The sequence below is a fragment of the Ranitomeya variabilis genome, chromosome 5, assembly GCF_051348905.1.
Source record: "Ranitomeya variabilis isolate aRanVar5 chromosome 5, aRanVar5.hap1, whole genome shotgun sequence".
In the NCBI taxonomy this organism is placed as follows: domain Eukaryota; kingdom Metazoa; phylum Chordata; class Amphibia; order Anura; family Dendrobatidae; genus Ranitomeya; species Ranitomeya variabilis.
Window position 1 is genome coordinate 111482615 of NC_135236.1, and position 144179 is coordinate 111626793.

The following is a 144179-nucleotide window of genomic DNA, read 5'->3' on the forward strand; positions in this document are numbered from 1 at the left end:
CTCTGTATTGATTACCCTGCAGAGTTTGTATCATCTGCAAATATTGAAATTCTACTCTGTATGTCCCCTACAAGGTCATTAATAAATATGTTAAAAAGAAGAGGGCCCAATGCTGACCCCTGTGGTACCCCACTGCTAACCGCGACCCAGTCTGAGTGTGCTCCATTAATAACCACCCTTTGTTTCCTATCCCTGAGCCAGCCCTTAATCCATTTACATGGCATGACCATTTTTCTCTCATCCGAGAAGATCGGTATGATTATTAAAATGATGCACTGATCAGACCCTGATAAAAGTTTGATCAGAGTATGATCTGATTTTCTTCGATGTAGAGGGAAAAATTGTTTCTACATCTTCTCAATGCAGTCTGTCCATGAAAATCGTTCTGCAGTTGGATGACATCCCATGTGTTCCACAGACCAATAGATTTGAAATTCTAAGCACCATCCGATTATCGAAGGCAAATCGGGCATATGCAAGGCCTTAAGGCCTCATTCTCATTGAATAACATGGGAATGAGTGCTATTCATCAAAATGACAGATAGCACTTGTCCAACTTATATGTTCATCTGTATGAACCCTAAAGAGTTCAACTGTGGGTGCTATTACTGAAAAGTGGAAGGGTTTATGCAACGCAGCAACTCAGTCACGTAGTAGCAGACCATGTAAAGTTACAGATCGGGGTCACAGAGTGCCGAGAAGCATTATGCATAAATAAAGTAGTCAATGCTCTGATGATTCAATGACTGATCACAACCTCCCCCTCAGTAAAAAAAATCCTGTACCTGGGTTCTTCATGGCATGGGTTTTCACTGCCAAGAAAGCCTTACATCAACAAGCACAATGTGAATGACAAATCACTCTTCGCTCTCTGACAGTCTGATGGATGAGTCTGAGTTTGGTGAAAGCCAGAAGAATGTTCCCTGCATTGTGCCAGCTATAAAGTTTAGTTGATAAGGAATAATTAAAGGGGGTTGTGGTTCAGTAAGTTCCCTAGTTCCAGAGAGAGGAAATCTTAATGCTTCAGCATACCATGACATTTTAGCAATTCTATGCTTGCAATTTCGTGGAAGCAGTTTGGAGAATGTCCTTATCAGTTCCAACATCACTAGGGTTGAGCGAAACGGGTCGTTCATTTTCAAAAGTCGCCGACTTTTGGCTAAGTCGGCGTCTCATGAAACCCGATCCGACCCCTGTGCTTGTCGGCCATGCGGTACGCGACTTTCGCGCCAAAGTCGCGTTTCAATGACGCGAAAAGCGCCATTTCTCAGCCAATGAAGGTGAACGCAGAGTGTGGGCAGCGTGATGACATAGGTCCTGGTCCCCACCATCTTAGAGAAGGGCATTGCAGTGATTGGCTTGCTGTCTGCGGCGTCACAGGGGCTATAAAGGGGCGTTCCCGCCGACCGCCATCTTACTGCTGCTGATCTGAGCTTAGGGAGAGGTTGCTGCCGCTACGTCAGAAGCAGGGATAGCGTTAGGCAGGGTCCACTAACCACCAAACCGCTTGTGCTGTAGCGATTTCCACTGTCCAACACCACCTTCGGTGTGCAGGGACAGTGGAAGCTATTTTTTTTTTTTTTCCCTCAGCGCTGTAGCTCATTGGGCTGCCCTAGAAGGCTCCGTGATAGCTGTATTGCTGTGTGTACGCCACTGTGCAAACCAACTGCTTTTTTCAAAGCACATATCCTCTTGTTCCTTCCTTTCTGCACAGCTATCTTTTTTGTTTGTCCACACTTTTTATTTAATTTGTGCATCAGTCCACTCCTATTGCTGCCTGCCATACCTGGCTTACATTACTGCAGGGAGATAGTAATTGTAGGACAGTCCCTGTTTTTTTTTTTTTTTTGTGGAAGATTAAGATTGGCATTTCTGCTACAGTGCCATCCCTGTGTGTGCCATCTCTAACTGAGTGGGCCATAGAAAGCCTATTTATTTTTTTCCTTGATTTGTGTTCTAAAATCTACCTCAACACAAAAACACTACATCAATCAGTGGGAGAAAAATATTGGCCTCAGTCAGGGCTTGTGTGCCACTCCTGTGTGTGCCATCTCTCATTCAGTGGGCCATACAAAGCCTATTTATTTTTTTGTTTTTTTTAATATTATTGGGTTTCTAAAGTCTCCGTGAAAAAAAAAAAATACATAAAAAAACAGTGGGAGAGTAATATTGCCCTTTCAGCTTGTGTGCCAGTCTTGACTCCTGAGTGTGCCACCTCTCTCTCTCTAATTGTGGGCCATAGAAAGCCTATTTATTTTTTTGCTTTGTTTAATATTATTTGGTTTCTAAAGTCTCCCTGAAAAAAAAAAAATACATAAAAAAACAGTGGGAGAGTAATATTGCCCTTTCAGCTTGTGTGCCAGTCTTGACTCCTGGGTGTGCCACCTCTCTCTCTCTAATTGTGGGCCATAGAAAGCCTATTTATTTTTTTTGCTTTTTTTAATATTATTTGGTTTCTAAAGTCTCCCTGAAAAAAAAAAAATACATAAAAAAACAGTGGGAGAGTAATATTGCCCTTTCAGCTTGTGTGGCAGTCTTGACTCCTGGGTGTGCCACCTCTCTCTCTCTAATTGTGGGCCATAGAAAGCCTATTTATTTTTTTGCTTTTTTAATATTATTTGGTTTCTAAAGTCTCCCTGAAAAAAACAAAAAAACATAAAAAAACAGTGGGAGAGTAATATTGCCCTTTCAGCTTGTGTGCCAGTCTTGACTCCTGGGTGTGCCACCTCTCTCTCTCTAATTGTGGGCCATAGAAAGCCTATTTATTTTTTTGCTTTGTTTAATATTATTTGGTTTCTAAAGTCTCCCTGAAAAAAAAAATACATAAAAAAACAGTGGGAGAGTAATATTGCCCTTTCAGCTTGTGTGCCAGTCTTGACTCCTGGGTGTGCCACCTCTCTCTCTCTAATTGTGGGCCATACAAAGCCTATTTATTTTTTTGTTTTTTTTAATATTATTGGGTTTCTAAAGTCTCCGTGAAAAAAAAAATACATAAAAAAACAGTGGGAGAGTAATATTGCCCTTTCAGCTTGTGTGCCAGTCTTGACTCCTGGGTGTGCCACCTCTCTCTCTCTAATTGTTGGCCATACAAAGCCTATTTATTTTTTTGCTTTTTTTAATATTATTGGGTTTCTAAAGTCTCCGTGAAAAAAAAAAATACATAAAAAAACAGTGGGAGATTAATATTGCCCTTTCAGCTTGTGTGCCAGTCTTGACTCCTGGGTGTGCCACCTCTCTCTCTCTAATTGTGGGCCATACAAAGCCTATTTATTTTTTTGTTTTTTTTTAATATTATTGGGTTTCTAAAGTCTCCGTGAAAAAAAAAAATACATAAAAAAACAGTGGGAGAGTAATATTGCCCTTTCAGCTTGTGTGCCAGTCTTGACTCCTGGGTGTGCCACCTCTCTCTCTCTCTAATTGTGGGCCATAGAAAGCCTATTTATTTTTTTGCTTTGTTTAATATTATTTGGTTTCTAAAGTCTCCCTGAAAAAAAAAATACATAAAAAAACAGTGGGAGAGTAATATTGCCCTTTCAGCTTGTGTGCCAGTCTTGACTCCTGGGTGTGCCACCTCTCTCTCTCTCTAATTGTGGGCCATAGAAAGCCTATTTATTTTTTTGCTTTGTTTAATATTATTTGGTTTCTAAAGTCTCCCTGAAAAAAAAAATACATAAAAAAACAGTGGGAGAGTAATATTGCCCTTTCAGCTTGTGTGCCAGTCTTGACTCCTGGGTGTGCCACCTCTCTCTCTCTCTAATTGTGGGCCATAGAAAGCCTATTTATTTTTTTGCTTTGTTTAATATTATTTGGTTTCTAAAGTCTCCCTGAAAAAAAAAAATACATAAAAAAACAGTGGGAGAGTAATATTGCCCTTTCAGCTTGTGTGCCAGTCTTGACTCCTGGGTGTGCCACCTCTCTCTCTCTCTAATTGTGGGCCATAGAAAGCCTATTAATTTTTTTGCTTTGTTTAATATTATTTGGTTTCTAAAGTCTCCCTGAAAAAAAAAAAAAAGTACATAAAAAAACAGTGGGAGAGTAATATTGCCCTTTCAGCTTGTGTGCCAGTCTTGACTCCTGGGTGTGCCACCTCTCTCTCTATAATTGTGGGCCATAGAAAGCCTATTTATTTTTTTGCTTTGTTTAATATTATTTGGTTTCTAAAGTCTCCCTGAAAAAAAAAATACATAAAAAAACAGTGGGAGAGTAATATTGCCCTTTCAGCTTGTGTGGCAGTCTTGACTCCTGGGTGTGCCACCTCTCTCTCTCTAATTGTGGGCCATAGAAAGCCTATTTATTTTTTTGCTTTGTTTAATATTATTTGGTTTCTAAAGTCTCCCTGAAAAAAAAAAAAAACATAAAAAAACAGTGGGAGAGTAATATTGCCCTTTCAGCTTGTGTGCCAGTCTTGACTCCTGGGTGTGCCACCTCTCTCTCTCTAATTGTGGGCCATAGAAAGGCTATTTTATATTTTTTTTTTTTTATTAGTATTTGGTTTCTAAATTGTCCCTGAAAAAAACATTTTATCTTATTTGGTTTCTAAAGTCTCCCTGAGAAAAAAAAAAAATTAGGTGGGAGAATAATATTGACATTAGTGCTTGAGTGACAGTCCTGCATGTGTGTCATCTCTGTGATTTTGTGCCACAGAAAACAGAGTGTGTAACATTGTGCCTGATTTTCCTTGTGGTCTCACCAACCTGTTAAGGGATATAGAAATCATACTGAAGTTATAGCTCACCGTGTAAGTTGTTTGACAGCAACAAATAAAGTTACTTTGGTTAATTTTTAAAAACAATGAGGAAGTCTGGTGCAAGAGGTCGTGGCCGTGGGCGTTCATTGTCAGCTGGTAATGATGGTAGTGGTAGTGGAGCATCAGGTGGTCGTGGGGATAAAAATATTCCACCTAAGTCTGGAGCTGTGGAGCCAGTTTCGTCGTCTGGCTACACAAGGCCTCGAACGCTCTCTTTTCTGGGAGTAGGAAAAACGCTTTTAAAGCCGGAGCAGCAACAGCAAGTTTTGGCTTACATTGCAGACTCAGCCTCTAGCTCTTTTGCCTCCTCTTCTGAAACTGGTAAATGTAAAAGCAGCGTGTCGCTTGTGGATGTTCACGGTCAGGGACAAGTCGCTTCCTTGTCCTCCTCAGCAAAAAGTACAACAAGAGAGAAGGATGCAGCAGGCGACACAACGGGTCACTCCATGGAGCTCTTTACACATACCGTCCCTGGCTTAGAAAGTGAAACACTTAACAGGCCATGCCCATTACAAGTAGATTCTGACATGGAGTGCACTGATGCACAGCCACAGCCAGAGTACTATGCTGCTCCTTTGACTCAGACCACCACATTGCCCTCTCAGGGTACAGATCCACTATCAGACCCTGATGAGACTATGTTGCCCCGCCACGAACGCTATACCACAGACCGACACAGTGACACAGACGAAGTTGCACACGAGCTCGAAGAGGAGGTAATAGATGACCCGGTTGTTGACCCCGATTGGCAGCCATTGGGGGAACAGGGTGCAGGCAGCAGTAGTTCAGAAGCGGAGGTGGAGGAGGGGCCGCAGCAGGCATCAACATCGCAACAGGTTCCATCTGCCGGGCCCCTATCTGGCCCAAAACGCGTGTCAAAGCCAAAACCTGTTGGAGCACAGCGTTGCCATCCGGTTAAAGCTCAGTCTGCAATCCCTGAAAAGGGATCCGATGCTAGGAAGAGTGCAGTCTGGCATTTTTTTAAACAACATCCAATTGATCAGCGCAAAGTCATCTGTCAAAAATGTTCTACTAGCTTAAGCAGAGGTCAGAATCTGAAAAGTCTCAATACTAGTTGCATGCATAGACACTTAACCACCATGCATTTTCAAGCCTGGACTAACTACCAAACGTCCCTTAAGGTTGTAGCACCCTCGGCCAATGAAGCTAGTCATCAACGCAACATCCCTTCCGTCACTGTAAGGCCACCATTTTCCGCACCACCGGCAGTATCTGTGCAGGTTTCTTTGCCAGCCAAAAGCAGTCAGGGTCAGGGAATCACCAGTTTTGTAGGCGGAAATATTGCATCTAGGGCACCGGCGGAAACAATACCGTCTCCAACCGTCTCTCAGTCTGCCATGTCCACCGGCACACCCGCAAGTTCCACGATCTCCATCTCTCCAGTTCAGCTCACACTACATGAGACTCTGGTTAGAAAAAGGAAGTACTTATCCTCGCATCCGCGTACACAGGGTTTTAACGCCCACATAGCTAGACTAATCTCGTTAGAGATGATGCCCTACCGGTTAGTTGAAAGCGAAGCTTTCAAAGCCCTGATGGAGTACGCTGAACCACGATACGAGCTACCCAGTCGACACTTTTTTTCCAGAAAAGCCATCCCAGCCCTGCACCAGCATGTTAAACAGCGCATCGTCCATGCACTCAGGCAATCTGTGAGTACAAAGGTGCACCTGACTACAGATGCATGGACCAGTAGGCATGGCCAGGGACGTTATGTGTCCATCACGGCACACTGGGTGAATGTGGTGGATGCAGGGTCCACAGGGGACATCAATTTCGGGACAGTTGTGCCTAGCCCACGGTCTAGGAAACAGTTGGCTGTAGGCGTTCGCACCCCCTCCTCCTCCTCCTCCTCGTCCTCCTGCAGAAGCTACAGCTCTTCCACAGACCGCAGTCGGCCAACCACTCCATTGGCAGATGACACTGTTGCACACCAGTTGTCCCATTATGGGCCAGCTACTGGCAAGCGTCAGCAGGCTGTATTGGCTATGAAGTGTTTGGGCGACAACAGACACACCGCGGAAGTTCTGTCCGAGTTCTTGCAACAAGAAACGCAGTCGTGGCTGGGCACAGTAGATCTTGAGGCAGGCAAGGTAGTTAGTGATAACGGAAGGAATTTCATGGCTGCCATCTCCCTTTCCCAACTGAAACACATTCCTTGCCTGGCTCACACCTTAAACCTGGTGGTGCAGTGCTTATTGAAAACTTATCCTGGGTTCTCCGACCTGCTCCTCAAAGTGCGTGGACTTATCCGACGTTCGCCTGTACACGCCAGCCGTATGCAGACCTATCAGCGGTCTTTGAACCTTCCCCAGCATCGCCTAATCATAGACGTTGCAACAAGGTGGAACTCAACACTGCACATGCTTCAGAGACTGTGCCAACAGAGGCGGGCTGTTATGTTTTTGTGGGATGATACACATACACGGGCAGGCAGTAGGATGGCAGACATGGAGTTGTCAGGTGTGCAGTGGTCGAAGATACAAGACATGTGTCAAGTCCTTCAGTGTTTTGAGGAATGCACACGGCTGGTTAGTGCAGACAACGCCGTAATAAGCATGAGCATCCCCCTAATGCGTCTGCTGATGCAAAGTTTGACGCACATAAAGGAGCAGGCGTCTGCACCAGAGGAAGAGGAAAGCCTTGATGACAGTCAGCCATTGTCTGGTCAGGGCAGTGTACAGGACGAGGTAGCGGGCGAAGAGGAGGTGGAGGACGAGGAGGATGATGGGGATGAGTATATTTTTAATGGCGAACCTTTCCCGGGGGCACTGGAAATTGGTTGGGTGTCAAGGCCGGGTTCTGGTTTTTTGAGGGACACAAGTGACGTAGATTTGCCTGCAACTGCCCCTCACCCAATCACAACCGGAGATTTGACAACTGGAACTTTGGCCCACATGGCGGATTATGCCTTACGTATCCTAAAAAGGGACACACGCATAACGAAAATGATGAACGATGACGATTACTGGTTGGCCTGCCTCCTTGATCCACGCTATAAAGGCAAATTGCAAAATATTATGCCACATGAGAACTTGGAACTAATATTAGCAACCAAACAATCAACTCTTGTTGACCGTTTGCTTCAGGCATTCCCAGCACACAGCGCACGTGATCGTTCTCACACGAGCTCAAGGGGGCAACAGACTAGGAGTGATAGGGGTGCACACATCAGAAGTGGCGTTGGACAGAGGGGTTTTCTGACCAGGTTGTGGAGTGATTTTGCTATGACCGCAGACAGGACAGGTACTGCTGCATCAATTGAAAGTGACAGGAGACAACATTTGTCCAGTATGGTTACTAACTATTTTTCATCCCTTATCGATGTTCTCCCTCAACTGTCATTCCCATTTGATTACTGGGCATCAAAATTAGACACCTGGCCAGAATTGGCAGAATATGCATTGCAGGAGCTTGCTTGCCCGGCAGCAAGTGTCCTATCAGAAAGAGTATTCAGTGCTGCAGGTTCAATATTAACCGAAAAAAGGACTCGTCTGGCTACCCAAAATGTTGACGATCTAACATTCATTAAAATGAACCACAACTGGATTTCGAAATCTTTTGCCCCACCTTGCCCGGCCGACACCTAGCTTTCCTATGAAAAGCTCTTGCCTGTGAATTACTTTTATAATGTCTAATTTGCTGCAGCTGATTGAACAGCATACAACATGTTTACACCTCCCTAAATGGCCAAACTCCCCACACGGGGCCGTGGTATCGCGACTTGGCGCAAGCACCCGTGAGACTGCTGTTTGTCTGAAGAGGTGGGTGTGCTCGCTTTTGGTTGACGGCATTGCTACTGGGTCCCTCATAGTACAATGTAGTGTCTCTGGCGGTGGTGGTGCGCACCCAACGTCAGACACACCGTTGTAACATGAGGGGCCCTGGGGCCGTCCCGCCGGCCTCAAGAGAGTTCCCCCCTCCCCCAGCTCAAACTGTGCTCTACCACGTGCAAAATTATGTCGCACAGCTCCACCAATCTTTAGTCTATTCGCTGACATCATTCAATGTCTGGCACTGACAATACAAATTTGTAGACATCTATGATGCAACTTAAAGTAGTCTGTGTCTGTGTCCTATATTGGCACCATTAAATAGTTACTGCCAAATTACTATGTCAGAAACTCAGCAGATGAGCCCACCCCTGTACCTAAGTATGCCACCTTTTTTTTTTTTTGGTTGTTTTGCGAGACATTAACATCTATTTATATTTTGGGAGTACTGGGACAGACACTCCTTGCAATACTCCTCCACTGACCACCAAGCTGCCTGCCCGTGTATCCATGTAACCGATGTAAAACAGCCATGAGCCTATTGTTTGTTATTTTAGGCCTTTGATAGCCTGTCTGCGGTCCCTACTTTAAATACTCCTCCACTGACCACCAAGCTGCCTGCCCGTGTATCCATGTAACCGATTTAAAACTGCCATGAGCCTATTGTTTGTTATTTTAGGCCTTTGATAGCCTGTCTGCGGTCCCTACTTTAAATACTCCTCCACTGACCACCAAGCTGCCTGCCCGTGTATCCATGTAACCGATGTAAAACTGCCATGAGCCTATTGTTTGTTATTTTAGGCCTTTGATAGCCTGTCTGCGGTCCCTACTTTAAATACTCCTCCACTGACCACCAAGCTGCCTGCCCGTGTATCCATGTAACCGATTTAAAACTGCCATGAGCCTATTGTTTGTTATTTTAGGCCTTTGATAGCCTGTCTGCGGTCCCTACTTTAAATACTCCTCCACTGACCACCAAGCTGCCTGCCCGTGTATCCATGTAACCGATGTAACACAGCCATGAGCCTATTGTTTGTTATTTTAGGCCTTTGATAGCCTGTCTGCGGTCCCTACTTTAAATACTCCTCCACTGACCACCAAGCTGCCTGCCCGTGTATCCATGTAACCGATGTAAAACTGCCATGAGCCTATTGTTTGTTATTTTAGGCCTTTGATAGCCTGTCTGCGGTCCCTACTTTAAATACTCCTCCACTGACCACCAAGCTGCCTGCCCGTGTATCCATGTAACCGATGTAAAACAGCCATGAGCCTATTGTTTGTTATTTTAGGCCTTTGATAGCCTGTCTGCGGTCCCTACTTTAAATACTCCTCCACTGACCACCAAGCTGCCTGCCCGTGTATCCATGTAACCGATGTAAAACTGCCATGAGCCTATTGTTTGTTATTTTAGGCCTTTGATAGCCTGTCTGCGGTCCCTACTTTAAATACTCCTCCACTGACCACCAAGCTGCCTGCCCGTGTATCCATGTAACCGATTTAAAACTGCCATGAGCCTATTGTTTGTTATTTTAGGCCTTTGATAGCCTGTCTGCGGTCCCTACTTTAAATACTCCTCCACTGACCACCAAGCTGCCTGCCCGTGTATCCATGTAACCGATGTAAAACAGCCATGAGCCTATTGTTTGTTATTTTAGGCCTTTGATAGCCTGTCTGCGGTCCCTACTTTAAATACTCCTCCACTGACCACCAAGCTGCCTGCCCGTGTATCCATGTAACCGATTTAAAACTGCCATGAGCCTATTGTTTGTTATTTTAGGCCTTTGATAGCCTGTCTGCGGTCCCTACTTTAAATACTCCTCCACTGACCACCAAGCTGCCTGCCCGTGTATCCATGTAACCGATGTAAAACTGCCATGAGCCTATTGTTTGTTATTTTAGGCCTTTGATAGCCTGTCTGCGGTCCCTACTTTAAATACTCCTCCACTGACCACCAAGCTGCCTGCCCGTGTATCCATGTAACCGATGTAAAACTGCCATGAGCCTATTGTTTGTTATTTTAGGCCTTTGATAGCCTGTCTGCGGTCCCTACTTTAAATACTCCTCCACTGACCACCAAGCTGCCTGCCCGTGTATCCATGTAACCGATGTAACACAGCCATGAGCCTATTGTTTGTTATTTTAGGCCTTTGATAGCCTGTCTGCGGTCCCTACTTTAAATACTCCTCCACTGACCACCAAGCTGCCTGCCCGTGTATCCATGTAACCGATGTAAAACTGCCATGAGCCTATTGTTTGTTATTTTAGGCCTTTGATAGCCTGTCTGCGGTCCCTACTTTAAATACTCCTCCACTGACCACCAAGCTGCCTGCCCGTGTATCCATGTAACCGATGTAAAACAGCCATGAGCCTATTGTTTGTTATTTTAGGCCTTTGATAGCCTGTCTGCGGTCCCTACTTTAAATACTCCTCCACTGACCACCAAGCTGCCTGCCCGTGTATCCATGTAACCGATGTAAAACTGCCATGAGCCTATTGTTTGTTATTTTAGGCCTTTGATAGCCTGTCTGCGGTCCCTACTTTAAATACTCCTCCACTGACCACCAAGCTGCCTGCCCGTGTATCCATGTAACCGATTTAAAACTGCCATGAGCCTATTGTTTGTTATTTTAGGCCTTTGATAGCCTGTCTGCGGTCCCTACTTTAAATACTCCTCCACTGACCACCAAGCTGCCTGCCCGTGTATCCATGTAACCGATGTAAAACAGCCATGAGCCTATTGTTTGTTATTTTAGGCCTTTGATAGCCTGTCTGCGGTCCCTACTTTAAATACTCCTCCACTGACCACCAAGCTGCCTGCCCGTGTATCCATGTAACCGATGTAAAACTGCCATGAGCCTATTGTTTGTTATTTTAGGCCTTTGATAGCCTGTCTGCGGTCCCTACTTTAAATACTCCTCCACTGACCACCAAGCTGCCTGCCTGTATCCATGTAACCGATGTAAAACAGCCATGAGCCTATTGTTTGTTATTTTAGGCCTTTGATAGCCTGTCTGCGGTCCCTACTTTAAATACTCCTCCACTGACCACCAAGCTGCCTGCCCGTGTATCCATGTAACCGATGTAAAACTGCCATGAGCCTACTGTTTGTTATTTTAGGCCTTTGATAGCCTGTCTGCGGTCCCTACTTTAAATACTCCTCCACTGACCACCAAGCTGCCTGCCCGTGTATCCATGTAACCGATGTAAAACTGCAGTATTTTGCTTATAAAAAAGAAAATACTGGAGAGATATCAAATGCAGACATTTTAACATGACATTAGGTATTCATGATGCCTGTGAGTTTCGCTCAAATTGACCAATAACCTTAGTTACTAATAACTAATTACTACCCGCCCTGTCGTGGCCCTTGCCCCAATAAATACACATAAAACGTTCGTTTGGATAAATTTGGCCACAGCAGCCATCTTTTATTAACATTTAAACAAAACAGTTTAACATTGAAACCCCAGGGAAGGCGGTCCTCGAAGCCCCAAGAGCCAACCAACTCGTATCAAATCTTTCCAATTTGGCCTCCAGTTCGTGTCCCTGCCCCCAGCCGCTAGGCACCAGCTCAGAGACGCTTAAAGACTCGCCCGGCCAATAACCGCCAAAATTCCACGTCCCCAGTCCTCTCGACTGTATTACCCTTAATTCTGTAAGCCACACCAGGGGGAGTCCAGGATCTCACACATCCCCCCCCCCTCCAATCCGCCATTTCTTAGCACCACCAACTTCGAGGACCTCTTTCCCCCCCCCGCCACCAACACCAATGTCCTGACACCTCAGACATTTGTGTCCCGCCACACCGACAGCCCTTTTTCAATACCCTCCTGCACCGCAAGACACCATAGGTCCAAACCGATAGCATTCAAGTGCACTCCATCTTTTCTCCAATATTCGCCCGTCCCTGACTCCAGATCCAAATGACGAATCACAAGAGCCCCATTCCGTACCATGAAACGTGAAATTGCTCTATTCACCTTTATCCTGGCCCTGTTAATACCCTGCACTGACCGAGCTCCGAACCAAACTTTCCTAGGAACAATATCCGACCAGATGATTAATAAACGCGGAAACATGGCCCACAATCTTAAAACATCAAATTTGATGTCATTGATCAGTTCTCTACAAGGGCGTTTACCGAGATCGTTGCCCCCCAAATGAATTACCAATAAATCCGGCACCCTGTCCAAACGCACAAACTTATGAAATTCCGGCAAGAGCTGTTTCCAATACATTCCCCGCTTTCCAATCCAACGTAAGGTCGCTGATGACTTCTCCACTCCGAGCTGTCTCCCTTGAGGGCGAACATCTGCTCGCACCGCTGCCCAAAACACAAACGAGTGGCCCACAATCCATGTCAGTAACGGCCTTCTTTCTGCAAAGAAAATAACAAACCAAAACATAGTAATCATAAAGCGCAACCCTAATAAATATTTTTCCAACTCTAAAAAATCCCCTTTTAAACCAAGGACGGACGAATATAAGACTTGAACCTCACGGATTCCCAACGGCCGATCCTCCGCACCACGTCCTCTCCCAAACCTCTTCTTGCTGCTTCCGTAGCTGCCCCTATCCTAAATGAGTGACCTGAAAACTTCTCTGCTGAAATACCTCCTTGCATCAAACAGCGCTTAAATATGGTGACAAACTGATACCGAGATAAAAAGGATCCATCTGCGTGCAACAACAGTGGCTCATCAACCCAAACCTTCCCCTCTGAAAATTCCCGAAAACATAATACCAGGCACAATGGAGAACCCGGTACTTCAAATAGCTCAATTTTACACCCTTTCCCAGCCAAATCAGTTTTTGATTGACGCAGCCAAATAACCAACTTATCCCCGTGTAAGACTACATCTTGACCCTGCAGCCCCCCTTTTTTATTCTTAGCTGGGCTGACCAACTCACCCAAACGAAACGCCCCAAAGAATGCCAAAGCAAATGCCAACTTAAACAAAACCACCTCCGGCTGATTAGTGCATACCCTTGGTAATTGTTCGCCTAACTGCAATAAAATCTCATAGGATACAGGGCGTCGACCATCTAAGGATTTCCAACCTTTACGCCAACCCTTCATCACCTGTAGGACCATGAATGATTTAGTTACGTCATGAAGCCCCCTGAATCTAAATCCAAATGCTAAACCAGCCAAAAATTGATTAACTTTTGATACTGACCAACCGCTATCCCATTTTTGACCTAACAGTAACAGCAACTTCTCATCGTCATTCATATCTGATCCCAGTGACAAACCCCAATCCACCCAAGTATCCCAGGCCTTAACATAGTGCGACCAAGTTCCCGGCACCAACGACCTAGACAGTAGCACCCCTACTGCCCCAACGGAATCTTCCATAGTTCCTCCGGGCAGAAAACCCGCACGAGATCCACTTGAGACATTCCATCTGGAACCCGATCCCACTGTGAATAAAAATTATTGTCACCAATCAATGATGCAGTAGACGATCGAAATTCCGCAGTGACCCACAAATTAAACCTTAGACCCAGCCAAACCATATGTTGCAAAACTTTTAGCAACGCTGAATCTGCGGACGATAATGAATTTACCGCTCTTTTAGCGGCTTCCGATTCACAACCGAAACAAATCTTCATATTACAGACCTCTGATCCCCATAAGGATAAAGCAACAGCAATTGGAAAAACAGCACACAGCAAACGATTTGCAGATAAACCGTTATCCTCCCATGAAGGCGGCCACCGACACGCTAGCCAATTCTCTCGAAAGACCAAACAAAAACCTTGCTCGTCCACCGGGCCGATCTTAAAACCCAAATCTTCCGCAGGCATGACAGGTGCAATCCACAGTGACTTCCCGTTATACGAATCGAGGAAAAGCATCCATACTTTCAAATCATCCTTTAAGGCCTTTCGAAGCCTGATAAAATGAGAAGGGGACCGAACTCCTACAGTAGCCAAAGACATTCTGCGACAAAACGCCCTACCCATTGGCATGATACGGCATGCAAAATTTAACTTCCCCAACAATGATTGCACCACATGCAACGTCACCTTTTTTGACTCATATACTCTCCTCACGTCTAATCTCATGCTCACGAGTTTGTCCATAGGTAAGCGACACTCCATTGCCACCGTATCTATCTCGATGCCTAAAAAACTCAAAGATGTCACCGGACCTACCGTTTTGTCAGCGGCTAACGGAACACCGAACCTGCTTGACACACTCTCCATAGAGTGGAGCAAAATTGAACAATCAGCGGAATGCGCTGGGCCCACAAACAGAAAATCATCCAGATAATGGATGCAAGATCGAAGCCCAGATACATCTTTCACTACCCATTCCAAAAACGTACTAAACAATTCAAAATATGCACACGATAGGGAACAACCCATCGGCAAACAACGATCCACGTAAAAACCCCCATTCCAAAAACACCCCAACAAATGTAGACTATTCGGATTAACTGGAAGCAAACGAAACGCAGCCTCAATATCGGTTTTTGCCAATAAAGCCCCCTGTCCACAACGTCTAACCCATTCCATAGCTGTGTCAAATGACGTGTAAAGAACCGAGCACAACTGTGGATCAATGCCGTCGTTCACTGACAGACCTTTTGGGAACGAAAGATGATGGATTAACCTAAATTTATTAACCTCCTTTTTAGGGACCACCCCCAAAGGAGAAACTCTCAGTTCCTCCATAGGGAGAGACTGAAAAGGGCCGGCCATTCTACCAAGTGACACTTCCTTATTCAATTTTTCGAGACTACTTCGGGAAAATCATAGGCCGACTTCAAATTCTTTTTGGACCACTGCACTTTGACGTCCACAAAAGGTATGGAAAAACCAGTCTTAAAACCATCTCTCAAAGTGGAAGCTGCCTTTGTATCAGGATATCTACTTAGGAACGGCTCCATCTCTGCCAGCCGCACCGGAGTCACCCCTTTTTTCAAATCCATCTGACCCCTTTTGCTTCCCTCCCCTGAAACATCTCGCTGCCCCATGATTTCCTCCGCATGAAGAACACTCGTGTTTAAACTTGCACTTTGCCCCGAACCTGCATGTCCCCTCGTTAAAGGCAAAACACAGTCCCTTTTGCATAACCACCGAGTGCCCCGACTGTCCTGAACCCCCGGTGCCTCCAAGAAATTACTGCGAACCCTGATTCGGCCTGACCGGTGCTGTCACTCTCATCCACAAAGAAATATCCTTGTGGTCCCACCTAATATTTTGACGCACGGCTTTACGTTGACGGAATTGCTCGTCATATCTAATCCACCCTTGACCCCCATAGACCCTGTACGCTTCCCCAATGATATCTAAATAGCAAAACAAGGGGGCACAAGTTTCTGGCGATTTTTTCCCTATTACGCTAGCAAAAATCGCAAAAGCTTGTAACCAGTTAGAAAAAGTCCGAGGGATTAATCTAAACCTTCTCCTCTCCTCGTCCTCTTTTTTGGAATCATCCCTACGGGCTTTATCCAAATTGAAACGCTCTAGAGGGAGCAGTGAAAATATTTCAACATACTCCCCTTTCCAAATTCTCTCTTTTACCTCCGGCTTCAAATGTGCACCTAAAGGCCCCTCAAAACACACGTATACTTCCCCCCTTGCCGAATCATCGACCCTGACCGACTCATCCTTATCTTTAGTCCCACCTTCTGTTATCGTCGAGCCTCCCTGCTGAACTACCTCGCAACTGCCGACTGATGTTAACCCAGGTGCCAATGGGGCCCCTTGTGAAATACTGGATCCTGGCCCGCCCGATTCACCAACTCCTTCCGTCCCCAGGACCCCCCTCTCCCGAACATTCCCCAACCACGCTGATAACGGCGATGGTTCGGTTTGCCTATTCCTTGTCTCCCACATTTGGAACAAATCTTTTAACCCTTGCATTAAAATACCCGCGCCAACACTAACCCCCCCTACAGAAACCTCCCCTCTACATAAATCAACACTAGGAGCTAGTGATGGCAATAAAGAAGTTAAAAAAGCACTCTCACCTGGCTGCCTGGGCGCTGTGATCCCAGCAGCCGCTGATCCCGGGTCCAGATGCGCTCCTACGGTCTGTGCTCCACCACGTCCGTGTGGGCTTGATGATCCACGAACCTCCATAGGCCAGTCTTGCGATGTCGCTGCGGTGATAGGACCCACAGCGTGGTCCCGATCCACGGATGCTGTCCGCGAAGATGCAAGGCGCGCAGCATGAAGGTCCGCTAAACTCCCCCCGCTAGCTGTCACAGCCCCCCCATAGATTAATGCCCCTGTTCCTTCTGCAGCCCCTGTCTGACCCCCCCTCTGGCTATAATCCCATGCATTTACACTATTTACAGTGCCTCCAGCACTGAAACAGTTATCAGCAGCAGCAGTCAGCGAGTGGGCGTGGCTAAACCGGCGCTCATCACCGGCTGCTCTGCGCTCAGGGGCCTGAACTGCTGCCGCCTGAGAATCCCTCATATCACGCCGAGCGGAGGCCCGTATGGATGGGCTCGCCGCCGCTCCTGTGCCTGGTTCCTGTCTACCGGCCGTTACCGGTGAGTGTGCTGACCTGTGAGGCGCCCGCCGTACAGGCCCCCGTCCGCTCCTCTGCGTCGCTTGCCACCGCTGAGCCGGCCCCTTTCCAGGCTGAGCACCGGCCGCTCCACTCCCTGGCTCCGGCAACGCTGATGATCTGGCTGATGAAGGGGAGGCCGACACCTCCCCCCGCTGCAGGCCCCGCCGACTGGTGGGATTCCTCCCGGCTCCCTGGCAGCGCCCGCCTGAACCGCGGTCTGCTGCTGGAACCGGAGGGTCCCCTGGGGGGCTCCTCATACGGCGATGGGCCCTGGGGGCAACCTCGGGGCTCAAGCGCTCCGGAGGCCGAGACCTCCGAGGCCGGCGGACCTCAGATAGTGATTTGGCTGACCCGGATCCCCTTACAGGAAGCAGGCCCTGCAGAGACGCCTGCAGCCATCCTGCACCCCTGTCTCTAGCTGCATCGCGGAGATGTTCAAGAATTGCCTCAATCTCCATTCTCTCTCATACGGAGCTTGCTATCTAATCAGAGGGGCACCAAAATGGTTGCTCCTCTAAGATGGGTGCCCCCTCTTATAGTCAATCCCCCTTTGTCGCCCCCACCTTCTTGCCTACCTTGCCCTCAGCCAATCCGTAATCCCCAATTCAAATAATTCCCTCAGCTCACTCCATACTATCGCCCCCACCTTTCCGCTCACCCCCTATAGGCCCATTCAACCCTGTCATGTCGTCCTCCCTCAGAGGCCTGCGGCCTAGTCCGTCCTCACTTTAAAAACAAAAACACATACAACAAAAAACTGGTACAGTACAAAAATTGGCCACCAGCTACAAAAAATTTCTCCTGCAAGTAGTTAACTGAAAGGTTTTTTTCCATTGAAAACACAGATATGGCATCCACCGAGTGTTGTCCTGTCGCGTCTTCTTTATATTATTGCCAAGAAGCTGCAACTGAATAAAGCTGAGCTTCTACCTTCTGCCTCTTATTAACTGCTTTTTTTAAAAAAAATTGCCCACCAGCTACAAAAACTTTCTCCTGCAAGTAGTTAACTGAAAGGTTTTTTTCCATTGAAAACACAGATATGGCATCCACCGAGTGTTGTCCTGTCGCGTCTTCTTTATATTATTGCCAAGAAGCTGCAACTGAATAAAGCTGAGCTTCTACCTTCTGCCTCTTATTAACTGCTTTTTTTAAAAAAAATTGTCCACCAGCTACAAAAACTTTCTCCTGCAAGTAGTTAACTGAAAGGTTTTTTTCCATTGAAAACACAGATATGGCATCCACCGAGTGTTGTCCTGTCGCGTCTTCTTTATATTATTGCCAAGAAGCTGCAACTGAATAAAGCTGTGCTTCAACCTTCTGTTCCAAATTACCATTTTTAAAAATGCAATTGGCTGTTCCGGCCTACTAAAGGTGTCTGTCTGCCCCTGCCTGGTGTTGTCCTCAACTGAATAAAGCTGAGCTTCAACCTTCAGTTCCAAATTACCATTTTTAAAAATGCAATTGGCTGTTCCGGCCTACTAAAGGTGTCTATCTGCCCCTGACTGGTGTTGTCCTCAACTGAATAAAGCTGAGCTTCTACCTTCTGGCTCTGATTAATTTTATTTTTTTATTTTTTTTTTAATTGCTGGATGGGGCCTAATACCTCTGTTTGCTGCTCCCTGGTGTTTGTCCTCAACTGAATAAAGCTGAGCTTCAACCTTCAGTTCCAAATTACCATTTTTAAAAATGCAATTGGCTGTTCCGGCCTACTAAAGGTGTCTATCTGCCCCTGACTGGTGTTGTCCTCAACTGAATAAAGCTGAGCTTCTACCTTCTGGCTCTGATTAATTTTATTTTTTTATTTTTTTTTTAATTGCTGGATGGGGCCTAATACCTCTGTTTGCTGCTCCCTGGTGTTTGTCCTCAACTGAATAAAGCTGAGCCTCTACCTTCTGGCTCTGATTAACTGCTGTTTTTTTAAAAATTGGTGGTTCCGGCCTACTAACGGTGTCTGCCCCTGCCTGGTGTTGTCCTCAACTGAATAAAGCTGAGCTTCTACCTTCTGGCTCTGATTAATTTTTTTTTTTTTTTTTTTTTTTAATTGCTGGATGGGGCCTAATACCTCTGTTTGCTGCTCCCTGGTGTTTGTCCTCAACTGAATAAAGCTGAGCCTCTACCTTCTGGCTCTGATTAACTGCTGTTTTTTTAAAAATTGGTGGTTCCGGCCTACTAACGGTGTCTGCCCCTCCCTGGTGTTGCCCTCAACTGAATAAAGCTGAGCTTCTACCTTCTGGCTCTGATTAACTGCTGTTTTTTTAAAAATTGGTTGTTCCGGCCTACTAACTGTGTCTGCCCCTCCCTGGTGTTGCCCTCAACTGAATAAAGCTGAGCCTCTACCTTCTGGCTCTGATTAACTGCTGTTTTTTTAAAAATTGGTGGTTCCGGCCTACTAACGGTGTCTGCCCCTCCCTGGTGTTGCCCTCAACTGAATAAAGCTGAGCTTCTACCTTCTGGCTCTGATTAACTGCTGTTTTTTAAAAAATTGGTGGTTCCGGCCTACTAACTGTGTCTGCCCCTCCCTGGTGTTGCCCTCAACTGAATAAAGCTGAGCCTCTACCTTCTGGCTCTGATTAACTGCTGTTTTTTTAAAAATTGGTGGTTCCGGCCTACTAACGGTGTCTGCCCCTCCCTGGTGTTGCCCTCAACTGAATAAAGCTGAGCTTCTACCTTCTGGCTCTGATTAACTGCTGTTTTTTTAAAAATTGGTGGTTCCGGCCTACTAACGGTGTCTGCCCCTCCCTGGTGTTGCCCTCAACTGAATAAAGCTGAGCTTCTACCTTCTGGCTCTGATTAACTGCTGTTTTTTTAAAAATTGGTGGTTCCGGCCTACTAACGGTGTCTGCCCCTCCCTGGTGTTGCCCTCAACTGAATAAAGCTGAGCTTCTACCTTCTGGCTCTGATTAACTGCTGTTTTTTTAAAAATTGGTGGTTCCGGCCTACTAACTGTGTCTGCCCCTCCCTGGTGTTGCCCTCAACTGAATAAAGCTGGGCTTCTACCTTCTGGCTCTGATTAACTGCTGTTTTTTTAAAAATTGGTGGTTCCGGCCTACTAACGGTGTCTGCCCCTCCCTGGTGTTGCCCTCAACTGAATAAAGCTGAGCTTCTACCTTCTGGCTCTGATTAACTGCTGTTTTTTTAAAAATTGGTGGTTCCGGCCTACTAACGGTGTCTGCCCCTCCCTGGTGTTGCCCTCAACTGAATAAAGCTGAGCTTCTACCTTCTGGCTCTGATTAACTGCTGTTTTTTTAAAAATTGGTGGTTCCGGCCTACTAACGGTGTCTGCCCCTCCCTGGTGTTGCCCTCAACTGAATAAAGCTGAGCTTCTACCTTCTGGCTCTGATTAACTGCTGTTTTTTAAAAAATTGGTAGTTCCGGCCTACTAACTGTGTCTGCCCCTCCCTGGTGTTGCCCTCAACTGAATAAAGCTGAGCTTCTACCTTCTGGCTCTGATTAACTGCTGTTTTTTTAAAAATTGGTGGTTCCGGCCTACTAACGGTGTCTGCCCCTCCCTGGTGTTGCCCTCAACTGAATAAAGCTGAGCTTCTACCTTCTGGCTCTGATTAACTGCTGTTTTTTTAAAAATTGGTGGTTCCGGCCTACTAACGGTGTCTGCCCCTCCCTGGTGTTGCCCTCAACTGAATAAAGCTGAGCTTCTACCTTCTGGCTTTCGGCCTATACTATCAGATATTAAACTGCATTTGGCCTACTAGTGTGGTTGGGCCCATGAAACAGTGTCTGCTGCTCTTGGGTTTGCTACTCCACTGAACAAAGCAATGCCGCCTGTTTAGTCCTGTTACCAATTTTGAACTGCATTTAGCCTACTTTATTCTTTGGCCCTATATCTGTTTCCTCTTCATCCTGCCCATTGCCCAGCCACTGCTAGATGAGTCTGCTGGTACATTGACCTAGACCACTACATTCCCCTTGCACTCTACACAGCCAGAATCTGACCCTGCTGAAAGTAAGGTTCCCCTTCCCGCATGTTATACCACCTTACACAGGGACAAAGAGGAAGGTGCAGATGAAAGTGCAGGTTCCTTCATCAGGTGGGCGGGGGCATACTCGTTGGCGACGTCACTGGCACAGGGCCCCTCAGAGTACGCAAAAGTGTCGCTGCTGGTGGGAGGCGCCCCCGCCATGCAAACACACCGCCGTACTTTGAGGGGCCCTGTGCCAGTGCCAATGCAAACGAGTGGGCCCCCCCTGCTTGCTCAGGATCACAGCACTTGCAACGTTGAAATACTTACCTTTCCCTGCAACACCGCCGTGACGTAGTCCGCATTTCCTGGGCCCACGAAAAACTTGAGCCAGCCCTACTCCCCCCACAACTTTTGCCAAATGACCCCCAATTCCCTATGCCCAACTATTATTATAAAGTTAATTAAGATTGACAAGCTTCAGAAACAAGAATGGATGTTTTTGGCATTAAAATGGGCACTGTAGGTGTTTTCCTGGCCTCCTCACTGCCGACTATGCTTCCCCATTGACTTGCATTGGGTTTCGTGTTTCGGTCGATCCCCGACTTTTAGCGATAATCGGCCGACTGCACTCGACTCGACTCTGGACAAAATCGGGTTTCACAAAACCCGACTCGATCTTTAAAAAATGAAAGTCGCTCAACTCTAAACATCACTGTGCCATTGGGACCAAAGCAAGATTGATAATGTTTGAGTGAGTTTCATGTTTAAGAACTTGGCTGGTCCACACAGAATGCTGACCTCATAGAACATCTTTGGGAGGAAAAACAATCATAGAATGTTAGAGTTGGAAGGGACCTTCAGTGTCATCGTGTCCAACCCCTGTTCAATGCAGGATTCACTAAACCATCTCAGACAGATGTCTGTCCAGCCTCTGTTTGAAGACATCCATTAAAGGATAATGCACCACCTCTCGTGGCAGCCTGTTCCACTTATTCTAATATATAATCTGTATCTTTTCCCTTTCGGTTTCATTCCATTGCTTCTGCTGTTTCTGTGAGCAGGTAGGAAGATGCAGTAACGGGTCGGAGGCAGAGCAAGTGTTAACATGGGGTTTAATCTAACCGGTATACTCTCACAGAGAGAAAACAGATAAAACAGTATGAAGGAACACAGGGGACGTAACTCAGGGGAAGCGGGTGTGAAGCATACGGTAGGAAGTTCAAGGATAGCAAACTTATCAGTCTGACTACTTCAGAATGCGGTTAGTTCAGGATGTGGACGTTGGCACCAAAGCAGTGGCGCATAAGAGGTCCAGTATGGTCCTGGAAAAGATGGTGTCCTGGATCCTGGTGGCGATTGTAATTCCTTGTGGTCCGGTTGGTGATCGGTATGTCAGGAAACAATGATCAGGACAGAGCACAGTCTTTCCCCCTGCGCACAGGGACAACTAGCAACTCGATTCAGGTACAAAGGGAAACCCCTCACAGTGGGCGTCCCAATTCTCCCGTTGGTACGTGCGCCAGCTTATGTCCTGACTGGGCATCCTGTCGCTCATGGTCAGCGATGTCAGCAGGGACAAGGAACATTGTTGTCGGCAGTCTCTCTTAAAAGCTTTTAGCCTCTGCTGGTTTTTACCTGCTGTGGCAGTTGGCCCCACGCAGAAGCCCTGACACTGCCCTCCTGCGCGATGTACATTCCCATGGCAACTAACTGATTTGCCATGCACTGTGGCCCTTTTATCTTAGCAATGTCCCTTACTCCTAGGTGCAGAGGTCGGTCCAGGATGTACTTTTTATGTTTAAAAGTGTCATGAAACCTGCACATTACAACTACTAGAGCTTTAATTGTTTCCTATTCTAAATCCAAAGACATTAATTTGAAGTTGGTCCCCCCACCCCCTTTTCAGCTAGGACAGCTCCAACTCTTCTGGGAAGAACACTTGTGCGACTCTCGGCAGGGAGAATCGGACCAATTTACCGTACGTTAAGTGTGACCCCAACCTTAGAAGAACCTCTCACTGACTCACAAATGTCACTGCACCTCCACAATGAGCTTAAGAGATTATATACACACATCAAAGCTGAGTTCATGAAACCTGTGTCTGGCAGGACACTGAGGCTGTACAACTCCTTAAGTAGGAGGCATGAATGCTGTCTTGCAGGCTCCTTTATGTTGCATGTACGAATGTTTCTAGTAGGGAATAGTTCCATACATATGCAATCTGATTGAATATGCCACACTTTGATTGTATGCATTTATACAAAATCACAGGCATATATGAAGGCAGAGTACAGACTCCACTTACCTCAATGGAACCCTCTTACAGTTCTGTACAGAAAAGAATAGTGATATGACCCAGTGCCTGAACTGTATACGTGTGGTATTTTTAAAAACTTTTGAAGCATCTTAAAGACACATCATGAGCTTCTATTAGTGGGGTCAATGAGATTGGACCATGAGCAATCACTAATTGAAGCTACATGGGTGTTCTCTGTATGGTCATCCATGTGTAATGCGTTTGCAATGCGATGATGCGATTTTCTCACACCTATGTATCCGTATGACATGCGTATGGATTTACATTCACTGCTTTCCCCATTGAATTTTATGGCTCAATGGGCTGAAATGAGGAAAATGTGTGCGTATGTCTCGCAAGCTAGACAGATGGTCTGTGTGGTGTTTGATTTTTTTCTTTCACCCATAGACTTGCATTGGCGAGATTCGGACAATATATGAGAATAGTCGCAGTATGCTGCGATTTCTCTCGCACGCAGAATACGCCCGAGAAAAAAAAATGTCCGAGTGCAATGCCATGTTTTCTCGCAAAGCACTCGTCCGTATTCTACACTAGTGTGACCCCTGCCTAATCGTTCTCATCAGTGAGAAAAGTATTCTCGGCTAGATGTAGCATCAAGAGAAGATATGTCCTCTATTGCAGGAGCCGAAGATTTGCTATACTATATTCTGTATGGAAATCAGAGAAAATACTGAGAAATCTGAGTTTTTTAAATGAAATCATTGATTTGAAAAAAATCTTTAAAGAATCGAAGACATTAATGAGTAACCAAACCTTTGGGAGATCTCAAGACCTGGATCCGCAACGATCGCTCAAAAGACTTCCTGGAATAGTGCGGCTAAGGAGACAGGAGAGATCTTAGGTCGTTCACAGAGGAGTACAGAAGAAAGTGATAGGCTTTCTTTTCAGCAATAATGAGGGTCTCATGACCTGGAGCCCCAGTAATCTCGTCAGAATGAAAGAGTCTAAAACATGTAAAAAGATTTCCCATAAGTTTAGTATAAAGTCTCATTTCAGAAATATCTTAGACATTAATGTCATTAGTAAAAGAAGCACTTGTTTTTTAAAAAAATATTCAAGTTTATTTATGTCCTGTTTTCTAATCCACATGCAGTAAAAAGAAAGTTAATACATAATTTGGTTTAAAAAAAAAAATCAGTATTTCAGCATCAGCTGAAATACGGACCAAGCTTTGTCAGTGATATTCATCAGATTTTCACTGATATTCATCAGATTTTCACTGATATTCATCAGATTTTCACAGTTTTTTTCACTGATGAAAAAAAACGTTTCTCCAACTTCTCCTATCAGTTAGTGAAGAAAGGACTGTGCACAGATTGCATCTGAGTGCTGCCCGATTATTCATGGACGCATAGACTTTCATTGCCAAGTTTGATCTGATGCTCAGATTAATATTGCGTCTGTTTCTGTGAAAAAACGGATAGCACTTATACGTGAAAAACTGACTTTTGAACAAGCCCTTACCTTTGAAAAATCAATACAAAGTACCGGCGAATAGTAGTGTTTCTCTGCTGTCCGCTACCTGCTGTCAAATATAATCCTTATATAGCGTCAGAGACCGATTATAGAGGCCAGTCTTTTTTTCTTGGCTGCTGTTGTCCTGTCTGCCATAATACCAAATAGACATACCAATTCTGGACAGGCAATGCATTTTGGGAAGTGAGGAAAAGAAAGTTTTAACACCTACAATGCTGGCAGAATGCTGTCAAAGAGGAACAACTGACATAAACAGATGTCAAATTACAGACAATGAGAATTATCTGACCTTCATAAAGCCACAATAATACTATACTTCAGTATTAAATAAATATTCCACTTGGAACAAGTTGCACAGGATAAGGGATAACTTTTAGACTGGTGGAGTTGTGACCTTGGGGCGCCCATTGCTCTCCAGAACACGGTGCTTTAGAATGGATGGCATTTTAACTGCTGCTTTTTTCCTTTTTTTGTGGGATTGTCGACTGCTATATTTGGTTTTCTCTGGCAGTCCCATCGGGAACAAATGGATCCACTGTACACTACCACTCCATTCTAAGGGGGATAAAGTGCCCCACGACAGTGATTGGTGACAGCCCCAATGGTAAGTCCTCAAGTGATCTAACAGAAAACTTGTATTAACTAGAATACCCCTTTAATTAACTATTTGTTATCACATTTGCATGGGAGCCACGATTGTATCTAGTCTTTCCTTCACAGGGAATACACAAAATATTTAGTTTGCTGCCTTGGACCTGCTCCTCAATACTCTCATTGAGAACAAGTGACTTAGCGCTGCTCCCATTAGTACCGAGCACCCAGTGGCGCGTACCCTACCAGCCCCACTATTCACACCTCTGATATATGAGTGCGCTCTAGTAAATTCTTCTACGGTTTGTTTTCCAGAAGAAGAAATTAATATCTTGACAGCTTTGTGGGGCTTTCTAATGACTGCGCATTTGAAGCCTGTACCGAAAGCCTCAGTAATTTATGAGCTTAATAATATTTTCATGGTTGGGTTTTACATTGGTAATGCAACTGAAATGGCACAAAGCTTTGTATAGAACTGCAGGAAATGGGAATTACGAGGCCTTTGTCAGCGGAATAAATGCATTAAGCAATATTGTTACCACAGTGATATAAGACGCTTGGCCCCGCCATATGCTTTCAGGCAGAATGTACTTGTGTCAATAAGTACAGAGACTTCTTTTTTTTTTAGGTAAGCCAGATGAGTGACACACAGACTATACTGGGAATTTTTTTTCCTTAGATTGAAAGCCAAGCCCCAAGGCATGTTTATAGCAACATAAAACCAAATGGATCACAAATAAACACAAAACTAAAAGGTTACATTTACACAATGAAGTCAGAAGATTCGAAGGAAAAAGGGCAATATGGATTACGCAGTGTGTTCATGGAAAGGCATTCTCTATCACAATCAATATTGGATTCTGCCTCGGATTGAGATGGATTTAACCCTTGAACGACAGCATTTTATTCCATTGTTTTGTTAATGTGAAGACCGAATTTAACTGAATCAGCTATAAAATAACGATGCCGAAGAGTCAGTACTACTGCGTGCGCTGTATTATATGTGTAATAATTTTTCAGATGGCTAATGAGTGGGTTTACCACTGTGTTCTGGCTCCCACTGGAGATCAACCCTGTAAAAGGATGCTTACTCAACATAAGAGGCAAGCTAATGAATCCTTTGTGTTAGGAAAAGCGCACATTGATACATACTACGTCTCCTTCAAAGTTCAGTAACTTACTCTAGTAGTTAGCTAAGGAGATAAGGGGTCTAATTAGACTTAGGTTCTTGTAATGTTTAATAGGGTTGTCTGGGAAAAGAAGAAAACTTGCCCAGGAGATGGGAGCTATACAAACTAACAAGCTAAGGCTAGGGTCACAGCAGAAAAAGTCCTTTCCTCAACCGATGAGAAGATGGAGAAAAAAACTTTTGACATCTCTTCCAGTCTGTCAGTCTGTAGAAATCACGTGTAGCGAAAACACCGTGAGCACAACTATGAGGAGATGCTAAGGTTCGGTTCCCAAACCCTATAGACAATGAGTAAAAACCTAGCACTTAACTTAAATGCGTTTGCAGGAAGATTTATTGTAGTATACACAAAAACATTTCGGTCTAATGCGACCTTCTTCAGTTACGTATTATTTTTAGTATGCAGAAAGCAGGATTGACTCTGACAGGTAGTTCGGTGTATTTTTTAACAATAGGGAAATTAGTTTCTCAGCAAGCATAAGCTGTAAATTATATATGGGGAGTAGTAGTTCCTTGATAGATCAGACGTGCCTCTAGACGCGGACACAGCATCTAGAGGCAGGTCTGCAACCTGTTTACACACGTAGCACACGCAGCGTAATACACACCGCACACTGTAAACATACTCAACCACACATGCACACACTGAATATAGTGGGGGAAATAAGTATTTGATCCCTTGCTGATTTTGTAAATTTGCTCACTGACAAAGACATGATCAAATATTTATTTCTCACTGCAAAATGCAAATAAATTTATATAATTTTTACAATGTAACTTTCTGGATTTTATATTTGACATTTTATCTCTCAATGTTAACCTACCCTTAAAATTATAGACTGTTCATGTCTTTGTCAGTGGGCAAACTTACAAAATCAGCATGGGATCAAATACTTATTTCCCCCACTGTTAATAAATGGAAAGGTTGTATGTACATACACCAAATATATATTACATTTTCACACATAAGAAGCCGTCATCAGAATTTAGAGAATTTGCCCACTACTTGGACAACTTCTTTTCATACCCCACGATTAGCGCTGATGAAGCAAAAAGGCTTATACTCACCTCCTGTGCTGACACTGTTCATGCGGTGTCAACACTCACTCTCCCCAAGGCTCCCATGCTGTTGCTGTGACACGTGACCTTGGCGCACAATGAGCACTGGCGTCACGGCTTCGCGTTATGTTGAATTGAACATAAAGAGGAAGTGAGAGAGCAGCTGCAGCCCTGACTTTCTCTTAATGTTCGATTTGCCTGAAGACGGGGACAGTGACACTGGTGCTGATTGGATGCCGGGGTCACATGTCAGGACAGCAAGTACAGAAACCACTGGAATGGTGCCAGCATAGGAGGTGAGTATAAAGGCTGAGTCACACATAACGATATAGTTAACTATATCATTGCAACGTCACGCTTTTGGTGACATAGCAACGATCCCGCTAACGATTTCGTTCTGTGTGACAGCGACCAACGATCAGGCCCCTGCTGGGAGATCGTTGGTCAATGGGAATGATCAGGACCTTTTTTTGGTTGCTGATCACCCGCTGTCATGGCTGGATCGGCGTGTGTGATGCCGATCCAGCGATGTTTTCACTTGTAACCAGGGTAAATATCGGGTTACTAAGCGCAGGGCCGCACTTAGTAACCCGATATTTACCCTGGTTAGCATTGTAAAAGTTAAAAAAAAAGTACATACTCACATTCTGATGTCTGTCACGTCCCCCGGCGTCCACAGGGTTAAAACTGCTTTCGGCAGGAGCACTGCGCACGCGCTGCTGCCGAGAGCTTCCCTGCACTGACTGTGTCAGCGCCGGCCGTAAAGCAGAGCACAGCAGTGATGTCACTGCTGTTACTGCCGGCGCTGACACATTCAGTGCAGGGAAGCTTTCGGCAGCAGCGCGTGCTTTTAGAGTGCTCTTGCCAAAAGCAGTTTTAACCCTGTGGACGCCGGGGGACATGACAGACATCAGAATGTGAGTATGTACTGTTTTTTTTTAACTTTTACAATGTTAACCAGGGTAAATATCGGGTTACTAAGCGCGGCCCTGCACTTAGTAACCCGATGTTTACCCTGGTTACCTGGGTGCTGCAGGGGGACTTCGGCATCGTTGAAGACAGTTTCAACTATGCCGAAGTCGTTCCCCTGATCGTTGGTCGCTGGAGAGAGCTGTCTGTGTGACAGCTCCCCAGCGACCACACAACGACTTACCAATGATCACGGCCAGGTCGTATCGCTGGTCATGATCGTTGGTAAGTCGTTTAGTGTAACGGTACCTTAAGTCTTTTATTTTATCTAGGCAAAACATTCACATCAAGAAGGGGTTGTCCAAATAGTGGACAAGCCCTTTAAGCTCCAACCCTTTGGGCGTGGAGTTTTCTCAGTTGCTCTAATGCCTCCAGGATTACTGTAGCTGTGGGCAGAGGTGTGTGGGATTCAAGGCAGTACAGGAAGTGATAACCTCCTCCATGGCTTCACTTGTACTCACACCTCACTAGTGGTCACTTCATTGTCTTTCTCCCCTTATTTAAAAATCTCCTACCAGAAAGAAATAGAATGTATCTTATTCCTCCTTTTCCTCTGCTGTGCACTAGCAGACAAATGTCTCATGCTTGGGGTGGTAGTATTTTTGACTTGAAAGCAGTATGTACTACCCCATAAGAGATGCTCATCAGTTCTTCTTTTATAAATAACTGCAGAATGTAACAAGTAACAGATATTTTTATCAAATTTACAAAAATGCTCACAATCAGGATGATAACAGACAGAGTAAATTTTATAATAGGCTTAAAGGTTGAAGAGCATACTTGGTGGCACAAAACTCTTCTTTACAATTTAACTCTTATTAAAAATTCACTTCATTCTCAAGCCCAGAGGTATTTTTATTTCTATAGTTTACATCTCATTGCCAAATTTACCAGGTACCTCAGAATGGCTGGTCTCTTAGGCAAGGAGCTTGCTAGACAGCTTTTATGTACTGCTCTGAAAGCTGCATCCTGACAACCTCAGAGCCCCTTCTCTATGCCATTGCTAGCAGAATCGGTGATCTGTGGCGCGACCATACCGATGCTCTGAACATGCAATATTCAGTAGCATGCCATCTTCGGCAAGCACTAAGCTGGGAGGCAGAATAGCGGTGCATTCCTGAAAACAGCAGACGAGAACACCCCTTTAAAACAACACTGGTTGAGGGTACTTGAGTAATAGAGAAACATTGTTCTATCTAACACTATGCAAGATAACTATTGTTTTTATACTTATTACTATAAAGGACTAGCAAGAGGGGATGTTTTCCATCAGTGTGTCCATAATAGCAATCATTATATCTGGCTACAGATGAGATGGAAGCTTTGATCTATGCAAGATAAGAAAATATATCCCGCTGCTCTGTTACGGCACACAGAGCTGATCTAATGAAGGCAGGTGAAAAACGAGCCAAACCAATACACAGACATCTTCTATGAGTTTTAACTCATATTCAGACGGAAAAAATACCTTTACCTTGAAGTCAAAAATAGAACCATAAGACAAGAGAGGACTGTGCTATGCACATGAAAGCATGTTGCGGGATGCAGTGACAGACAGAAGGCAGAGGAAGGGTTAACAAATTTAGCAGTTTTAATTTAACAGGGGGTTAAGGGTTAAACAGGGAAATATCAGTCCAATTGAGAAGGATATGCAGGGTTAATAAACAAAGTGACGGTAGTTCTGTTGTGCACTTATCGTCTAAGGAGTTCTTCAGAATGCAAGGTACCACTTGGGGGTTGGTAGCACCGACAATGGCTGGCACGGTGTTTGTCCAAGGAGATTCAGCTGCTAACGGCGGTCTGTCTTCTGGCGGCAGCAGTCGGTCTCCGGTACCTTCCGCTGAGCCCTAGTCCATGAACATATGTGGCCAGAGCAAACAAGGCCGCAGCTCGATCAGAACACCCCATGGGCGGGAAAGTACGTGCTCGTAATGTGGGCTGGAAACATCTGTCCAGTATCCGGTTCTCTCTTTGCGGCACGTGCGCTGTAATCACGGCCACAAAGCGCATGGCACCTCGCGCTGTGCCAGTTACCAGGCACGCAGCACTTCTCTCTCTGAAATCCCCGCTGGTGGGAGTACACGAACGTGGGTCGGCGCCACCCTGGTGCTCAAGGGATGGAGTACTTCTCTGTCCGGGCTGCGTGCTGCCTGTTCCCACCAAGACTGACTGCTTCCACGCATGCTGAGGCTAATGCTTTTCCACACCCCCTATATCCGAATGCAAAGGTCTGTCTGGTCTCTTACTCCTTCCCCCGGACAACAGAGGAGACAGCCTCAGCAGTTCCAGACCCGACATAGGACAGGTACCCACGGCCCGATTCCCCTCCATACACATAATAAGTATTGTAAAATGGATAAATAGCAGCAAAGACGAGCCTCCAACAAGGGGAGGCTCGCCCTCTTAGAACTGGGTTTACCCGATTAGTGTAAATGAGGAGGTAAACTGCTGAATCTGTAACCTGAAAAGTCCTCAAATGGACCATAAATTGAAGACAGTGTATAAATTGCTGAAAAAGACACCTTCACAGCTGTCACGGTTTCATTTGGAAAACATCATACTGGTTACTAAACTTCAGGCTTCTCCGTCTATTGAATTAATAGCTTTATAATGGTTCTTTGGCCTGAGAATACATATGTAACACTCTGAAGTCTCCTTGGACCTTATCTTAAAAAAGGACAGTAATCCCCGGTAGTAGCAAACAGCCCATTTAATAACATGGTGCAGTGAAAGACTTTTCAAGCTTTATTTTCTTAGTTTACCTTGGCTTTTATCTAGGCTGCTATAGTCCTTCATGATTGGCTGTGCTAGATCATGTGAGATGGTAGCTGGAGGCATTTTGGGGAGGCCCACACGGTTGCCCCTATAACATCATGTCAATCTTCTGCAATGTGTAAAATAGTAGCAGACTTTTTTGGGTGATTCACACAAATCAAATCAGCATTCTATAATAGTTGTGCTTTCATCTGTAATCATGCAAGCACACTGATCCTATCATTGCACATGTGGATTAAAGAGGTAGTTCACTACTTTATCATTGATAACCAATCATTAGGATAAGTCATCAATGTCTGATTGGTCAGGGTCCGACACCCGGCAACCCTGCCGATCAACTGCTCTCAGTGTCGGCAGGATAGGTCATCAATGATAAAGCAGTGGACAACCTCTGTAATTATTGTTACGGCATGTGAGCTCTGAAGATGACCTATTGTGCATTAGAGACAGCACTACATATTAAAGAAAAGTTTTGTTTTGCTCCCACCTTTATAACCTATGAAAACAGTATGGCCTGTCTTGGATCGAACCTGAAAATATATATTTGCACCTTTAGTGGGAATATTGTGAAGATGCTGATGTCTTGTATTTGTTGAGAAGATCTGACAGGCGTTTTCAATACACATGTGAAAGAAACAGTTTTTTAATATGGCTATTGGGAAGTGGATAAATGCATAACATTTGTTCCAGAAAATTATACACATTTAGATCTCTATATAATATATATGCAATATATTAACATTAAAATGGCAACACCGTTAAGGAAAATTCAGGCAATTATGGAAATTACAGGATCAATAGAAACGCCCTGCTTAATATATGTAATGACAAATTGTTCATATACCTGGAATGAAGACAAAAAGGGCCAGAACACTGCACAATATGCCAGTTCAAACCATAGTTCCAGGAAAATGACAGGTGTGAAGGTATGCTGGGCCCTCATGAAGACTAGAAATGAGCGAATTTGCTCGGGTTCCCTCTTATTCGGCAGGCTATAGCACTTGCCAAATAAACTGCAGAGGGAACCGGCTTCCTGGATCGTGCCGGCTGATCAACTGATCGGCGCCGCAGCTGCATGTGTTGTGGCTGTGTCACTGTCACAGCACATGCATGGAGAGACTGTTTGTTCAGCTCTGTTTGTTCGACTCTCCAGATATGTGCTGTGACTGTGACACAACCGCGACACACTCTCTTTCGCCTGTAGAGTGTAAGATCTTATCATCAGTGGGTCCTTGCTCTACTGTACAGTGTAAGGGTACCGTCACACATTGAAATTTTCATCGCTGCGACGGCACGATTCGTGACGTCGCAGCGTCGTATAATCATCGTTCCAGCGTCGTAGACTGCGGTCACACGGTGCAATCACGGCGCTGGAGCGATGCCGAAGTCCCCGGGTAACCAGGGTAAACATCGGGTAACTAAGCGCAGGGCCGCGCTTAGTAACCCGATGTTTACCCTGGTTACCAGCGTAAATGTAAAAAAACAAACAGTACATACTCACCCGTCGGTGTCCTTCAGGTCCCTTGCCGTCTGCTTCCTGCTCTGAGTGCAGCCGTACAGTGAGAGCAGAGCGCAGCACCGCTGTGATCTGCTCTCACTTTCCGGCCGGCACTCAGAGCAGGAAGCAGACGGCAAGGGACCTGAAGGACACCGACGGGTGAGCATGTACGGTTTGTTTTTTTACGTTTACGCTTGTAACCAGGGTAAACATCGGGTTACTAAGCGCGGCCCTGCGCTTAGTTACCCGATGTTTACCCTGGTTACAAGCGAAGACATCGCTGGATCGCTGTCACACACAACGATCCAGCGATGTCAGCGGGTGATCAAGCGACAAAAGAAAGTTCCAAACGATCTGCTACGACGTACGATTCTCAGCAGGGTGTCTGATCGCAGTAGCGTGTCAGACACAGCGATATCGTAACGATATCGCTAGAACGTCACGAATCGTAACGTCGTAGCGATGGAAATTTCAATGTGTGACAGTACCCTAAGTTCTTCTGGCCATTGAGGTTATCTCTCTCTCTCTGCTGTACAGTGTAAGTTCTTATGGTTATTGGGGGCCTTTATCCCTCTCTTTCGCCTGTAGAGTGTAAGATCTTATCATCAGTGGGTCCTTGCTCTACTGTACAGTATAAGTTCTTCTGGCCATTGAGGTTCTCGCTCTCTCTCTGCTGTACAGTGTAAGTTCTTATGGTTATTGGGGGCCTTTATCTCTCTCTTTCGCCTGTAGAGTGTAAGCTCTTATCATCAGTGGGTCCTTTCTCTTCTGTACAGTGTAAGCTCTTATGGTTATTGGGGGCCTTTACCTCTCTCTTTCACCTGTAGAGTGTAAGCTCTTATCATCAGTGGATCCTTGCTCTACTCTACAGTGTAAGTTCTTATGGTTATCGTGGGCCTTTATCTCTCTCTTTCGCCTGTAGAGTGTAAGCTCCTATGTTTAGCGATACCCTCTCTCCCTCCTCTCCCCAATGTGTATTTTACAAGTAATTATAAGCTTTACAGTACTGAGATTCCTGCAACTTTATTCGCCGTGAATTGATTTCTTTGGAGGGGAAAATCTTTGCATTAGAGTTTCAAAAGATCCGATCATCCCTATACAGCAGCTTCTGTAATCACTAAGTTTTATGCAAACATTAAATATAAAATTTAAATCGCATCATTGCAATAAAGATGGTGATGAGAAGAGCTCAGCCAAATATGGAAGCTGTCACCTTCTCCAGGTATATACTACAAAAAAAAAAAGAACTGACCAGCATGTCCTAACATGAGCGAGCATTCTTCTCATCAGCCTAAGGCTATTCTCAATACGTGTTGGATCCTAACTTCCCTCTAAATTTATGAGCTTTTAGCATGGAAGAGGCATGTTTGATAAATAATAGGGTTAGGTTCCTACCAAAGAAGGATGCGTCTTGTCATGGCTGGTCGGCTCTTATGAATTGGTCAATATGTGAGCTAAGTACCTTACTTTTCTTACTTTTCTTACTATTCTATACAGCAGGATACTCAGTTTACATTTCATATATTCAATACTTATGCAGTCATGGCAGCTTGCATCTGTTCACACTTGCATTATTCTGTTAGGGGATGCTGGTCAGTTTTTAGTTATCCATCCATCCGCTTTACTAGGAGTTAACCATTCAGCTTACACTCTAATTGAAACCTGTTGGGAATGTAAAGACATGTCTAAATGCATTTTACAAAGCACAGACTATGGAATCTGACAGCATGCTTTGCTTTAACGTGCCGAATGTTAATGGTAACTGATTGATCAAAATGCTTTTGACAAATGTTCCCCTTATGCTGAGGCTTGATGCTTCTGAATGAAGCACTTACTGTGAATTAGAGGCACTCAACACAAGAGTTTGTGATTCATTAATCAGGCCACCCAGCCATCTAAGTCGCTGATCAGTAATAGCTATTAATGACTGCCAGAATAACTTATTGAAAATGTTTCTAAGAATTACCAGCTTCCCATATGCACTAGGACAGTTTGTATAACGATAAATTTGTTTTTAGCCATATTCGAAAGTGACGTTTTCTAGTACTAATATCAGTGAGGGCATTTTTCATATATTTTCTGACTCATAGTCCTCTGTTTCTCCACAACTTTCAGCTTCTCTGTAATAATGAATACAGTGCCTCCAAATATTTGATTTCCGAGTCCCAGGGCGTTTTAATACTTGCTGCAAAATATAAAAAAGAGACACGGCGCCTCCTAGCGCAATAAACTAAAGATACGGTGGAACCTTAGATAAATTGTTGGGGGATGCGCTCACCTTCCGGGGATGTGCAATTACAGATACAACCATTGTAAAGGCTTGTAGTATTACGGTCTGTCAGCTGATGCTCATTTCCAGAGAAATGATGGACAAACATCACGGCAGGAGACACAACAATACAGTAGAAATCGCAGGACATGGGTGCTGATGATAGTGACATTACAAAGATTAAAAGATGTAGTCAAGGTTCCATGTTCCATTATTGGTAACATATTCGGGTCACACATTTTGGTACTGAATTGGTATCATCATCAACTCAATTACAATAAAAGTGCACAATGCACAAGCATTTGTTATTAATAGTAAGGGATCTAAAGGATAAAGTTTCTTCTTGCGGAAAGTGACAAGCCAAGCCTGGCATGTCAGAGTGAGGAGGCTTATTTGTCAATCATGCTCCTCTGGGAAATTAAATATGCAAATTGCCATTCAGAGAGGAAGATGACTAGAACTCTAGTGCTATCTATTGCAAGTAGCAATCCTTAAAGTCAATATTGACCCTTTGATAAGCCTTGCCATATGACTAAGGATATAAAGCTGGAGTCACACTAAACGACTTACCAACGATCACGACCAGCGATACGACCTGGCCGTGATCATTGGTAAGTCGTTGTGTGGTCGCTGGGGAGCTGTCACACAGACAGCTCTCTCCAGCGACAAACGATCAGGGGAATGACTTCGGCATCTTTGAAACTGTCTTCAACGATGCCGAAGTCCCCCTGCAGCACCCGGGTAACCAGGGTAAACATCGGGTTACTAAGTGCAGGGCCGCGCTTAGTAACCCGATATTTACCCTGGTTACCATTGTAAAAGTAAAAAAAAAAAACACTACATACTCACATTCTGATGTTTGTCATGTCCCCCGCCGGCGTCCACAGGGTTAAAACTGCTTTCGGCAGGAGAGCTGCTAATGCACGCGCTGCTGCCGAGAGCTTCCCTACACTGAATGTGTCAGCGCCGGCAGTAACAGCAGTGACGTCACCGCTGTGCTCTGCTTTATGGCCGGCGCTGACACAGTCAGTGCAGGGAAGCTCTCGGCAGCAGCGCGTGCATTAGCAGCGCTCCTGCCGAAAGCAGTTTTAACCCTGTGGACGCCGGGGGATGTGACAGACATCAGAATGTGAGTATGTACAGTTTTTTTTTAACTTTTACAATGGTAACCAGGGTAAATATCGGGTCACTAAGCGCGGCCCTGCGCTTAGTAACCCAATATTTACCCTGGTTACAAGTGAACACATCGCTGGATCGGCGTCACACATGCCGATCCAGCGATGACAGCGGGTGATCAGCGACCAAAAAATGGTCCTGATCATTCCCCAACGACCAACGATCTCCCAGCAGGGGCCTGATCGTTGGTCGCTGTCACACATAACGAGATCGTTAGCGGGATCGTTGCTACGTCACCAAAAGTGTGACGTTGCAACGATATCGTTAACAATATCGTTATGTGTGACTCAGCCTTAAGCCAAACCAGAATTTCAATTTGCAAACACGGTGTTTTGGGGTATTACCCCTAATTAGTTATAGTCCTCTTCCTCTCTGAAGAGGCAATTTGCTTATTTAACTTCCCAGAGGAGCTTGCAAAGCATATATAATTATCCTCACTCTGACATGCGAGGCCTGGCTTGTTACTCTCCACAAGGAAATACGTTATACCTTAGATTCCAGTCTTTAGCCTTTCACCAAGCCAATCTCATACTTTGCACTGATTAGGGGCGATACCCTAAAACACCATGTTTCAGAATTAAGCTTCTGGTTTGGCTTTTATCCTAAAGTATATGGCAAGTCTTGTTAATGGGTCGATAGTGAGTTATAGGATTGCTACTTCCAATAGATAGCATTAGAGTTCTAGACCTCTTCCTCTCTAAAGAGGCAATTTGCATATTTAAATTCCTACAGGAGCATGTATGGTGTATGTCTCCTTACTCTGACATGCCAGGGCTGGCTTGTCACTCTAAGCAAAGAGAAAAGTTACCCCTTAGATCTGAGTCTTAAGTCTCTCACCTAGCAAAATCAGTTTTCATACTTTGCACTGATGAGGGCTAATACCCCAAAACACAGTCTACAAATTGAGATTCTGGTTTGGCTTCTATCCTAAGTTATATGGCAAATAAACAGTAGAAACCCCCCACAAGTGACCCCATATTGGAAACTAGACCCCCAAGGAACTTATCTAGATGTGTTGCGAGAACTTTGAACCCACAAGTGTTTCACTAGAGTTTATAACGCAGAGCCGTGAAAATAAAAAATCCTTTTTTTTCCCACAAAAATTATTATTAGCCCCCGGTTTTGTATTTTCCCAGGGGTAACAGGAGAAATTGGACCCCATAAATTGTTGTCCAATTTGTCCTGAGTACGCTGAAACCCCATATGTTGGGGTAAACCCCTTTTTGGGTGCACAGGAGAGCTCAGAAGGGAAGGAGCACTGTTTTACTTTTTCAACGCAGAATTGGCTGAAATTGAAATCGGACGCCATGTCACATTTGGAGAGCCCCTGATGTGCCTAAACAGTGGAACCCCCAATTCTAACTGAAACCCTAACCCAAACACACCCTAACCCTAATCCTAACCATAACCACACGCCTTACTCCAACACACTCCTTACCCTAATCCCAACCATAACCCTAACCATACCCCTAACACTAATCTCAACCCTATTCCCAACTGTAAATGTAATCCAAACCTTAATTTTAGCCCCAACCCTAACCCCAACTTTAGCCCCAACCTTAACTTTAGCCCCAACCCTAACCCTAACTTTTGCCCCAACCCTAACCCTAACTTTTGCCCCAACCCTAACTTTAGCCCTAACCCTAACTTTAGCCCCAACCCTAACCCTAATGAGAAAATGGAAATAAATACATTTTTTTTAATTTTATTGTTTTTCCCTAACTAAGGGAGTGATGAAGGGCGGTTTGATTTACTTTTATAAACAGGTTTTTTATCGGATTTTTATGATTGGTAGCTGTCACACACTAAAAGACGCTTTTTATTGCAAAAAATAGTTTTTGCGTCTCCACATTTTGAGAGCTGTAATTTTTCCATATTTTGGTCGTGTGAGGTCTTGTTTTTTGCGGGACGAGTTGACGTTTTTATTGGTACCATTTTCGGGCATGGTACATTTTTTGATTGCTTTTTATTTCAATTTTTGTGAGGCAGAATGACCTAAAACCAGCTATTCATTAATTTCTTTTGGGAAGCGTTTATACCATTCCACGTTTGGTAAAATTAATAAAGCAGTTTTATTCTTTGGGTCAGTACGATTACATCGATACCTCATTTATATATTTTTTATGTTTTGGTGCTTTTATACGATAAAAACTATTTTATATAAAAAAATTATTTTTGCATCGCTTTATGCACTTCGCTTATATATTCGCTTATATAAGCATTCGCTTTATTCTTTTTTATTTTTTCGCTGATTATTCTGTATGGTGGCTCGTTTTTTGTGAGACAAGATGTCGTTTTCAGCGGTACCATGATTATTTATATCCATCTTTTTGATCGTGTGTTATTCCACTTTTTGTTTGGCGGTATGATAATAAAGTGTTGTTTTTTGCCCCTTTTTTATTTTACGGTGTTCACTGAAGGGGTTAACTAGTGGGACAGTTTTATAGGTCGGGTCGTGGCGATACCAAATATGTGTACTTTTATTTTTTTAATTTAGATAAAGAAATATATTTATTGGAACAATATATTGTTAGGGGTCAAGTTCCCACCTCTGCACAGGGGGAATCTCGAGCCATCTCTACTGTGGTCTCCCATTCTTCTCCAGCCGCAGTGGAGCCTTCTCAGCAGAGGCGTCGGTCCCAGCGTCTCGCTCAGTCTGGCACTGTGCAAAGGGTTACTGCTGCCCTTCCAGCTTCTGCCATTGTAGCCAGTACTGGTCAGTGGCGAGCAGATGTCTTTGGGACTAAGTCCTACTTTTCCCCTTCTGAGAATGCCCAGGGTAAGATCTCTCATTGGAGATCAAGGGTCACATGTTCAGGTACTGTAGCAACTCCCATTGGTCCTCTAGGAAGGTCCTGAAGTTGCTCAACTTCTGTGGCAGCCTCCCATTGGTCCTTCTGGGAAGGTCCTGTAGTTGCTGCAGCTATAAAAGTTTTGCATGACCGCACGGCTAAGCGCTAGTATAAATTTATGATATGTGCTTTGCGCCAGTGTGGTCTTGTGTGTATGTATTCAGGTTCCTGGCTGAAATAAGCTCCTAGAATACCGGCACCTCCGGTGAGGAGATTGTGTGTGTGCAAGACCACTGACTGCTATCAGCTCAGCAGTTAGCTGTGTACTCCTGTGAGTCTAACAGGGCACAGTGCTTTCTTTTGTCAGTGACTCAGTGAAGTAAAAGAGTTTGCTTATACCGTCATATAGTGCAATTTGCTACCAGCAGGTTCCTCCTGCACGGTGGACCCTGGGCTGCGAACACACCAATAACTTCATCTATTTACTCGGTGCGTTCCACTAGCCCTAACATATATATATTTTTTCTTTTTTTAGGAATTTTTTTTTACACATGTAAATATATATATATATATATATATATATATATATATATATATATATATATATATATATATATACATATATTACTTTATAACATTGCCCCGGGGGGGATATCAATATATATTATCAGATTGCTGATCTGACACTTTGCAGTGCACTGTGTCAGATCAGCGATCTGACAGGCACTGCAGGAGGCTTGCTGGCGCTTGCTCTGAGCAGGTGCTCGCAAGCCACCTCCCTGCAGAACCCGGAAGGAGCCCCACGACCATTTTGGATCTGGGGCCTGCAGGGAGGAGGAGGAAGGAGACCCTCTGACCAACACAATCCCTGCACAATCCCTGCACAATGCTTCCCTATGCCGCTGGAACGCTGCAATCATGTTTGATTGCAGTGTTCCGGGTGTTAATGTGCCGGGAGCGGTCCGTGACTGCTCCAGGCACATAATGCCAGATGTCAGCTGTAATAATTAGCTGACACCAGGCGACGATCGTCCGCGCTCCCCCCGTGAGTGCGGCCGATCGCCTATGACATACTATCCCATCACTGGGAATTAAGTCCCAGGTCACCTCGACAGGATAGTACATCATATGGGATTAAGGGGTTAGGATCATTATTCAGAAACCATCCTCTTTTCAAGATGGTGTTATGCTAGCATCAAGAATTTTTTGAAGTTTCATTGAATCCATTCTTCCCTCCACCCATGAAATGTTCCCTGTGCCATTGGCCTCAAAACAATCCCAAAGTATGATTGATCCACCACCATGCTTAATGCCTTTGATCATTGTGTTCAAAGAGTTTTATTTTAATGTCATTGGTCCTCAGGACTTGTTTCCAAAATGCATCAGATTTGTTTAGATGTCCTTTTGCATACTTATGCTGCTCAATTTTATGGATGTAGGATAGGTTTTCTTCTGATGACTCTTCCATGAAGGCCATATTTGTGTAGGTGTCTGTTAACAATAGAACAATGTTCCACAACTCCAGAATCTGCTAAATATTTCTGAAGGTCTTTTGCAGTCAAGCGGAGGTTCTGATTTGCTTCCCAAGCAAACCTACTAGCAGCTCTCATTGAAAATTTTGCTTGGTCTTCCAGACCTTATCTTGACCTCCACTGTTACTGTTAACTGCCAATTCTTAATTACATTTCAAACTGAGGGCAACTTGAAAACACTTTGCTATCTTCTTATAGCCTTATCCTGCTTTCATTTTCATTTTAGAGTGCTAGACTGCTGCTTAGAAGAACCCATGGTTGCTGTTTTTTGGCACAAGGTTAGAGGAGGCTGGAATTCTATAAAGCAGAGAAATTTGCAACACCTGGCCTTTCCTAATGACGATAGTGAAAAAGCCAAGCCATAACCCGAACAGGCTAATTAAGTTCCGAATTCTTGGCCATAGTTGTCTGAGCATACAAATCTCCAAGGGGCACAAACTTTTGCATTGGCCATTTTCACATTTTCATTTTAGTAATTTTTAAAATGGAAAACATGACAATATATATATATATATATATATATATATATATATATATATATATATATAATTTTTTTCCCTAACATACAAAAGTAATGTGTATTCTTTAACTTGGGGCCTTTTTGACCACAAACCCAAACATTTGACCCAAACATTTGCATGCCACTGCACAATGTTTTGATTGCCTCTTATTGCATTTTATTACAATGTTGTGGATGCCAAATATAATTATTTCTGTTGTTTCCATTTTTTTCTCATTACTCCATTTACCGATTGTTAGGGTTGGCGGATCGCACCGAATATACACTCACCGGCCACTTTATTAGGTACACCATGCTAGTAACGGGTTGGACCCCCTTTTGCCTTCAGAACTGCCTCAATTCTTCGTGGCATAGATTCAACAAGGTGCTGGAAGCATTCCTCAGAGATTTTGGTCCATATTGACATGATGGCATCACACAGTTGCTGCAGATTTGTCGGCTGCACATCCCAAAGATGCTCCATACAAGGCAGGATGGATCCATGCTTTCATGTTGTTTACGCCAAATTCTGACCCTACCATCCGAATGTCGCAGCAGAAATCGAGACTCATCAGACCAAGCAACGTTTTTCCAATCTTCTACTGTCCAATTTCGATGAGCTTGTACAAATTGTAGCCTCAGTTTCCTGTTCTTAGCTGAAAGGAGTGGTACCCGGTGTGGTCTTCTGCTGCTGTAGCCCATCTGCCTCAAAGTTTGACGCACTGTGCGTTCAGAGATGCTCTTAGGCCTACCTTGGTTGTAACGGGTGGCGATTTGAGTCACTGTTGCCTTTCTATCAGCTCGAACCAGTCTGCCCATTCTCCTCTGACCTCTGGCATCAACAGGGCATTTCCGCCCACAGAACTGCCGCTCACTGGATTTTTTTTCTTTTTCGGACCATTCTCTGTAAACCCTAGAGATGGTTGTGCGTGAAAATCCCAGTAGATCAGCAGTATCTGAAATACTCAGACCAGCCCTTCTGGCACCAACAACCATGCCACGTTCAAAGGCACTCAAATCACCTTTCTTCCCAATACTGATGCTCGGTTTGAACTGCAGGAGATTGTCTTGACCATGTCTACATGCCTAAATGCACTGAGTTGCCGCCATGTGATTGGCTGATTAGAAATTAAGTGTTAACAAGAAGTTGGACAGGTGTACCTAATAAAGTGGCCAGTGAGTGTATATTTATTAGTGTTGAGCATTCCGATACCGCAAGTATCGGGTATCGGCCGATACTTGTGGGTATCGGAATTCCGATACCGAGATCCGATACTTTTGTGGTATCGGGTATCGGTATCGAAACAACATTAATGTGTAAAAGAAAGAATTAAAATAAAAAATATTGCTATACTCACCTCTCCGACGCAGCCTGGACCTCACCGAGGGAACCGGCAGCGTTCTTTGCTTAAAATGCGCGCCTTTACTTCCTTCCGTGACATCACAGCTTCTGATTGGTCGCGTGCCGCCCATGTGGCCGCGACGCGACCAATCACAGCAAGCCGTGACGTAATTTTCAGGTCCTCAATGCCTAATTCTAGGCATTCAGGATTTTAAAATTACGTTCCGGGTTGTGATTGGTCGCGTCGCGGTCACATGGGCGACGCGACCAATCACAAGCCGTGACGTCACGGGAGGCAGGAAACGCGCGCATTTTAAAATTACGTCACGGCTTGTGATTGGTTGCGTGCCGCCCATGTGACCGCGACGCGACCAATCACAACAAGCCGTGACGTAATTTCAGGTCCTGGATGCCTAATTCTGCATTCAGGACCTGAAATTACGTCACGGCTTGCTGTGATTGGTCGCGTCGCGGTCACATGGGCGGCACGCAACCAATCACAAGCCGTGACGTAATTTTAAAATGCGCGCGTTTCCTGCCTCCCGTGACGTCACGGCTTGTGATTGGTCGCGTCGCCCATGTGACCGCGACGCGACCAATCACAACCCGGAACGTAATTTTAAAATCCTGAATGTCTAGAATTAGGCATTGAGGACCTGAAAATTACGTCACGGCTTGCTGTGATTGGTCGCGTCGCGGCCACATGGGCGGCACGCGACCAATCAGAAGCCGTGACGTCACGGAAGGAAGTAAACGTGCGCATTTTAAGCAAAGAACGCTGCTGGTTCCCTCGGTGAGGTCCAGGCTGCGTCGCAGAGGTGAGTATAGCAATATTTTTTATTTTAATTCTTTATTTTACACATTGATATGGATCCCAGGGCCTGAAGGAGAGTTTCCTCTCCTTCAGACCCTGGGAACCATCAGGGATACCGTCCAATACTTGAGTCCCATTGACTTGTATTGGTATGTATCGGGTATCGGTATCGGATTAGATCCGATACTTTGCCGGTATCGGCCGATACTTTCCGATACCGATACTTTCAAGTATCGGACGGTATCGCTCAACACTAATATTTATTAGAAATAGTAGGTGCGTTCGCAACACGGGATCCAACGTGCAGGAAAGAACCTGTTGCTAGATATGGTGGTACAAAATAGTAGTATAAACAAACTCTGTTACTTCACAGAGTCTGTTAGCAAAGAGAATGCTGTGCCCTGTTTAGCTCACGGAGGAACACAGCTACTTAGTAGAGCAGGTAGTGGTCATGCAGTCAAATGCAAACACGCAGCTCCTCTCCGGTGGGCTGTAATTCTATGGCTATATGCTAGCCCTGAATCCACTCACATGAAACTCCTCGCCGGAGGTGCCAGCATTCTAGGGGCTTATTTCAGCAGGGTCCCTGAACACACACACACGAAACTCCTCACCGGAGGTGCCAGCATTCTAGGGGCTTATTTCAGCCGGGTCCCTGACTGCATACAAACACGACCACACTGGCGCTGAACTCATACATAAATTGACACTAGCGCATGGCCGTGCGGACCTGCGGATGTTTTATAGTTGCAGCTCTACAAGACCTTCCTGGAGGACCAATGGGAGCTGCTACAGGGCCTGAGCGTGTGACCCCCGACCTCCAATGAGAGGTCCTCCGTGGGCATGCTCAGTGTGTGCAAAGCAGGACTTCGTCCTAGAAAAGTCTGCTTACCACAAACCAGTAAAGGGTAAAATAGCAGAGCCTGGAAAAGCAGCAGTAACCCTTTGCACCATATCAGACTGAGCGAGACTCTGGGACCGACCTCTCTACTGTGGCTGACGCAGAATGGGAGACCACAGCAGACATGGTTCGAGATCCCCCCTGTGCAGCGGCAGGAACTCGACTCCTAACACCGATCAAATTAATTTAGTTAATTGTTAGATAGATTAGACTTTTGCAAACCTAGCGATACCAAATATGTGTATTTTTTTTTTACTGTGACAAAAAGGGAGTGGTGATTTTGAAGATTTGTAATTTTTTTCATACTATTAACAACATTTTTACTCACTGTATCTGTTATACATATCAGAAGTGAGGAACAAAGCTTTGTTGAAATTGATAGTGTTACTCAGTTGCTGCAAATCGATAATTGTTACGTAGAGTCCTTGAAGTATAACGGTAAAGATATGACAAATTTCTGGAGGTGCAGATCAATTAAGTGAGAAAAATAGTTGGTTAGTGATTCATAGACTGATGTTTCAGTGGTGGCCATGAGGGTTAGGAATGGATCTGTGAAATCTAGTTAAGTGATAAAAGTGATAAAAGAACAGTACTGCATGTTCACTGTTGATAAGAAACTTTCTTTTTTTCTAATCAGGTGTTAATCATAACCAATGATGATGATTATTGTCCAGGGATTTGATAGCCATCATTTCAGCATCTTTGAGCTTATTTCCTTAGTTTCTGGACCCTTTTAAAGATCTAAATTCTTCACTGACCAAAGTAAAGAAGGTCTAACTTGAGGGTCTTTTGTGAGGTAATTAAATAAATAGGAATCTGAAGTGAACATCAACATCACTAGGCAGTGACTTGTTATTGGAAGTGGATCCAGAATGGTTACTATCCCGGAGGGTGAATAATTTTGGCCCACAACACCAGGTGGGTCCCTTGAGTATATTTGGCCCACATTGCCAAGCAGGTCCCTTCAGTATATTTGGCCCAGGATCCCTGGCAGGTCCTCCACCCAGCATCGCACTTTCACCCAGCATCTCTCTTTTAACTATATCAGCATTCTAGATGTCGATACAGTTGAATACAATGATGGATGAGTGAGCAGCAGCTGATGTTCAGTCTCCTTTTATTCCCTATCTGCATCTGACGTCTCAGCACAGCAGGCGCAATGACATCATTACATTGCGCCAGCTGTACCGACAGGTGCAGAGGATCTGAAGTCACTATGAAAAAAGCAGAGCGGGGGGGGGGGGGGACGGGCAGTGATAAGTAGCTTGTTTTTTTTATGTGGAGCCTACTGTACCATATGGAGCACTGTGTCGGTTCATTATACTGTATGGAGCACTATGTAAGGCCATTGTACTGCGTGTAGCACTATGTGGTGCTATTATACTGTACGGAGCACTATGTGAAACCCATTATATTGTGTACAAGACTGTGTGAGGCCCATTATACTGTATGGAACACTGTGTGAGGCCTATTATGCTGTATGGAGAACTATGTAAGGCTATTATACTGTATGGAGCACTATATGGGGTCATTATACTGTATGAAACAGCATGTGCAGCCACTATACTGTATAGAGCATTATGTATGGGACTATTATACTGTGTGGATCACTGTGGGGCCCATTATTCTGTATGGAGAACTGTGTGAGGCCATTATACTGTATGGAAGACAATGCAGGGCCCCGTTATACTGTATGGGGAACTATGTGGGGCCCATTATACTGTATTGAGCATTTTTGTGGCCATTATGCTGTATGGAGGGATGTATGGGGATTACAGTTGGAGAATTATACTGTGTTGAGGTCATCATTCTTTGTCAGGGGGATTGAGGAAAGAGGGGTTATTGTTGGGTCATCATACCATGGGTGTGGAGTGTACTGTGGAGGAATTCACTGTGGGGGTATCATATTGTGTTTGGGGACACAGCTGTTTACATCATACTTTATTATCTGCTGTGTTCAATTTTTTTTATCCTTTTTTATTACATATTTAAATTAGGCCATTTGGCCATATGCTTTTTCTGAGCTTACATAACATAATATATTATTCCAACAATGTATTATAAGATCTATTATTTAAAATGCACTTTGTTTGTGGGACAACACCTTTAAGTTTGTTTCCATATGAAAAAAGTTAATCATTGTATTTGATGATAAGGAAAATTGCCCTTAATTGTAGACTTTTTTTTAATAAATATCAAGGTTGACCTTCGACTTTGTCCAAGCTTTTAATTTTGGCCCCCTGTGCATTTGAGTTTTACAACCCTGGACTAGAGATTCATTTTTTTCTACAAAGGTAGTAAGGTCCAAAAATAACTGAAACTCATTGGGGGTGGTAGTGTGACAGGGAAGGAGAGCAGGGTCAGCTGTGACATGACCTGTTGTAAATAGATTCTGTGTTAATCACATATGCAGTTAGGTCCATATATATTTGGACAGAGACAACATTTTTCTTATTTTGGTTATAGACATTACCTGTTATGACCCCAATGGCAGAGGGTCTCAGGAATAATGCTAAGTCAGTAAATACAGAAAACCAGCTCATAGGGCAGTGGTAACTGGGCTGACCATATAACTAATCCTAGCACCACAAATACCAGCAGCCGGGGAACGTTCCTACGTTGATCCTAGACGTCTCGCGCCAGCCGGAGAGCTAACTACCCCTAGAAGGGAAAAGAAAGACCTTTCTTGCCTCCAGAAGAAATACCCCAAAAAGTTGGATAGAAGCCCCCCACAAATAATAACGGTGAGGTAAAAGGAAAAGACAAACATAAGAATGAGCTAGGAATTTAGCAAAGAGAGGCCCACTAGCTAATAGCAGAATATAGAAAGAAGACTTATATGGTCAGCAAAAAATCCTATCAAAAATATCCACACTGGAAATTCAAGAACCCCCGAACCGTCTAACGGCCCGGGGGGAGAACACCAGCCTCCTAGAGCATCCAGCAAGGTCAGGAATCACATTTAGTACAAGCTGGACAAAAATGATAGCAAACAAATAACCCAAAAAACAAAGAAGCAGGACTTAGCTTAATTTAGCACGAACCAGGACCAGCAAACAGGAGCAAACAGAATATGTCTGATAACACCGATGCCAGGCACTGGACTAAGGTTCCAGGAGGTTTATATAGCAACACCCCTGAAGTAACGACCGAGCTGGGTGCAAACAGAGGGAAGGAAATCCCAGAGTCATATCACTAGTAACCACTAGAGGGAGCCAAAAAAGTCTAATTCACAACAGTACCCCCCCTTAAGGAGGGGTCACCAAACCCTCACCAAGACCACCAGGGCGATCAGGATGAGCAGTGTGAAAGGCACGAACTAAATCGGCCGCATGCACATCAGAGGCAACCACCCAGGAATTATCCTCCTGACCATAACCCTTCCACTTGACCAAATACTGAAGCCTCCGCCTGGAGAGACGAGAATCCAAGATCTTCTCCACCACGTACTCCAACTCGCCCTCAACCAACACCGGAGCAGGAGGCTCAGCAGAAGGAACCACAGGCACAACGTAGCGTCGTAACAAAGACCTATGGAACACGTTGTGAATGGCAAACGAAACCGGAAGATCCAAGCGAAAGGACACAGGATTAAGGATTTCCAATATCTTGTAAGGACCGATGAAGCAAGGCTTAAATTTAGGAGAGGAGACCTTCATAGGAACAAATCGAGAAGACAGCCACACCAAATCCCCAACACGAAGTCGGGGACCCACACCGCGGCGGCGGTTGGCAAAACGCTGAGCCTTCTCCTGTGACAACTTCAAGTTGTCCACCACATGATTCCAGATCTGCTGCAACCTATCCACCACAGAATCTACTCCAGGACAGTCAGAAGGCTCCACATGTCCCGAGGAAAAACGAGGATGGAAACCAGAGTTGCAGAAAAATGGCGAAACCAAAGTAGCGGAACTAGCCCAATTATTTAGGGCAAACTCAGCCAACGGCAAGAAGGTCACCCAATCATCCTGATCTGCCGAAACAAAACACCTCAAGTAAGCTTCCAGAGTCTGATTAGTTCGCTCAGTTTGTCCATTAGTCTGAGGATGAAAGGCCGACGAGAACGATAAATCAATGCCCATCCTAGCACAAAAGGATCGCCAGAACCTGGAAACAAACTGGGATCCTCTGTCAGACACAATATTCTCAGGAATGCCGTGTAAACGAACCACATTCTGAAGGAACACAGGAACCAGATCAGAAGAGGAAGGCAGCTTAGGCAAAGGCACCAAATGGACCATTTTTGAAAAGCGATCACATACCACCCAGATGACAGACATACCCCGAGACACCGGGAGATCAGAAATGAAATCCATGGAAATATGTGTCCAAGGCCTCTTCGGGACAGGCAAGGGCAAGAACAACCCGCTGGCATGGGAACAGCAAGGCTTAGCTCGAGCACAAGTCCCACAGGACTGCACAAATGACCGTACATCCCGTGACAAGGAAGGCCACCAAAATGACCTAGCCACCAGATCTCTGGTGCCAAAAATTCCCGGATGACCTGCCAACACCGAGGAATGAACCTCGGAAATGACTCTGCTGGTCCATTTATCAGAAACAAAAAGTCTGTCAGGTGGACAAGAGTCAGGTCTACCAGCTTGAAATCTCTGCAACACACGTCGCAAATCAGAAGAAATGGCTGACAAAATAACTCCTTCTTTAAGAATACCAACAGGTTCTGTGACTCCAGGAGAGTCAGGCACAAAGCTCCTTGAAAGAGCATCAGCTTTCACATTCTTTGAACCTGGTAAATACGAGACCACAAAGTCAAAACGGGAGAAAAACAATGACCAGCGGGCCTGTCTAGGATTCAAGCGTTTAGCAGACTCGAGATACATCAAATTTTTGTGATCAGTCAAGACCACCACACGATGCTTAGCACCCTCGAGCCAATGACGCCACTCCTCAAATGCCCACTTCATGGCCAGTAATTCCCGATTGCCCACATCATAATTCCGCTCAGCTGGCGAAAACTTCCTAGAGAAGAAAGCACATGGTCTCATTACCGAGCAACCAGGGCCTCTCTGTGACAAAACGGCCCCTGCCCCAATCTCAGAAGCATCCATCTCGACCTGAAAGGGAAGTGAGACATCAGGCTGGCACAAAACAGGCGCCGAAGTAAACCGGCGCTTCAACTCCTGGAACGCCTCCATGGCTGCAGGAGCCCAGTTAACAACATCAGAACCTTTCTTGGTCATATCCGTCAAAGGTTTCACAACGCTAGAAAAATTAGTAATAAAACGACGGTAGAAGTTAGCAAAACCCAAGAACTTCTAAAGACTCTTAACTGACGTGGGTTGAGTCCACTCATGAATAGCTCGGACCTTGACTGGGTCCATCTCCACAGCAGAAGGGGAAAAAATAAACCCCAAAAAGGGAACTTTCTGTACTCCAAAGAGACACTTTGAGCCTTTAACAAACAAGGCATTCTCACGCAAAACCTGAAACACCATCCTGACCTGCTCCACATGTGAGTCCCAATCTTCAGAGAAAACCAGAATATCGTCCAGATAAACAATCATAAATTTATCCAGATACTTCCGGAAAATATCATGCATAAAGGACTGAAATACTGAGGGAGCATTAGAAAGCCCAAAAGGCATCACCAAGTACTCAAAATGACCTTCGGGCGTATTAAATGCAGTCTTCCATTCATCACCTTGCTTAATGCGCACAAGGTTGTATGCACCACGAAGATCTATCTTGGTGAACCACTTGGCACCCTTAATCCGGGCAAACAAGTCCGACAAGAGAGGCAAAGGATACTGAAATTTTACAGTGATTTTATTCAGTAGCCGATAGTCAATACAAGGTCTCAAAGATCCGTCCTTCTTAGCCACAAAAAAGAATCCCGCACCAAGAGGGGAAGAGGATGGACAGATATGCCCCTTCTCCAGAGACTCCTTGATATATGAACGCATTGCGGCATGCTCAGGTACTGACAGATTAAATAATCTTCCCTTAGGAAATTTACTACCTGGAATCAAATCTATGGCGCAGTCACAGTCCCTATGAGGAGGCAGAGCACTGGATCTGGACTCACTGAATACATCCTGATAATCAGACAAATATTCAGGAACTTCCGAAGGAGTAGAGGAAGCAATAGACACTGGCGGGGAATCAGCATGAATTCCCTGACAGCCCCAACTTGACACAGACATTGCCTTCCAATCCAGGACTGGATTGTGGGTCTGTAACCATGGCAGACCCAAAACGACCAAATCATGCATTTTATGCAGAACAAGAAAACGAATCACCTCCCGATGTTCAGGAGTCATGCACATGGTCACCTGCGTCCAAAACTGCGGTTTATTTTCCGCCAATGGCGTAGCATCAATACCTCTAAGAGGAATAGGATTTACTAACGGTTCAAGAACAAAACCACAGCGCTTGGCAAATGACAGATCCATAAGACTCAGGGCGGCACCTGAATCCACAAACGCCATAACAGGGTAAGAAGACAAAGAGCAAATTAAAGTCACAGACAAAATAAATTTAGGTTGCAAATTACCAATGGCGACAGGACTAACAACCCTTGTTAGGCGTTTAGAGCATGCTGATGTAACATGTGTAGAATCACCACAGTAAAAACACAACCCATTCTGACGTCTATGATTTTTCCGTTCATTTCTAGTCTGAATTCTATCACATTGCATTAAATCAGGTGTTTGTTCAGACAACACCACCAGAGGATTAGCGGTTTTGCGCTCCCGCAAACGCCGGTCAATTTGAATAGCAAGCGCCATAGAATCATTCAGACTTGTAGGAATGGGGAAACCCACCATCACATTCTTAATGGCTTCAGAAAGGCCGTTTCTGAAATTTGCGGCCAGAGCACACTCATTCCACTGAGTAAGCACGGACCATTTCCGAAATTTTTGGCAATACACTTCAGCTTCATCCTGACCCTGAGAAATAGCCAGCAAGGCTTTTTCTGCCTGAATTTCAAGATTGGGTTCCTCGTAAAGCAATCCGAGCGCCAGAAAAAACGCATCAATATTCGCCAATGCCGGATCTCCTGGCGCTAGCGAGAAAGCCCAATCCTGAGGGTTGCCCCGCAAAAAAGAAATAACAATTTTAACTTGCTGAGCTGAATCTCCAGATGAACGGGGTCTCAGAGAAAGAAACAATTTACAATTATTCTTGAAATTCCTAAACCTAAATCGGTCTCCAGCAAACAATTCCGGAATAGGTATTTTAGGTTCAGACATAGGACTACTGGTAACAAAATCTTGTATACCCTGCACACGAGCTGCCAGCTGGTCAACACTTGTAATCAAGGTCTGCACATTCATGTCTGCAGCAAGCACACGCCACTCAAAGGTAAAGGGGAGGAAGAGAAGGAAGGAAAAAAAAAAAAACTCAGAATTTCCTTTCTTATTATCCCACTTCTGCAATGCTTTAAACATTCAATATTGGCCTGGCATACTATTATGACCCCAATGGCAGAGGGTCTCAGGAATAATGCTAAGTCAGTAAATACAGAAAACCAGCTCATAGGGCAGTGGTAACTGGGCTGACCATATAACTAATCCTAGCACCACAAATACCAGCAGCCGGGGAACGTTCCTACGTTGATCCTAGACGTCTCGCGCCAGCCGGAGAGCTAACTACCCCTAGAAGGGAAAAGAAAGACCTTTCTTGCCTCCAGAGGAAATACCCCAAAAAGTTGGATAGAAGCTCCCCACAAATAATAACGGTGAGGTAAGAGGAAAAGACAAACATAAGAATGAGCTAGGAATTTAGCAAAGAGAGGCCCACTAGCTAATAGCAGAATATAGAAAGATAACTTATATGGTCAGCAAAAAATCCTATAAAAAATATCCACACTGGAAATTCAAGAACCCCCGAACCGTCTAACGGCCCGGGGGAAGAACACCAGCCCCCTAGAGCATCCAGCAAGGTCAGGAATCACATTTAGTACAAGCTGGACAAAAATGATAGCAAACAAATAACCCAAAAAACAAAGAAGCAGGACTTAGCTTAATTTAGCACGAACCAGGACCAGCAAACAGGAGCAAACAGAATGTGTCTGATAACACCGATGCCAGGCAATGGACTAAGGTTCCAGGAGGTTTATATAGCAACATCCCTGAAGTAACGACCCAGCTGGGTGCAAACAGAGGGAAGGAAATCCCAGAGTCATATCACTAGTAACCACTAGAGGGAGCCAAAAAAGTCTAATTCACAACAATTACCACAATGAATTTTAAACAAAACAATTCAGATGCAGTTGAAGTTCAGACTTTCAGCTTTCATTTGAGGGTATCCACATTAAAATTGGATGACGGGTTTAGGAGTTTCAGCTCCTTAACATGTGCCACCCTGTTTTTAAAGGGACCAAAAGTAATTGGACAATTGACTCCAAGGCTATTTCATGTACAGGTGTGGGTAATCCCTTCGTTATGTCATTCTCAATTAAGCAGATAAAAGGTCTGGAGTTGATTTGAAGTGTGGTGCTTGCATTTGGAAGGTTTTGCTGTGAAGTAAACATGCGGTCAAAGGAGCTCTCCATGCAGGTGAAACAAGCCATCCTTAAGCTGCGAAAACAGAAAAAACCCATCCGAGAAATTGCTACAATATTAGGAGTGGCAAAATATACAGTTTGGTACATCCTGAGAAAGAAAGAAAGCACTGGTGAACTCATCAATGCAAAAAGACCTGGGCGCCCATGGAAGACAACAGTGGTGGATGATCGCAGAATAATCTCCATGGTGAAGAGAAACCCCTTCACAACAGCCAACCAAGTGAAGAACACTCTCCAGGAGGTAGGCGTATCAATATCCAAATCTACCATAAAGAGAAGACTGCATGAAAGTAAATACAGAGGGTTCACTGCACGGTGCAAGCCACTCATAAGCATCAAGAATAAAAAGGCTAGACTGGACTTTGCTAAAAAACATCTAAAAAAGCCAGCACAGTTCTGGAATAACATTTTTTGGACAGATGAAACCAAGATCAACCTCTACCAGAATGATGGAAAGAGAAAAGTATGGTGAAGGCGTGGTACAGCTCATGATCCAAAGCATATCACATCATCTGTAAAACACGGCGGAGGCAGTGTGATGGCTTGGGCATGCATGGCTGCCAGTGGTACTGGGTCACTAGTGTTTATTGATGATGTGACACAGGACAAAAGCAGCCAAATGAATTCTGAGGTATTCAGAGCCATACTGTGTGCTCAGATCCAGCCAAATGCAGCCTAACTGATTGGTCATCGTTTCATACTACAGATGGACAATGACCCAAAACATAAAGCCAAAGAAACCCAGGAGTTTATTAAAGCAAAGAAGTGGAATATTCCTGAATGGCCAAGTCAGTCACCTGATCTCAACCCAATTGAGCATGCATTTCACTTGTTAAAGACTAAACTTCAGGCAGAAAGGCCCACAAACAAACAGCAACTGAAAACCACTGCAGTGAAGGCCTGGCAGAGCATCAAAAAGGAGGAAACACAGAGTCTGGTGATGTCCATGAGTTCAAGACTTCAGGCAGTCATTGCCAACAAAGGGTTTTCAACCAAGCACTAAAAATAAACATTTTATTTATAATTATTGAATCTGTCCAATTACTTTTGGTCCCTTTAAAAACAGGGTGGCACATGTTAAGAAGCTGAAACTTCTAAACCCTTCATCAATTTTAATGTGGATACCCTTAAATGAAAGCTGAAAGTCTGAACTTCAACTGCATCTGAATTGTTTTGTTTAAAATTCATTGTGGTAATGTCTATAACCAAAATAAGAAAAATGTTGTCTCTGTCCAAATATATATGGACCTAACTGTAGTATATCACATTAGAGAATAATTACTCTTTTTTCCCCTTACTCCTTAGGTTCAGCTCCGTACATACAGCATTGTGAGCCTGTGGTCAGTGCAGCAGCAAGCTCGGGTGTGATTCCATGCTGACTCCAGTGTTGTGCATGGTTAGCACAACCACCTTAGGTGAGCACTAGGGTTGAGCGAAATGGATCAGACAAATTCAAAAATCGCCGACTTTCGGCAAAGTCAGATTTCATGAAACCCGACCCGATCCTAGTGTGGGATCGGCATTGCGGTCGGCGATCTTCGCGCCAAAGTCGTGTTTCGTATGACGCGTTCAGCGTCATTTCTCAGCCAATGAAGGAGGACGCAGAGTGTGGGCAGCGTGATGACATAGGTCTCGGTCCCCACCATCTTAGAGAAGGGCATGACACTGAATGGCTAGCTTTTTGCGGCATCACAGGGGCTATAAAGGGGCGTGCACGCCGACAGCCATCTTACTTCTACCGATCTTAGCATAGGAAGAGGTTGCTGCAGCTTGTCAGAAGAAGGGACGTAGTTAGGGAGGGAAGATTAACCCCCAAACCGCTTGTGCTGTAGCGATTTCCACTGTCCAACACCACCTTTTTTTGCAGGGACAGTGGAGGCTATATCTTTGTGTATCAGCTCTGTAGCTTATAAGGCTCCCTGATAGCTGCATCGCTGTTGGCACGCTGCTGTGCAAACCAACTGCTTTTTTAAAAGCAAAAATCCTGTTACTCCGTTCTGCACAGTTATCTTGTTTATTTGTCCACACTTTTGTGTGCAGCAGTCCTTTTTATTGCTGCCATACTTGTCCTGAGATCATTATAGGGAGATTGAAATTGTACTACAGTCCTTGTATTTTTTCATATATCTTCCAGCCACTTGCTGCCACTCACATTGGGTTGTTTTATACACTGTGCCTGAGTTTGGGTTCAGTCTCCCCCCAAAAAAAGTGAGATTCAAATTCTCACAAAGTGGATATACCTCAGTCCTCTTAGTTTGTCGTATATCAGCCAGACACTTGCTGCCACTCACATTGCGCTGTAAAATACACTGGGCCTGAGCTTGGGTTCAGTCTCCCCCCAAAAAAAGTGACAATGAAATTCTCACAAAGTGGATATACCTCAGTCCTCCTAGTTTGTGGTGTATCAGCCCTGTTGTGAATTCTGCTCTTGGGCTTCCTCCGGTGGTTGTTGGTGGTAGTGCAGTTGTCTTGGGGTTGTAATCTGGACAGGTGTTTCTGCTGATTGCAGCTCTATTAGGTATTTAGCTGAGCAGGCTCCATGGGTCAGTGCCAGTTGTCCATTGTATTTGGAGGGATCGCATCTCTCTCTGGCTCCTCATGCCATGCTGCCAATTCAGATAAGTGTCTGGTTTTTTGTCTCTGTGCACACATGCAGTGTGCTTTGCAATTCAGTGCAATTTATTGTGTTTTTGTCCAGCTTAGACTTTGTTTGGATTTTTCAGTCATGCTGGATTCTCAGGAGATGCAGATATACTTTCTATGTCTTTAGTTAGATGTGGAATATTTGTATTATCTGCTGTGGATATTTTTAGGATTTTAATACTGACCGCTTAGAATTCTGTCCTATCCTTTTCTATTTAGCTAGAAGTGCCTCTTTTGCTAAATCCTGTTTTTCTGCCTGCGTGTGTCTTTCCTCTTATACTCACAGTCAATATTTGTGGGGGCTGCCTATCCTTTGGGGTTCTGCTCTGAGGCAAGATAGAATTCACATTTCTATCTATAGGGGTATTTAGTTCTCCGGCTGTGTCGAGGTGTCTAGGACGTGTTAGGTACATCCCATGGCTACTTCTAGTTGCGGTGTTAGTTTAGGGTTTGCGGTCAGTACAGGTACCACCTGCTCCTGAGAAAGTCTCTCATGCGGCTCCACGGTCACCAGATCATAACAGTACAACTGGCCAACAATGAGTTAAATGCATCTCAGAAGAAGGGAAGAAAGAGCCATTTTTTTTCTGTAGTCTGTTTTGGCTTTTTTCCCTCTTATTCTCTGGGTGACTGAGGAGTCTTGTGCTAGCATGGATGTTCAGGGATTAGTTTCTTGTGTAGACCAGCTTGCTGCTAGGGTACAGGGTATTTCTGATTATATTGCTCAGACTTCGCTTTTAGAGCCTAGGATTCCTACTCCTGATTTGTTTTTTGGGGACAGGTCCAAATTTTTGAGTTTTAAAAACAACTGTAAACTGTTTATTGCTCTAAAGCCTCGTTCCTCTGGTGATCCCATTCAGCAGGTTAAAATTGTCATATCCCTGCTGCGTGGCGACCCTCAGGATTGGGCATTTTCCCTGGAATCTGGGAATCCGGCCTTGCTTAATGTAGATGCCTTTTTCCAGGCTCTAGGATTATTATATGATGAACCAAATTCTGTGGATCAAGCGGAGAAGACCTTGTTGGCCCTGTCTCAGGGTCAAGAAGCGGCAGAATTGTACTGTCAGAAATTTAGAAAATGGTCTGTACTGACTAAATGGAATGAGGATGCTTTGGCGGCAATTTTCAGAAAGGGTCTTTCTGAATCTGTCAAAGATGTTATGGTGGGTTTTCCCACACCTGTTGGTCTGAGTGATTCTATGTCTCTGGCCATTCAGATCGATCGGCGCGTGCGGGAGCGCAGAACTGTGCGCGCTGTGGCATTGTCCTCAAAGCAGATGCCTGAGCCTATGCAGTGTGATAGGATTCTGTCTAGAACGGAAAAACAAGGATTCAGACGTTAGAATAGGTTGTGTTTTTATTGTGGCGATGCTTCTCATGTCATTTCAGTCTGCCCAAAGCATACAAAGAGAATCGCTAGTTCAGTTACCATCGGAACTGTACAACCTAAATTTCTGTTATCTGTGACCTTGATCTGCTCATTGTCGTCATTTTCTGTCATGGCGTTTGTGGATTCAGGCGCCGCTTTGAACTTAATGGACATTGAATTTGCCAGGCATTGTGGTTTCCCCTTGCAGTCTTTGCAGAACCCTATTCCTTTAAGGGGCATTGATGCTACACCTTTGGCTAAAAATAAACCCCAGTTTTGGACACAGGTGACCATGTGCATGGCGCCAGCCCATCAGGAAGATTGTTGTTTTCTGGTGTTGCATAATGTGCATGATGCTATTGTGCTGGGTTTTCCATGGTTGCAGATACATAATCCTGTGTTGGATTGGAAGTCTATGTCTGTGACTAGTTGGGGTTGTCAAGGGGTTCATAATGACGTTCCTGTGATGTCAATCTCCTCTTCCTCCTCTTCTGAAGTTCCAGAGTTTTTGTCTGATTTTCAGGATGTATTCGATGAGCCCAAGTCCAGTTCCTTCCACCGCATAGGGACTGTGATTGTGCTATTGACTTGATTCCAGGCTGTAAGTTTCCTAAGGGCCGACTTTCAACCTGTCTGTGCCGGAACATACCGCCATGCGGAGTTATGTAAAGGAGTCTTTGGAGAAAGGGCATATTTGGCCATCTTCTTCACCGTTGGGAGCGGGATTTTTTTTTGTTGCTAAGAAGGATGGCTCCTTGAGACCCTGTATTGATTATCGCCTCTTGAATAAGATCACGGTCAAGTTTCAATACCCTTTGCCTTTGCTTTCCAATTTGTTTGCCAGGATTAAGGGGGCTAGTTGGTTTACTAAAATTGACCTTCGGGGGGCATATAATCTTGTTCGTATTAAGCAGGGTGACGAATGGAAAACTGAGTTTAATACGCCCGAAGGCCATTTTGAATATCTTGTGATGCCATTCGGGCTCTCTAATGCTCCATCTGTTTTTCAGTCCTTCATGCATGATATCTTCCGGAATTATCTTGATAAATTCATGATTGTATATTTGGATGACATCTTAATTTTTTCCGATGATTGGGAGTCTCATGTGAAACAGGTCAGTATGGTATTTCAGATCCTTTGTGATAATGCTTTGTTTGTGAAGGGGTCTAAGTGTCTCTTTGGAGTGCAGAAGGTTTCTTTTTTGGGCTTCATTTTTTCTCCCTCATCTATAGAGATGGATCCGGTTAAGGTTCAGGCCATTCATGATTGGATTCAGCCCACATCCGTGAAGAGCCTTCAGAAATTTTTGGGCTTTGCTAATTTTTATCGCCGTTTCATTGCTAACTTCTCCAGTGTGGTTAAGCCCCTGACCGATTTGACGAAGAAGGGCGCTGATGTGACGAATTGGTCCTCTGTGGCTGTCTCTGCCTTTCAGGAGCTTAAATGCCGTTTTACTTCTGCCCCGGTGTTGCGTCAGCCAGATGTTTCTCTTCCGTTTCAGGTTGAGGTTGACGCTTTTGAGATTGGGGCAGGGGCCGTTTTGTCTCAGAGGAATTCTGATGGTTCCTTGATGAAACCGTGTGCCTTCTTTTCCCGTAAGTTTTCGCCTGCTGAATGCAATTATGATGTCGGCAATCGGGAATTGTTGGCTATGAAGTGGGCGTTTGAGGAATGGCGACATTGGCTTGAGGGAGCCAAGCACCGTATTGTGGTCTTGACCGATCATAAAAATCTGATTTACCTCGAATCTGCCAAACGGTTGAATCCTAGACAGGCTCGATGGTCCCTGTTTTTCTCCCGTTTTGATTTTGTGGTTTCGTATCTTCCGGGTTCTAAGAATATTAAGGCTGATGCCCTCTCTAGGAGTTTTTTGCCTGATTCTCCTGAGGTACTTGAGCCGGTCGGCATTCTGAAGGAAGGGGTGGTCCTTTCTGCCATTTCCCCTGATTTGCGACTGGTTCTGCAGGAATTTCAGGCTGACAAACCTGACCGCTGTCCAGTGGGGAAACTGTTTGTTCCTGATAGATGGACTAGCAGAGTGATTTCTGAGGTTCATTGTTCTGTGTTGGCTGGCCATCCTGATATTTTTGGTACCAGAGATTTGGTTGGTAGGTCCTTTTGGTGGCCTTCTTTGTTGCGTGATGTGCGTTCTTTTGTGCAGTCCTGTGGGACTTGTGCGCGGGCAAAGCCTTGTTGTTCCCGTGCTAGTGGGTTGCTTTTACCTTTGCCGGTCCCTGAGAGGCCCTGGACGCATATTTCTATGGATTTTATTTCAGATCTTCCGGTTTCCCAGAGGATGTCGGTTACCTGGGTGGTTTGTGACCGGTTTTCTAAGATGGTTCATTTGGTGCCTTTGCCTAAATTGCCTTCCTCTTCTGATTTGGTTCCGTTGTTTTTTCAGCATGTGGTTCTTTGCATGGTATTCCGGAGAATATTGTGTCTGACAGAGGTTCCCAGTTTGTTTCTAGGTTTTGGCGGGCCTTTTGTGCTAGGCTGGGCATTGATTTGTCTTTTTCTTCCGCATTTCATCCTCAGACAAATGGCCAGACTGAGCGAACTAATCAGACTTTGGAAACTTATTTGAGATGCTTTGTGTCTGCAGATCAGGATGATTGGGTGGCTTTCTTGCCATTGGCCGAGTTTGCCCTTAATAATCGGGCTAGTTCGGCTACCTTGGTTTCGCCCTTCTTTTGTAATTTTGGTTTTGATCCTCGTTTTTCTTCGGGGCAAGTTGAACCTTCTGATTGTCCTGGTGTGGATTCTGTGGTTGACAGGCTGCAGCAGATTTGGGCTCATGTGGTGGCACAGAGTTGTGCATCGAGTCTTGGGTTTATTTCTCCAGTACAGACCTCCATCCTTGGGATTAAGTTCTGTAAATCCAGGGCTGAGAATACTGCATTTTATGTGGACCCTGATTGATAATTCGTCTGAAAACGTATTTTCTTCATTTTTCGTTCATCGTTAGACACAGTGCCTTGCGAAAGTATTCGGCCCCCTGGAACTTTTCAACCTTTTTCCACATATCATGCTTCAAACATAAAGATACCAATTGTAAATTTCTGGTGAAGAATCAACAACAAGTGGAACACAATTGTGAAGTTGAACGAAATTTATTGGTTATTTTACATTTTTGTGGAAATTGAATAACTGAAAAGTGGGGCGTGCAATATTATTTGGCCCCTTTACTTTCAGTGCAGCAAACTCACTCCAGAAGTTCATTGTAGATCTCTGAATGATCCAATGTTGTCCTAAATGCCTAATGATGATAAATATAATCCAGCTGTGTGTAATCAAGTGACCCAACTGATTGTCACTGATGGTACCCGCAATCGGGCAAATATATTGCTAATGTTGAAGAATTAAATACAGATTAGATGACACTGAAATCTTGTGGTACGGTCAGCTACTAGGACGTTAAGCAGTACAAGTATTGTTAGAATGATGCCAAGGGTGAATGGCCTCAGTCCCATGGTAAACCTGGCTAGAAATGATATACATATCACAGATATGATACTTTAAGAAAACATGTTGAGACATTACTTTCAAGTGGTGGCCGCACTTTCCCTGAGATAAAGCTATACGCGAAACACACGTCGGGGTGCCGCCACCACTTAAAGGTAATGTCTTATCATGTTTTCTTAGAGTATTATTCTTACATCTAAGGTATTTTGGTTACTATACCGCTAAATCTCTTATGTTCCATAAGCCCACTTGGTTCTTTATATATAACTATTTATTACATACATCTTGTAAGCATGCTGGGACCTCTGCATATGTTAGGTGTTCATTTTTCCTTGGGTTCTAAATACTGCTGGGAAGCTTTCTATGTTGACTCCTTTCATACCTAGTGCATTCATAGACCCTTGACATTACTCTGCTAATTGAAACACTTTTTTCAACGTTTTTTTATTTCCACGCCTTTTTCATCAACATTACTTTGCCTTTATTTGGTGGCTTCCTTTTTGCATAGTATCATCCCCACTGTGTACTAAAATATATTTTTAATTTTTAAATATATACTTTTAGAAAATGTTTGATTCAATAAAAATTATGTAATTTTACGGCTTGTTGCTTCCCTGTTCTATCATTTGATGTTGTTTTGATTTTGGAAGATTTGCCGCTGGTCTAGGCAGTATTTCTCTTTGATGTACTTGTAATAATCTAGTTATTGAACTGATTCTAACTTCTGAATAGCCTTTTTAAAATGTGGAGTCAAAAACTGAATCCCATATTCTAGATGTGGCCTAACCAGTGATTTATAAAGGGGTAATAATACATTGGGATCATGGACTTTTATCTGTTTTTATACATCCTAAAATCTTGTTTGCTTTTGCAGCTGCTGCTTGACATTGAGGACTGCTGCTCAGCTGACTTGTAACCAAAATACCCAAGTCCTTCCCTTGATCTGTAGTCCCTAGTATACTCCCATTTAATGTATATGCAGCAATAGGATTACTCTGTCCTGGGTGCATTGCTTTTCATTTATCTACGTTAAATCTCATTTGCTAAGTGTTTGTCCATTCAGTCATATTATTTAAATTATTTTGCAATATTGTAATGTCATGGTCAGACTTTAACATCCTACAGAGTTTGGTGTCGTCAGCAAAGACTGACACTTTACTCTCAATCCCATCCACAAGGTCATTAATAAAGAGGGTTAAAAGAATTGGCCCTAGCAGTGGGGTAGCGCAGGGATCTGTGCTGACTATATCCCATTTAGAAAACGTACGTCATGGTCTGCTGAGTTTCTGGGATTAGGTGGTTTTAGGGTTAACTTGGATGATCTCACTCTGGGATTCTGGGAAGCTTTTTATAGCCTCAATGTGGAGCCATGCTCTGTCGCTTATATTCTGACGCTTGGCCGAGTGTGTGTGACCCTATTGTGCCTGTGTTTTGTGCCTGTGCTGCTTCATGCTTGTCTGGTTCTGATCTGGTTCTGTCCCCATTTAGAGTTCTGTCTGTCCTTTTTGTACTGCGCTGCTATCTCTGTGTATGACTACTTGCTTATGTTCTGACAATTCTCTGCTCGCCCCTTCTGTACCGCGCCGCCCTCTCCGTGTATGACCCCCATTTGTACAACTTGAGTTTTCCTTTCCTATATTTCAGGGTGCCTGTAGAATCCTGCACTTATCTCCAGTAGCAGGATGCTAAGCCCCGCCCCCTGTGGTCACATGATCGTTTTCTGCTACCTTCAGCACGCTGCGCAGGTCCCGTCTGCCTGAGCTTTCCCCGTGCCATCTGACCCCGCGCTCTCCTGCAGTGTGGGTGAGTCACCCTGCTCAGCCGTGGCATCGCGCCGGTGCTCACAAGGTCCTGATAACGTACCATTTATGACAACTCTTTGTTTCCTGTCATTTAGCCAATTCCTTACCCATCTGCATATAGTTGTCCCCAGTCCTTGCTTCTGTAGCTTAAGTATAGGCGTATTATGTGGAACTGTATCAAATGCCTTTGCAAAGTCCAGATAAATCACCTCAGCTGCATTACCTACATAAAGATTTGCACTCACTTCCTCAAAGAAACCCAACATGTTAGTTAGACATGACTTATCCTTCATGAATCCAGGCTGGTTGTCAGTTTTTATATTATTCTCTGCAATATATTTTGCAGGTCAACTCTTATAATGCCCTCAAAAATTTTGCACACTACTGATGTCAGGCTTACTGGATGTAGTTGCCTGGATCCACCTTCTTACCTTTCTTGAGCTATCCTCCAATCCTGTGGCACTACCCCTGTTACAAGAGAATCTAAGTATATAAGATACAGTGGTCCATCAATTATTGAGCTCCTATCTGTGCACTCCTCTCTGCTTCACACCTGAATGCACTTAGTTGTACAAATATTGCATAGCACAAGTCTGCAAAGACTTTTGTCTGCAGTGTGATTCCTATAAGTGTGTCCTAGAAGTGTGAAGATTATGTAGAATTAAAACCAGAATTGAACCAGAAGGTAACTGAAGGTAACTGGACACAGTCACTGTAAACAATGTTTCTGTTTGTATTCACTTTCACCCCTATAATCCTTCACTTTCTGCTACCTCCCCTAATCCCTACACCTAGTAAGGAACTGTTCATCTCTACTTCAATCCTTCCCATCCATCTCACCTCCTCCTCAGAACTGTTCCTCAACATACAATCCTCTGTCTTAAAGCCCAGACAGCCACCTCATACCCTCTCCTGCTCCCACCTGCTAACACTTTCTCTGCTCCTTCACACTGCTGGTAATATCTCTCCAAATCGTGGTCCTCCTCACTACATCCCCACAGTCAGTTCTACCTCTCATCCACGCTCTAGCACAACTTTCCATAACCTCTCTAACCTTATACCCATTCTCCCAGCCCCCACTTCCCCAGTCCCATTAACAGGAGCTCTATGGATCGCTCGCTCTGTCTGCAACAAGCTTTCCTACATTCATGACCTTTTTATTACTCACAAACTTTCCTTCCTCGCCATCACCGAAACCTGGCTCACCCCTTCTGACACAGCCTCTCCTGCTGCACTTTCGTATGGTGGCTTCCACCTTTCTCACACACCCCGCCCCAGCAGCAAGCATGGCGGAGGAGTTGGTTTTCTCCTGTCAGATTACTGCTCCTTCGCCCCAATCCCACTGCCACCCTCTGTTACCCTCCCCTCATTTGAGGTGCACTCTGTGCCCATCTATTCCCCCTCCAACCTCCAACTGGCTGTCATTTACAGCCCCCCTAGGGCCAGCCACCACCTTCTTTGACCACTTCACCACCTGGCTACTTCATTTCCTTTCTGCAGACATCCCCACTATCATGGGCGACTTCAACATACCCATTGACACTTCCCTCTCAGCTGCCACTAAACTTCTATCTCTCACTTCCTCCTTCGGTCTCACTCAATAGTCTTCTGCAGCCACTCACAAAGATGGTCACACACTGGACCTCATCTTTACCCGCCTCTGCTCCTTATCTAACATCTCTAACTCACCTCTTCCTCTTTCTTACCACAATCTACTCACATTCTCTTCCCTCTCCACTCCTTGTCTACAATCCCCACCCCACAAACTTGCACACCCTCGCAGAAATCTTAAACACCTCGACCTACACTCACTCTCTGAATTCCTCCTCCCTCTCACAGACATAAGTTCCCTACACAATGCGGATGACACTGCCACTCTATATAACACAATAGCTGTAGCTTTGAAATCTCTTGCCCGTCTCACACATACCAAAGCTTGCAAAATCAACAGATAGCCCTGGCACACCAGCCTGACCAAAGAACTGAGGCGAGCTTCCATTTCTGCTGAGCGGAGATGGAAAAATCCCACTCCAACAAGAACTTCATCGCATTCAAACAGTCCCTCACTACTTTTCAAGACTGTTATGATCCGGTGACCTTGGAGCCGCATGAGAGACTTTCTCAGGAGTAAGTGGTATCTGTACTGACCGCAAACCCTAAACTGACACCGCAACTAGAAGTAGCCGTGGGGTGTGCCTAACACGTCCTAGACACCTCGACACAGCCGGAGGACTAAATACCCCTATAGGTGGAAATGGGAATTCTATCTTGCCTCAGAGCAGAACCCCAAAGGATAGGCAGCCCCCCACAAATATTGACTGTGAGTATAAGAGGAAAGACACACGCAGGCAGAAAAACAGAATTTAGCAAAAGAGGCACTTCTAGCTAAATAGAAAAGGATAGGACAGAATTCTAAGCGGTCAGTATTAAAATCCTAAAAATATCCACAGCAGAAAATACAAATATTCTACATCTAACTAAAGACATAGCAAGTATATCTGCAACTCCTGAGAATCCAGCATGACTGAAAAATCCAAACAAAGTCTAAGCTGGACAAAAACACAATGAATTGCACTGAAATGCAAAGCACACTGCATATGTGCACAGAGACAAAAAAACAGACACTTATCTTAGCTGAATTGGCAGCAGAGCATGAGGAACCAGAGAGAGATGCAATCCCTCCAAGAACAATGGACAACTGGCCAGGAGTAATGGGTCCTGCACACCTAAATACCTAGTAGAGCTGCAATCAGCAGAAACACCTGCCCTGGATTACAACCCCAAGACAACTGCACTACCACTAACAACCACCGGAGGGAGCCCAAGAGCAGAATTCACAACAGTACCCCCCCTTGAAGAGGGGTCACCGAATCCTCACCAGAGCCCCCAGGCCGATCAGGACGAGCCAGATGAAAGGCACGGACCAAATCTGCAGCATGGACATCAGAGGCAAAAACCCAAGAATTATCCTCCTGGCCATAACCCTTCCATTTGACAAGGTACTGAAGCCTCCGCCTCAAAAGGCGAGAATCCAAAATCTTCTCAACCACATACTCCAACTCCCCATCAACCAACACAGGAGCAGGAGGATCAACAGAGGGAACAACGGGCACCACATATTTCCGCAATAAAGATCTATGGAAAACATTGTGGATGGCAAAAGAGGCCGGAAGGGCCAAACGAAAAGACACCGGATTGATAATCTCAGAAATCCTATAAGGACCAATAAACCGAGGCTTAAACTTAGGAGAAGAAACCTTCATAGGAACATGACGGGAAGACAACCAAACCAAATCCCCAACCCGAAGCCGGAAACCAACACACCGACGACGGTTAGCAAAACGCTGAGCCTCCTCCTGAGACAACACAAATTGTCCACCACATGAGCCCAAATCTGCTGCAACCTGTCAACCACAGAATCCACACCAGGACAATCAGAAGGCTCAAATTGCCCCGAAGAAAAACGAGGATGAAAACCAAAATTTCAAAAGAAGGGCGAAACCAAGGTTGCCGAACGAGCCCGATTATTAAGGGCGAACTCGGCCAATGGCAAGAAAGCCACCCAATCATCCTGATCAGCAGACACAAAGCATCTCAAAACAGTTTCCAAAGTCTGATTAGTTCGCTCGGTCTGGCCATTTGTCTGCGGATGAAATGCAGAAGAAAAAGACAAATCAATGCCCAGCCTAGCACAAAAGGCCCGCCAAAACCTAGAAACAAACTGGGAACCTCTGTCAGACACAATATTCTCTGGAATACCATGCAAAAGAACCACATGCTGAAAAAACAATGGAACCAAATCAGAAGAGGAAGGCAATTTAGGCAAAGGCACCAAATGAACCATCTTAGAGAACCGGTCACAAACCACCCAGATAACAAACATCCTCTGGGAAACCGGAAGATCTGAAATAAAATCCATAGAAATATGCGTCCAGGGCCTCTCAGGGACTGGCAAAGGCAAAAGCAACCCACTAGCACGGGAACAACGAGGCTTGGCCCGCGCACAAGTCCCACAGGACTGCACAAAAGAACGCACATCACGCGACAAAGAAGGCCACCAAAAGGACCTACCAACCACATCTCTGGTACCAAAAATACCAGGATGGCCTGCCAACACAGAACAATGAACCTCAGAAATCACTCTACTAGTCCATCTGTCAGGAACAAACAGTTTGCCCACTGGACAGCGGTCAGGTTTGTCAGCCTGAAATTCCTGCAGAACCCGTCGCAAATCAGGGGAAATGGCCGAAAGGACCACCCCTTCCTTCAGAATGCTGACCGGTTCCAGTACCTCAGGAGAATCAGGCAAAAAACTCCTAGAGAGGGCATCAGCCTTAATATTCTTAGAACCCGGAAGATACGAGACTACGAAATCAAAACGGGAGAAAAACAAGGACCATCGAGCCTGTCTAGGATTCAGCCGTTTGGCAGACTCGAGGTAAATCAGATTTTTGTGATCGGTCAAGACCACAATACGGTGCTTGGCTTCCTCGAGCCAATGTCGCCATTCCTCAAATGCCCACTTCATAGCCAACAACTCCCGATTGCCGACATCATAATTGCGTTCAGTAGGCGAAAACTTACGGGAAAAGAAGGCACACGGTTTCATCAAGGAACCAACAGAATTCCTCTGAGACAAAACGGCCCCTGCCCCAATCTCAGAAGCGTCAACCTCAACCTGAAAAGGAAGAGAAACTTCCGGCTGACGCAACACCGGGGCAGAAGTAAATTGGCTTTTAAGCTCCTGAAAGGCAGAGACAGCCACAGAGGACCAATTCGTTACATCAGCGACTTTCTTCGTCAAATCGGTCAGGGGTTTAACCACACTGGAGAAGTTAGCAATGAAACGGCAATAAAAATTAGCAAAGCCCAAAAATTTCTGAAGGCTCTTCACGGATGTGGGCTGAATCCTATCATGAATGGCCTGAACCTTAACCGGATCCATCTCTATAGATGAGGGAGGAAAAAATGAAGCCCAAAAAAGAAACCTTCTGCACGCCAAAGAGACACTTAGACCCCTTCACAAACAAAGCATTATCACGAAGGATCTGAAACACCATCCTGACCTGTTTCACATGAGACTCCCAATCATCGGAAAAAATCAAGATATCGTCCAAATATACAATCATGAATTTATCAAGATAATTCCGGAAGATATCATGCATGAAGGACTGAAAAACAGATGGAGCATTAGAGAGTCCGAATGGCATCACAAGGTATTCAAAATGGCATTCGGGCGTATTAAATGCAGTTTTCCATTCATCACCCTGCTTAATACGAACAAGATTATATGCCCCCCGAAGGTCAATCTTAGTAAACCAACTAGCCCCCTTAATCCTGGCAAACAAATCGGAAAGCAAAGGTAAAGGGTATTGAAACTTGACCGTGATCTTATTCAAGAGGCGATAATCAATACAGGGTCTCAAGGAGCCATCCTTCTTAGCAAAAAAAAAATCCCGCTCCCAACGGTGAAGAAGATGGCCAAATATGTCCCTTCTCCAAAGACTCCTTAATATAACTCCGCATGGCGGTATGTTCAGGCACAGTCAGGTTGAAAAGTCGGCCCTTGGGAAACTTACAGCCTGGAATCAAGTCAATAGCACAATCACAGTCCCTATGCGGTGGAAGGGAACTGGACTTGGGCTCATCGAATACATCCTGAAAATCAGACAAAAACTCTGGAACCTCAAAAGAGTTGGAAGAGGAGATTGACATCAAAGGAACGTCATTATGAACCCCCTGACAACCCCAACTAGTCACAGACATAGACTTCCAATCCAACACAGGATTATGTGTCTGCAACCATGGAAAACCCAGCACAATAGCATCATGCAAATTATGCAACACCAGAAAACGACAATCTTCCTGATGGGCTGGCGCCATGCACATGGTCACCTGTGTCCAAAACTGGGGTTTATTTTTAGCCAAAGGTGTAGCATCAATGCCCCTTAAAGGAATCGGGTGCTGCAAAGACTGCAAGGGGAAACCACAACACCTGGCAAATTCAAAGTCCATTAAGTTCAAAGCGTCGCCTGAATCCACAAATGCCATGACAGAAAATGACGACAATGAACAGATCAAGGTCACAGATAACAGAAATTTAGGATGTACAGTACTGATGGTAACTGAACTAGCGATTCTCTTTGTACGCTTAGGGCAGACTGAAATGACATGAGAAGCATCGCCACAATAAAAACACAACCTATTCTGACATCTGAATCCTTGTTGTTCCGTTCTAGAAAGAATCCTATCACACTGCATAGGCTCAGGCATCTGCTCTGAGGACAATGCCACAGCGCGCACAGTTCTGCGCTCCCACAAGCGCCGATCAATCTGAATGGCCAGAGACTTAGAATCACTCAGACGAACAGGCATGGGAAACCCCACCATAACATCTTTAACAGATTCAGAAAGACCCTTTCTGAAAATTGCAGCCAAAGCATCATCATTCCATTTAGTGAGCACATACCATTTTCTAAATTTCTGACAATACAATTCTGCCGCTTCTTGACCCTGAGACAGGGCCAACAAGGTCTTCTCCGCTTGATCCACAGAATTTGGTTCATCATATAATAATCCTAGAGCCTGAAAAAAGGCGTCTACATTAAGCAAGGCCGGATTCCCAGATTCCAGGGAAAATGCCCAATCCTGAGGGTCGCCACGCAACAGGGAGATGACAATTTTAACCTGCTGAATGGGATCACCAGAGGAACGAGGTTTCAGAGCAAAAAACAGTTTACAGTTGTTTTTAAAACTCAAAAATTTGGACCTGTCCCCAAAAAACAAATCAGGAGTAGGAATCCTAGGCTCTAAAAGCGGAGTCTGAACAATATAATAAGAAATACCCTGTACCCTAGCAGCAAGCTGGTCTACACAAGAAACTAATTCCTGAACATCCATGCTAGCACAAGTCTCCTCAGTCACCCAGAGGAAAAGAGGGAAGGAAAGAAAAAACAGGCTACAGAAAAAAAAAATGGCTCAACACCTTTCTTCCCTTCTTCTGAGATGCATTTAACTCATTGTTGGCCAGTTGTACTGTTATGATCCGGTGACCTTGGAGCCGCATGAGAGACTTTCTCAGGAGTAAGTGGTATCTGTACTGACCGCAAACCCTAAACTGACACCGCAACTAGAAGTAGCCGTGGGGTGTGCCTAACGCGTCCTAGACACCTCGACACAGCCGGAGGACTAAATACCCCTATAGGTGGAAATGGGAATTCTATCTTGCCTCAGAGCAGAACCCCAAATGATAGGCAGCCCCCCACAAATATTGACTGTGAGTATAAGAGGAAAGACACACGCAGGCAGAAAAACAGAATTTAGCAAAAGAGGCACTTCTAGCTAAATAGAAAAGGATAGGACAGAATTCTAAGCGGTCAGTATTAAAATCCTAAAAATATCCACAGCAGAAAATACAAATATTCTACATCTAACTAAAGACATAGCAAGTATATCTGCAACTCCTGAGAATCCAGCATGACTGAAAAATCCAAACAAAGTCTAAGCTGGACAAAAACACAATGAATTGCACTGAATTGCAAAGCACACTGCATATGTGCACAGAGACAAAAAAACGGACACTTATCTTAGCTGAATTGGCAGCAGAGCATGAGGAACCAGAGAGAGATGCAATCGCTCCAAGAACAATGGACAACTGGCCAGGAGTAATGGGTCCTGCACACCTAAATACCTAGTAGAGCTGCAATCAGCAGAAACACATGCCCTGGATTACAACCCCAAGACAACTGCACTACCACTAACAACCACCGGAAGGAGCCCAAGAGCAGAATTCACAACACAAGACCACACTCGCCACAGCAAAACAAACCTACTTTTCATCTCTCATATCCTCCCTGTCTCACAACCCTAAACAGTTATTCAACACCTTCAACTCTCTCCTCCATCCCCCAGCACCTCCTCCCTCCCCATTCATCTCAGCTGAAGACTTTGCCTCATTTTTCAAGCAGAGGATTGAGAACATCAGAGACAGTGATATTCGACAACCCCAAGAGCCCTTCCTCCCAATTGCCCTCAACCTCCAAAACCAACTTCTCCACCATTACAGAAGATCGACTCTCCACTCTACTCTCAAGATCGCATCTCACCACCTTTGCACTTGATCCGATCCCTTCCCACTTCATCCCAAACCTCGCCATAGTCTTCATCCCAACTCTAACCCATCTCTTCAACCTTTCACTGACAACTGGTGTTTTCCCCTCAAGCTTTTAAACATGCCTCAATCACACCTATCCTCAAAAAGCCATCTCTTGACCCATCCTCTGTATCGAGCTATCACCCTATATCACTTCTGCAGTCTTTGGGAGGATGCTCCCATATCGGACACCAGTGAACAGTGGGGAACATACCACCACGCAAGTTTGTCTACCCTTCACAAGACCACTGTCATAGAATTATTCTGATATTCTATGGAGACCGGTGACATGGATCAGAGTGAAGACAGAAACACGGTATATCAAGAATCAATAAAGTATATTGCAGGAAAACAGGCTTCAGTTAACAGGTGCAAAGTAAACAGAGGTTCTAGGAACCAAGCAGCAGACATATGCAGACTCAGGATTGTAAGGGTGTTGTCAGTACAGACCGATGATGAGAGTTCCAGACCAGGAATGCAGGAGCCAGAGGTCCGGAGCCCGGACTGGGCTCCTAGCAGTGAGCAGGCCACAGCGGAGGTGGGTACAGAGCAGATCTGGAGAAGTAAAGTCTTTCAGATGGGAGGCAGACCGGTAGCAAACAGGAAATCCCGATGAACAGAAGAGACAGGCAAGATACAAAGTCCTTCTAGCTTGGCAGCAGGTAAAGTACGAGATACATAAGCAATGTATAGTGTGAAGAGTCCCTTCATATATGCAGCAGACAGGAAACAAGGAATATCAGACAGGAAATAAGATGGCCACCGTGAAGCCACCAACTCCATCTTAGATAAGGGCAAGATGCGGCAGACTAAGGGCAAGGCCAGGCAAAACAGGTACACAATTCAGATCCTTGCATTACTCTCCTCTTAAAAGATGTCCTCTGGACGATCTCAGACCTGGTTTATTGGGGTATCTGCTGTGGAACTGTTGGATCAGGTGAGGAGCATGGACATTCTCCTGAGGTTCCCAGGAATTCTCCTCAGGCGAGTACCCTTGCCATTTCACCAAATACTGAAGTCATCTCCTATGGATCCGAGAATCGATGATATTCTCCACAATGAATTCTTCTTGCCCATCAATGAGAACTGGGTCAGGAGGAATGGATGTGCGTCCAGGAAAGGGATTCGATACTACCAGTTTAAGCAGGGAGACATGAAAAACAGGATGTATTTTCAAAGAATTAGGCAACTTGAGTCGGCAGGCTACGGAACTTAATATGCTGCTGATTTTGTATAGGCCAAAATATTTTTGCCCCAGTTTCGATGTTGGAACGCTGAGCTTCAAGTTTTTTGTTGAAAGCCAAACCATGTCTCCTACCTTGTATGTTGGTGTTGGTTTGCGGAACTTGTCTGCTGCCTTCTTGTATATCTCCTGAGCTGTGGCCAGTAGGGTTGAGCGACTTTTATTTTTATAGGATCGGGTCGCGTTTCACGAAACCCGACTTTCTCAAAAGTCGGGTCGAGTGAAATCGGCCGATCCTATAAAAAAGTCGAGGTCGAGGTCAGCCGAAACACGAAACCCAATGCAGTGCAATGGGATACTATGGTTCCCAGGGTCTGAAGGAGAGGAAACTCTCCTTTAGGCCCTGGGATCCATATTAATGTGTAAAATAAAGAATTAAAATAAAAAATATTGATATACTCACCTCTCCGACGCAGCCTGGACCTTACCGCTGGTAACCGGTAGCCTTCTTTGCTTAAAATGAGCGCGTTCAGGGCCTTCCATGATGTCACGGCTTCTGATTGGTCGCGGCCGCCCATGTGACCGCCACGCGACCAATCACAAGCCGTGACGTAATTCTCAGGTCCTAACTTCCTAATTCTAGGAATTTAGGACCTGAGAATTACGTCACGGCTTGTGATTGGTCGCGTGGCGGTCACATGGGCGGCCGTGACCAATCACAAGCCGTGACGTCATCTAAGGCCCTGAACGCGTTCATTCTTAGGAAGGAAGGCTGCCGGAAAGAAGCCGAGGGTGAGTATATTCCTAAGGTATATACTCACCCTCGGACGCGCCCTGCTTCTTTCCGGCAGCCTTCCTTCTAAAGAATGAGTGCGTTCAGGGCCTTAGATGACGTCACGGCTTGTGATTGGTCGTGGCCGCCCATGTGACCTCCACGCGACCAATCACAAGCCGTGACGTAATTCTCATGTCCTAAATTCCTAGAATTAGGAATTTAGGACCTGAGAATTACGTCACGGCTTGTGATTGGTCGCGTGGCGGTCACATGGGCGGCCGCGACCAATCAGAAGCCGTGACGTCAAGGAAGGCCCTGAACGCGCTCATTTTAAGCAAAGAAGGCTGCTGGTTACCAGCGGCGATGTCCAGGGGCCTCCGGAGAGGTGAGTATATCAATATTTTTTATTTTAATTCTTTATTTTACACTTAAATGTGGATTCCGATACTGATTTCCGATATCGCAAACATATCGGAACTCGGTATCGGAATTCCGATACCAGATTCAGAAGATCGCCGACCTCATGGCTGACCCCACACAGGGGTCGGGTCGGGTTTCATGAAACCCGACTTTGCCAAAAGTCGGCGACTTCTGAAAATGGCCGACCCGTTTTGCTCAACCCTAGTGGTCAGCATTTGTTTCAGAGCCTCCAAATTCTGTTGAAGAGACGTAATGCGGTCGGATACTGCGGGCACGGACATGTCTATCGGGAGTCGAGGGAGAATACTGGGATGGTATCCTTTGTTAGCAAAGAATGGAGACTGTTGGTGGACGCACTCTGTGAATTATTATGCATGAATTCAGCCAGTGGAAGTAAATTCACCCAATCATCATGTAAATGGCACACGTAGCAATGCAAGTACTGCTCCAAGGTCTGATTGGTCCGTTCAGTTTGGCCGTTAGACTGCAGATGGAAAGCAGATGACAAATTTACCTTGATATCCAGAGCAGCCCTGAAGCTTCGTCAAAATCTTGAGGTAAATTGGACCCTTTGATCCGATATTACTTCATCCGGAACTCCGTGTAGCCAAAAAACATTCTGTACAATAAGGTCCGCTGTCTGTTTGGCTGTTGGTAAACCGGTACAGGGGATGAAATGAGCAGCCTTGGTTAACTGATCGACCACTACTAAAATTGTGTTCTTTCCTTTCGAAATAGGCAACTCTACTATAAAGTCCATTGAGATAGACCCCCATGGATGAGATGGGATATGGAGAGGTTGCAACAGTCCAGTAGGTGAGGAGCGGGGAAATTTTGATCTGGCACATACCTCACATGATGAAACGTAATGTTGAATGTCTTTCCGGTAGGTCGGCCATCAAAAGAAGCGAGATATGAATTCCTGAGTTTTCTGGACCCCTCTATGGCCGGCGATCTTAGAGTCATGCATTAATTTTAGTACTCTTAATCTCACCGTTTCTGGAATATTCAGACGTTGTCCCTGGAACCAAAGTCTGTTTTTCAAGGTTAGATTTACCTGACTTGGTGGTTGGATCAGAAGTGGATCTGCAGCGTAAGCTTCCTTAATATCCGTTAATAGATCTTGATTGTGTAAAACACCTATGAAGTTATTTTCTGAGAGTATGGTCCTCGGAGGCAAGGCTGGAGTTACATCATCTGTATGAATCCTAGACAGTGCATCGGCCTTCCCCTTGCGAGAGCCCAGCTTATAGGAAATAATGAAATCAAACTGGTTAAGGAATAGATTCCATCGAGCCTGTCTGGGTTTTAGACATCTCGCCAACCTCATGAAGTCAAGGTTTCAGTGGTCCGTGAGTATGACAATCTGTTGGGACACTCCCTGTAGCAGATGCCTCCATTCTTTAAATGAAGTTCTAATGGCCAACATCTCCTTATTCCCAACGTCATAATTCCTCTCTGCGGGTGACATCCTTTGGGAAAGAAAAGCATAAGGATGTAGAAGGTCTTTCACACCTGTTCTTTGCAAGAGTATGGCCCCTATAGCACATTCTGAGGCGTCCACTTCCACTATGAAGGCCCGGTCCGGATCTGGGTGAACGAGGATGGGAGCCGGCGTAAATTTAGACTTCAATCTGGAAAATGCTGTCTGTGCTTGTGGTGACCAAACAAATGGCGTCTTCTTCCGAGTCAGTTGAGTAATGGGTGCGACGGTCTCCGAAAAAATTTTTATGAACCGTCTGTAAAAATTGGCGAATACAATAAATCGTTGCGCCTCCTTCACTGCCTTGGGAATTGGCCACTCCTGAATGGCTTGCGTCTTGCTTGCATCCATGCTGAGACCCTGGGGAGAAATAACATACCCCAAGAATTGGATTTCCATTTTGTGGAACTCACATTTCTCCAGTTTGATGTATAAGTGATTCTGCTGTAGACGATCCAAAACCGTTCTCACGTTCCTGCTGATGGTCCTCGTTGTTGCTGGAAAACATTAAGATGTCATCCAAATAAATGACAATGAATATATTGAGTAAATGTCTGAAAATATCATTTGCCAAGTGTTGAAATGTAGCTGGTGCATTACGAAAACCGAAGGACATGACGAGGTACTCAAAATGTCCATAACGTGACCGGAAGGCTGTTTTTCACTCGTCACCAGGGCGGATCCGTACTAAATTGTATGCTCCACGGAGATCTAACTTTGTGAAGATCTTAGCATGTCGTACCCTCTCAAGTAGGTCAGGAATTAGTGGGAGCGGATAGGAGTTTCTAACTAATTTTGTTGAGCTCTCGGTAATCGATACACGGTCTGAGTGAGTCGTCTTTCTTTTTGACAAAGAAGATTGGAGCACCTGCTGGGGAAGAAGATGGTCGTATAAACCCCTTAGCTAGGTTTTCGTCGATATACTCCTTGAGGGCTTTCAATTCTGGCCCAGACAAAGGATAAATACTCCCAAACGGAATCGCAGCACCAGGTAGTAGTTCCACTGGACAGTTGTACGGCCGATGTGTTGGCAATTTGTCCACGTTTTTCTTGTCACATACATCTACAAAATCTTGATATTCTATTGGTAGTTTTTAATCAACTGTGCCTGCTGACCCAACTGAAGCTAGTTCTCCTGATGGTATCTGCTTACTTGGAAACTGTGATTCCCTAGTCTCCTGTTATGATCCGGTGATCTTGGAGCCGCATGAAACTTTCTCTGGAGACGGTGGAACCTGTACTGACCGCAAATCCTGAACTAACACCGCAACTAGAAGTAGCCGTGGGGTGTGCCTAACAAACCCTAGACACCTCGACACAGCCGGAGGACTAAATACCCCTATAGGTGGAAATAGGAATGCTACCTTGACTCAGAGCAGACCCCCAAAGGATAGGCAGCCCCCCACGAACATTGACTGTGAGTAGGAGAAGAATAGACACACGCAGGTAGAAAACAGGATTTAGCAAAAGAGGCCACTCTAGCTAAATAGGAGAGGATAGGACAGATTACTAGGCGGTCAGTATTAAAACCCTTCCAAAAAGCGGTGGTCTTGCGATTTTTTCTTGGACAAGCTGATATATAGTGACCCGATTTTCCGCAGTAAAAGCATAAATTTTCTCTGAAACGATGTTCCTTGCGTGCGTCAAGGGAACTTCTCCGAATTGCATCAACCTGCATAGGTTCTGACTCTGCCTGAGGCAAAGACTTGTTCTGAGCTTCCCTGGAGGGAGACGGGAAGGGTATAGGGTTGTTACGGTTGGCATCTGCCCACCTCTCTTGCCGGCATTCTGTGAGATGAATAACTATACGAATACAATGATTTATGAAGTCTGCCAGGTTAGTAGGTGATTCGCCACGAGCCAGTTCATCCTTAATTGTAGCAGATAAACCCCTCCTGAACACTGCGTATTTTGCTGAGTCGCACCATGTAGTATCCAGCACCCACCTCTGAAATTCCATTGCATATTCTATGACAGGACGTTTTCCTTGATGGAGCATCAGTAATGCGGTTTCTGCTGTGACGTTTCGGTTGGGATCATCGAACATCTGACACATTGTGGCAACAAAGTAATTTAGAGAATTTAAACATGCATCATTGGTTTCAATCAAGGGGTTTGTCCATGCTAGAGCTTTGTTAGTTAACAGCATTATCATGATTAACACCTTGTCCCGTTCAGTTGGAAACTGGGCTGCACTTGCTGTAAAGTATAGTTGGCACTGATTTAAGAACCCACAAAATTTTTCTCTTTCACCACCAAACCTGAATGCCTGAATGGCGGGAGCTTGGGAAAGGCTGGACCCGGAGCTGGTGTTGAATGTTGAAGCTGGGGCCGGAATTTGAACTGGAACCGGGGCTGGAGCTGCGGCAGTAGTCTCTATATTTGAGAGGCGAGTAGCTATGGCCTGAATGGATGTATCGGCCACATTCGCGTTATGGTTAGTTTGAGTCTCCAATGCCCCCAACTTTGTTTTTATCGCCTGAAGCTCCCCATGAAGTCCTGTGACGAATGAGCATAGCTTTTTCATACTCACCTCCATAGAATCTGACCCAGTGATCTCCATTTTTTGAGGCTTGTGTATCCTGTCATAGAATTATTCTGATATTCTATGGAGACCGGTGACGTGGATCAGAGTGAAGACAGAAACACGGTATATCAAGACTCAATAAAGTATATTGTAGGAAAACAGGCTTCAGTTAACAAGTGCAAAGTAAACAGAGGTTCTAAGAATCAAGCAGCAGAGATATGCAGACTCAGGAATATAAGGGTGTTGTCAGTACAGACCGATGATGAGAGTTCCAGCCCAGGAATGCAGGATCCTGAGGTCCGGAGCCCGGACTGGGCTCCTAGCAGTGAGCAGGCCGCAGCGGAGGTGGGTACAGAGCAGATCTGGAGAAGTAAAGTCTTTCAGATGGGAGGCAGACCGATAGCAAACGGGGAATCCTGATGAACAGAAGAGACAGGCAAGATACAAGTCCTTCTAGCTTGGCAGCAGGTGAAGTACGAGATACACATGCAAGATATAGTGTGCAGAGTCCCTTCATATATGCAGCAGACAGGAAGCAAGGAATATCACACAGGAAACAAGATGGCCCCGTGAAGCCACCGACTCCATCTTAGATAAGGGCTAGATCCGGCAGACTAAGGGCAAGGCCAGGCAAAACAGGTACACAATTCAGATCCTGACAACTACACTCATTTTCGTAAGTGCCCCTTAGTGCGGCAATCTTTTTTATTCTTCCAGCCTTCATTAAAAAGTTAATTTATTTCAATTCTTCAATACAGACAGTGAAACTCATATATTTTATAGGGTCATTACAAACAGAGTGATCTATTTCAAGTGTTTGTTTCTGTTAATGTTGATGATTATGGCTTACAGCCAATGAAATCCCCAAAGTCATTATCTCAGTAAATTAGAATACTTTATAACACCAAGTTGAAAAATGATTTTAAAATCTGAAACGTTAGCCTACTGAAATGTATGTTCAGTTAATGCACTCAATACTTGGTCGGGGCTCCTTTTGCATTAATTGCTGCATCAATACGGCATAATATGGAGGCAATCAGCCTGTGGCACTGCTAAGGTGTTTTGGAAGCCCAGGTTGCTTTGATTGCAGCTTTCAGCTCTTCTGCATTGTTGGGTCTGGCGTCTCTCATCTTCATCTTGACAGTACCAGATGAGTTTGCTGGCCAATCAAGCACAGTGATACTGTTGTTTTTACACCAGGTATTGGTACTTTTGTCAGTGTGGACAGGTGCCAAGTCCTGCTGGAGAATTAAATTTCCATCTCGAAAAAGATTGTCCACAGAGGGAAGCATGAAGTGCTCTAAAATTTCCTGGTAGATGGCTGCGCTGACTTTGGTCTTGATAAAACACAGCGGAACTACATCAGCAGATGACATGGCTCTCCAAACCATCACTGATTGTGGATACTTCACACTAGACCTCAAGCAGCTTGGATTGTGTTACTCTGCACTCTTCATCCAGACTATGGGACCTTGATTTCCAAATTAAATGCAAAATTTACTTTCATATGAAAACAACACCTTGAACTACTGAGCAAAATTCCAGCTCTTTTTCTCCTTAGCCCAGGTAAGACGCTTCTGGGATTGTCTATCGGTCATGAGTGGCTTGACACAAGGAATGCGACACTTGTAGCCCATGTCCTTGATACATCTGTGTGTTGCGGCTCTTGAAGCAATGACTCCAGCAGCAGTCCACTCCATGTGAATCTCCCCAAAAAATTTTAATGGTCTATTCTTAATCCTTTCAAGGCTGCGGTTATCCCGGTTGTTTGTGCACCTTTTTCTACCACACTTTTTCCTTACACTCAACTTTCCATTAATATGCTTGGATACAGCACTCTGTGAACAGCCAGCTTCTTTAGCAATGACCTTTTTGGCTTACCCTCCTTGTGGAGTGTGTCAATGACTGCCTTCTGGACATCTGTCTAGTCAGCAGACTTCCTATGATTGTGGAGCCTACGAAACAGGCTAATGGACCTTTTTAAACGTTTAGGAAGCCTTTGCAGGTGTTTTTTGTTAATTATTCTAATTTACTGACATAATGGCTTTTGGGTTTTCATTGGCTGTAAGGGATAATCATCAACATGAACAGAAATAAACAATTGAAATAGATCACTCTGTAATGTCTCTATAGAATATTTGAGTTTCACTTTTTGTATTGAAGGACTGAAATAAATTAAATTTTTGATGATATTCTAATTTTATGAGAAGCACCTGTATCTGGCATCTGTTGTCACATCTTCCTTTTTTTCGAGGAGGATCTAATTTGTCAAACTAATTCTACTGATGTGCTTTTGTTACATTAGGCGTTTGGGCTATCATATGCACTCAACCTAGCATTTCTGTTGGTTCCATATTTTTCCAGGTTTGGAAAAGTTTGATTAACCATTTTTGTAAACTTTATACCCATGTACAAAATGTATGGTAAACAAAAAAAGGGAACTGTAAAAGGATGCAGTAGTGCGAGTAAAATAATAACACCATAGCACGGCTAACAATGCCTGAGCAGCAACATCATCAGCACTGCTGGTTCCTTTGCATCTGGAAAAAATATTGGTGGGGAATAAGTAGAAGGCTTATTGGAATTTATACTGTCTGATAAGAATATTAACTAAGAACCTCATGTTTAGTGTAGTAGATTTTTGCTAAGGAACAGTAGATTAAGGTGTAAGTTTTTGTGTGGGCCACATCTTTTTTTTTACAATTATCTTATATTGCATAGTCTGTCCCCTCATTTTTTTGCAGCATACCCCTGCTATTTATCACAGATGTTTTTAAATGATCAGGAGTCTGCAAGAGCGGCTCCAACTAGTTTGCTGTCAGCCCTTTGACTGAAATCATGTGGAAGGTGAATATTTTTGATCTATTCACTTGCAGGTGGTGCTGTGTGGTGTTCATTGATGCCGTTTTTGTATGCTTGTGTTGTGACCTGGAGTCTTGGGGGCTTTGTCGTGCAGCACTGTTGTTGAGGGGCAAATTACCTTCTCCCTCTACTAGTGTAGTTTCACTTTGGCAGTGGTCAATGCACATTTAAGATTAGGTACCCAAGAAGTTTGCTGTGATGACCCAGTGGCATCATACAGTCTGATCAGTGTGTTAAATAAAACTTTGTGTTCAGTTTTTGTAATTTTTTGCTTAGCTACAATATATCAGTGTATATGTTTTAGATATGCATTCCAAGCCTTTTTTCCTATAGTAATGTTATATAAATTATATGGCACATCATTCATCTCAGTCACTGCAGGATGCTGTTACCTCCGACGGTGACACCATCAGTTTAAGTCAGTGTTCTGTCCACCTCCTCTGCCACAATAACATTTAATGTTTTACATAGTAGAATTTTAACTTTGTCAATGAAACCGGTATCAGTTCTGCCCTTCAGTCCCTGGGGACTTTTGAAGATTTTCACCAGAACAACTTCTTCCAGTTAATTTATTGGATGAGATGAACAGTAAGCTTTTGAACTCAGATGATATGGAGCCAGAGATGGAGAAAAGGATTCAAGCGCCTAGCATTGTCTAGTATTGTTGCTGGTTATGTGAGCCATGATGTTAGGGCCATCGGCAATTCTCAATGTATACTAACAAATATTTGGCAGGAGTTCGCAATGCTTTGGCAACTGAAAGCCTAACAGAACTACCTCTTCCGACAAGCATACAACCTTCAGTAACCACCGATAAACCAAACTGCTACACAACCAGCTCTGCCCTCACCTACTCTATTCTCACCCATCCCTTGTAGATTGTGAGCCCTCGTGGGCAGGGTCCTCTCTCCTCATGTACCAGTCTGGACTTATATTGTGTAAGATTACTGTACTTGTTTTTTATTATGTATACTCCTTCTAACATGTAAAGCGCTATGGAATAAATGACACTATAATAATAAATAATAATAACTAGGATAACAAAGCATTAAATATACATATCCCAAGGTGCTGAAGAAGCAAAATAGTAGACCTTGCAATATTCTAAATCTCTAATGAAAATGCTCTGCATATTACTTACAAGCGTCTGCTGACAGAGCAGATATCAATTTAGTGGGGATAATAAGTGTTACCCCCTAAACTGATCTCATATGGATGATATATCCTTTGGAAAGGTCATCAAAATATTATTCCTGGATTTAAGCATCACTGGGAACTGAAGAAGATCATAAGTATTTAAACAAATCCACACTACATACATGTTGATAAGGGATTAGACAATAACAATTTTCCTGGGAGTTCTCCATTATGCTAGAGTGGTGAGTGAGAATGACTATGACTCATGGGATTTTCAATGGAAATGAACCTGCTTCCTTTAGCTCTTTAGGAAGGAAGTTCGTTATAATCACATTTATTTTTCCATTAATTGGTTACTGTATCTTGCTGGTCTGATTCCGGTTTACTCGTGAGAGCTGAAATATGACAAGAAGAAAAAATGAATAGTGGCAACAAGTCTAGTTACTCAGGATACTGTAAGCACAACATGATTACAGGCTAAGAGATTACGGCTAAGTTAGTGGTAAAGACATTTGCGGTACCCTGGACTTTCCTTTGTCTTGCTATCTGTCCAACACATAACGCTTTTCAATAATTTAACATCTAAATAATTGAAGATATGATTGTGTCTCAAATATGTATACTGTATTTTAAAGGGAATCTGTCACTAGGATCCCCCCTCCTAAGCCATCAATTTGGGAATTTAGGTCATAGAAAGTTTAACAAATGATATTTTGACATCTGTGATCCGACGTTTTCTCATGAGAAATCCACATTTTTCCTAAAATGTAAACTTGCTACTAAGATCTATGGGCTGGACATAGATCTCCTTGAGAATCTGCATCCAGAGATTATTTTAAATGAAAGGTGATATATCAGTGTGATACATTTAACCCCTTTCTGATATTGGATGTAAAATTCCATCCCTATGCCCCGGGCCTATTTTACGAGGGACGGAATATTACATCATTATGATCGCTCGCGCACTCGGGGGGTGTGGGCAATCGGCGCCGGATGTCAGCTGATTCTGACAGCTGACACCGGCACTAAATGCCAGGAGCAGTCACAGGCACTTTAACCTCCCAAAATGTTGCGATCGAACACGATTGCAGCATTTCGGTAGCTGGCAGAGGGCTGACAGCCCCTCTGCCTTAGGATCGGAGACCCCGCGGTGTGATGCAGGGTCCCGATCGTTGTCATGGTGACCCCATGTCATCATGATGTATAATGAGCAGGTTTGTCTGTCAGTACAGAGCTGACAGTTTCTGCAGCATGGGGATGCTGCTTCATCTCCATGCTGCAGAAGTGATCAGCCTGCAAAAAATTATAGTCCCATATTGGGACAAAGTAAAAAAGTTAGAAAAAAGTAAACAAATGTTATTAAATAATTGTAAAAATATTTTAAAAAAATCAAAAATAATAAAAAATCTAAAGATTTTGTATCTCTAAATTATTTGAATTAAAAAAACAAAAAAACAATAAAAGTACACATATTTGGTATCACCGAGTCTGCAACGACCTGACCTATAAAACTGTCCTGCTAGTTAACCCCTTTAGTGAATACCATAAAAAATGTAATAAGAAACAAGGCAAAAAACAATGCTTTATCATCATAATGCCAAACAAAAAGTGGAATAACACCCAATCAAAAAGACGGACATAAATAAACACGGTACCGCTGAAAATGCCATTTTTCCCCGCAAAAAAACAAGCCATCAGACAGCTTCATCAGCAGAAAAATAATAAAGCTACAGCTTTCACAATAAAGCGATGCAATTATCTCTATGAAAAAGTTTATTGTATAAAAGCGTCAAAACATAAAAAAAAAAAATAAGGTATCGCTGTAATCGTACTGACCCGAAGAATAAAACTGCCTTGTCAATTTTACCACAAATGGAATGGCATAACCTCCCCAAAAGAAATTCCTGAATTGCTGTTTTTTTTTCATTCTACCTCTCAAAAATCGTAATAGAAAGCGATCAAAAAATTTCACGTGCCCAAAAATTGTACCAAACAACAACAAAACAACAATAAAAACATCAACACGTCCTGCCAAACACAAGACCTCACATGACTTCGTGGGCCAAAATATGGAAAAATTATAGTTCTCAAAATATGATGATGCAAAAAGCATCTTTTAGTGTCTGACAGCAGCCAAACATAGAAACTCGATACAAATCCAGTATCACTGTAATTGCACCGACCCGAAGAATAAAGTAGCCTAATAACTTATCCCGCACGAGGAAAAGCATAAAAAATAAATAAAACCAATTCTTCACGTACTGTTGATTATTTTATTCTGTCTCTCAAAGATCGCATTAAGGCTCAGCGCACATTTATCCTGCACTTTGCGTTAAGTTCTTACACAGGAGGTTTCCATGTAAATCTCTGAAATATGTGATTCAGACGGAATCTCTGGTGGCAGATTTCTATAATGAGGCAGATGGAGGCACTGTGGATGCCGTCTGCCCTGTGATCCAGCGGTGTCCGTCTTTTTAGGATTGTATAAAAGGGCTGTCGGCCAAAGTTTTGTGCACTTCTGAAAAGAAGGACACTGCTGAACAGAGAAACTCTGTTGCCTCATTATAGTGAATGGCTTCCTCAGGGGCTTCAGCTGAATCACATCACTAGGAGATTAAGATGGAAACCTCAAAGTAAGTGGTCAGCATAGAGCGCCAGATAAATGTGATCCCAAATGTTATGTAAAATCTACTATATAATTGTCTAAGGGTCACTTCCGTCTTTCTGTCTGTTTTTCTGTCACGGAAATCCCAAGTCGCTGATTGGTCGCGGCAAAACGGCCATGGCCAATCAGCGACGGGCACAGTCCGGTGGCTAAATGGCCGCTCCTTACTCCCAACAGTCAGTGCCCACTCCATAATCCCCTCCACTCAGAGATCACAAAGGGTTAATGTCAGCGTTAACGGACCGCGTTATTCCGCGGTGTAACGCACTCCGTTAACGCTGCTATTAACCCTGTGTGACCAAATTTTTACTATTGATGCTGCCTATGAAGCATCAATAGTAAAAAGATCTAATATTAAAAATAAAAAAAATAAAAAAATCATCATATACTCACCTTCCGGCGCCTTTCCGGCTCCTCGCGACGCTCCGGTGACCGGTCCATGCATTGCGGTCTCATGAGATGACCACTACCACCACCTCTCGAGACCACTACGTCATCATCTCGCGAGACCGCAATGCACTCCTGGGACCGGAGCATCACGAGAAGCATTGGTAAATGCCTCGGCTGGATCCGGGGGGCCGACGGAGGGTGAGTATATAACTATTTTTTATTTTAATTCTTTTTTTAACAGGGATATGGTGCCCACATTGCTATATGCTACGTTAGCTGTGTTAGTTACTGTGTGGGCTGTGCTATATACTACATCTCTGTGCTGTATACTGTGGGCTGTGCTATATACTACGTGGTTGGGCATTCTATTACGTGGCTGGGCAATATACTACATCGCTGTGCTCTATACTGCATGGGCAGTGTTATATACTACGTCTCTGTGCTATATACTACGTGGCTGTGCTATATACTACGTGGCCTGTGTTATATACTGCATGGGTTGTGTTATATACTGTGTCTCTGTGCTATATACTACATTGCTGTGCTATATACTACGTGGCTGTGCTATATACTATGTGGCTGTGTAATATGTTACGTGGCTGGGCAATATACTACATGTCTGCGCTATATACTACGTGTCTGTGCTATATACTATGTGGCTGGGCAATATACTACATGGCTGAACAATATACTACGTGGCTGGGCAATATATTACGTGGCTGGGCAATATACTACGTGTCTGTCCTATATACTACGTGTCTGTCCTATATACTACGTGTCTGTGCTATATACTACGTGGCTCGGCAATATACTACGTGGCTGAGCAATATACTACGTGGCTGGGCAATATATTACGTGGCTTGGCAATATACTACGTGTCTGTCCTATATACTACGTGTCTGTCCTATATACTACGTGTCTGTGCTATATACTACTTGGCTGGGCAATATACTACATGGCTGAGCAATATACTACGCGGCTGAGCAATGTACTATGTGGCTGAGCAATATACTAATTGGCTGGGCAATATACTACGTGGGCTGTGCTACATACTATGTGGCTGTGCAATAAACTATGTGGCTGGGCAACATACTACATGGCAATTTGAACCACACTTCGCTAATTGCCGGCCAAATCCTGTGTGTAAATTGCATTATTCTGAAAACTTTATAAATAAACTACATACAGATTCTAGAATACCCGATGCGTTAGAATTGGGCCACCATCTAGTGTTCCCAATAAAAGCTTCAAATCAATCCACAAGAAAAGCAAGCTCTGGCTCAGGTACATCATTTGTTAACGGAAATATAGGGGGCGTGCACGTTACTGGTAGCACAAAGACTCTGGAAAAGCGAAATGGCTCTTCACCTGCCAAACGATATTCAGCAAATTCTCCGCTCCCAAATCCAAATGCCCTCTGCCTTCTGAGCCCCAGTGTGCATAAACCACATAATGCATCTCCATGTTTGGCATTTCTGAAGCAATGAGAGTCAGCCTAGCTTATGGGTGCTTGCCTCCAGAAGCACGGGCTGGGCATAATGTAGTGGTGACTGCAACATATTGGTTACTACGGCATACTGGTCACTATAGCATACTGGTCACTACAACAGCGGTTTGCAATTTTCACTCAGCAACATTCATTGCTGCTTGATTCTGGAAAATAATAATAATAATAATAATAATAATAATAATTTTATTTGTATAGCGCCAACATATTCCTCCACAATTTACATTTTAGAGGGGACTTGTACAGACAATAGACATTAAGCATAACAATAAGCACATAGATCAACAGATACTAAGAGGAATGAGGACTCTGCTCGCAAGCTTACAATCTATGAGGACACAGGGGAGACAAAAAAGGTGGATGGTAACAATTGCTTTCATTGTTCAGACCAGCCATAATGTAAGAGATCGGGTGTTCATTAGTGATGAGCGAATAAACTCATTACTCGAGATTTCTAGATCACGCTCGGGTGACCTCTGAGTATTTTTTAGTGCTCGGAGATTTAGTTTTCATCGCTGAATGATTTACATCTGTTAGCCAGCATAAGTAAATGTGGGGATTCTCTAACATTGGATCTGAAGTAAAATTTTTGTGAAAAAAGTTAAACTTCTTGAATGTGGTTTTGAGAACCTTGATGGGTGCAGTTTTTAGAATGGTGTCACTTTTGGGTATCTTCTTTCTAAAAGATGCATCAAAATGACTTCAAATGTGATGGGCCCTAAACTTATTTTAATAGACTCACCTTTATAACTTTGAATTTAAAGCAGTCTTGGCAACTCTCCTGATGTCTGTCCAGCTATGAACTCTGATGAACTCCATAATTCTGAGTGAGAGCTCAGTGCTAAACACTGACAGAAGTGATTATGCTCCTATCAGTGTGTGTTGGCTCTCAGAGAGAGCAGTCACTAATGTGGGACAGATATGGACTAGCTGCACTTCGGACAGTTTAGGGATATGGTTATTTATTTTTCTTTTTTTACAGGGGACATGGGCATCGGCAGATTAAGTGTATATGAATATTTTTATTGTTTATTTATTTTTTGTTTCTTTACAGGTGACAATGGCTTCAAAGAAATGGGCTTCCTGGAGAAATCCTTGTTCAAGGTCCATGCCCTAACAATATGTGTTCGATATGGGCCCTAAACTATACTGTTCGAGTTTACTCGTCATCACTATGCAGACAATATTGTTTATGCACACACTGGCAAACCATAATAAATCATCATTATCAGTGATCCATGTCTACAGCCCATAATTCTGAGATTTAGACAAAAGCTGCATTCACTGTAAACTGTAAAGTGATGATAGTTGCAATCAAAATAATAATTTCTATTTGTTTCTTCAGCTTCAAATAAATAACAGACGCCTTACTTTTTTATGGACGGGGCAAAAAAGTGTCTTTATTTTATGGACTCTGGAAACCCTGATCAGAGTGTGATTAGTGAGATTCCATTATCTCAGATGAGGAGAAGATGGAAAAAAAAGTCTCCATCTTCTCCATTATGTCAGTCAGTGAAAATCAGACTGGACTCAGATGTAATCCGCGTGCAGTCCAATTTTATCCATGCACACACTGACTTGTATGACCGAGAGTAATCCGAACATTGGATGTAAATTGAGAATGCTCAGATTTTTCCCTTGTACAGACTGTTCAAGTACCAAATCAGACATGTGCACGGTCCCATAGCATTACATTGGTTATTGGTCCCATGTTTTGTTCTATCGCACTCGGACTGAAAATACGGTCATCTGCACAAGCCCTCAAAGTGTTGTTTATTTATTAAATTAAATTATAAATTAAATTACCAAATTTCCACTGATGCTTGCTTCTGTTTGCTCCAACTACATGTTATATTTAGTGCAGAATTTCCATCGTCAGAAAGCAAACAATAACTTCTGTGTAGGGAGCTGGATGGGTGTCTCTACTTTATTAGTTAACCCAGCAGCCAGCCCCTCTGTATTAGTCTGTAATTGTTTGTTTGATTACTGTAAGTGATATCTGTAACTTGTATGTAACCCATTCTCGTGTACAGCACCATGGAATCAATAGTGCTATATAAATAATAATAATAATAATTATTATCTATCACAACCGAGATACATAGAGATAGAAATAGGCTGGCTTAGCTATTCAAATGACCAGTTATCACTAGGGATGAGTGGACCTGTGGAAGTTCTGATTCTTTATTCCAAAGTTTGGTTCGGGTATGAGAACTGTGCCCGAACTTGAACCAGAACCCCATTGAAAACAATGAGGACCTGAACATTTGAGCTGGAAAATTCTTTCTGTTGTTCTCTTTCTCTCGGGTCTCTGAACATTGCTACGGAGAAGTCCGTGTTTGGAGTTTAGTACCGTACCCTAAGTGTCTGGTAGGAACTCCGAACTTTTAAGTTCGAGTTCGCTCATCTCTAGTTACTACCTGTCTTCCCACAAAGTACTAATCATTTGTAACACAGAAAGATACTCTTTTTATTAGAATGTTATTGCCTTTTTAATTTTTCATGATGAACATTTAAATTAAATTACATTTGCAGAAGCCAGAAAATTATTTAAAAAATACAAAAGTTTCTTATTTCAACTTTTGCTTTTATTTTTTAATCAGGGTTATGATGGGGGATGAGAAGGGGTATGTTGCACACCTGCTACAGCTGCATGAAAGGTCAAGCATTTTCTGTCTTGTGTTTTTGAAATGTTGTTTTTCTGCTTCGAATTTAAATATTCATAGACCCATGGGAAGATCGGAATAAGAAATTTGCCAACATGAAAAGATTTAAACAGAAGCTCATTACCTTCTTATTTTATCAGCAAAACAAACGATAGCTAAAACATTGAAATCCCTATTGGTTGAACTCTCAGAGGTGACACATACTGCAAATTGGGTTAGAGTTTATGAGAAGCTGACTTGTATTCTTAATGACACATGTAAAATCTGATTATCATAATTTAGGTGGTTTATCAAAGGGGATTAGCCGAGACTTTATATATTCAGATTCTAGGACTATTACTCCATTACTTATCTTAAATATTAGAAATGTAACTGCCTATAAGGCTGTTATGGAGCATGACTTTTGGATATGGGATGGACCCCACTCCTTCTTAAAACCACCATAACTACTGTAAACCTAGGTACTAAAATAAATACATAAAACACATTATTTTGGTTGTCAAAATGGCCACAGCTTTTATTCAAATCACAGGATTAAATAATCACAGTAGGAGTCAGGTGGAGTGCTAGTACATTGGGATTCACAAGTACTGCGATATCCCCAGCTGTCTGACATACAGCACCAGGACAGACAGCCATAAAGGGGCGGCACGCACTGGCTTGCCATTCAAGCAGAGCCAGTAAACTTTCAGGGCACCAATGACCCTATTATCCTCACTCCTGTGCTTAACCACTGTGCCCGCCCCTGATTGATGTTACCATTACAACGTCCTTGAGGCTGGCCACCAAAGCCGAGCCTGCTCACCACCATGAGGTTTTACATCCTCTATTAGTTAAAATGAGTCCACCTTAACTTGTCTGCAACTTCCACCTGACTCCTAAACCGCAAAGCCGTGACGGGTTATAAATTCCAAGTCTCATTTGACACTTTTTTTTTTTTTTTTTTTAAATAATTAAATCATTTTTGTAAACTTAAAAACTAAAAGTCCCTGCAAAAGCATTAATGGGACTAAACTTGGCAAACCCCCAACTCACAAAGAGTCATCCTACAGCACTCAGGAGAGGAAAAACCCCCTGTGGAGGAAACCTCCAGGGAACCATGGCTGAAGGATTGCCCTTCCCTTGGGCTTAGAAGGTTACCGCAAATAATAACTCCTTATAGCCAATATACAATTGAACATGGTACAAGATATACAATGACAAATTCAAAAATACAATAAAACATTTAGCATTATACAAGCAATAATTAAAAAGTTTAAGGACAAAGATTATAAACAGGGCGGGAGGGTGGGTAATGTTTCCTCCTGTCCATCCTGTCAGAGAAAGAGGGAGAGCCAGAGTTGCCTCCCCTATATAAGCCCCACCCTCCTCACAGTAATACACCAGGCACAAACATCTAAACTTCCTCTTAAAGCAACAACACTCTTGTTTAAAATCTACACCGCAATACAAACAAAAGCTGCAGGAGTTCTCGGTCCACCCATCCCCAAGTCATGTCCACCTCCGTCTAGTCTCCAGTGGTTTCTTGAGAGAACGCAGATTTTCGGCCCAATGTAAATGTACGCCTCCTTATAGGAATCACAACTGTATCGAACAGGGCTGAAATTTCAACAACAGGTTTTCTACTTTACAATTGCACATAAATAAAAAATGTTTGTACTCAAAGAATCAAATTATTCAATTGTTAAGTGAAGTTTATCTCTATAGTATTAGCAACTACAGCTTCCAATATCACCTAAACAATGGTAATTTGTAAACTAGTTGTTCTGACTGTTGAATCACCAAATAGTTGTCTAGTCAGAGATCATTTTCCTGCAAACCTTACGAGTAAGGGTACCGTCTCACAGTGGCACTTTGGTCGCTACGACGGCACGATCCGTGATGTTCCAGCGATATAGTTACGATCTCGCTGTGTCTGACACGCTACTGCGATCAGGGACCCTGCTGAGAATCGTACGTCGTAGCAGGTCGTTTGAAACTATATTTAGTCGCTGGATCTCCCGCTGACATCGCTGCATCGGCGTGTGTGATGCCGATGCAGCGATGTCTTCACTCGTAACCAGGGTAAATATCGGGTTACTAAGCGCAGGGCCGCGCTTAGTAACCCGATGTTTACCCTGGTTACCATTGTAAATGTAAAAAAAAAAAACCACATACTCACATTCCGGTGCCTGTCACGTCCCCGGGCGTCTGCTTCCCTGCACTCCTCCTGCATCCTGTGTCAGCGCCGGCCGGCCGAACATCAGAGCACAGCGGTGACGTCACCGCTCTGCTTTACGGCCGCGCTTACACAGGATGCAGGAGGAGTGCAGGGAAGCGGATGCCCGGGGACGTGACAGGCACCGGAATGTGAGTATGTGGGGTTTTTTTTACATTTACAATGGTAACCAGGGTAAACATCAGGTTACTAAGCGCGGCCCTGTGCTTAGTAACCCGATGTTTACCCTGGTTACCCGGGGACTTCGGCATCGTTGGTCGCTGGAGAGCTGTCTGTGTGACAGCTCTCCAGCGACCACACAAGGACTTTCCAACGATCACGGCCAGGTCGTATTGCTGGTCGTGATCGTTGGAAAGTTGCTGAGCGTGGCAGTACCCTTACTCCAGTATTAATCAAAAACAGAACAAGCATTCACGTGCACAAACTCACAACTTATATTCTGGCCGTTTGGATTATTTGTCTTTGCTTTTCTTCCTCATTTGACCCAAAGACTCCATGAAGACTTATTTGTTATGACCCCAATGGCAGAGGGTCTCAGGAATAATTGCTAAGTCTGCAAACACAGAAAACCAGCTCATAGGGCAGTGGTAACTGGGCTGACCATATATCTAATCCTAGCACCACAAATACCAGCAGCCGGGGAACGTGCCTACGTTGATTCTAGACGTCTCACGCCAGCCGGAGAACTAACTAACCCTAGAAGGGAAAAGAAAGACCTTTCTTGCCTCCAGAGAATAGACCCCAAAAGTTGGATACAAGCCCCCAACAAATAATAACGGTGAGGTAAGAGGAAAAGACAAACATAAGAATGAGCTAGGTATTTAGCAAAGAGAGGCCCACTAGCTAATAGCAGAATATAGAAAGATAACTTATATGGTCAGCAAAAACCCTATCAAAAATATCCACACTGGAAATTCAAGAACCCCCGAACCGTCTAACGGCCCGGGGGGAGAACACCAGCCCCCTAGAGCTTCCAGCAAGGTCAGGAATCACATTTAGTACAAGCTGGACAAAAATGAGAGCAAGCAAATAACCCAAAAAACAAAGAAGCAGGACTTAACTTAATTTTGCACGAACCAGGACCAGCAGATAGGAGCAAACAGAATGTGTCTGATTACAACGATGCCAGGCACTGGACTAAGGATCCAGGAGGTTTATATAGCAACACCCCTGAACTAACGACCCAGCTGGGTGCAAACTGAGGGAAGAAAATCCCAGAGTCATATCACTAGTAACCACAAGAGGGAGCCAAAAAGTCTAATTCACAACAGTACCCCCCCTTAAGGAGGGGTCACCGAACCCTCACCAAGACCACCAGGGCGATCAGGATGAGCAGCGTGAAAGGCACGAACTAAATTGGCCGCATGCACATCAGAGGCAACCACCCAGGAATTATCCTCCTGACCATAGCCCTTCCACTTGACCAAATACTGAAGCCTCCGTCTGGAGAGACGAGAATCCAAGATCTTCTCAACCACGTACTCCAACTCGCCCTCAACCAACACCAGAGCAGGAGGCTCAGCAGAAGGAACCACAGGCACAACGTAGCGTCGCAATAAAGACCTATGGAACACGTTGTGAATGGCAAACGAAACCGGAAGATCCAAGCGAAAGGACACTGGATTAAGGATTTCCAATATCTTGTAAGGACCGATGAAGCGAGGCTTAAATTTAGGAGAGGAGACCTTCATAGGAACAAATCGAGAAGACAGCCACACCAAATCCCCAACACGAAGTCGGGGACCCACACCGCGGCGGCGGTTGGCAAAACGCTGAGCCTTCTCCTGTGACAATTTTAAGTTGTCCACCACATGATTCCAGATCTGCTGCAACCTATCCACCACAGAATCTACCCCAGGACAGTCAGAAGGCTCCACATGTCCCGAGGAAAAACGAGGATGGAAACCAGAGTTGCAGAAAAATGGCGAAACCAAAGTAGCGGAACTAGCCCGATTATTAAGGGCAAACTCAGCCAACGGCAAGAAGGTCACCCAATCATCCTGATCTGCCGAAACAAAACACCTCAAATAAGCCTCCAGAGTCTGACTAGTTCGCTCCGTTTGTCCATTAGTCTGAGGATGAAAGGCAGACGAGAACGACAAATCAATGCCCATCCTAGCACAAAAGGATCGCCAGAACCTGGAAACAAACTGGGATCCTCTGTCAGACACAACATTCTCAGGAATGCCGTGCAAACGAACCACATTCTGAAGGAACACAGGAACCAGATCGGAAGAGGAAGGCAGCTTAGGCAAAGGCACCAAATGGACCATTTTCGAGAAGCGATCACATACCACCCAGATGACAGACATACCCTGAGACACCGGGAGATCAGAAATGAAATCCATGGAAATGTGTGTCCAAGGCCTCTTCGGGACAGGCAAGGGCAAGAGCAACCCGCTGGCACGAGAACAGCAAGGCTTAGCTCGAGCACAAGTCCCACAGGACTGCACAAATGACCGCACATCCCGTGACAAGGAAGGCCACCAAAAGGACCTAGCCACCAGATCTCTGGTGCCAAAAATTCCCGGATGACCTGCCAACACCGAGGAATGAACCTCGGAAATGACTCTGCTGGTCCACTTATCAGGAACAAACAGTCTGTCAGGTGGACAAGAGTCAGGTCTACCAGCCTGAAATCTCTGCAACACGCGTCGCAAATCAGGAGAAATGGCTGACAAAATAACTCCCTCTTTAAGAATACCAACAGGTTCTGCGACTCCAGGAGAGTCAGGCACAAAGCTCCTTGAAAGAGCATCAGCCTTCACATTCTTTGAACCTGGTAAATACGAGACCACAAAGTCAAAACGGGAGAAAAACAATGACCAGCGGGCCTGTCTAGGATTCAGGCGTTTAGCAGACTCAAGATACATCAAATTTTTGTGATCAGTCATGACCACCATCCGATGCTTAGCACCCTCGAGCCAATGACGCCACTCCTCAAATGCCCACTTCATGGCCAGTAACTCCCGATTGCCAACATCATAATTCCGCTCAGCAGGCGAAAACTTCCTAGAGAAGAAAGCACATGGTCTCATTACCGAGCAACCAGGGCCTCTCTGTGACAAAACGGCCCCTGCTCCAATCTCAGAAGCATCCACTTCGACCTGAAAGGGAAGTGAGACATCAGGCTGCCACAAAACAGGCGCCGAAGTAAACTGGCGCTTCAACTCTTGGAACGCCTCCATGGCTGCAGGAGCCCAGTTAGCAACATCAGAACCTTTCTTGGTCATATCCGTCAAAGGTTTAACAACGCTAGAAAAATTAGCGATAAAATGACGGTAGAAGTTAGCAAAACCCAAGAACTTCTGAATACTCTTAACTGACGTGGGTTGAGTCCACTCATGAATAGCTCGGACCTTGACTGGGTCCATCTCCACAGCAGAAGGGGAAAAAATAAACCCCAAAAAGGGAACCTTCTGTACTCCAAAGAGACACTTTGAGCCTTTAACAAACAAAGCATTCTCACGCAAAACCTGAAACACCATCCTGACCTGCTCCACATGTGAGTCCCAATCTTCAGAGAAAACCAGAATATCATCCAGATAAACAATCATAAATTTATCCAGATACTTCCGGAAAATATCATGCATAAAGGACTGAAACACTGAGGGAGCATTAGAGAGCCCAAAAGGCATCACCAAGTACTCAAAATGACCTTCGGGCGTATTAAATGCAGTCTTCCATTCATCTCCTTGCTTAATGCGCACAAGGTTGTACGCACCACGAAGATCTATCTTGGTGAACCACTTGGCACCTTTAATCCGGGCAAACAAGTCCGACAACAGAGGCAAAGGATACTGAAATTTTACAGTGATTTTATTCAGAAGCCGATAGTCAATGCAAGGTCTCAAAGATCCGTCCTTCTTGGCCACAAAAAAGAATCCCGCACCAAGAGGGGAAGAGGAAGGACGGATATGCCCCTTCTCCAGAGACTCCTTGATATACGAACGCATTGCGGCATGCTCAGGTACAGACAGATTAAATAATCTTCCCTTGGGAAATTTACTACCTGGAATCAAATCTATGGCGCAGTCACAGTCCCTATGAGGAGGCAGAGCACTGGATCTGGACTGGCTGAATACATCCTGATAATCAGACAAATACTCAGGAACTTCCGAAGGAGTAGAGGAAGCAATAGACACTGGCGGGGAATCAGCATGAATTCCCTGACAGCCCCAACTTGACACAGACATTGCCTTCCAATCCAAGACTGGATTGTGGGTCTGTAACCATGGCAGACCCAAAACGACCAAATCATGCATTTTATGCAGAACAAGAAAACGAATCACCTCCCGATGTTCAGGAGTCATGCACATGGTCACCTGCGTCCAAAACTGCGGTTTATTTTCCGCCAATGGCGTAGCATCAATACCTCTAAGAGGAATAGGATTTACCAACGGTTCAAGAACAAAACCACAGCGCTTGGCAAATGACAGATCCATAAGACTCAGGGCAGCACCTGAATCCACAAACGCCATAACAGGGTAAGAAGACAAAGAGCAAATCAAAGTCACAGACAAAATAAATTTAGGTTGCAAATTACCAATGGCGACAGGACTAACAACCCTTGTTAGACGTCTAGAGCATGCTGATATAACATGTGTAGAATCACCACAGTAAAAACACAACCCATTCTGACGTCTATGATTTTTCCGCTCATTTCTAGTCTGAATTCTATCACATTGCATTAAATCAGGTGTTTGTTCAGACAACACCTCCAGAGGATTAGCGGTTTTGCGCTCCCGCAAACGCCGGTCAATTTGAATAGCCAGCGCCATAGAATCATTCAGATTTGTAGGAATGGGGAAACCCACCATCACATTCTTAATGGCCTCAGAAAGGCCATTTCTGAAATTTGCGGCCAGAGCACACTCATTCCACTGAGTAAGCACGGACCATTTCTGAAATTTTTGGCAATACACTTCAGCTTCATCCTGGCCCGGAGAAATAGCCAGCAAGGCTTTTTCTGCCTGAATTTCAAGATTGGGTTGCTCGTAAAGCAATCCGAGCGCCAGAAAAAACGCATCAATATTTGCCAATGCCGGATCTCCTGGCGCTAGGGAGAAAGCCCAATCCTGAGGGTCGCCCCATAAAAAAGAAATAACAATTTTAACTTGCTGAGCTGAATCTCCAGATGAACGGGGTCTCAGAGAAAGAAACAATTTACAATAATTCATGAAATTCCTAAACCTAAATCGGTCTCCAGAAAATAATTCCGGAATAGGTATTTTAGGTTCAGACATAGGACTACTGGTAACAAAATCTTGTATGCCCTGCACACGAGCTGCCAGCTGGTTTACACTTGTAATCAAGGTCTGGACATTCATGTCTGCAGCAAGCACAAGCCACTCAAAGGTAAAGGGGAGGAAGAGAGGAAAGAAAAAAAAAAACTCAGAATTTCCTTTCTTATTATCCCACTTCTGCAATGCATTAAACATTCAGTGTTGGCCTGGCATACTGTTATGACCCCAATGGCAGAGGGTCTCAGGAATAATTGCTAAGTCTGCAAACACAGAAAACCAGCTCATAGGGCAGTGGTAACTGGGCTGACCACATATCTAATCCTAGCACCACAAATACCAGCAGCCGGGGAACGTGCCTACGTTGATTCTAGACGTCTCACGCCAGCCGGAGAACTAACTAACCCTAGAAGGGAAAAGAAAGACCTTTCTTGCCTCCAGAGAATAGACCCCAAAAGTTGGATACAAGCCCCCAACAAATAATAACGGTGAGGTAAGAGGAAAAGACAAACATAAGAATGAGCTAGGTATTTAGCAAAGAGAGGCCCACTAGCTAATAGCAGAATATAGAAAGATAACTTATATGGTCAGCAAAAACCCTATCAAAAATATCCACACCGGAAATTCAAGAACCCCCGAACTGTCTAACGGCCCGGGGGGAGAACACCAGCCCCCTAGAGCTTCCAGCAAGTTCAGGAATCACATTTAGTACAAGCTGGACAAAAATGAGAGCAAGCAAATAACCCAAAAAACAAAGAAGCAGGACTTAGCTTAATTTTGCACGAACCAGGACCAGCAGATAGGAGCAAACAGAATGTGTCTGATTACAACGATGCCAGGCACTGGACTAAGGATCCAGGAGGTTTATATAGCAACACCCCTGAACTAACGACCCAGCTGGGTGCAAACTGAGGGAAGAAAATCCCAGAGTCATATCACTAGTAACCACAAGAGGGAGCCAAAAAGTCTAATTCACAACACTTATTCCAGCTACAGCTCTAGAGAACTTGTTTAACATTTTGATATTCAAATTTTCCAGGTTTGATAATTTTTTTCAAAATTTCAAATTCTCAACAAATTGAGTTGCTGTAAATTTCAATGCTGCAAAGCCTCCAAGTGTCCTGAAAAAAATGTGTGTAGCACTCTAAGGTCTTCTAGGACAGTATTTAGTCCATGTTAAAGGGACTCTGTCACCTGAATTTGGAGGGAACAATTTTCAGCCATAGGGGCGGGGTTTTCGGGTGTTTGATTCACCCTTTCCTTACCCGCTGGCTGCAATATTGGATTGAAGTTCATTCTCTGTCCTCCGTAGTACATGCCTGCACAAGGCAATCTTGCCTTATGCAGGCGTGTACTATGGAGGACAGAGAATGAACTTCAATCCAATATTGCAGCCAGCGGGTAAGGAAAGGATGAATCAAACACCCAAAAACCCCGCCCCTATGGCTGAAAATTGTTCCCTCCAAATTCAGGTGACAGAGTCCCTTTAAGCTTTTTAACCCTTCAGGTACCAGAGATTTTTTTCAATTTTGACATTTTCCTTTTTTTTCACCTTCTTCCAATAACCATAACATTTTATTTTTTTTTGTCAACATATACATATGGAGACTTTTTTTTCAGTAAAAGCTGTAGTTTTGATTGACAAAAGCTGAACTTATATATATTTTTCCTGTTAGTGAGCTACACTTATATGTTGATTTTTTTTATTTTTTTTTGTATTTTTACAATTTTTTTTATCTTTTTTACTTTGTCCCACTATGGGACTTTCATTTTTTGCAAGCTAAACACTTGTAAAGAATAGGGATGCATTCTGCAGTGCCCTTCTTTGAGCCCTGTCCTAAATCCTATTGAGCATCTTTGGAAAGAGCTGAAACATGCCGTCTGGGAAAGACAACCTTCAAACATGAGACAACTGTGGGCCAAAATACCTGTCGAGAGGTGCAGAAGTCTCACTGACAGTTACAGGAATCGTTTGATTGCAGTGATTGCCTCAAAAGGTTGTGCAATAAAATATTAAGTTAAGGGTACCATCATTTCTGTCCTGGCCTATTTGATGAATTTTATTTTTATTTTTTTAATTCTTTTTTTATTATTACTTTTGTCAGATTCAAGTTATTTCTGTGACCATTGTAGGTTTTTCTGTCATTAAACGAGGGGAACCAACAATTTTGACCACGTGTGCATACCATTATTTGCATTAATTGATATTTGTATTTAAGTTAGACAAACTTCCTTTACTTCTAGGGAAGTTCTACCTTATTATGTATTCTCTTTATTAGATTTTTTTTCTTTAGGTAAGTTTTTCTACAAAATAGGTTTTTTGAAAATCATTTTATCTATTGTAATTTCAAACAGTTTAAAAAATATTATTGTGGTCATAGGGTTCTGTTGGCTTTATTGATTTTACTACACTGTTAAGTCACAACTGGAGGTGAAAATATGCTGGTGAATCGATAGGAAGCATGCAACTAGTCAGTGGTAAATGTGGGGATTTGTTATTACTGCCCTTATTGTTTTTCTAATAAGACTGTGACTGCCTTCTACCCATTAAAGAGACTTTCCATGCGAGTGGCTTTTCAGCACAAGCAGAGGTGAGCACTAATGAAGTATGGTTAACTAGAAGGGCTGGGGCTCCCTGCAGGTTATGACTATGACACACCAGGTGGCATTTTTAATGGTTTTACTGATTGGAAAGCAGAAGGAGAGAATAGATATATCTAAACATCCGGAGAACAGAAACCTACAGGAATATAGCAACATCAAGGATCAGCACCAATAACAGGGCCATGGTGCAAACAATGTATAGTACTAATTTGCTTATAGCTAGCTGCTGGTTATGGACAATTTCATACACAATGATTCAGAAAATCTCGTTTTGGTGTACTATAGTTCACTAGAAATTGTAAGACATTAATGGGAATTATTATGTGATCAAAGAAACAGTACTACTAGTGACTATTATTGTTCTTTGACAGGCTAGGGTAACATACCATTTCCTCCACATCCGAGAAAAATTATCCGATTATACAAATCACGCTCTGACCAGACTGTGATCTTTATTTTCTCTATTTGGTCAGTCCGTGAAAATTGGAATGCATTCAGATGTTCACATGATGCATTTGGCGGGCACGTCAAAATGATGCACGAGGACGCATCCGCATACAACCCATTTCACTGCATACACAATGTTAAATATAGGTACGCAAGACACATGTGGATCTATGCGGATCTTAAGGAAATAAGTATGCAGGCCTACGCCGCGCACAGAAATGCTAATGTGAAACCGGCCTAATTGACTTGTATTGCTGAGTGTGCTTTGAATATCGGAAGCAAATTGAACATGCTTAGATTCTTGATCCATGTGTGCAGCCCTTTAGTTCAACATTGGGCAAGTTATATCCATTAAAACGACAGATAGCACTCGTCCGAGTTATAAGGTCATGTGTAAAAGAAAAAAATGGTGCTAGACCGCAGCCGGTCAAGACGAGATGAGTAGAAAAAATGGGAGGGTGTTCCAGCTTCTTAAAAAAAATCTTATCAAACTTTATTGAACCACATTGGGAATGAATAAAAAAACTCCATACAAAAAGTGAACCTCTGGGGTTAAAGCAAAGTGTTTCGATCTGACATACGATCTTTACTTGTCCATAAAGGAGTTTTTCCACTTCCTAAAATGATGCACAATATAAAACACAGTGACTCCATCTCCACCATTATGGTCAAGGGCCCTGTTGGCGCATACGCCCAAATCCCGCTTTGCAGTCGGTTTGGAAGTAAGCCCTGATGGGGCCACCAAATGTTGGAGAGAACACAGTATAGAAAGGACCTTATTTAACCCTGTAAATAAGAGCAGTGTGAAAAGTTAACTCTTATTGCTGCTGTTTAACCAATTCAATGCTGCCCTCCCAACCATGATATTATTGCAAGCTGTTGATGGGATACCATGGCAGTTGAGGTACTACTGAAGACCCCTGTCTTGACCATGTTTGTACTGGGCTTCATAGGAGATAATTTATTTCACTAAATTCTGCTATATTATAGTATTACAGGATATACAAGTAACTAAATGATTGCTTATTCATGTCTCAAATCTCGTTATTCAATTTATATGGTAAAAGTTATAAAGCAAAAAGGTATGAATAATAAATTAAGCAAAAGAAAATTACAACATGCCACATAAAAACAAGCCCTAGCATAACTCAATTGAATGGAAAATAGCAAAAATTCAGGTTTCAGAAAGTAACACAAACCAAAATAATTTTTTTTAAGTTCTCAGTTCTTTTTAATTACTAATATCTATGTATGTATATCTGAGGAGCTAAGCCTGAATCATACACAATGGGGGCCAGTTCTGTTATATAGCCATCACCTGTCTCAAAGAGAACAAACAGCATCATGTAAATCAAGGAACACACCAGACAGGTCAGGGATAAAGTTTTGGAGAGAATGTAAAGTAGAGTTACATTCTTAAAAAAATAGCCTGAACTCTGAAGATCAACGGGAGCACTGTTCAATCCATCATCCAAAAATGGAAGGTACATGGCATAAGAGCTAACCTACCAAAACATTGCTGTCCACCTGAATTGATATCCCTTACAGCAAAAACAATAATTAGAGAAGCAGTCAAGAGGCCCATGGTCACTCTAGAGGAGCTACAGAGATTCACAGCTCAGGTGGGACAATCTGTACACAGGACAACTATTAGTCATATACTCAACAAATGTGGCTTTTATGGAAACGTTGCAGAACAAAACCATTTTTGAAAGCTATTCATAAGAAGTCCCTTTTACAGTTTACAGTTTGCAAAAAGCTATGTAGGGGACATAGTATGTGGAAGAAAGTATTCTGCTAAATGCAAAGGGCTATATGTGGTGGAAAATTAACACTCCATACCACCCAATAAACACCACCCCCAACGTCAAACATGGTGGTGGCAGCAGCATGCTATGGGGATGCTTTTTTTCAGCAGGCACAGTTAAGCTTGAAAGAAAGGAAGATTAAAACTAACAAAGAGCACAAATGAAAATTTGTCTTGGTTGAAAGAGGTTAAAACTTTTTGTTTTTAGGGCCTATTAAGTTAAATAATACTTTGTTGTCTTTTGAATTTGCCTGTGATGAAATTTCATTTATGAAGTCAATAATTTACAAACATGTTTCTGAAGCTTTCTTTTTCCATACTATAGATACAATTGAAGAATACTAGTTTTTCTTTTCTCTTAAAAAATCTTTTTATTTCCATTCATCATTTTACAGCTTTATCCTATTCTTTATGCTAATTTCCATGAAGGTGTCAGCCGCTGATTATGCCACTATTTTCCTCTTAGTAAATTCATGGTGAACATTGTAGCATTTTACAAAAGCAGTAAACTGTAACAGATCAGATGTAAATGTCCTCAGTGATAGACAGTACAGCGATGAGGATACCGGGCTCCCATAATGATCATTTGGCTACTCTCCCTGCTCTCTTCTTACCTACGATTTTTTTTCTCTGTTTTACAGTCTCGTTCTGCAAACACAAACCCATTATAATTATGTATTGTGCCCTTTTATAGGCTTGTAATAAAAAAAAAATATGACGAGATGGAGAATGGACTACAAATTCAGCTGCCTCGGCAGGGGAGCCACTTAGCAAGGGAATGTTAGATGAAGCTATAATCAGTGTGTGGAATAGGCCGCTCATTGCTCCATGTTAATAGCAAGAGAATAGCCTGTTCTACATGTCACCGCCGGGCACTTAAATGGTATTTTTGCTTTATCTCTCTCTAATACAGAATTAAAAGGGCAGGTAACTGCAGATTCTCCGTGAAATGGAAGGAAGGTACAGACAATCATCATTTAAAGGTGACGATTATTGAAATCAACCTTTTAACAGTTCATGGATGTACTACATGGAAGAAGATGCCGTTGGTAGTCTGCGGTCTTGGATTGCTACTGACTTTTAGAAGAGCAGATAAAATCTTTATGCTCTACCAAAGGGGAATTTTGTCATTAGAAATCACAGACAACCAGAAATTGAAATCAATGCATATTTCCAGTAACTGTGCACAGCTTTCAGTGTACATTGTATATTGACATTAATCTACTAGTCAGTGATGGGGCAGAGTTGGACCAGTATGCACAGGAGCAGTAGTCCTGTAGTGTTAATCTCTTGCTAATAAAATACTGATTGTATTGAAATCACTGTTTCCGCTCCTACCTCATGCTGCCCTCAGATTATAACAAAAACCTACTGACAGATTCCCTTTAAGGGTTTACAGTGCTCAGGTTGAGAGGTGTGAGTCACGCGGTTAAAATTTGCTACACCTTCAATAAACATTAGCTTTCGTACACTAAGAAAGATTTAGGCTGCATTTTCACATTTCAGTTTTTTTCATCAGTTAGGTGTATTACTATTGTTAGACATATTGATATGCGCCATTTGCAGGCCAATATATTTTACTCAGTCATTCTAATTTAGTATTCATATGAGTGTGTCTTCACTGCAGTTCATGGGTTACTTCCTGTCAGTAGCCATTTTCTTTTCTACTTTCTCTGAGACAAGACACACATGTACTGGCTTGTGAAGCCCTCCATTTCTGACCACCAACAACAACACCACCACCAAACAAAACTACAACCTGTGTCAGTGACTTCAGAGAAAGTTACTGCAGTGCACCCACAAGTAGGGTTGAGCAACCTTTACTTTTATAGGATCGGGTCGGGTTTCACGAAACCCGACTTTTTCAAAAGTCGGGTCGAGTGAAATCGGCCGATCCTATAAAAAAGTCGGGGTCGGGGTCGGACGAAACTCGAAACCCAATGCAGTGCATTGGGTTTCCAATGGTTCCCAGGGTCTGAAGGAGCGGAAACTCTCCTTCAGACCCTGGGATCCATATTTAAGTGTAAAATAAAGAATTAAAATAAAAAATATCGCTATACTTACCCTTTGACGGGCCCTGGTACTAACCGGGAACCTTCCTTCCTTAGAATCAGCCTTCCAGGACCTTGCGGTGACGTCGCGGTGACGTCGCGGCTTGTGATTGGTCGCGCGGCCGCCCATGTGACCGCTCGCGCGACCAATCAGAAGCCGCGACGTCACCGTGACGTCACCAAAGGTCCTGGAAGGGCTGATTCTTAGGAAGGAAGGCTGCCGGAAAGAAGCAGGGCGTGTCCGAGGGTGAGTATATACCTAATAGGAATATACTCACCCTCGGCTTCGTTCCATCAGGATTTTACCCATATAATGTACGGCCACCACTATTAATACCTCTTTTACAGAATACTAGAAAGCTGTTAAAAACTTCCCAATAATCGAGCTGTAGTTCCCAAATAAGAACTTTTATTATGTTAATAGATTCACAATCCGGTCCAATGGGCAGCTCTGGTCTTGATCCGGCTCCTCCGCTTTTCCTTCTAAAGCCATTTTTCTTCAGTGGTTCATGTGGATGATGCATCTAATGCCATCCACACAGTTTCCTGTCAAGGGCAGAGCATAATACTAATGTACTAATGTGCATGTGCCAGGAAAGGCCAAAGAGCGCAGAGGACCCAGAGGTAAAGCCGGTGCATGTGTAAGGTGCTAGAGGGCGGTAGCTGTGGTAGATCTGCTGCTCCATTAAACCATGGCACTTTAGAGGAAAATAATGTCCCTCAGTATGCTGACTCATGTAGAATGTGTTACACTCACTTACAGGCCACAGGCCTCCTTTGCCTTCTGGCCTCTATCCTTGGGAACAACTGCGCACACATAAGAGGTCACAAAGTTTGCTTTAACACAAGCTTACTGGACAGTTAAAGTACATCCGATTGTGAAATGCAGTACCAGGAAAAGCTCTCTCCTGTTCTTGTTTCAGTAATACAGTACATTTTCCATTTCACTTTCAGTTCCAGTTGGACTATCTGATTGCTTACTGGTTCATTCAGCCCCATTGATATTCTGTCCAGCCCTGCAGTATTGACGAGATCTACTACCTTTCCCAAAACTTGTTCCACATCCATCTTCCTCTGTACAGAATGGGTTAAGGTGCTCTCCAAAGTACCTGTTTCGAGCCTTAGGCTCAGGACGTTGCAGGAATGTCTGCAAGGAGTCTTGTAAGGTCTCATCGCTCATCATTCTAGTGTGCTGTAAGAGAGGGCTTAATAGTGGTGACCATAGTTTATATGGAGAAAACCTAGTGACAGGTTACCTTTAAATATTTTAAACTGATGCATTGCATGACTGCATGTCTTATACTTGCACACTGTGCAGTTTCTCATTCCACTGTTTTTTTTCTGGAGCTGAAACGTATTGAAATTGGTTAACACAATAATAAATTGTTTGATTTAATGGCCCAATGTTGCTCTCTTTCTAAAAATTATATGTCAGGCTTAGCCAAAAAGACATAATGTTTCCATTCACATAGATATGGACCAATGATTTGTGTACAGTCCCTAAGGTCATAACTGTAGGAATCTATAGATAATATGTCCAAAGATGAGTATTAGCTGAGGACTAACTACAGAGCTTGGCCAGTACTTGGCCAACAGTTACCTTTTCTTTCTCCAAATTAGTTAGCAAAGCATACGTATACTTGGCAGACATGCATGTTTATTGGCATAATAGATGGACAACCCTGGATTCACTTATTTCCATGGAGCTGATAGTGAGATTGACAATACCATGTACCTAGTCAACTTTCCTCTGTGTCAATATGGTTAACCAATCACATTTCCATTTCTCGAATACTTTCATGCCTCTAGTAATTTGTTTCATTAAACTATTCTACTTTCTCTGGCATGAAAGCTCTCTTGGAAAGGTAATAAAGAAAAAGCAGTCACCCATGTAAAATGCTAGGTTTCACATGAATATGTAAATGAATGTTACAGTGAATCCTTTAGCAGCACTATCCAGGTGTCCTGCATATCTGCAATGCATCTGCTTAGCAGTATTTCTAACAAACAGCATTATTCCAGTGATATACAGTATATTTAGGAAGGTGGCAGTTAAAGAAGGAGCAATATTAGGTATGTAAGTAAAATCTTGTCCAGCAAATTTACTTTAACAAAAAATATATTCTTGAAATAATAGGTAGCTACACACAAGAGGAGAGGTTTTCCAAGCTTTCGATATATAAATAACCTATACTAAAGGTACATCATCAATATCAGCTCAGCGGGGATCCAACTCCTGGCATCCCTATTAATTTATAATGATACCTTATTTGAGGGATAACAGTCTTAAAAGCTTGGAAAACCCATTAAGCCCTAAGGCATTTATGTATACTGTAGCTACCTGTTCTAAGGTGTACTTGCAAGACAGTTGTCTTTTGTTCCAGCAGAGAGCTAATTTGCATACTTTTCTCCTCCCAAAGAGCATTAACATTAAGACACCATACTCAACTTTTATGCCTTGGCTGCTATTAATGTAATTGAGCAAATCATCAAGATATACTGCTGGTTTCTCAAGTCCCAGATTGCCCACATGGTCTCAAGATGGAGATCAAGGTCTGGAATGAAAAAATTGAGGCTGGGATGGAGGTTTATCCTGGTCTTGAACAAAAATTATAGCCGGAGATTGGGCTAACAACATGTGCAAAGCCATGATGAGGTCTTCATGGGAAAAAATCACACCAGTATTATGGTGTGAGGTGGCATAAGGTAAAGTAGCCAGACCCCTTTAGTCTTTTTTCCATGTACACTAACAGCTCGGCATTATACTGATTTAGTCATGGAACCAGCCTTACTGCCATGCTCCTAAGATTCCCAAAAGCCATTTTTCTTGTTGCTTGTGCTACTGTGAGCAGCCTGCGAGGCCTAAACATTCTCCTATGGTCTGCGGGATCTCCAGTCTTGTCTCTCATCAAGCAAATATTGGACGTAATTGGTTGGCAATTATAAGGGAAACTGCCAGCTACGGATTTTCATTCACGTGTGCAAATGCATTCAGCAAGGCTAAACATTCCTCAACCATTAATAATCTCAATGACAGCATGTCAAGTGTGCATAGTGCTTATACTCAAAACTGAATTAATTGAAATGCTTTGAAAATGTAAATACACATATATTTATTTATTTATACAGTATAAATATATATATGTATATATATAATATGCACATATATAATATGATGTCTTGTGCAAGCTCCATCTGTTATACAGGATACAGGCTCCTTACTCTGAAATAGGGTTTATCTTTGTTGGTATGATATGCATGCCAAGGCAGTTCGGAGTGGCGGTTGCCATGTGAGTGTGCCAGAAGCAACAGACCCCATGGTAGCCCTTTTAGCTATGCTAGTGATTGTATCCATAGCCATCTTTCATAATGATAAGTAATTATTAGAGATGAGCAGATCGATTCATGGAGGATCGAGTTCAAGTTGAATTTCCTGAAATTCTTGGTTTCACGCTAATTTGAACATTTTGTGATTCGATTTGTATTTTGAAACAACTAAAAGAAAGTGCCCATCATAAGTATGATCTTTATACTCTGCACCTCCTAGAAGTAGACATATGTAACAAATTATTATTTGTTTTGTACAGCATACACTAAAGGGAAAGTTAAGTTTTGCAATCCAACTTCATGGCCTTTGGCTTCTATATAGCAAAACAACACAACTTTGTACTGCAGTCTCCTTATTATCCTTTGATGGTGACTTTGAATCTGGTAGAACGGGAATCAAATAGCTCAACAATAAAATAGATTTGCTACAAGTGTAAAAACAATTATGTTGGCGCAAAAGTACAAAAACTATTTAATATCAGTTCAAAGGGTAGTCCTTATATTGAGAATTTGAGATGTGTTTGAACTATGCAATTCTTGCTCATTTTCGCCTTGATAATACATGTATGGCTTTGTATACTGCTGTTCGAGGACCAGTCATATATACAAACAAGAGTCTGTAATGCAAAATGGAGAGAGAAGCAAATCGCCTGAAAGAAATGACATTTTTCACTCCAAAAGTAATCAGAAAACTGGATTTGTTTCCCGGGGAGGTAGTAAGTGCAGGATTGGTAAAAGAATTCAGATTGAAATTGGACAAGTTCCCCCGAGGAAATACACAGTCACAGGAGTCTGCAGGTTGTGTTCAAGCTTTCTAACGAAATCACATTTATTTTGTTAGGTTAAAGAGAACCATTTCAGCGTCCCGCTTTCCATCAAAGGTCCTGTAGATTGCTCACATTTTTAAGAAAGGCAGAATTTTTTAAATCGTTTTTATTTCTTATTCTATTATTTTGTGCCGTGTGCTATTTTGTTAACCCATTTCTCAGCAATGACTATTCAGGATACAACTTCTCAGTTCTGCTTTTTGGACTAATACATTTCTCATGCTTCATTGAGTTTTATGTAAAGCGGATCTGTCACCAGATTTCACAATGCAAAATGTGCATATTATTAAAAAGAACTCTTACATCTGATGAGGCAGACTTACTTTGATAGTCCATGTCAGAATGGCTGTGTAACTAATTTTAAAACTTTAATCTCAATTTACTGCCCCCTTGTCTGATTGACAGCTCCTCAGTGTACCTTCTCTCTGCTGAAATCTCACGCTGCTCAGCACAAGTTGCAGCTATCACTTCGGCTGGGTGGACTGAATGCACTTAAACTCATGAATAGTGTTGAGCATTCCGATACTGCAAATATCGGGTGTCGGCCGATATTCCCTGTATCGGAATTCCGATACCAAGTTCCGATATTTTTGTGATATCGGAAATCGGAATCGGAAGTTCCTATAACTTCCCAGGCGTGTGCGGTGCGTATGGTTCCCAGGGTCTGGAGGAGAGGAGACTCTCCTTCAGGCCCTGGGAGCCATATTCATGTAAAAAATAAAGAATAAAAATAAAAAATATGGATATACTCACCCCTCCGACGGACCCTGGACCTCAGCGGTGCAACCGGCAGCCTCCGTTCCTAAGAATGCAGTGAGTGTAGGACCTGCGATGACGTCGCATGTTGTGAACTGTGTTTCTGGGCTCCCTCTGGTGGTCACTAATGGTACTGTGTTAGGCATGTCTTGTTGCAGGCCTGGGCTCCAGCTGGGACATTAAGCAGCGGGTGTTCCCTATTTAGGTCTCCTCTGGACTCAGTCTCTTGCCTGGCATCATTGTATCCAGTCCTATAAGGTCTCCTCCTGATTCCTTTCCGTCTGTCTCATGCAAGAAAAGCTAAGTCCGTTTTGAATACTTTGGATCATTTGCATTTTTCAGTGTTTTTGTCCAGCTTGCTTAATATGTGATTTTCTGGCTCGCTGGAAGCTCTAGGGTGCTGATATTCTCCCCCCGCACCATCAGTCGGTGTGGGGGTTCTTGAAATATTCAGCGTGGATGTTTTTTCAGGGTTTTCTGCTGACCGCATAGTTCACTATCTATTTTCTGCCTATCTAGACTAGTGGGCCTCACTTTGCTGAATCTAGTTCATCTCTACGTTTGTGTTTTCCTCTTGCCTCACCGTTATTATTTGTTGGGGGCTTTCTATATCTTTGGGGTTCAATTTCTCTGGAGGCAAGTGAGGTCTTATTTTCCCTCTAGGGGTAGTCAGTTCTCCGGCTGGCTCGAGACGTCTAGAATCAACGTAGGCACGTTCACCGGCTACTTCTAGTTGTTGTGTTAGGATCAGGTATGCGGTTAGCCCAGTTTCCACCTCCCTAGAGCAGTTCCTATGTTTTTGTTAACCTTGCCGGAATACCAGAGATCCTCTACCACTGGGATCATAACAGTCGCGGTCTTGTGATTGGTCGTGTGACCGCTCATGTGACCGCTCACATTACCGCGACGTCATCGAAGGTCCTTCACTCTCTGCATTCTTAGGAACGGAGGCAGACGCTTGCAGCGGTGACAACCAGGGCTCGTCCGAGGGTGAGTATATCCATATTTTTTATTTTTATTCTTTATTTTTTACATGAATATGGATCCCAGGGCCTGAAGGAGAGTTTCCTCTCCTTCAGACCCTGGGAACCATCCAGGATCACTTCCGATATTTGTGTCCCATTGACTTGTATTGGTATCGGGTATCGGCGATATCCGATATTTTTTGGATATCGGCCGATCCAATCCGATACCGATACTTTCAAATATCGGAAGGTATCGCTCAACACTAGTGTTGAGCATTCCGATACTGCAAATATCGGGTATCGGCCGATATTTGCTGTATCGGAATTCCGATACCGAGTTCCGATATTTTTGCGATATCGGAAATCGGAATCGTGCGGTGCGTATGGTTCCCAGGGTCTGGAGGAGAGGAGACTCTCCTTCAGGCCCTGGGATCCATATTCATGTAAAAAATAAATAATAAAAATAAAAAATATTGATATACTCACCCCTCCGGCGGACCCTGGCTCTTAGCGGTGCCTCTGTTCCTAAGAATGCAGGGAGTGAAGGACCTTCGATGATGTCACGGCTTGTGATTGGTCGCGTGAGCGGTCACATGAGCGGTCACGCGACCAATCACAAGCCGCGACGTCATCGAAGGTCCTTCACTCCCTGCATTCTTAGGAACGGAGGCAGACGCTTGGACCGGTGAGAGCTGGGGCCGTCTGAGGGGTGAGTATATCAATATTTTTTATTTTTATTCTTTATTTTATACATGAATATGGATCCCAGGGCATGAAGGAGAGTTTTCTCTCCTTCAGACCCTGGGAACCATTCTGATATTTTGTGTCCCATTGATATGCATTGGTATCGGGTATCGGTATCGGCGATATCCGATATTTTTGGGATATCGGCCGATCCAATCCGATACCGATACCTTTGCATATCGGAAGGTATCGCTCAACACTACTCAACACTACTCATGAACTCTTTCACTCTTTAGACTCGCACAAGTACACAAGTCGCACCAGCACTAAGTGATATGAGAGAAAAGGAATCCCTCTTAATGGGGTTACCTGGCACAAACCCCATAAAATTGTTTAAAAATCAAGCAATGAGTACAAACCAAGTATCAAGGTGAAAAATAGTAAAGGAGATTAATTTTGCTACTACAAACGCATGTCAGTGTTTAGTGTATATTTTCTTTACCTTCTTTTTCAGAGTTTTTTGGCACTCATTTTGTCTTTACCTAGGCACTCACCTTGTGACCACCTGTTTAGTATTGTTCACTTTGGTTCTTGGTTTGCAGTCATTGTGCAGTTTTCTGAACGTTTATGGGCCACTGAGGTATTTTTGTGTCAACTTTGTTAATAATTTTTATATTAGCATGTATTTAATAACAGTTCCATCATCATTTTTATCATTCCTTTGGTTCGGCATGCCTTCTTACGTGGTTTGTTGAGTCACTTTCTGTGGTTTGGCTGATAGCAATCCTAGCAATGAAGTTGTTGGGTGAAAAGAACAGCAGAGATTCAAAATTAAGATTGTACGACAAATGTTTTATATTTTTGTGCCAATCTCCAGATACAAGGGTACTAATGCCAAAGGAGCCAAATCATTAAGACTAACATTGTGAAGTTGTGAAATCCCTTCTGAATCCATATGGTTTCCCCCTTGTAAAATAATATCAATACCAACCTCTGGTGCTGGCGCTGTTTCTGCGTCATATCACATACATTCAAAGGAAGTGAGAGCTTCTCCTTCTCATTTCCTCTGAGCCTCTAGATCTATTTGATTTGTCCGAAGGCGGGAAGAGTGAAGCCAGCACTGATTGTCCACAGGGATCAGGAACATAACAATGTCACACGATCCCTAGGAAAGCCAGTGCCAAGACCACTGAAAAGGCACTTGCTCCAGAGATTAGTAAAAGTGTTGCTATTTTACAAGCAGTAAACATAGGGGTTCAGAAGGGGTTGTCTGAGTAGAGGACAACCCATTTAAGGAAGGACTTGCCATGCTAAAATGTACTGAATTCATTAGGAAGAGGGTGTCACTTAATGAATTTGGTATGCTCCATGCGCCTCACAAGAAATGCTACTCTAGTTGAAAAATGGAGTAAGATTTTTGGAGTAAGAAACACCTTTTCAGAAAATCGCATCAACGCATTGTAAACGCATTACACACAGATGACTATATGGGGAACATTTGTGCGACTCTCGGCAGGGAGACTCAGACTGATTTTGCAGACGTTAAGTGTGACCCCAGCCTTATAAAAATATTGCTCTTCAAAATGTTTAACACCAGTTTTCTGACATAATAGCTTTGATGAATTGTGTCTAAAAAGTATCACAGCATAACTATTATAATTGACCATATTAACCATAAAAACTTATAGGCCCTGCATCTTCATGAATGAGTCGTCTGCTGAGGTGCCTAATTCATTAAGAGGTACTCGCCACTCAATGACTTAGGTGAACCTTACATCTGATACGCGACTCCAACAGAAATGTTCCTCAATGAGGACTCGGAGTACAATTCTATAGTAAGTTATAATTAACAAATTGGGGAGAATCCCAAATGAACCCTCACTAGAACGCTTTAAAATGTAACTTTTATTTTAACTTTAAAATAAATTGTGAAAAAAAGAGTATAACATTTTTTGTCCCTAATCTGCCTCTATTATTCCGTGTGCTATACACTTCATTAACACAGAGAAGCAAGCTTAAAATTATAATCAGAATAATAGAGGCAGATTAGGGACAAAAAAAATGTATACCTCTTTGTTCACAATTAACCCTAGAATGCATATTGGGGGCCTTTTAGGCCCCCATGCCTACATTTTTGCTATTATCTGCAAAATTACTTTAGTTAGAATTTTGAAACTCCAGGTATTCCTCAAGTATGTCGTTGTTGATAATATCCAGTTGTTCATATAATTTTTTTCATAGGCATCATGGTGTAACAATGCTTGTTTGGTGAAAACTACATCTGTACGAATTGGGGGCCTTTTAGCCCCCCGCTATTTTTATCATGTTCTCAGTAGTGTTTGTGTCTCAAGTTACTTTATTTGTACTCAGTAATGCTGGTGGAGGGGCCAGGGTGTGGATAATAACATGTGAGGATGTCATGTGATTTTTGGAGGGAGTGATAAGGCCATGACATCACCTCAGGTCCTTCGGAACACAGTAATGAGCTGTGTATAGAGTACTGAGGACAGTATACACTGTGAGCTAATTGCTGAAGGACCTGTGATAAGATAAGCTGCTGAGAGGAAATCTGATTCATTTTCAGTTTCTGTTTCTAAGAAGCTTGCAAAGGCTAGAGCTTGTGAGCCACAAAAATCCAGAGAATTGTACACCACCTAAAAGTATAAAAGGTAAGAGCTGCTGAGGGTGAGAGGAAGAAGGGGGGGCATTGCACTTACAGTGTGTCACACACAAGCAAAGAGTGGACAACCCTGATTCTGTTCATTGTTTTTTCTTTTAGTTTGCTAACATCTAGTCAGCAATGGCACACTCTTCCTCCAAGTGTCTGACTGACCAAGAGATTGAAGCGATTATGTTTCAAAGCGATGATGAAAGTGAACTATCTTTGTCTGATGAAGAATATCTGCCACCAGCTAATCAAACATCCTCATCCAGTGATTCTTCTGATGATGAAGAAGAAGTGAATCTAGTGGATCCTCAAGAAGTGATAAGCAGAACATCCAAAACGAATGTTTTTTGGGACAGTAATCCTACATTAGTCGGACGTACTCCAACACACAATATTGTGAGACAGGCTCAAGGAGTTGTGGGAAGTCCCAGTTACTTTACCCCTAAAGATGTATTCTGTACTTATTTTTCTGACATTTTTCTGACAATATTGCAGAAGAGGTCCTATTATGTTCAAACCTAGAAGGAAGACGTATCGCTTCTGCAAAAAATAAGTCCTGGAAAAATATCTCAAAAGAGGAACTTTATGCATATATTGGACTTTTACTGCTGGCAGGGAGTCAAAAATCGTATGATGTCCCAATACTAGAATTATTTCTGGACCCACTTTCTGATCCACACTATAAGGTGACAATGTCAGTGGGCAGATATGAGGAAATTAGAAGAATCATTTGCTTTGATGATAAGCGAACTCGTGTAGCGAGGTTTGAAACAGACAAATTAGCCCCTATCAGTTATATCTGGAACATATTTATCAAAAATTGCACAAAACTTTACAATCCTAGTACTAATGTTACTGTAGATGAGCAACTTGTACCGTTCAGAGGACGCTGCAAGTTCATACAATACATGCCCAGCAAGCCAGCCAAGTACGGAATAAAAATCTTCTGGATGTGTGATTCTGCAAATTATTATGGCATAAATGGCATAATCTACTGTGGCAAAGAGGTTGGTGCCCCAGTACAGAAGGATCTGGGGTCTGAAATAGTCAAAACTCTTGCTGTTCCAATATTCAATTCAGGTAGAAACATTACCATGGACAATTATTTCACCAATGTTGAACTAGGCAATTTTCTGCTTGCAAAAGCTATTACACTTGTTGGTACTATAAAGCAAAGCAGACGAGAAATTCCAGAAGCACTGAAACACAATCGTCAGCGAGCACTTTATGAGAGTGTCTTTGGATTCAATAACAAAGCGACTCTGGTATCTTACAAGGCAAAGAAGGAGAAATCAGTGATTTTACTCAGTACCATGCATCACAATTGCAGTATTGACAGCAATGACAGAAAATTAAAACCAGAAATCATCCTGCATTATAATAAAACAAAAGGAGGTGTAGACAAAATGGATGAGATGGTGGGAGAATATTCGTGTAAGAGGCAAACAAAACGATGGCCTGTAGTACTATTTTCAAATATGCTTGATGTAGCAGCCCTAAATTCACTCATTATTTATACAGAAACTCATCTGGAATTTCATGCACAGAGGAAGGACAGGAGATGCATATTCTTGAAGGACCTTTGTCATGAACTTGTAATGCCTCACATGATACAGCGAAGCGACTTGAAATGCTTGCCAAAGCAAACTAAAGAAGCAATGAAACGGTGTGGCGTACAGTTTCAGATTATTCCAGAGCCAGGAGAAAGAAAACGAAAGCGTTGTTTCATGTGTCCAAGAAACATAGAAAGGAAAACTGAGCGATATTGTTCCACATGTAAGGAAACTGTTTGCAAAGAACACTCTTCTGAAAAAATAACATGTCAGAATTGTTTGGAAGACTAATATAATAGAAAAGAAAGTTAGAATAAAAATGTAGCTGCAGCTAGTTTGCTATAGATTTCTATGCGTTTTTGTGTGTTTTCATGTCTTTGTGTGAAATTTGGGAAAAAAAAGATTTTTTGGTGTTTTCTGTGAAAAATTATAATTAAAATTTTGTCCACTATTCATATTTTATTGAGCAATTTTGAAATAAACTTGTGAATGTTATTTAAGTGTGTTTTTCTACATTATGTGCATGGGGGCCTAAAAGGCCCCCAATACGTTAATATGTATATTTTTAATGTCATGCGTACTAGGGTTAAATTTGGAATTAAAATAAAAGTTACATTTTAAAGCCTTCTAATGAGGGTTCATTTGGGGTTCTCCCCAATTTATTAATTATATGTATACAGTGGGTACGGAAAGTATTCAGACCCCTTTAAATTTTTCACTCTTTGTTTCATTGCAGCCATTTGGCAAATTCAAAAAAGTTCATATTTTTTTCTCATTAATATACACTCTGTGTTAGGTGTTGAGTTCCCACCACTCCACAGAAGGAATTTTGAACCATTTCCTCTGCGGTCTCCCTTTTTTCCCCAGCCGCAGAGGAGCCTGCTCAGCAGAAACATCAGTCCCAGCATCTTGCCCAGGATGATGCTGTGCGTCTGGTTACCAATGTTATTCCTGGTTCTGCTATTATAACCAACAATGGTCAGCTGTGAGCAGATATTCCTGGTACTAAGTCCTGCTTTTTCTCAACTGAGCATGCCCATGGGACGACCTCCCATTGGAGTTCAGAGGTCACATGTCCAGGTCCTGAAGCGGCCCTGATTGGACTACTGGGAATGTCCCAGAAGGACGTCGTTATGAAAGGTTTGCATGGCCGCTTAGCCATGCACTAGTGTAAAACTTATTTTGTGTGTGGATGTGTGTTAGACATCTGGTGAAAGCTCCTAATCAATTCCCACCCTAGTGTTGTTGTATGTGGTTTGGGTGTTGGAGCTGACTAGCACCAGTTTGTGCCATCCTGCACAAGGCATTATTATACTGCGTCATCTCAGCAGCGTCCGCCAGTGCGGCACTGTGCGCATCTAGTGCTCCTTCTGGTCTCTAGCAAGGGCGGTTAGTGGCATCCACCAGAGTGGCGCTGCATGCACTCAGTGCGTTAAATCTTTATATTTAGGTTTCTCCCTGGCACCACAATTGCGCTAGTGGTCTAGAGGGACTCTAACCCTGTGACCTAATACTAGCGTTCACTCAGCGGTATTGCGGCCCTGTGAAGCAACATGGTTTGCCTCCTTTCTTACCGGGTGAAGCTAGCCCATGTGTGTTCACATTATACCGCCATGTAGCCTGCCATTGCTGAGCAGCAGGTGTCATCTCTACAAGGTGGACCCCGGGCTGTGAACGCTCCATATATCTTCCTTTATAATATTTGGTGCATTCCGCCAGCCCTAACACTCTGCACCCCATCTTGACTGAAAAAAAAACAGAATTGTAGACATTTTTGAAAATTTATTAAAAAACCCCTGAAATATCACATGGTCATAAGTATTCAGACCCTTTGCTCAGTATTGAGTAGAAGCACCCTTTTGAGCTAGTTCAGCCATGAGTCTTCTTGGGAATGGTGCAACAAGTTTTTCACACCTGGATTTGGGAATCCTCTGACATTGTTCCTTGCAGATCCTCTCCAGTTCCGTCAGGTTGGATGATGAACGTTGGTGGACAGCCATTTTCAAGTCTCTCCAGAGATGCTTAATTGGGTTTAGGTCAGGGCTCTGGCTGGGCCAGTCAAGAATGGTCACAGAGTTGTTCTGAAGCCACTCCTTTGTTATTGTAGCTGTGTACTTAGGGTCATTGTCTTGTTGGAAGGTGAACGTTCGGCTAAGTCTGAGGTCCGGAGCACTGTGGAAAAGGTTTTCATCCAGGATATCTCTGTACTTGGCTGCATTCATGTTTCCTTCAATGGCAACCAGTCATCCTGTCCTTGCAGCTAAAAAACACACCCATAGCATGATGCTGATGTAGTGCCCCCACTGCCGCAGGGCCGAGGGGTTAACCAGGCTGCGCAAGTCCGGCCGGTCCGATGGCACCTCCAGAGTTCCCTTTGCAGGTGGAAATCTGTGCCTACTTTACTTTAAATAACATACTATAAATAACTTTTCTGACCCAACCGGGTATTCTACTAAGTGCAAATTTTTTGAACAATAATTTAACGTTGCCTTTAAGGACGTACACGCTGAATCCACTAAAGACCTTCTTATAAAACACTATAAGGCTAATCAACTTTTCTTCATTTTCCATCTTTACATCTGCAGGACCACCTGTCTATCTGCACCAGGCCTATTGCCTCTCGTTCTATTGCAGGACCGCCCCTTTCCGCCCGGGCCTACTGCCTTTCTGCTACTATACACAGTATAGATCTTATCTTCCTTCTCTCAGTTCAGGATCACTGAGCCATCTCTGTATGGCTCCTAGGAGGACTCACCGACTAACCCCATCCGGGTTGTAGCAGCAAGGAAACACATAAAAGAACGGACAGTTAACTATATACAATTGATGAAGCATTCTTGCTTACTCAGTTTCTGGCTGCCCCCCACCGAGGCTTTACCTGGCAGGTGGCCCTCTGCGGCCCAGGCAGGCCGGACTCCAAGTCTACTCCCGATGCCAGGTGTACCCCATGGGTTCGGGTCTTCTGCACGACCAGGTCGTGTGCTGCGTCGTGTGCTGCGATGAGTGTCTGCGGGGGTCGATGGATGATGCTGGCGGCGGCAGAGGCTGCAGCAGCAGCTTCAGCGGCAAGCTCCTCCCCCTTGGTTCGGGACACCGCCAGAATGGCCAAACAGCGCTGCATATCCCGGGCCCACCAGCTGCTTCCCTTTAGACACCGGCGATACGTCACCACATCACCCGGCTTCAGGAGGGACTTGGCACCGTCTCCACACAGGCAGGGCTCCACTTCGCCCCGGGTGATGCAGACCCTCAGGTCTGTTCCAATCTCCTGCACGAAGCCCTTCCCTTCTTGGGGCTGGTAGACGATTACGACGCCCCTTTTCGGCAGGGAGCCCTCCAGCAGCTCACCACGCGCCTCCCGCTCCACTTCCCGCTGGAACTCCGCAACCAGGTGGTTCCTGTATTCTCCCCAAGGGAAGGGCCCCAGGTCTGGCCCCCCGGTACTTTGGGGCCAGGCGGCGGGAACGCTGGGGCACCAGTGGTCGCAGCGGCGGCCGGGTCTGGTGCAGAGGTGAGGCGGCCTCCCGGGGGGTCGCTGCACTCCGTACCCCTACTTGGGGTAACTCCTCCGGCGCCACTCCACTCTCCTGAGGGAGGCACATGGGCTGGGGACCACACAGGCAAAGGATGCCCCGTCGACAGCTCCCACGGGTCCAAATCCTCCAGCGGGGGCATATCGGAATAATCCTCCGGTGATGGGGATCGATGCGGGGCCATCCTTTTCCGCAGGTCTTCTCTGGTCTCTACTCCCATCTCATCTGAGTCATAGTTTCGTTTCTTTGGTCTCCGCCCACCATAGAGGATCAGGAGGTGGATCTCCCATGCTGACGGGCACGTCCCCAGGACACAGAAATATTCAGACTGGGCGGTCATTGCCTTTCGCTCTCTCCAGCTCAGGTACGCCCACTCCACGCCCTTCTTCTTCTCCTGCGCTTCTCGGAGTGCTATAATGGCGGCGGTTTTGGCGGGCATTGTTGGCGGCAAGTGGCAATACACAGTCTAAGCAATAAGTCACAGTCCAAGTATAATAAATCACAGTTCCAAGGCACACATGACCTGATTCTTCAGGCTTAAGTAGATCCTGTTCATGACGCCAAGTTGTAGCGCCCCCACTGCCGCAGGGCCGAGGGGTACCCGGTACCGGGCCTCTGAGTCTCTGTTCTAGGGTTGTCACTGTGGCTGGACCCGGCCCGTGACCCTGCTGAGGGGCGTACAATGAAGGTGCTTGTATGGTGACGATGTTATGATGTGGTGCAGGTCGCAGTAAATAACGAGGACACCAGGTTGCAGTCTCTTTACCTCTTTACTGAAGGCTTCAGGATCCTCAGTCCAGAATACGGTTAACCAGGCTGCGCAAGTCCGGCCGGTCCGATGGCATCTCCAGAGTTCCCTTTGCAGGTGGAAATCTGTGCCTACCTTCTAGCGCTTGTGTGTTGTGGTCCTCCCCTGCTGTGCTTACGGGATAGTCCCCACAACTGTTGTGTCTGTTTCTGAAGTTCCCTCACAACTCGATTATGATGTTCTGCTTCATCCCCCAGATGATATGGCTAGGACGCACCCGTATGACGGGTAGGCTCGAAGTTCTTCCGGGACCCTAGAGTCGCCCCTCTCCAAATGTTGCCCCCTATGTCTTCTTAGGTGATTTGAGTGAGACAGCCCGCCTATAACTGACTGTCCTGCCATAGGTTTGAAGTATTGCTTGGAGCCTAATACTTCCTCGGCGTTCCGACCACCGGCTACGTGCCTCAGTAGGATGTTGCCTCGTCTTACAGCACGACTCCTACTGGTGTTTCTCCTTGTTGCGTTGATCTCGTTTCTCACTCAGCACAATAAACCTCGCTTCTTGTCCTTTGTTGGGGTACCGCCACGATGAAGTGCAGACGCGGTCCCGTAACGTTCTCTCTGTTCGCTAGGCCTCTGTCAGGATCCCACCCCTGACAGGGACCCCCCTGAAGCTTCCCCTGCAACACCCTCTGCCACAGGATGTTGCCTGGTTCCAACCCAGTCAGCTTCTAACTAACTTCCTACCTAACCCCCAGTTTTACCAGATTGTGAGGAGTGGCCTAATACATAGCACCCTTAGCTCCTCCTGGAGGCCAGACTGTGAAGTGTATTGATGTCTGTGATACCTGGTCAGGTGAACTCCTTCTGTGCCATCAGACGTACCTTATTTCTCATAGTCTGGGAGTCCTTCATGTGTTTTTAGCAAACTTTATTCGGCTTTAATATGTCTTGCACTGAGGAGATAAACATAAGGATGAATGACCTCGGGGAGATCAAAACATCCAACACCTCGGAGACACCATCACGTGTTTCTCAATGCAGTGATCCAGAACACTGCCCCCATCCCTTATGGGAACACGTGATGCTGTCTCCGTGGCTTTTCTACATGCATTTGCACTGAGGAGAGGCTTCCATAAGTTTAGATATTCTAATGTCTTCTGTCTCAGCAAATTCCTACACGTGCAGAGGGCATACCTTCTCAAAATTAGCTGTAAACAAAAGGAGAAGAGATGAGCAATCTTTCCTGTACTCTCTCCATACTGAATCCTCTCTGCAATAGATGCGTGAGTTTTTAATGAGACAGTTATTGTTTGCGTGTCTCTTTCAAATTAAAGTGAAGGCTTTATTCACAATGAAAATGTTATCTTTTTTGATCCTTTAATTAATCAGCCAATTTTGATTTTTGCTCTTTCATTTTAATCTCCGCTACATCAAAGACCCATAACTTTTCTATTTTCTCATGGACATAGTCGTATGGGGGCTTCTTTTTTGCAAAATGGGTATTTACTGAGGCCATTTATTTTATAATGCAAGGTAAAGAAATGCAAAAAAATTTAAGAGAAATGATTTTGATTAAAACAAAACAAAAACAATTTTATCACTGTTTTTGGGGTTTCATTGTTATTATGATCTTTTTGCTCCAAAATAAGTTTTTACTGTAAAATATACTGAAACACAGGCAAAAAATATGAAAAAATTATGAAAAAAATTATTGCATTCATTGTGCAGCATAATGGATTTGACTACATGATTCTCCAGTTCAAAATTATTACTGTAATGCCAAACGTATAAAGTTTTTGCTTTGCTTTATTTAATTTTTTTAGCAGCCTAAAAAATTCTGAACTTGGGTTGTGTCGCTATTTTCTTAAACTGTAACTATTTTTGTTTTCATAGACGGCACTTAAAAAGCACTCTTTTGTGTGCCAAGCTGTATTTTTTTATTGGTGCCATTTAAAAGTGCATGCAAAGTTTTGATTACTTTGTGTTTCATTTTTGGGGTGGATGTTTGGTGATCAAAAAATTACAATTCTGGTGTTTCAAGGTACTTACATGGAAAAAATACTTTTCTACTTTGCCACCAAATATTCTCTATTGGATTAAGATGTTGGGACTGAGGAAGCCCGAGAAGAAAAGAAAACCTGCTGTCATCTACATGGAACTTATAGCTACAACGCATGTGGCATTGTTCATTGTTGTGTTGAAAGTTTTTTCCTCTCATAGATCAAAGAACAGCCATGAAGGGATGAACCCTTCTAAGGTAAGCCCTGCTGTCCAAATGTCCGACTATAGGTATCAGAGGACCTAGGATGTGTAGAAATAAAAATATTCCTAACACCATTACTTTACCTCCAGAAATCTGAACTGTTCACAATTGACAGGAAGGGACCAATAATTTAAGGTGCTTGTTGTTATGTCCTGAGGAAGAGGTCATTTGAACCTTGAAACGCGTTGATTAAAACCACTTTTGTCTATTTGAAACACCTTGACTTTATATCATTATCGGCAGTGCGGACTACATCCACGAAATCCTCTATCTTGTCATATCTTAAACAATTCTGCACTGCCCGTATGATGATGTCATGTGTTTGGAAACTTCTGATATGTTTTTTGGCAACATCTGAGTTAATTAGTTATTCAGCTGTGGATGTATTTTAATGCACACCTGAAACACACTGTTTCTTTGTGTAGCATCATGGGAAAGTCTAAATAAATCAGCCAAAATATCAGGAAGAGATTTTGTGGACTTGCACGAGTCTGGCTCATCCTTTTACATGGTCCCTTGTGAATGCTGCAGCAAAATGCACGTTGGGCACAGCGGTCTGAGCGGGTAAGCAGTCCTCATCACCACCAGACACTTTCTACCTTCTTTATTGTGTACTAGCTACTTTATTTGTTTTCCTTTCTTAGTAACTATTTGTGCCGTATAGGTGGGTATATTTAATTCTGCCACTAGGATCATTTGCACGCATTTAACATATCCATTCCTGGATTAGATCTAACACTTTGGTTCACTTTATGGGCATGGTTGCAATATTATCCCACTGGGTGCTGTTTTATTTATTCAGCATTACTTGTTATTAATTTATTTTACTCATACTTCCTACAGTATCCGTGATTTTGCATCATACCCCCTGTGCAATATCTATTACTTTGGTTACTAATTCAATCATGTATTATATTTATGTATATATTTAGGAAATTATTTCCTGCCCACAGCACATATTTCTGGTGAGATTTTTTTTTATGTCATTGTCTTTATTTCTATTACGTTAAAAAATATTTAAATTAATTTCAATCCTGTCTCCTCCATATAGGTTTATTAGTCTTTCAAAAGGTCACAAGACAATTACTATTACTTTTTTCATACATCTTTTAAAAATTTGTGGTTAAACAACTTTGTTTCAAGCAAGTGATGTTCATTCAAACTCACCTGTGGCAAGTAACAGGTGTGGACAATATAAATATCACACCTGAAACCATATAAAAAGGGAAGAAATTGACTCAATCTTTGCACTGTGTCTGTATGCGCCACACAAAGCATGGAGTACAGAAAAAGAAGAGAAATGTCTGAGATCTTGAGAACCAAAATTGTTTAAAAATATCAACAGTCTCAAGGTTACAAGTCCATCTCCAGAGATCTTGACGTTACTTTGTCCATGGATGCCAACATAATTAAAAAGATTACAACCCATGGCACTGTAGCTAATTTTCTTGGACAAGGACGTCAGAGAAAAACTGAAGAAAGGTTGCAACACAAGATAATCCAGATGATGGATAAGCAGCCCCAATTAAGTTCCAAAGAAATTCAAGCTGTCCTGCAGGCTCAGGATGCATCATTGTCAGCGCAAACTGTCGACATTTGAATTATATGAACACTACGGCAGGAGACCCAAGAGGTCCCCACTGCTGACACAGATACATAACATAGCTAGACTTCAGTATGCCAAAATGTATATGGGTATGCTAAAATCCTTCTGGGAAGATGCTCTGTGGATAGATGAGACCTAGAAAGAGCCATTTTGTAAAGTGCATCATTCTACTGTTTACTGAAAACAGAATGAGAAAAAAAAACAGTACCTACAGACAAATATTGTGGAGGTTCAAATATGTTTTGGGGTCAGCAAGCAATAATTTCGGATGTGAATCCCATTTGAACACCTGTAGAGAGATCTTAAAATTCCTGTTGGGAGAAGGCACTCTTCAAATATGAGAGACCAGTAGCAGTTTGCAGAGTGATCCAAAATTCCAGTTCAGAGGTGTAAGAAGCTTGTTTATGGTTATAGACAGCAACTGATTGCAGTTATTAAGTTGAGGGTGCGAACAATTTTGTCCGGCCCATTTTTGGGTTTTGGTGTGAAATTAGGACCAATTTGCCTTTTTTTCTATGTTTCTTTGTGTTGTTCCAAAACCCACAATGAAAATAAGCACATGTATAACAAAACTTGTGTTAGGGATAGCGGAACACACCAAATAATAAGAAAGATAGAGTAAGGTGCGTTCGCAGCCCGGGGTACACCATGCAGAGATGGAACCTGCTGCCAAGTAATGACGGACTATATGGCGGTACAATGTGGATACACACACGGGTTAACTTCACCCTGTGTGAAGGAAGCGAACCCAGTTGCATCACAGGGCCGTGGTACCGCACCAAGAGCGCAAGCAAGGAGTCTCAGAACTCAATCCCAGACACAGGATTTGAGTTCATATAGACCTCTTGTGCTCGACACCACAACTGGGGTGTCAGAGTGAAAGAAATAATAATAATAAAGATGCACGAGAGTGCGTGTGGTGCCGCACTGGCGGACGCCACTAACCACCCAGGCTTGGGTCAGGAAAGCGCTGTGAAAGCGCACGGCGGCGCACTGGCGGTCACAGCAATTAGACGCTCTTTTGTGTGTTACGTGCTGATGGCTAAGTCGGACGCTAGATAGCAATCATCCACCTTACGCGAGCAGTCATACACAAGGGAGGGGATAATTAATGAACGACTTTTACAGATCAACACACACACGTTTACACTAGCGCATGGCCGTGCGGACATGCAAACCTTTTATAGCTGCAGCATGTACAGGATTTTCCCAGAAGGACCAATAGGAGGCTGCCACAGAAGTTGAGCACCTTCAGGACCTTCCTGGTGGACCAATGGGATCTGATGCAGTATCTGAGCATGTGACCCTCGATCTTCAACGGGAGATCTTGCCCTGGGCATGCTCAGAAGGGGAAAAGCAGGACCTAGTCCCAAAAGAGTCTGCTCGCCGCTGCCCAGCACTGGCTTCAATGACAGAAGCTGGAAAAGCAGCAGTAACCCTATGCACAGAGTGAGACCGAGCAAGAGGCTGGGACCGACGTCTCCGCTGAGCAGACCCCACTGCAGCGGGAGAAGAATGTGAGACCCCAGCGGAGATGGTTCGAGATTCCCCCTGTGCAGAGGCGGGAACTTGATACCTAACAACTTGTAATAGTAATAATTTTCTGGGAGAAATACTTCATTTTCTTGTACAATTTGAAGGGTGCCAACATTTTTCGACCATAACTGTATGCATGTAGAAACAAAGCGTAAGATTGATCCTCACCCATATGGGTTGCAGTGTGGAAGCAGACTGCCAGCACCTACGTGCGTTTCGTGTAGGCTTCTTCAGGGAGCCATGAAGAAGAAGCCTACACGAAACACGCCTAGGGGCTGGCAGTCTTCTTACACACTGCAACCAATATGCGTGAGGATCAATCTTTGGCTAACCAAATTGATTAGTTGTTCTTAAAGATGTACACACATTACATTATATGGCCTAATAGCCTAAAGAACCTATTTTCTATGGTCGGACTGGATACTCATCTGCAGCATTGCTGTTGCTGCTGTTTTTGGGAGTTCACGTGACACTGCTATGTCACAGGCCTGCTGCAGCCAATCAGCAGATGCTCTGTAGATCATCAATATTGCATCAGAGAGGACGTGACCCGCCAGAAACAACAGGAATGACATCACTTTAGTGGCAACACAGGTAGAAGTGAGTATCCATTGTGTTTATTTTGATGTGGCGCCCTGAAGTGATAAACCTGTTAGAAAACACCATTAATAAGTGGAAAACCTCTTTAGTAACTGAATAGAGGTTAATGTTTTTTCACATGGGGCCTTGAGATGAATAAGCTGGGGTTAGACAAAAAGTAGATGGATCAATCTCCAATTTTACGTTGCGAAGAAGAGATTGGGTGCTTATTACACTGGGGTTGTCAAGTAGAGGACAACCCTTTTAAGAGGTGTGTCCAATACTATTGTCCATAGAGTGTGTATTGTGAGTCTACATATCTAAATCTTACTTATTTCCTTTTCAGTATTAATGTTTGTATTGAACTGCTCTAGAAAAACATGACTAAGATTATGTCCAAATGATATCTTGTAGACGTAGTCATACTTGCCTAGTTTTTCAAGCCAAAGAAGCTTTAGGAACATCACCATTTATTCTTCTGTATCGTCTTTAGTAGTCTTTTGTGTACTTCTTTACCGACAGGATTTTTTTTTAAAGTTGAACTGTAGAAGCCAGAGAGCAGTTTCCAAGCAGAATCCACATTAAAATGGACAGGTCATGTCTTTTAACAGCGTCTTTGGAAATGTGAAGCTCCAAAAACTGAACATTCATTTGTTGTTTAGCGTTTATTTAGCACTTTTTCAGCCTGGGTACAGAGCGATTAGAGGCAGGCAAATGAAGTAGAAGCAAAAATATACAGTTTACAAGCTCAGGGACTCTAGTGTAAGGCTGGCACAGAAGTGAACAAATTATTAAATTAACCTGTCTGTATTTTGGATTTGCTCAAGGCAGTAATTTTGTCTCTCTACATGTAGCATTATGCTGCATCAGAAAAGCTACTTATTAAAAACCTCTACTAAAGTTAAATCAATTACATCATACAGGAATAAATTTAAATTCTTATTAAGTTTTAAAGTAACAGAAATTTGGGAAATTAATGATAAGTAAACTTGACAATGTTCTCATGAAATTCATAGTCTTGTAGAAATCTTGTAGAAAAAATAATGCTAATTTTCTCATAAACTTTTCTATTTTCAGCTGATAGACAGCTGCTGACAAGCATCATTAAAGGAGTTGTCCATCATTGAGGGCAATTTTTTTTCTTAAATGCATCTATTTGGAGCTAAATATAATTTTTGCAATTGGGTTCCATTACAGATGTAAAAATGCTGCACCATTTGGCTTTTGCAAGCTCTTTGTTTTCAAACACCTTCAATTTTGATGTGGTCTGTGGTCATATATCAGCTGTGAAAAAGCGAAAAAAGTTACAAACTCTCTCGTCAATCAGAACAAGCTCACTGACGGATTCTCAGTTAATTAATTCCGCATCCAGCAACAGCTAGACTATGCTACTATGAAAGCAGATGTTATATTTTGTGCTCCTGTATAAAAAAAGGTAAAGGTAACCAAAGGTAACAAAGTATAGTGCTTCATGGTTTATATTTGTTTATTTTTTACAGAATCAAAGCTTCACAAAGATAATATGCCCCATAGAATAGTCTAATTGATATAATTTAATTTATTTAAAGAAATAAGAAAATAGATAATGAATAAAAAACTTTTTGGTCCAGGAACTCGATTGATCCTATCAAGCACAGAATTGCTAAAGTGTAACTGTTAGCAGATTTCACAATGAAATCTTCATGCATTACTAAATAGACTCCTTCAGTCTGATCATTCTGCTGTATTTACTTTAACCCCTCAGTGACGGAGCCAATTTTTTTAAATCTGACCAATGTCACTTTATTTGGTAATACATCAGGAACGCTTCAACAAATCCCAGTGATTTTGAGATTGTTTTTTCGTGACACATTATACTTTATGATAACAGTAAGTTTAAGTCGATATGTTTTGTGCTTATTTATAAAAAAATATCCAAATTTGAGAAAAATTGTAAAAAAAATTTGCAATTTTCAAACTTTGAATGATTATCCTTTTAGGCTAGATAGTCATACCACAGCAAAACATTAATAAATAACATTTCCCTGATGTCTGTTTTACATCAGCAACATTTGTAAAATGTTCTTTTATTTTGTTAACATTTTAGGAAGTTTAAAAATGTAGCAGTAATTTTTAATTTTTTCTAGGAAATTTACAAAATTTATTTTTTAGGGACCTATCCATGTTTGAAGTGCCTTTAGGGGTCCCACATATTGGGAAACCCCCAAAAGTTATACCATTTTAAAAACAGCACCCCATGAAATATTGAAAACTGCAGTCAGGTAGTTTATTAACCCTTCAGGTGATTTTCAAGAATTAATGCAAAGTGGCATGACAGAAATGAAAATGTGTATTTTTACCGCCTAAATGTTGCTAACTTCTGGACAGGTTACAACAGCTGGCAGATTGTAAGGCCGCTATTTGGTCATGAAATGCCATGAAAAACATCAGGACCACACAATCATGATCTAAGGGCATCAATTGGGATAAAGAGGAAGACCCCCATACTTAACCATTTACATGATATAGTCACTATTGGCAGCAGCATCTAAGGGGTTAAAAAGATTTGGATGGTGCAAACACTGATTGTGGCTGATACAGCAAGTTGTCAGCTATAGCGTACAGCCGCCAGCTGCTGGATTGTCACCTGTATGGGGATGCTATTTTCTTATATCTCAGGTCAGTAAAAAGATGTATTGGCGGTCATTAAGGGGTTAAAAATACTGAAAATAGCAGTACGAAAGTTATCTCAGTCTATACCAGCTACTCCGTGATAGTTTGGCTGCTGAGATCTAACATGGTTCAGTACAAGCAGCACGTCACTCAGACTGGGTGGGCGGAAACAGAATACACTTGGACTCATGAGCTATTTCAATCGACTCATAAAATACTAATATTAATATCAGTATTATACATTCATTCTTACATGGGTATTCAAAGTCCATACACTAGTTCCATCAAGTGTAAGAGATCTGTTTAATAATTTGTATTGTGAAGTCTGGTAACATACAAAATATAAAGATGTCATCTATTAATTACTAATTCAGTCACTAAGTGGCCAGTGCTGGTCCTAGAGTGTCCAGTAGTGATGAGCAAGTGTACTCGTTGCTCGGGTTTTCCCGAGCATGCTCGGGTGGTCTCCGAGTATTTATGACTGCTCGGAGATTAAGTTTTCATCGCCCCAGCAGCATGATTAGCCAGCTTGAGTACATGTGGGGATTACCTAGCAACCAGGCAACCCCCACATGTACTTATGCTGGCTAGCAGCTGCCATGATAAAAATGAAATCTCTGAACACTATCAAATACTCTGAGGTCACCCGAGTGTGCTCGGGAAAACCCAAGCAACGAGTACACTCGCTCATCACTAGTGTCCAGTACCTGAACTTTGTCCAATGGAACCGGAGTGGCCAGTGCCTGAACCTCGTCCCTTGGTTCTGGAGCAGCCAATGCCTGTATCTCTTCCCCTGTTCCCAGTGCGGCCAGTGCCTGAACCTCGTCCCCTGATTCTGGAGCTGCCAATGCCTGTACCTCTTCCCCTGTTCCCAGTGTGGCCAGTGCCTGAACCTCGTCCCTTGATCCTGGTGCTGCCAGAGCATGAACATTATATCCCGATTTGTGTGTGGCTAGTCCCTGTTCCGGTACCCTTGACCGGGGTGTCTGGGATCAGAAGCTGCAGTATCGGGTTCCACAAAAGAGTGGTACCTTGAGACCAATTTTCCAAGTTAAAGGAGAGAAATTCTAAGAAAGAGTACTTTCTTTGGCAGGCATGTTCCATCTGTATTGAATAATGCAATATTCTCTATCCCCTACGTAAACCACAGGATAAAACACTTCAGGTGTTTGCCTTCTGGAGGTTTTGTGGAAGAATGTAAGAACACATATCAATAGCAATGTTAGACAATTAACCTCTTCATTTTTTTATTTTCCTCTTCCATTCATCTTCCACAAAAAGATAATCTTATTTCTTCAAGTCTATCAGGACAAAAACATTATAGCATCTCTAAATGAATCACCCTCTCCTGGAAGAGGCTTCCCACTTTACGGTCTACTTGTCCTTCACCCAAGTGTAAAAAGATATCACAGACTGAATGCTATTTCACAGAAAATAAATTATTTATATTCCCCATATTCCTCTTGTATTTCAGACTTTTAATTATTTTTTGATCTTTCGTATTATTTCTAGCCACCATCATCAAAGAGACATTTCTTTTCTGAGACATTTCCCTTGCTTATCCTATGTGAAATGACTCAGCTTCTCTTGTGAGGTTCCATTAAGATATATTTCATTTCAACAACCATTGGGTCTGACATTTTAAAATCAAGTTGTCTCAATGCAAATCATACTATCAGCAAAAGTATAGGTACAACAAATTTTAGAATTTTGTATTGTAAAGTTTCCCTATAAGACTATCATAAGAAAGAATTCATTCAGGCATCATAAAAATATTTCTAGCAGGTATGATGGGATAAAATCTTCAATTTTAACTTTTGTTCCTGATGTTACAAAGTAACTTACATATAATAAAGCTCCATAGACAACGAATACATCAACTTACCATATTCATATGCAATGCTTATGAGTCTGCATAGTTCAGTGGTCGAAATCTGGATTTGGACCCCTGAAGAAAACAGGATAAAATATCAGCCAACATGAAAATGATAGCATGGAATTTGCTAACTTGCCAAGGATGGACTTCCTGTCAACAGTACATTCTCTTTTTGGACTATTTTAAATTTGTGCCTATTTTTAGATTTCATACAGGATGGAATAACTGTTTGTTTTTCTGGCTTTTGTTCAGAATAGTCTTCCTAATAGAAAATGGTTAAAGAAGCACTCCCAACAAAGCTTTCCCATTGCAACGCTTCAATTTTATTCTCTTAATATATTACAATCATCATATTATATAGCACTGTGTTCTTACAATTGCTCATTTTGCCTTTCCACCCAGCTAATTCTTCTCTTTTCTCTGCTCTTTGTAGAAACAGGAAGTTTCTTGTACCTGCAAAAATCATTCCTCTCTTCAACTTCTGACCCAGCTGCTTCACTCCTCCGCCCTGCCGTTGAGTTTTGCAGTGACTCATGACTCATACAGGGAAAATTTATAAAGAAAACCTTGCACTCAACTTTATGCTCTTTTGTGGATTTTTATTGTAGTACCCAAAACGTTTCGGTCCAACACACCGGACCTTCATCAGTTACGTACTGTGTATGGAGTAGAATCACTGTCTCTGGGCACACTGCCAGAGCGGCGTCTGAATAGAAAAAACCGTCAGGGATAGGATCCACTTTATGGGAGAGAGAGGTCGTGTGCCATGTGAAGACGCGGAGGATTCCGCGTCTTCACATGGCACACGACTTCTCTCTCCCATAAAGTGGATCCTATCCCTGATGGTTTTTTCTATTCAGACGCCGCTCTGGCAGTGTGCCCAGAGACAGTGATTTGTCTCTCCCCACTACTCCATACACAGTACATAACTGATGAAGGTCCGGTGTGTTGGACCGAAACGTTTTGGGTACTACAATAAAAATCCACAAAAGAGCATAAAGTTGAGTGCAAGGTTTTCTTTATAAATATTGTAAGGTGTGGGAACCTACCTTTTGTACCATCACCAGTAGTGCACACGTCTCTATCATTTAAGTCATACAGGGAAAATTGACCTCTTGTTTCTACATAGAGCTTAGGAGGATTCAGCAACTCAGCTTTTAATCATGTGATGTCATAGACTTAATGGAAACAGAAGAATTAACAGGGTAGAAGTGCAAAATGAGCAATTGTAAGTACACAGTGTCATATAATATGATGAAAGCAATATTTTCAGAGGATAAACATTTTGAATGGGATGCTTATTTAACCCTTCCCGACCTTGGATGAAGTGGTTTCTAACATTTGATGTACTGAGTGTGCACAGTCAATTTTGCGTGCACAGTGGCTATGTGCGCTCGATTGCCACCTGGTGTTCAGCTGATATGAAAGTTGACATCCGGCACTCATGTGGGGGTCTGATCATTGTTATGGTGACCTGATGTCATCATGATGACATACTGGTCATTAGACTCTAAGGGTATGTTTCCACGGTCAAGATTGCATCAGGATTTGCTCAGGATTTGACGCAGGTAAAATCTGCACCAAATCTACACCTGATGTCACCTGCATTTTTTATGCGTTTTTCATGCGTTTTTTTCATGCGGATTTGTGTGTGTCTTTGTAAGCTAAATAAAGAGATACAAAAAAAAGAATTTTGATGTCATTTTGTGTCCAACCTCTTCTTTTACATACTCCATTGAAGATTAATGTTTACACACACAGATAGATAGATAGATAGATAGATAGATAGATAGATAGATAGATAGATAGATACATCTATAGATCGATAATAGATACATAGATAGATAGATATAGCTGTAGATAGATAGTTACGATAGATGATAGATAGATAATAGATAGATAATAGATAGATATATCCATAGATAATACCACACCCGATGTTTAGTAATAAACATAATAAAATGGTAATAAAGAGTTAAGCTGGGATCACTCATGCAAGAAACTTGGACGAGTCTCGCATCTTAATACCCGGCACTACCGCCGGCACTCGGGAGCGGAGTGTGCATTTATTTCTATGCAGCCGCACGCGCCGCTCCCAAGTGACGGCGGCAGTGCCGGGTATTAAGATGCGAGATTTGTCCAAGTTTCTCGCATGTGTGATCCCGGCCTTAAATAAAGACACACACACAAAATCTGCATTAGGCCGGGGTCACCCTTGCAAGGAACTTGCATGAGTCTCGCACATCAATACCCGGCACTGCCACCGACCCTTGGGACCAGAGTGTGCGGCTGTATGTCTTTCTATGCAGCTGAATGCTTCAGTCCGAGTGCCGGCTGCAGTGTCGGGTATTGAGAGACTCGTGCGATTTTTCGCAAGGGTGACCCCAGCCTTAAACGCAATATCTGTTTAAATTTAAAAAAAATAAAAAAATGGCATGGGCTCCCACGCAATTTTCTGCACCAGAGAGGGAAAGCCAGCGACTGGGGGTTTGATGTTTTTAGCCTGGGAAGGGGTTAATACCCATGGAGCTTCCCAGGCTATGCATATCAGCCCGCAGCTGTATATTTAGCCTTTACTGGCAAATAAAATAGGGAGACCACCAATGAGAGGTTGCCACCTCACGAGCATGCTCAGTAGAGCGAATCCTGGAGCTTGCTGCTGTCTATTGTTTGTTACCATAGCTGAACCTGGAGAGGCAGTGGTAACAATGTGCACAGCCCTAGTCTGATCAAGACACTGAGACTGACATCTTTGCTGAGCAGCATCCACTGTGGTCGAGACTGAATAGGAGACCACAGACAAAGATAAGGTTTGGGATCCATCCTGTGCAGACGAAAAATCCCGATGCCTAACACAGCCAATATTTTGTTATTTACAGCCAGTTTTGTGCTCCAAAAGTCAAATTACACTTTTTCCATTCTGAGCCCTTCCATGCACCCAGTTTTCCCCAACATATGGGGTATCAACATATTTAGGAACAATTGCACAACATATTTTAGAGTTCTTTTTCTCCTGTTACTCCTGTGAAAATAATTGGGACTAAAACCTTTTTTGTTTATTTTTATGGCTATACGTTCTAAACTTCTGTGAAGCACCTGGGGGTTCAAGGTACTCACAACACATCTAGATACATTCCTTGACAGGTCTAGTTTCCAAAATGGGCTCATTTGTAGGGGGGTTCCACTGTTTAGGCACAGTGGGGGCTCTACAAATGTGACGTGGTGTCCGCTAATGATTCTAGCCAATTTTGCACTCTAAAAGTCCAGTGGTTCGCCTTCCCTTGCAAATCATGCCATGCACCCAAATAGTAGTATTCCTCTACATATGGTAGGTGTGAGAATACTATAGAAAAAACGGAAAGTGGACCCACTGGACCGTGACCCACTCATGGACAAGCTGACCAGATAGACCGCCCCCTATACAGGGAGAGTTAAGGGCAGGCCCATGGGGGACTATCGCCACAGCAGCTGGAAGACCAAGATGGACAAGAAAGTAATCCACGGAGACACCAGACTAACGGGAGTGCAAGAGACACTGGACGGGCGGATAAGGTAGGAAAACAGAACTAGCAAGAGTGGAGAGGACACGGGACTGGCAAGTATGCAGAGACACAGGACTGGTGGGTATGCAGAGACACAGGACTGGTGGGTATGCAGAGACACAGGACTGGCGGGTATGCAGTGACACAGGACTGGCAGGTATGCAGAGACACAGGACTGGTGGATATGCAGAGACACAGGACTGGCGGGTATGCCGAGACACAGGACTGGATCTAAGGAGAGCAAGGGAAACAACAAGGTGAACGTGCGGCCAAGAACACTTGAAATCACAAATGATAATCAGGCACAGGAGAGAGGAAGGAGGCAATTAACAAAGCAGCGCTGCGCAGTACTTCCGGGTGAGAGTCCTCCAAGGTGATAGAGAGGACAGGAAGATAGTGCCAGAAGAAGGTTAGAAATGCTCACGCGCAGTACTGAACCTGACGTGCGCACGCACCCGACGAGCAGCAGAATCCGGGAGCGAGCGCTGAGGAGAAGATGCTGCAACTGAGGAGACGTGCCGGGACGCCGAGGACACGTGAGTGTTGTGAACTCTGTTTCCGGGCTCCCTCCTGTTGTCATGAGTGGTACTGTGTGAGTTCTCTCTTTGGGCTCCTCCTGGTGGCTCTTTTTGTTATTTTGCAGGTTTCTGGCAGGATCAGCTGTCTCGTCATCTGCTAGTTAGGTTTCCTATTTAATCCACCTGGTCCTTCATTCCTTGCCTGTTGCCGTTGTATTCAGTGCTATTCTGATTGCTCCTGTCTACATCCGTTATCAGTCTCTCCAAGAGAAGCTAAGTTCTGTTTGCTTATTTTTGCTCATCTGTGTTCAAGATGTTTCCTAGTATATGATGAGTTTTTGTCCAGCTTGCTAATATGTGATTTCCCTGCTTGCTGGTGCTCTGGGGTGCTGAGTTGCTCCCCCACATCGTTAGTTGGTGTGGGGGTTCTCGCATTCTCTGCGTGGATATTTTTGCATAGGGTTTTTTACTGACCGCACAGATCCCTTGCTATTTTCTGCTATCTAGCGTTAGCGGGCCTCATTTGCTTAACCTGTTTCATCTCTGCGTTTGTCTTTTCCTCTTAACTCACTGTTATTATTTGTGGGGGGCATCTATATCTCTGGGGGATTTCTCTGATGCAAGTGAGGTCTTTACTTTCTCTTTAGGGGTAGTCAGTTTCTCAGGCCATGAAGAGACGTCTAGGATTTCAGGAAACGTTCCACGGCTGCCTATAGTGTGTGTGGTTAGGATCAGGTTTGCGGTTAGTCCAGTTACCACATCCCCAGAGCTCGTCCTATTATTTTCTACTTAGCTGGTTAGTTTTGTGATCCTAAGCCACTAGGATCATAACACGTGAGTATGACAGGGTGCGGGGAGTGGCAGCGGCATGACAGTAGGTCTGCATACTCAGGAGAAATTGCGCAAGAAATTGTGCATTATTTTTTCTCCTTTTACACTTGTGCAAATAAAAAAATTGAGCAAAATGAACATTTTTCTGGAAAATAATTTCCTTTTTTACTTTCTCAGCTCTACGTTATGTCTGCTAACAATTACAGCCAATTTTGTGCTTTAGAGCCAATTTTGCGGTGAAAAAGTCCAATGGCCCTCCTTCCTTTCCAAGCCCTACCATGCACCAAAACAGTAGTTTTTCCCCCACATATGGGGTATTGGCATACTTAGAAAAAATTACACAACAAATTTTACGGTACAGTTTCTTTGATTACCCTTGTAAAAATAAAAAAATTGAGGCTAAGAGATTTTTGTTGTAAATATGTGATTTTTTATTATTACTGCCCTACGTTGTAAACTTTTGTGAAGCACCTGAGTGTTCAAGGTGCTCATGACACATCTACATACATTGCTTGAGGAGTTTTTTTTCTAAAATGGTGTCACTTGATGGGGGACTCCACTGTTTAGGCACATCAGGGGCTCTCTAAACGCGACATGGTGTCTGCTAATTATTCCAGTCAATTTTTTGCTTAAAAAATCCAATAGCATTCCTTCCCTTTAAAGCCTAGTCGTGCACCCAAACAGTAGTTTTCCCCCACATATGGGTTATCAACATAGTCAGGAGAAATTACACAACATATTTTGCATTCCATTTTCTCCTGTTACCCTTGTAAAAATAAAAAAAGTTCAAAAGTAAAATGTGAAAAGAATTTAAATGTTAATTTTTTCCTTCCACATTCCATTACTTCATGTGAAGGACCTGAAGGGTAAATAAACTTCTTGAATGTTGTGTTGAGTACTTTGAGGCATGCAGTTTTTAGAATGGTGTCACTTTTGGGTATTGTCTTCTATATAGGCACCTCAAAGTCACTTGTAATTTGGCGCAATAGAGAATGGTTTTGTAAATTTTGTTGGAAAAATTAGAAATCGCTTGTCAACTTTTATCTCGTCTAACTTACCAACAAACAAAACAATTATGGTTCAAAAACTGTGCTGATGTAAAATATACATCTGGGATAAATGTTATTTATTAACTATTTAATGTTACATAACTCTGATTTAAGAGCATAAAAATTAAAAATTAAAAAATTGCAAACTTTTCAACATGTTTGACACATTTCTCATTTTTTCACAAATGAATGCAAATTATATCATCAAATTTTACCACTACAATGAAGTACAACATGTCTTAAAAAAAACTTTCACAGAATCAGTGAGATTCGTTGAAACTTCCCAGAGTTATTACCAGATAAAATGACACAGGTCAGAATTGTAAAATTTGGCTTGGTCATGAAGGTGAAAACAGGTTTGGGGGGAAAGGGGTTAATGCTGTGTGGCGTTGCTATTAGCTATGAGGATTGTTAAATTAGAAGTTTTTACTTACCCCTGAGGTCATATAAAAAGATGCAGATGTAGAATAATTTGGATATTATTCTATTACTCTGTAATTTTATTGAATAATTGTAATACTGGTAAGTAAACTTAAAGGGCTTATCTGGGATCATTTTTTTTACCATTAGCCTAGGAAGTATCAGTTTTGTTCTACCCAGTACTGCATTAGATCGATCACCAATTGAACCTGCTAGTGATTCTGCTCCTTCACATCAACAGTGCATCACTTCCTCTATATCCATAGCCCCTTACCAGCCTGAGAATACCAGCCCCCAGTTGTCTGCTTTAGATTGGTTGGTTGTCTTGCTTTTGTTAGCAGCAGCAGGCGTAGGCTGATGGGAGTAGTATTCTCTCATCAGCTAATGCCTCTCTGACTGGAAGTAAAATTTTTACCTCCAGTTACAGCTGCTGGAATATGCTGTCATCTGACAGCAAGGGAGCAACAGCTCTTTGAACCGTGGTAGTAATCTTACTGCCAATCAGAGGCAGTGTTTGCCACACTGTCATGCAGATGACAGAGTGGCAAACATTGGATGTTCAGGCCCCCAATTGAATAGGGTTTGGGTTCGGGTTCTGGTACTATTCTGGTACCAGAACTGAACTTTTTAAATTGCTCTTCCGAAACCACCAGATCCCAATATCAAGGGGTCCGCCCATCACCTTCTTACATTTAAGAAACATATGGTCCCAACTCACATTAGTTAGACAGCTATGTCTATAGTTTCCTGCACAGGCCTTGCTCACAGAAGCAGTGATTCTCTCATGCAAGAGAATAGGATCAATTATGGTAGTGACACTCCAATGAAACTCTTATCAGAGTGTCAGTTAACTGTGATCCGATTCTCTCAGATGAGAGAATCGTATCACGGATGCAGAGAAGATGGAGAACCTAATATCTCCATCTTCTCTATTGTCTGTGGCTGCGTAAATAGGATTGCACTCGGTCCAATGTTTTACACGCACCCATAGACTTGAATGGGTGTACATGGTCACATTTGCAAAGCCATTCATAGCATGCTGCAGCTTTTTCCAAAACATATTCGGTCTGCAGAAAGAAATGTAGATCTGCCCTGCCTCATGGAATAACATTTTTTACAGTGCTATCCGATAAAACATTGGATAGCACTTGTCTGAGTTGTACGCTCATGTCAGTGAGCCTACACAGGGAATCTCAGCTCAGCAGAAATTCTCAGATGCACTATTATATCCAGGATACAGAAAATGTAAACCTGATGACTCATTAAATGAGTAGATGCAGACAAGCACATATTCTCTCATGTGAGTGAATAGGGTCAATTATGCAAATCACATTCTGTTCAATCTACGATCAGTGTTTTCCACGGACTCATTGACTTGCAAAATCGGCTCAAGCTTGGGCATGCAGCATTTTTTTTCTCAGACAGGCTCAGTTTGAGGAAGAAATTGGACATGTGCACAGCCCCATAGAATAACATTTGTCCCGTGCAATCTGATGTTTTGTTGGATCACACTTGGACCGAAAATACGGTATATGCTCGAGCACTAAGTCAATGTGATTCACCAGGATATGCTACAGAAAGGGTTTTTAAGGAGTTGTTGACATGCAAAAAAAATGTGGATTTGTTTGAAATATAGTTATATATTACTTACTAATATACTGTACTTGCCTAATCCAAGCTCCACCAATGTCCTTGTTTAGCGTCGGACGCAAGTCTTAGCTGCCCTACTTCCACCTTGTCCTTAAAACACGAGATTAATTTATTTCAATAGCCAAGCCAGGCAATGTTCTGACTATGCATTGTGCGTCACAGAAAAAAAGTACACAGCATTGTTGGTTATGCTACCAAAGGCAACTCTTTCCTGCGATAGGCGCAAGCTGGAAGTGGAGTTGTATATTTGTCAGTTATATATTGTAGAATTATATTAGAAACACATTGAAATATATGTTTTTGCAAGTGGATCTGTTTCTTAAATATCCTAGTGGATTTCATTAACTTAAATTTGGGTTTCAAAAGTATCAACTTTTTTCCATAGTGGATACTGTAGCAATGCAGCATTTTAGGCTAATCTGGACATTAACCCTTTCTGACATGAGCTGTACATATATGGTGCAAGTCAGGGGCCACTGTGTGGAATGGGCTCAAGGCCGGGCTCACATCATACATGGCACATACCGTATTTTTCTGACTATAAGACGCACTAGACCATAAGACGCGCCCCAAATTTTTAAAAGGAAAATAGGGGAAAAAATTAATGTGTCAAATGGGGATCTGTCTTACAGTCCGAATTCAGCTTACCGGGGGTTGGATCGGCAGCACTGGTGGAGCGTGGTCACAAAGGGTGTTTGGTGGTCCTGTAACAAGGGCAACTGGGGGTAGTTATGGCAGAGGTTATTTAAAGGCACAGATCACGGACAGAATCCACTGAGCAAACAGTCAGCGAGCACCCCCAGTCCCTTAAACATAAATAGATGAGACCGACAGCTTTTCCCACAGTTTACCTTGTTCTCTCTCCAGCCACGGTAGTCCAGGCGAAATTGAGTCCAATAAGGCAACTGTTGTCCAACAGGGAATAACGCTTAATGAACAGGGATGGAATAGAATGAAAAGAGTACAACACTGGATTTCCTGATTTCTCCCTGCACTTGCTATGGCCATTGTTGTGAATTCTGTTCTCGGACTCCCTCCTGTGGTCATGAATGGTACTTTGGTTAGTTCTGCTCTTGGACTCCCTCTGGTGGCTTTGAGCGGAACTGCTGGTCACTGAGGTTGGCTTTGTCAGCTGCTCTCGTTTATTGCTTGCTGGCTTCCCTATTTAACTCCACTCAGATCGTTACTTCATGCCAGCTGTCAATGTTCAGTATTGGTTCAGATCTCTCTTGGACTTCTCTGAGGACCTGTCTACTCCAGCAGAAGCTAAGTCTTTGCTAGTTCATTTGTTGTTACTGCTTCCTGAATATATTTCTTAGTACTGCTAATTTCTAGTCCAGCTTGCTATCATGATATTCCCTTGCTAGCTGGAAGCTCTGGGGGTGCAGAGTGGCACCTCCACACCGTGAGTCGGTGTGGGGAGTCTTTTTGCTTACTCTGCATGGTTTTTTGTAGTCTTTTGTGCTGACCGCATAGTTCCCTTTTCTATCCTCTGACTATTTAGTGAAGTCTGGCCTCCTTTGCTAAAACCTGTTTCATTCCTGTGTTTGTGACTTTCCTCTTAACTCACAGTCAATATATGTGGGGGTCTGCCTTTACCTTTGGGGAATTTCTCCGAGGCAAGGTAAGGCTTCTATTTCTATCTTTAGGTGTAGTTAGTTCTTAGGCTGTGAAGAGGCGTCTAGGGAGAGTTAGGTACGCTCCACGGCTATTTCTAGTATGTGTGATAGGAGTAGGGTTTTGTTATGACCCCAATGGCAGAGGGTCTCAGAAATAGTTTCTAAGTCTGCAAACACAAAAACCAGCTCATAGGGCAGTGGTAACTGATCTGACCATACATCTAATCCTAGCACCACAAATAACAGCAGCCGGGGAACGTGCCTACGTTGATTCTAGAAGTCTCGCGCCAGCCGGAGAACTAACTAACCCTAGAAGGGAAAAGAAAGACCTTTCTTGCCTCCAGAGAAAAGACCCCAAAAGTTGGATACAAGCCCCCAACAAATAATAACGGTGAGGTAAGAGGAAAAGACAAACGTAAGGATGAGCTAGATATTTAGCAAAGAGAGGCCCACTAGCTAATAGCAGAATATAGTAAGATAACTTATATGGTCAGCAAAAACCCTATCAAAAATATCCACGCTGGATATTCAAGAACCCCCGAACCGTCTAACGGCCCGGGGGGAGAACACCAGCCCCCTAGAGCTTCCAGCAAGGTCAGGAATCACATTTAGTACAAGCTGGACAAAAATGAGAGCAAGCAAATAACCCAAAAAACAAAGAAGCAGGACTTAGCTTAATTTTGCACGAACCAGGACCAGCAGATAGGAGCAAACAAAAAGGATCTGATTACAACGATGCCAGGCACTGGACTAAGGATCCAGGAGGTTAATATAGCAACACCCCTGGACTAACGACCCAGGTGGGTGCAAACTGTGGAAAGAAAATCCCAGAGTCATATCACTAATAACCACCAGAGGGAGCCAAGAAGTCTAATTCAAAAAAGTACCCCCCCCCTTAAGGAGGGGTCACAGAACCCTCACCAAGACCACCAGGGCGATCAGGATGAGCAGCGTGAAAGGCACGAACTAAATCGGCCGCATGCACATCAGAGGCAACCACCCAGGAATTATCCTCCTGACCATAGCCCTTCCACTTGACCAGATACTGAAGCCTCCGTCTGGAGAGACGAGAATCCAAGATCTTCTCCACCACGTACTCCAACTCGCCCCCAACCAACACCGGAGCAGGAGGCTCAACAGAAGGAACCACAGGTACAACGTACCGCCGCAACAAGGACCTATGGAACACATTGTGAATGGCAAACGACACCGGAAGATCCAAGCGAAAGGACACAGGATTAAGGATTTCGAATATCTTGTAAGGACCGATGAAGCGAGGCTTAAATTTAGGAGAGGAGACCTTCATAGGAACAAATCGAGAAGACAGCCATACCAAATCCCCAACACGAAGTCGGGGACCCACACCGCGGCGGCGGTTGGCAAAACGCTGAGCCTTCTCCTGTGACAACATTAAGTTGTCCACCACATGATTCCAGATCTGCTGCAACCTATCCACCACAGAATCTACCCCAGGACAGTCAGAAGGCTCCACATGTCCCGAGGAAAAACGAGGACGGAAACCAGAGTTGCAGAAAAATGGCGAAACCAAAGTAGCAGAACTAGCCCGGTTATTAAGGGCAAACTCAGCCAACGGCAAGGAGGTCACCCAATCATCCTGATCTGCCGAAACAAAACACCTCAAATAAGCCTCCAGAGTCTGATTAGTTCGCTCCATTTGTCCATTAGTCTGAGGATGAAAGGCAGACGAAAACGACAACTCAATTCCCATCCTAGGACAAAAGGATCGCCAGAACCTGGAAACAAACTGGGATCCTCTGTCAGACACAATATTCTCAGGAATGCCGTGTAAACGAACCACATTCTGAAAGAACACAGGAACCAGATCGGAAGAGGAGGGCAGCTTAGGCAAAGGCACCAAATGGACCATTTTGGAAAAGCGATCACATACCACCCAGATGACAGACATGCCCTGAGACACCGGGAGATCAGAAATGAAATCCATGGAAATGTGTGTCCAAGGCCTCTTCGGGACAGGCAAGGGCAAGAGCAACCTGCTGGCACGAGAACAGCAAGGCTTAGCTCGAGCACAAGTCCCACAGGACTGCACAAATGACCGCACATCCCGTGACAAGGAAGGCCACCAAAAGGACCTAGCCACCAGATCTCTGGTGCCAAAAATTCCCGGATGACCTGCCAACACCGAGGAATGAACCTCGGAAATGACTCTGCTGGTCCACCTATCAGGAACAAACAGTCTGTCAGGTGGACAAGAGTCAGGTCTACCAGCCTTAAATCTCTGCAACACGCGTCTCAAATCAGGAGAAATGGCTGACAAGATAACTCCCTCTTTAAGAATACCAACTGGTTCTGCGACTCCAGGAGAGTCAGGCACAAAGCTCCTTGAAAGAGCATCAGCCTTCACATTCTTTGAACCTGGTAAATACGAGACCACAAAGTCAAAACGGGAGAAAAACAATGACCAGCGGGCCTGTCTAGGATTCAGGCGTTTAGCAGACTCGAGATACATCAGATTTTTGTGATCAGTCAAGACCACCACACGATGCTTAGCACCCTCGAGCCAATGACGCCACTCCTCAAATGCCCACTTCATGGCTAGCAACTCCCCATTGCCGACATCATAATTCCGCTCAGCAGGCGAAAACTTCCTGGAGAAGAAAGCACATGGTCTCATTACCGTGCAGCCAGGGCCTCTCTGTGACAAAACGGCCCCTGCCCCAATCTCAGAAGCATCCACTTCGACCTGAAAGGGAAGTGAGACATCAGGCTGACACAAAACAGGCGCCGAAGTAAACCAGCGCTTCAACTCTTGGAACGCCTCCACGGCTGCAGGAGCCCAGTTAGCAACATCAGAACCTTTCTTGGTCATATCCGTCAAAGGTTTAACAACGCTAGAAAAATTAGCGATAAAACGACGGTAGAAGTTAGCAAAACCCAAGAACTTCTGAAGACTCTTAACTGACGTGGGTTGAGTCCAATCATGAATAGCTCGGACCTTGACTGGGTCCATCTCCACAGCAGAAGGGGAAAAAATAAACCCCAAAAAGGGAACCTTCTGTACTCCAAAGAGACACTTTGAGCCCTTAACAAACAAAGCATTCTCACGCAAAACCTGAAACACCATCCTGACCTGCTCCACATGTGAGTCCCAATCTTCAGAGAAAACCAGAATATCATCCAGATAAACAATCATAAATTTATCCAGATACTTCCGGAAAATATCATGCATAAAGGACTGAAACACTGAGGGCGCATTAGAGAGCCCAAAAGGCATCACCAAGTACTCAAAATGACCTTCGGGCGTATTAAATGCAGTCTTCCATTCATCTCCTTTCTTAATGCGCACAAGGTTGTACGCACCACGAAGATCTATCTTGGTGAACCACTTGGCACCTTTAATCCGGGCAAACAAGTCCGACAACAGAGGCAAAGGATACTGAAATTTAACAGTGATTTTATTCAGAAGCCGATAATCAATACAAGGTCTCAAAGATCCGTCCTTCTTGGCCACAAAAAAGAATCCCGCACCAAGAGGGGAAGAGGATGGACGGATATGCCCCTTCTCCAGAGACTCCTTGATATACGAACGCATTGCGGCATGCTCAGGTACAGACAGATTAAATAATCTTCCCTTAGGAAATTTACTACCTGGAATCAAATCTATGGCGCAGTCACAGTCCCTATGAGGAGGCAGAGCACTGGATCTGGACTCGCTGAATACATCCTGATAATCAGACAAATACTCAGGAACTTCCGAAGGAGTAGAGGAAGCAATAGACACCGGCGGGGAATCAGCATGAATTCCCTGACAGCCCCAACTTGACACAGACATTGCCTTCCAATCCAAGACTGGATTGTGGGTCTGTAACCATGGCAGACCCAAAACGACCAAATCATGCATTTTATGCAGAACAAGAAAACGAATCACCTCCCGATGTTCAGGAGTCATGCACATGGTTACCTGCGTCCAAAACTGCGGTTTATTTTCCGCCAATGGCGTAGCATCAATACCTCTAAGAGGAATAGGATTTGCCAACGGTTCAAGAACAAAACCACAGCGCTTGGCAAATGACAGATCCATAAGACTCAGGGCAGTACCTGAATCCACAAACGCCATAACAGGGTAAGAAGACAATGAGCAAATTAAAGTCACAGAAAAAATAAATTTAGGTTGCAAATTACCAATGGCGACAAGACTGACAACCCTTGTTAGGCGTTTAGAGCATGCTGATATAACATGTGTAGAACCACCACAGTAAAAACATAACCCATTCTGACGTCTATGATTTTTCCGCCCATTTCTAGTCTGAATTCTATCACATTGCATTAAATCAGATGTTTGTTCAGACAACACCACCAGAGGATTAGCGGTTTTGCGCTCCCGCAAATGCCGGTCAATTTGAATAGCCAGCGCCATAGAATCATTCAGACTTGTAGGAATGGGGAAACCCACCATCACATTCTTAATGGCTTCAGAAAGGCCATTTCTGAAATTTGCGGCCAGAGCACACTCATTCAACTGAGTAAGCACGGACCATTTCCGAAATTTTTGGCAATACACTTCAGCTTCATCCTGACCCTGAGAAATAGCCAGCAAGGCTTTTTCTGCCTGAACTTCAAGATTGGGTTCCTCGTAAAGCAATCCGAGCGCCAGAAAAAACGCATCAATATTTGCCAATGCCGGATCTCCTGGCGCTAGCGAAAAAGCCCAATCCTGAGGGTCGCCCCGTAAAAAAGAGATAACAATTTTCACTTGCTGAGCTGGATGTCCAGATAAACGGGGTCTCGGAGAAAGAAACAATTTACAATTGTTCCTGAAATTCCTAAACCTAAATCGGTCTCCAGAAAACAGTTCAGGAATAGGTATTTTAGGTTCAGACATTGGACTACTGGTAACAAAATCTTGTATGCCCTGCACACGAGCAGCAAGCTGGTCTACACTTGTAATCAAGGTCTGGACATTCATGTCTGTAGCAAGCACAAGCCACTCAAAGGTAAAGGGGAGGAAGAGAGGAAAAAAAAAAAAAAAACTCAGAATTTCCTTTCTTATTATCCCACTTCTGCAATGCAATAAACATTCAATGTTGGCCTGGCATACTGTTATGACCCCAATGGCAGAGGGTCTCAGAAATAGTTTCTAAGTCTGCAAACACAAAAACCAGCTCATAGGGCAGTGGTAACTGATCTGACCATATATCTAATCCTAGCACCACAAATAACAGCAGCCGGGGAACGTGCCTACGTTGATTCTAGACGTCTCGCGCCAGCCGGAGAACTAACTAACCCTAGAAGGGAAAAGAAAGACCTTTCTTGCCTCCAGAGAAAAGACCCCAAAAGTTGGATACAAGCCCCCAACAAATAATAACGGTGAGGTAAGAGGAAAAGACAAACGTAAGGATGAGCTAGATATTTAGCAAAGAGAGGCCCACTAGCTAATAGCAGAATATAGTAAGATAACTTATATGGTCAGCAAAAACCCTATCAAAAATATCCACGCTGGATATTCAAGAACTCCCGAACCGTCTAACGGCCCGGGGGGAGAACACCAGCCCCCTAGAGCTTCCAGCAAGGTCAGGAATCACATTTAGTACAAGCTGGACAAAAATGAGAGCAAGCAAATAACCCAAAAAACAAAGAAGCAGGACTTAGCTTAATTTTGCACGAACCAGGACCAGCAGATAGGAGCAAACAAAAAGGATCTGATTACAACGATGCCAGGCACTGTACTAAGGATCCAGGAGGTTAATATAGCAACACCCCTGGACTAACGACCCAGGTGGGTGCAAACTGAGGAAAGAAAATCCCAGAGTCATATCACTAATAACCACCAGAGGGAGCCAAGAAGTCTAATTCACAACAGGGTTTGCGGTCAGCAGAGTTTCCACTTCCCAGAGCTAGTTCCAATTTTGAGTTTACTCATCAGGTGTTTCCGGGTGCTCCTAACCACCAGGTCCATAACAGGCCATACCTGTTGTGAATTTACTTTTTGCTCCCTCTAGTGGTTACTAGTTTTTTGACTCTGGTTTTTCTGTCATTCCTTTTATCCGCACCTGGGTCGTTAGTTAAGGGTGTTGCTATTTAAGCTCCCTGGACCTTCAGTTCTATGCCTGGCAACGTAGTTATCAGAGCTAGTCTGCTGTGCTCTTGTCTACTGATCCTGGTTCCAGTTATATCAGCTAAGTCCGCTTTTTGCTTTTTGCTATTTTGTTTTGGTTTTGTATTTTTGTCCAGCTTGTTCCAAATATATATCCTGACCTTTGCTGGAAGCTCTAGGGGGCTGGTGTTCTCCCCCCGGACCGTTAGACGGTTCGGGGGTTCTTGAATTTCCAGTGTGGATTTTGATAGGGTTTTTGTTGACCATATAAGTTACCTTTCTTTATTCTGCTATCAGTTAGCGGGCCTCTCTGTGCTAAACCTGGTTCATTTCTGTGTTTGTCATTTCCTCTTACCTCACCGTTATTATTTGTGGGGGGCTTCTATCCAGCTTTGGGGTCCCCTTCTCTGGAGGCAAGAAAGGTCTTTTGTTTTCCTCTACTAGGGGTAGCTAGATTCTCCGGCTGGAGCGTGTCATCTAGAATCAACGTAGGAATGATCCCCGGCTACTTCTAGTGTTGGCGTTAGGAGTAGATATATGGTCAACCCAGCTACCACTGCCCTATGAGCTGGATTTTTGTATTCTGCAGACTTCCACGTTCCTCTGAGACCCTCGCCATTGGGGTCATAACAGTTTGCCAGGAGAGTATTAAATGTTTAATGCATTGCAGAAGAGGGATTATAAGAAAGAAGATTCTGAGTTTTTTTTTTTTTCTTCTTCCCCTTTACCTCAGAGTGGCTATGCTTGCTGCAGACATGAAT

The 144179-nt window shown here is 43.5% G+C and overlaps 1 long non-coding RNA gene across 2 annotated transcripts; it reads left to right on the forward strand.

Moving 5' to 3' along the window:
- The first annotated feature begins 34195 nt into the window (after window positions 1-34195).
- Window positions 34196-101377, forward strand: LOC143773414 (uncharacterized). 2 transcript variants are annotated; one of them, XR_013215173.1, is made up of 3 exons: window positions 34196-34320; window positions 54032-54141; window positions 101003-101377. It is a non-coding gene; the product is annotated as an uncharacterized LOC143773414 (long non-coding RNA). The 2 variants fall into 2 exon arrangements; XR_013215172.1 differs by lacking the exon at window positions 101003-101377 and adding an exon at window positions 86159-86390.
- The last annotated feature ends 42802 nt before the right edge of the window (window positions 101378-144179 follow it).